Source organism: Pinus tabuliformis, chromosome Q (genome assembly GCF_031772625.1).
Source record: "Pinus tabuliformis cultivar Carrire ecotype Pingquan chromosome Q, CPIR1, whole genome shotgun sequence".
Lineage (NCBI taxonomy): Eukaryota > Viridiplantae > Streptophyta > Pinopsida > Pinales > Pinaceae > Pinus > Pinus tabuliformis.
The window spans coordinates 316,134,994-316,279,172 of NC_142296.1; positions in this window are offsets into that span (position 1 = coordinate 316,134,994).

The window sequence follows — 144,179 nt, forward strand, 5'->3', positions numbered from 1 at the left end:
GAAATGGAAAACCCCTTGGTGGACTATTTTCATATCCTTCTTTTTGAGCCATGTCTGAACAGATCGGTAGCTATTTAGAGTATAAAAAGACGTACTCCTCAACTGGTCAAGAGGGACTAGAACCTAGCATTAATGTGGGGTATCACCATGGAGAAATTCAAGGAAGTGGTCAAAGGGATGTCTAGGAATAAAGTTCCAGGACAAGATGCTTTTACGGGAGAATTACTTCAGGCAACCTAGCACTTCATGGGTCAAGACATCCTGGAGGTAGTTGAGGAATCACACAGATCTCAAAAGGTACATCCTACTCTTAACTCCACTTTTATCACTTTAGTTCCTAAATATTCTCATTCTAAGGATCCTCAGGGTTTCTACCCTATTTATTTATGTAATTGTATTTACAAAATCCTATCAACCATCATGGTTAAGAGACTTAAGCCACTTTTTCATTCTTTTATTTCTCCTAAACAAACCTGTTTTTTTCAAGGTTGCTAAATTCTTGATGGTGTCATAACATCCCAAGAATTCATTCATTCCCTCAAACATCTCAAATCCAAGAGAATGTTAGTCAAAATAGACCATTCCAAAGCCTATGACCTCCTTAGTTGGTCCTTTTTACTGAATATTTTGAAGGCCTTCGGTTTTGACCCCCGGTAGATTGATTGGGTTTCATCCCTTATCTCCTCCCTGGTGTTCTCGATCTTAATCAATAGCTCCCCATCAAGAAATTTTAATCCCTCAAGAGGTCTACATCAAGGTGACCCTCTCTCCCCTTTCCTTTTCATTTTGGTTGCAGAAGGTTTGGGTCATTACATAAAATTTGTAGTTCATTCGAGCTCTATCAGAGGCATCTGCCTTCGAGGTAATGATCTTCCTTTAACCCATAAACATTTTGTAGACTATGTTACACTCTTATGCCAATTCTCCCTTCGAGAAGCCAGAGGGATAAAAAATATCCCCCATGATTTTATGCAGGCCTTAGGTATTTTGATTAATAATGAAAAATCCAATATCTTCTTTTTCAATACCTCGGTTCCTACCGAGTCCTTCTTGTCTTGGATGTTGGGGTTAAGTATTGGATCCTTTCCCTCCAAATACTAACTCATTCCCCTCGTGATGAACTCCATCGGGACTTCTTGCTGGAAAGAACTTATGCATCATATTTAATCTAGACCTCTGTTGATGCCTCTAAAATCGTTGCACCAACATTGGGGATAACCACCCAATCCGGACCTTAGTGCAGCTCCTTCTCTGTTTGTTATGGTGGCTCCGGCTAGATATTATGGGACAAGTTTCCCAATAAAGTATGATTTGATGAATGGGTGTATTAAATGTATAGAATAATGATAGGTAGTTTAATCTATAAGCTCTAAAATATACAAATATATCTATATAACCCAGGTGATCTCATAATAATGTGATTCTTGATGATTCCTAGCAGACAATAATAATATAGACTATTTACTTATCCACAAAATGATGCATTTAAATAATGATTACTTTGTTTAAGAAATTAAACAAAGTAATGTGAAAACATATCGCATAACATACTAATATTTATGGCTGACATATGTATACAATATAACAATTCTAAATCATTCAGAAGTGAAATAATACAGAATTGTTTGAAACATGTGAATACATCAACAATAACAAATCAATGGAATGCTAATTACATAAAAGCAAGACAAAATAATAGTGATAGAAGTACCAAATTCATTTGAGTCTCGTTATGCAAATAACACTCTGGTTCAATCTTGTTATTTTGGAAACTCCAAGGAGATACAAAAATGCAAGTCTTTATGAAGCTGTTTCACAAAAAGTTTGAAACCTTGATCCATGGCTTATAAAAAATAAGTTAAGAAGTGCAGAAGTGCAAACTTCTCAAGTATAGTTTTATACAAATTGAGGACCCTTTCTAAAATAACATGAAAGGGTTTTTATAATAAAATTAAAAACAAATTGTCCACAAAAATTGTTGAGAGTTGTTGGAACTGCCTTCATTAAAATATGGGATTTGAATTTCAAAAATAGTATTACGATAGCCTTTGAAAAGATTCATCACATCTATTTCTTCTCTTGTATCCTCAACTGACAAATTGAGAGCATGTTTTGGATTTTTGGAGGATGACTCATCCTGGAGTGTAATTGTCCTGTGTATGTGGCATCTGAAAGCTCGGGCATCATGCGATCAACGACATCAACAAGGAACTTGATAGTCATATGTTGTCTATGTGGCTTGACTAAAAAGGACCAATACGCATCCCAGTTAAGGCTTTGTACTCTGTTAAGTTGTTCCTCTTTGGTGTCCAAATCTTGCTTCCATTGGTTCTCTAAAACTTTTGCCTTTGGAAGATTTCCTGGGGAACAATCAGAAATTAAATTGGTACCATATAAATTATCATTGACCAGCTCAATAACATTATTCATTATAGCCCTGGCCTTGGAGGTAGCTCTATCTGCCTTTATCAACTGTGTTTCCCATTCTGAAAACAATATCTCTTTATGCAACTCTTGAATTTTAGGTAATTTAGCAGCTCTTCCTTCTTCTATGTTTTGCCAGGAGAGGTAATTTGTGATTTTATCATCCGCATATTCAAATTCTAACCTAGTATTAACTGGTTGGTCAATCAGTGATGTCGTTGTGATGGATAATGGATCAATAAGAGATATGTTCCGGCATAATAGACTTAGCTGTTGAGATAAAGCCTTATTTTCTTCTAAGGCTTCCTTGTTAAACTCCTCAACCTTGGGATAATCTTTGAACTATTCTATAGAGAGTTGTAACTGCATGATTTGCTCCTCTTTAGCTTTAATCTCTTGTTGATGCACCAATCTAAGCTGTTCGAGCTCTTGAGATAGTTATTGTTGTTTTTGAATGGCCTGCTGGTCAATTTTCTGTTTTTCCAGGTTTAATTGTACTTCAAGCTGCTCATTCTTCTGTTTCTCTACTGCCAACTATTCCTCAAGCCGATTAATCCTCTATTGCTCTACTATTGACTGCTTTTCAAGATGATTAATCTTTTGATCCTTTTCTTTGATCAATTAGTTAACTTCAGTTGCCTTATCAATTGTAGTAGTTGTGTATGCCCCTGCAAATTGAGATAACTTAGTCAATTTTTCAGAAGGATTGACCTCTGAATCCTTCCATATAACATTCATAAATTCATATTAAGGAGTTGCAGATGATATCTGGTCTATTTTCCTCTTTTTCCTCTGCCTCTTGACTACAGGCCTATGTTTTGGGCTTTGAAATACATCCAAGGGTGGAATTTCCTCAATATTCAATGTAATCTCTCCTCAAGGATTTCTAGGGATTATTTCTATCTCTTATTGGGTGTCCCTTCAATCACAATATCAGGAATAATGGGCCGTTATGTTCTGGAAGATGCTGATGTGATAATGTTTTGAGGATCATTCTAGATTTTGATCTGTTGATCAAATTGTCCCCATTCTTTAATCAATATGGGATCAATGTGAACATCAGTGCTTAGCCGCTCATTGGCCTTTTCACTTGTTTCACCTTCTCCATAAATCTTTTCAATAACCTGCTCTTCGTTGTGCTCTGCTTGTTGAATGATTGGTGTAGTATTTAATAAATCCAGAGGTATTGTCAGTAACCTCCTTTTCTTGTATTCCATGACTTTTTCATTTTCTTAGCTCCCAATTTAAATATTGCCAGATGACTTACTGTTGAGAATAACTTTGATGAAGCAAATAAGTCATTAAACTCATCTTCCTCATGTATGAATCTACTAACTTTCACCTGAGTGGTGAAATTGAAAGAAACCTTATTTGGATCATATTGTCTTTTAGGGATAACCGCTAGACTGATATCATTTGTTTTCTCTGCTTCTTTCTTGGTATGTTTAAAATAATGAAATGAGTAGGTATGACAATGAAGAGGAAAGGGAGGCCATAACTGTTTCTTGGATTCTTTAAGGTTTCTTGACATCCCCTTTTCCACTATCTGATAGGCTACTTCCCTGGCTAATAGCTTATCTGGAATGTAAAGCGGAAGGACATGAGGATGTGTAATACTGCCAAAAACCCTAATATAAGTGAACCTGTCTTTCCCGAACCAACTGCTGATTGAGGTTAAAGCAATGCTAGCCTCGTCAAATAGCTAAGGAGCAGGTTTATTAGAGATAGCTTGATGGACGAGTAAAATGAAACCATCGAAAATCCTGTATAAAAGATTCTTGTATTCAGACTTCCATAAGTATTTATGATAAATCTGAATGGGGTTTGGATCCTAAATAGTCCATTTCCAACCTAGGATGGGAAAGTCGGAATTAAAACAAATTGTGTCCATTATGTAAGCACTCATATAGAATGGTGGCACAACTCGGGTAGTGACAAATCTGTTCTTTGTATAATCCAGTATTTCACTAGCCATTTTATCTGATAGAATAGTTGCCCAATCCATAACAAAGGATTTTATCACTGCTTCTATCAATGGAACCATTTCAATAGAAAATCTAGCGGAATCGAGGTTTCCAAAGAGTCTACATATCATAGCAGTAGCATAACAATATGGAGATGCTAAGGAGTCCATAGAGTACATACCAGAAGATTCATGTTTATGCTTGTTAGGAAAGTGTCTCCATTGCTTGATAGGGTCTAACTCTATCTGATTCTCCTTGGCAAAAGCTTCCAGGAATGATTTGTTGTAGTGTCATTGAGGATTTGGCAAGTGATAAATTCTCCTGACATCTTCAGGTTTGAATGATCCAAACATCCTTCCATCAGCTGCGAAGAAAGTTCTGTTTGTTATATTAATGCTCTCAACTACCCATCTCACTAGATCATTATATAGTAAAAATTTTGAACTGGTTGCTATTCTGTGGAGGAAAGAGCTGGCCAAATCACTTAGCATGTTTTCTGTTTCATCAATTCCATCAATTGTTGCTTCTTCTTCTATCTCCTTCAAATTTTCACCTTAAAGCAAAGCATATATGCCTTCCCACGAGATCTTACCAAGGCCTTGACAGGTAGTATCTGAGATTAACACCAATTTTCCTTATCCTTATTCCATTGTAATGGGAGCTTTTGTCTTTCGAGATTTATTAGACATCTTGACTAACTACGTGATTCTAGACTTACACTACAAAATGAGAGAGAGAAGCGTGATAGGCAAAAAACTTTGAGAGCAAATAATACAACTAATTATAGACTAAAAGTAGTTATGTGCATTAGAAGGAAAATATCTCACATTTTACATGGTCACCACGGATGAAATCCTTAAAGGACTATAACCATAACTGCCTCTTAATACTTTACCGTAACTTCGTAACGTGAAACTTTAATGCCAAAGTTATATATATGTCACATCGCAAGTTTTCCAACGGTCCTTTTAGAATAGGTGTCGCAACTTTGTGATTTGCAATTAGCTATTGTATTATTTTAATATTTCTGGAACCATCGCATATCGCAAATAGGGAGTTACAAGCGCTATGCTAAAAAGAATTTTTTGTATTATTGCGATTGTGATGAGTGATGAGCTGGCACGTAGGGATGGCAGGTTCCTTTTCAAACTTGGAAAATTGTGTTATTTCTTTATAATTGATTTATCCCTATATCATGTGTCTTCATAGTATATATTACTTGCTTTTATGGGGAGCGCGATATGCGATAGTTGTATTGCATCGCAAAGTTTCAACATAGTGGTTTCAATGTTTTCGTATGGATCGGTGATATGTGATTGCGATAGCCTTATCGCATGGAGAGGTTTCAACGAAATGCCATAAGTTATTCCTTGGGATTAACTATATGTGAGATGTGATAGTTATATCACATCGTATTTCTATAAATGGATCATTTCGATTAAAACTCTATGATGAGGGTTTTGCGATGACTTTGATCACATCGCAACTTTTCAAATGGATGTTCATTGGTCTTAAACAATTGCGATTTGTGATTAGCGGTTCCAAATATTCATAAAGCAACTTTTATATGAAAAATATGGAAAATCTATTTCATTAAAAAAGTTTTATTGCTCCTTTATATCCTAAAGCGGACCCATTTCTTATTTAGCATCTTTAGACTAAGATAAAGTGAGAGCCTTTGTGAAGATGTCTACAACTTGATCATCTGTTGAACAATATTGCACTTCAAGAACATGGTCGTGAATGAGCTTTCTGATGAAGTGCATGTGCAGTTCAATGTGTTTGCTGCGCTGACGTTGGACTGGATCTTTGCATAGCTGAATGGCACTTTGATTATCACACCAAAGTGTAGTCAGATGCTGCTACTCAAAGCCAAACTCTGACAGGATCTGACGAAGCTACAAGGCTTCCTTACTAGCTTCTACGGCACCACGATACTCTGCTTCTGCTGATGAAAGAGAAATGGCACCCTGTTTCTTGCAAGCCCATGTAATAGGTCCTCAACCAAGAGTGAACACATAACCGGCAGTAGACTTCCGATCATCAGGGTCACCAGCCCAATCGAAATCAGTGAAACCAACCAATAGAGGAGATGCTTTGGCACTATAATGAATTCCAAACTGAACTGTACCTCGAACATAACGAAGTATTCTTTTAGCTGCTTTCCAATGACTTTCATGGGGGTTTTGCATGAACCGAGCAACAAGGCCAACAACAAAGGAAAGGTTAGGACGAGTATGGGTTAGATACAAAAGTTTTCCTACAAGTGACGGTATAAGGTAGCATCAACTTCAGGAGAAGTACAAGTGACTGAGAGTTTGACTCCAGACTGAAAGGGAGAAGGGGCTGGCTTACAGTCTTCCATGTGAAAATGACGTAGAATATCACAAGCATACTTGGACTGGGAAAGGGAAATACCCTCCTTGGATTGCAAGACTTGAAGACCGAGAAAATAGTGTAAGTGTCCTAAGTCTGTCATTTCAAATTTCCTTTTGAGGCTAGACTTCGCATGGTTTATAAGGTTGGGATCACTACCAGTAAGGATAAGATCATCAACATAAAGAACAAGGATGATAAGAGAGTTGCCCACTTTCTTGGTGTAGACAGTATTGTCAGAATGACACCTAGAAAAGCCAGATTCTAAAAGAAAGCTATACATTTTGGCATACCAAGCCCGAGGAGCTTGCTTGATACCATAAAGGGATTTCTTAAGTCGACAAACAAGGCTGGAGTCTATTTGTATGAAGCCAATGGGTTGTTCCATATAGATTTCTTCATGCAAGTCCCCATGCAAGAAGGCAGATTTAACATCCATCTGATGGACTTCCCATTTGAAAGAGGCAGCAAGGGAAAGAACAAGGCGGATAGAGTTCATTTTGGCAACAGGGGAGAAGGTTTCAATGTAGTCAATGCCTTCAACCTGTGAAAAGCCCTTAGCAACAAGATGAGCTTTATGTTTATCAACTTTCCCATCTGGTCCATACTTGGTTCTGTAAACCCATTTGCATCTTACAAGTTTTCGTCCCTTTGGTAAAGGAACAAGATCCCATGTATCATTTGCCAATAATGAATGATATTCTTCATTCATAGCTGCTTCCCAATCTGGATGGCCTGAAGCTTCTGCAAAGGTGTCAGGATCATAATTTATTGGAGCTTGAGCCAGTAAAGAAGAGGCTCTCTCGAACTGAGAACATGTGCGTCGCTGATCTGTAGGATCACCGGCAAGATCACCTACTGCATCTCGAGTAGCACGAACCCATTTTGGAAGCTCAGGATCTAAAGGAGGATCTTGAGATGGTGGGGGAGGATTGTCATCCTCACTTTCATCATCTGAAGAAGAAATGTTTTCAAAGGTAGAAGAGATAGGGAGAGGTGGCACATCCGTCAGACTAGGCTCGCAGGCCGATATATTTTCATCAAATTTTACATCTCTTCTAATGATAACATTTTTGGACTTAAATGGAATAAGTCTATAGCCTTTTACATCTTCAGAATATCCAACAAAAGTACATTTTTCACTCTTAGGTTCTAAAGCTTTATGCTTTTCATCTGGAATATGGGCCCATGCTTCACTTCCAAAAACACGAAAGTGACTTACATCTGGTTTGATTGAGCTCCATGCTTCTTCTGGAGTGATATTCTTTAAAGCCTTAGTAGGAGTGCGATTGATTATGTAATTTGCACAGTTAATTGCTTCTGCCCAAAAACTAAGACCAAGTCCTTTAGATTGTAGCATACAATTAGCCATTTCCTTTAAGGTGCGATTCTTCCTTTCAGCTACACCATTTTGTTGTGGAGTATATGGAACAGTATGTTGCATTTGAATTCCATTCTCAGTGCAATAGTTGATGAATGTGTTTTTAACATATTCTCCGCCATTATCAGATCTTAACTTAAGAATTTGATGTCCAGATTGTTTTTCAAGAAAGGCCTTGAAGGCCAAAAAAGTGTTAAATACTTCACTCTTGAGTTTTAAGAAGTATACCCAAGTGCGTCTGGAGAAATCATCAATGAAAGTTAAGAAATACTTGTAACCAGAGAATGACACAACTGGAAGTGGACCACATAAATCACTATGCACAAGCTGTAAAGGGGCTGAGGCGTGCCGAGAGGCACGTTTTTCAAAACTGTCCCAATGATGTTTTCCGAGTACACATCCGGAACACACACCATCTCTGCAAGATACCATAGGAAGACCTGTCACCATATTTTCTTTACATAGATGCTGAAGGGAGCGATAGCTTAAGTGACCAAATCGCTCATGCCAAAGTTTGCTCACTTCATCATCATGAGCAACAAATACTGATGGAATATTTGATGACCCAAAGTTGTGAAACTTATACAACCTTGTAGAATCATCAGCAATGCCAGTAGCCAAAATCTGTTTAGGATCTTTTAAGTCCTTGATTACAACATCATGAGGTGAAAATTCAACGATTTTACCTTCACCTGAATGAGTTATCTGATATACAGATAGAAGGTTGCAGGATAAGGTTGGAACACATAATACATCATTAAACTGACCATTGTCTAGATGAACAGTTCCAGTCCCTACAACATTAAGAGATCTATCATCACCAACATATATATTTTTGGTGTTACAATCATTTAAAGAAGAAAACATGGCTTTGTTTTTGGCCATGTGATAAGAAGCTCCATAATCAATGAGCCACTCATGAGAATGAGAAGAAGAAGATACATTTAATGCATAACCAGACTGAGATGATTGACAATGACATGCAGAAAGTGCCATTCCTGAAGATGAAGTTGAAGTTGAAGATTGCCCCAAATGAATGTTATGCTTCTTCATTGCTACTTCCAAGGCTTCCATCTTTTTAAAGCATTTTGATTCTAAGTGGCCATCTCGATTACAAAAATTGCAATGTCTATCAGTCTTCTTCCATTTGTTTTTATTGGTCTTATCATTTTGCTGAAATGATTTTTCATTTTGGGGCTGAAATTGCTTAGGACCCTTGTTTGGTTTAGGACCATTCTTTTTAGGATATGACTTCTTAGGATTCTTTGAATTTGGTTGTTGCTGGGTGGCTAACGCTTTCTTGGAAGAGTTTCCAAGATTAAGAAGACCAAGGTGTAAGAGTTTTTCTTGTTCTCTTATTAAAGAATCACAAAAAGAGTCAAAGGAAGGGGGCTTGTAGTCTTTTCCTTGAGAAATGAAGGCTTCTCTTGTAGAATGGAAGGTGGAAACAAATACAGAGTAGGCTGGTCCCAACTTAGTAAGGATGGAATAAATAAGGTTACTATCTTCTTTCTTAACCTTAACACCTTCCAAAAGATATCTAAGTGTCTTGAACTTAGACAAGAAATCTTCAATGCAAGAAAAATTATTAGGGTCCAATGTAAGCAACTCATTTTCAAGTTGATGGGCTCTAATTTCATTTTTAATCCCAAAAACTTTATTGATTTGTTCCATTACTCCATGAGGAGTATCAAGTTCTGCAATATGGAATCTAAGATCAGGAGAAATAGACATCCCTATCAAACCACGTGCTTGATCTTGTCTATTTTCCCATTTAGCAGCCTTGTCTTCATCTTTCGGTTTCTTTTCTTGGCCTGTGGCTATTCGGTAGAGACCTTTACTTCTAAGTAAATCCTCCATGTAGGACAACCATTGGAAGTAGTTGGTGCTGTCAAGGGTAACTTGGTATTGAATTTCCATTTCAACAGAAACTGAAGCTGAAGATGCTGAAAGTAAGTGTTCCAATGGATAGATCTCAAAAAATTAGGCTGGTTTAAAAAAAACGGCTCTAAAAAAGGCTTCCGGATGAAGAGGTTATGGCTTTTTTAAAAAAAAGTTGTTGAAGTTGCCGACGAAGTGCGGGAATGTGCGGAAATGAAAAAGTCCGCCCCCACAAAATGGAGAATTGAACCCAAGACCTCTACTCTCTTAAAATAGCTTTGAACCAATTGATCTATACAAAAAATTTGAGAGAGAGAGAGAGAGAGCGGGGGGGGGGGGCTTTGGGTTGCGTGCTTGCTTTGAGAAAGCTCTTTTTCCCTACAAAACAAAAAACAAAAAACCCAACACGGACATGCAAAGAAAACGAACCTTGCAGCTCGAAGTTAGCTTTACCCAAAAAACTAAATATTTTCAAAAATTGAACCCTGCGGCTCAAAGTTAGCTTTAGCCGAAAAACTAAATATTTTTCTCAATGTTTCTGATTTTCCGAGATCACACTAAGGTGCAGGGAAAAGAGCATACGCATGAGAAAAATCCTTCCTTTCTATTTCTGATTTGCCCAGATCGCACAGAGTCACAGGGCAAAGAGCATACACAGAAATGAAAGGTATAGATCTGGTTAAAAAAAAGCTAAATAAACCGAAACCGAAATAAGCAGAGAGAAAATAACAGTAAACTGCAAATAAACACTGTATACCTCCAGATCTAAAAAATGACGCAACTAGGGCTACCGGAAACCTTTTCGCGTGAAACGAAAGGGGTTCCTCACTGGAACAGATGCTCCAAACACAACAGAGCAGTCCTCTCGGCCCGAAAGCAGTCAGAAACAACAGATCTAGGAAACGGCAGTCGGATGCAGTTCTACCGGCTTCAGATTTGGATCACCAACGGATGCGGCCCTCAAATAGCTCTGATACCATGTAGGAATTTACAGGGTAAGTTCCTAAGAAAGAACACCAAAAGGACACCGCTCACAACCAGATCACAAATCAATACACCAGTATTTTTGACGTGGTTAAAACCCTCAAAGAGGGAAACAGTCCACGGCCTGAGCCAACGCGGCCACTTCAGGCAATTTATTAATCAAAGAATGAAAATTTACATAAGCTTCTCTCATGCACGGATTACCCTACAAATGAACCTCCATGCGCTTTAAATAGAATTCATGGACCAATCGCGTGTCAAGCCACGGATCAAGTGTCGGTAATACCGAGGAGAAAATGAACCGTCGAATCACTACATATCGTGACCGTCAGATTGTAAGTTACAAAATGTACAATGGTAAAGAAACACACTATGTACAACGGTAAAGAAACACACTTTACCTAACTCTATACCTAACTCTACACTAGACCAAGTTGTACTTAAGTATTTCCTATGTGTCGAAATATCCTAACACAGAGCTCTTAATATAGTAATCCTAGTGGTTCTTTTTAAGTTTGTGCTTCAATCTATGTCAGTTTACTAGATATCGGGTCTAGATACTCCCCAATCCTCATGTGCTAACATGGTCAAAATCTTCAAAAAGTTTCTATGAAGGGGGACTCAGGAGGCCAAAAAATGGGCACTAGTTTCTTGGACCCATATTCTAAGCCAAAAGTAGTTGGGGGTCTTGGTCTTCGGATCCTTATATTCTTAACAAAGTTACGGGTGTGAAACTCTGGTGGAGATGGATATAGGTTGGAACAGATCTGTGGAAGCTTATATGGAATCACAAATACCAAATGCTTAATTCTATTGAATATATATTAAGAATTCAGAATTCCCCGAAAGGATCCTCGATCTGAAATTTAGACTTGGCTAACAAATCTCATTCGCTATCATACCTTCTGGGAAATCCATGATGGGTGATGAGCACTCTTTTGGTAGGACTCCTAGGAGCAACAGGCTAAGATCTTTAGCAAATAGGATCTAGCAGAGTTTTTTCTTTTCATAAATAGACAAGATTGTACATATGTAGAACATTTCTAGTGACCATATTTGAACATCGCTTGGAGGCAATGGAAAGGGAACTTTTGGAACAAGAGCTCCAATCTAGAAATCTTGCAAAAATTGAAAGGCCACATATTTTACGATTGTGCTACACAACCAGAGGAATGTTTACTATAAACGAAGCATACAAGTTGGCTACTGATTAGCCTCAATATTACTTTGATATTGTATAGAGGAATATATGGACAGGACAATTCTAGCCGAAGGTGACGTACCTCCTTTGGTTGGTGTTTTGTTGAATAATTCTCACATGGGATCAACTCCAAAAAAGAGGATTTTAAGGACCCTCACTATGCAGCATGTCTGAATCTCATAATGAAGATATGGAACACCTTCTGAACCTCGTTCCCTTCGCAGACCAACTATGGAGAAACATTTGTCAACTTTTTAGGCACCTAGACAGGGATAATACTAGCATCGGAACCTCTATCGAAATGTGGAGGAATGACATCTTCTCAAGAATTTTCCTGAATAGGGCTTGAAGCATTTCTTTAGACTTCCTCCTCTCAGCAATATGGAAAGACCATAATAGAAGGATCTTTAAAGAGCATAGACTCTCTTAGGTAGAAATATGGGAAAGAGTCCTCCAAAACATAAGAGAAACTATATTAGCCGAGAAGTGGCATCTAGATGATTGGCAGGTAGTGCCTCATGAAGAAAGGATCCTCTCTACCTTCAATCTCTTGCCAAAAATTCTTGACCCATCCTCTTGGAAGGTCCTGGTTTCGCTTAGATCCTATCCTTCCAGTTTTTCATCCCCTCTTGATGGTTTTCTTAAGCTTAATTTTGATGGGGCCTCTAAAGGTAACCCTAGATATGTTGCTTTCCGAGGCCTATTCAGGGATTCCCAGTGTCGGTTTCATCCCCTTTATGCAGCTGACTGTGGTTTTGAAAGCAACAGTGAGGCATAATTCAATGCAGTTAAACATGGGCTTCCCACTGCGCAACGAGAAAGGTACAAAGAGTTGGTGCTTGAAGGTAACTCCAACCTTGTTATTAAAATGATAAAAAATCTGAATCACGACACCAAATGGGAGAAACTTAGGCAGAGCTGGAGGAAGAATTTCTTAATTTAGGAAATTAGTAGGCCCATTCCTTCTGTTTACTATATTATTCCCTCACATGTTCGAAGGACTAGAGTGATTGAATTTTTAGTTAATTGGGGATGTCTTCACATGGGTATGATTCTTGATTCTCCCTAGACAAAAAATCATCATGCAGAGGAGATGGATCCTCTAAAACAGATTTTGGCTCAGTATGCTTCCCACAACCGAGACCTAGAGAAGGAAGGTACTTAGGGTCCCCGATCAGGGTGTGAGACAGTGCATTGTCCATCCTAGGACTCTTGTTATGTGTGAAATGATAGTTGAAAGGGATGGAGGGCGACTCGACACTCACCCTCGCATGCATGATTAGGTAAGTGGAGTGGCTACACACATGGGTTGTGTTTATAGTGATGAGACGAGCCGTAGGGTTCTTAATCTCTAGGTGGGTAAGGCTCAATGTCCCATGCATGTATTTGTTTTTTCTTGGGGTTCGACTCGTGGAGGTAAGAATAGGTTCTTGGAAATCACTCTCTTGTTTACAAGGAAACTCGGGTATGTTCTCCTTTGGTTCATGGGTTTTGCAGTCAGGTGTGTTCTCCTCCTTTTCTCCCCTCTTCAACCACAACCTGCTCAATGTTCCAATGTCTCTCTAAATCTTAATGATAATTTCTGCAATTTGACTCTCGTGAGAAATGGAACTCATTGTTTGGAAAATGGAAAATTTTATGTGGTTTTGTCTTATGTAATGTCTATTGTTTCTATGTCGGTATCCATTTTATTTGGCATTCTACTGTCTCGAATGGGAATGTATGGTATATTTTTGGTTTGGAGTCTTCTGTTGGAGGAATGTATGTTTGCCAATGTTTGTTATATCTTTAAATTATTGGCCCTGATCATGGGAATGAGCTTAAATTCTTTCCATCCAATCTATTATGGCTTTGGTGTGGACATCACACTTATTGGGCTCGACGAGGAGGTCTGTGGAGCCTTATTCCCGAGGCACTACATTAACCTTGGATTTTCTATGTCTATAGACTCAATTAAGCATGGTGTGCTGGGACATAGTATTGAGCATCGAAGGTGCTCATCTTATTAGACCCTTAGTTTCTACGAAAGGATCAAGCCTAACAAAGTTTTCCTCTTGCTCTTATTTCATGTTATTATGTCACGTTCTCAAAAATTATGTAATCATCCTACCCATGAGTAGACGTTCTGGTTTTGGACTATGGCTCATCTTACTCAGTTAACAGTTTGTGGCTATATTTTTTGGCTGATAATTCAAATGGCTCGTCCATACCTTGGTGCTACCTCATTCGTAAATGGGGTCCAGAGTCGCAGTTGATAGTCGGGGAAACGAGGTGGTAGGGGTTCATCCTCAGCCTGACAACTGAGAAGAAGCAGCTGCAAGACTGATGCTCGCATCAATAGTGAGGTGGCCTAGGCTTATAATAAAGGCATCCTAGCCTAGGTTAAACAAATGATCTCGACATGGGAAGCATAATTAAATCAGCGGGTAGAGGCTGAAGTTGAGATAGAAGACTAGCACTTCCTAGTTCCCAACCTGGGACATACTTGAGGCTGAACTACTCAATAAAAAAAAAATTGTCCATCTCTTCTAGATGATGAAAAGCATTGTGGCCAGAGCTATCATGAATTCTCTTGTAGGCTTTGTCAAATATGATCTAGGTTTTCGGGAAATTCAGAATAATTTTAACTTATCTAATTCCAAATCCAGCAGCAGAATGTTCGTCATGGCCTCATTGAGCAATCCATTCCATGTCTTCCTCAGTGTGAATTACTAGGCTCCATTGCTAAGGATGCAACTCCTGTGGAGTCCTCTAATGAGTAGTAGTTAGTTTGGATATGGAAGCACCTAATTTTATTTAATTTTCTTTATGTGTATGTCGCCTAATAGTATATACTAGCTATTTAGGTTATAGATGGTTTCTAGACATTCAATCATATAAGGCCTTATTTGACACACTTAAATTATTGACATTTTGTATGGAATATAATGCAGTTCAGTGGCCAACATGACTAGTTTCCCAATGGGCACGTTGAGGCCACTGAACATATTTTTATGGATGTAACCTTAGTTTTGGAAAATGAATGAATGAAGAGGTCTTGTGAAGCTTACAATTATTTTTTTTACAAATGATCGAAAAAAATGGAAAAAATCAAATTATATTTCTTAAGAACAAAATCAAAACAATTACATTTAAAAAATTTAACATCATTAATTACAAAAAATTTAGACCAACATTGGTTCAGATGGGATGACTTATGAGAAGGAAGGTGGGTCACTAGTTTCCTTCCCACATGGTCAATGGAATGGGGACATAGCAACACGCCCGCAATAATGTCCTCATGCTCATGAAATACGACAGGAGAAGGAAAATTAAGCTTTGTCATTCTAAGTGGAAATGGGTAGTGGTGTATGGTTATTCTTTCTTTGTTATGGGTAATTATTGGGAGCCTCACACATGTAGTGGTGACAGGTGTCAATATTTTAAATAGGGAAAGAAACATGCACCTTTTAGCAGAACTAGCCTTAGTAGAAAGAGGTTGTAAGAAAGCACAAGGGCTAAGGAAAAATCTGAGGGAGAGGTATATCCTACTAGACTAGGTCGTAGTGTCCATAGCTAGAATTCAGATAACAAGGAAATAATTCCATCATAATGATGTTGTTGTTTCAACTACTAGATGACATCATCATCTTGGAGTTGGTAATGAATTTTTACTTCCTAATTATTTTATATGATATGTTTCAAGCATTTGTGCAGGTCATTTGTTATAAGCCCAGCTCATCATTGTCGTCATTTAACATCCCTACATTATCCTTCCTTCCTTGGGGATTCCCCTCTTATCCCTTTTTCCTCATCCTTAATTGTGTATGGTTAGATGTCCTAGCCTCCCACCATAATAGACTATTTGGGTCCTCTCTTCGTGATTGGTGTATCTCTTATCTCCATCACTATCCGACTTTTTCCTTTTCCAAGTCCTAGTTTTACTGTTAGATATCTACAAATTTCCCTATTTCTGGTTTTGGGTGGCTTCCTTATTTGAGTGGTTTCATATCTTATCCCCCTTCCTCTATGTGGTACCTTTTTCTCTTACTATTCGAGGTTGATAGTATCAATGGTTCTAATGAGCTTACCCACTGCTCGATGTGGTTTCTTCCTTGTCCTCTTTTCTTTCTTTTTCCTCCATGGGTTTTTCCTATATTGTTTTGCTCTTTTGTATTATCCATCATGCCTCATCAAAGATTGCGAGTTCAGAGGGGTCACTTGTACTACCCATAAGGGAAACACCCATATGCACCATCGATTGAAGGACTTCACTTTGCGATGTCATGAACTTATGTCAACTCATATCTAGGATGAACTCACATATGTAAAACAAGAATCTTCTATCTGGATATAATCACTCTCTGACAGAGAGGTCGTTATTGAATGGGTTTCTTAGATTCTGGACTTAGACCACACGAGAGGTCACTTCAACCAATACATGTAAGCAATGGATCATTATTGGAAGATAAAATTTCTTCTATGCCACACCGTCCTTCAAACGTATGAGGACCAAACTTGTATGCACCACTTCATGAAGCATCTTCATTGGCATTTGGAGGACTTGGATCATGAAATAGAGAGCATTAAACAACATCTTAATATCGAGACTCTATGCAATATTATTATTAGACAAAACTTATGTATATATGCTATCATTCCATTCTTAATTCCATAAAAGATGAAATGACACTATTTCTCTATGGATTTAGACTATTTTTAAAAATTTTATTTTAACATAATTAACTAACTTGAATTAATACTAGATACATATATGATTTAGAATTGATTATAAATATATTTAAATAAAAATTATAAATTAAAATATCGATAATAAATCACTCTAACAAAATAAATTAAAATAAATCCATTATTACTCCATTTATAAAGTCTCAAAACTAACCCAATGTTTTAAAACATAAATTTAAAACAATTACACTTCACAAAATTTAATGTATGTTAAATTATATACAATAATATTAATTACATAATAATTAGAACAATATTTAATTGCAGTGGTGAACGTGTCACTAGTAATTTAATTAAGTTAACTAACCTAAGTACGTTTACTTAAATTTGGAAATTATCGAAAGAAAACACATCAAATTAGATATCTTGAAAACAAAATCAAAATAATTACACTTTAAAATTTTAATTTGTAATAACATATAAACAACATCATTAATTACACATCATTTATATAAATGTTAATTCGGATGGGGTGTCTTACAAGGAGGAAGGAGACAGATTGTCGTCCTCCCACATTGTCAATTAATTGCAGACATAGCAAAATACCCCCCAGAATGTCTTAATGCTCATGAGTTATGGCAAGAGCAGGGAAATTAAGGTGTCATTTCAAGCGGAGTTGGGTAGTGGTGTCGGATCGCTATATTGTTTTTGTGGGTAATTTCCAGAGCCTCACGTGTGCAGAGGTGATCAGCCTCAATATTTTAAACATGGAAATGGGCGTGTGGCTTTATCAGAATCGGTCCTAGCAGAAAGAGTTGCAATTAATTGTAGAGGCTAAGGCGGAATCTCAAGAGGAGGTGGAGGGGTGATATTTTACCAGAGCAGGTCGCAACATCGATAGCCAGAATTTACATAACAAGGAAATCATTCCATCAAATTGATTATGGTATTTCAATTACAAGGTGACAGCATTGTCTTAGAGTTCGTAATGAATTGTTAATTTCTAATTTTTTTTATGTGCTCTATTTCAAGCATCTTTATAGATATTTTGTTAGAGGGCCATCTCACTGTTGTTTTCTTTTCCTTACATTCTTTTTTTTTTGGAATTCCCTTTTTATCTTTTTTTCCTTAGCTTTAAGTGTTTAAAATTTCCTGTTAGATGGACTCCCATGATGGCAGATTATTTGGGTTATCTATTCATGATTGGTGTATCTCTTCTCTCGGTGGCTATATGAATTTTTCCTTTTCAAGTCCTAGTTTTATTCTTGGTCACCTACAAATTTCCTTTTTTCTACTTTTGGGTGGCTGTCATATTTGAGTGGTTGTATTCCTATTCCCCTTCCCTTCCGTGGCACCTTTTCCTTTTCCTAACTGAGAATGACAACAAGGATGGTTCTACGAAGCTTACCCCCTTCCTCACTTTGCTTCTCCCTTTTCCTCTTTTAGTTCTATGTCCTCCACGGATTTTTCCTATATTCTTCCGCTCGTCTATTCTATCCATCATGCCTTGTCAAAGGTCGTGAGCTTAGATGGGATATCCTACCAGAATCTAGTGTCCATAGCTAGAATTTCGATAACAAGGAAATCATTCAATCATATGGATGATGTTGTTTCAACTACCAAGGAACAACATTGTCTTGGAGCTGGTAATGAATTGCTACTCTCTATTTTTTTTTTTTTTTTTCTGTGATTCAAGTGTCTATGTAGGTCATTTCTTACAAGGCCAACACATTGTTGTCTTCTTCTGACCTCCATGCATTCTCTTCCCTTCCTTGGGTGTTCACCTCTTGCCCCTTTCTCCTAGGCCTTAACCATTTATGGTTGGATGTCGTGGTGTCTTGCCATGGATGATTGTTTGGGTCCTCTCTTTGTGATTGGTGTATCTCTTCTCTCTGTCCCTATCTAGCTTTTTCCCTTTTTAGTCCTAGTTTTATTGTTAGTAGGCTACAACTTTCCCTATTTTTTTCTTTTGTGTGGTTGTCTTATTTGAGTAGTTGCACTTGTATGCCCCTTCCCCTACATGACACCTTTTCTTTTCCGATTGTGGGTGATAGCAGTGATGGCTCGACAATGGATCTTTTCTAGTAGATAAAATTCCTTCTAAACCACATCTTCTTGGACAGACATGAGCACCGAACTGACATGCACTACTCCTTGGAGCACCTTCACTCGCATTTGATGGACTTGGATCACAAAATGGAAACAATAAAAAAAACATCTTTGCACTCCATGTGCCACCACACCTCCTTTCCCCTCCAAAATAATTTTAATGGCTCTAAACAAAACCATCCGATTTGTAAGTTCTCATTTAGATCATTGTACCTAAACTATTGATCATGTCTATGTGTTCTATTCACTTTGTCATACATACATGTTTTTGGGTCTACTCAGATCGTAAAAATTGACCTCAATATTTTGAGTATCTTTTATATACTCATGTTCTAGAAGGTAATAAAGTTTTAACAAAAAAATATATTCAGAAAAATGTTTACTAGCGATGGTGAATGTCCCAGTCACAATTTAAAGATCCTTGATTTTACTAATTTTACGATGCGTTGAACAGCATATATGCGGCTTTGAAATGAAGACGGACAGGAAGACGCACTGTGTGCAACGTGCCCTGCGTTAGAGTTGCACGTGATATCCATCTTAGAGTTGCACGTGATATCCATCTTACAATCAAATTATTGATCGGAGAAAGGGACGGCATTGAACATGACAGACATCAAACTGTAAATAAAATGACGAGAAAAAATCAAAATCAAACAGTTTATGTTTGACCAACAATAGCCACGTATTATCGTGTATTTCTCAAACAATACCATATTAATACATTGTTATTATTAGCTATATATGGTTTACTATTGATGTTTTCTCTATTTAAATTGATTTGCTTTATTGAAATCAACCAACAATAAATACCCAATATCACAATAACATTGTAGTGAAGAAGTTCCAATTGAAGCAGCTTTCAAGATCTACGGAGATTGGACTGTGAGATTTGTAAAAGCAAACCTCTACCCATAGCTGTTTGACTATAACCTTTGAACCACAGCCTCCTGAGTACAATAACGGTTTGAAATATACTAAATTGCTGACGTTGAAATATACTATATTGCTGATGTCGAAATATACTATATTGTATATCTCAACTTATACTATATTTAATACAATGTTGGCAGGTACATTTTTACCGTTTGCGTTGTCTCACCTTGTATTAACCTGCATCGTATACACTTCACTTCTCTGACACGAACATTTGGGGTGCAGTGAACGTTCACGCTACATTCCATACATATGATCTTGAAGAAGAGTGTAGGAATTTTTTATTTTTTCTTTTTAAGAAAGAGATGGATATTTATCGAGCACTAAATATCATCTTGTTTATTAAATATTATTTTATAGGAAATAAACCAATCGTTAAGTTAACGCATGATATTTAATATTTATTTGGTAAGTTGAAATCTGCACCATCTGCACACACTTCCAACGCTGATGGCATCACACTGATGCTCATTCCATGGTTGGGTGGCGAAGCGTACTACCAATCATCATTGACGAATTGGCATATCAGATGAACCTCGCCGATACGTTTCTGAGGTTGTCAGTAACAAAGACAACAGACCTATGTATTTTACTTTCGCAATTTGTCAGGATATTAAGATTCGGGCTTTTGAACTGCTATAATTGTTCATTCTCTTCCTATCACGGTTGTCTGGTTTGTTTGGGTTTGATGAGTAACCAAAAAAGAGTTGTTTTTTATATTTTTTTTAAGGGTTTTTTTATTTTAATTTTTATAAAATTTCGCATGAATTTATTTAAAGCATAAGTCTGATGGTTAATCCCTGCACAATTGTGTTAGAAAACTTTCACGGGGCAGAGGAAAGGAGTATATGTCTTATCTTATGTTGAGGCATGGAAATCGCAACTACAAAGAGGCTTAATAAAACACAAGAAATATGTCACGGCAAAGCAGAGTAAAAGAAAAAAGGGTTGCCATAAATTTACTCATGAATGTTTAAGGCCACATTGCAACATAACATACTCTTGATTATAATATAAAACATAGGAAAATACATTCGCGTGATAAATGGAGGCTGCAACTCCAAGTGAAAATACAAAAGATTTACCCATCACTCGGTTGTGGAGTACTCTAAAACTCAGTAAAACTGATTTTCAGACGCCCACCAATATTTCCTCCACAATTTTCTCCTCACTACCTCAGAATCTCTCTCTCTAACTTGCCCAACAATGCAAATGACTTTTACATTCATATTTTTCTCAACATACAAATTTGACATTAATACATGACAGAGAAAATAACATTCATATTTATCTCAACATACAAATTTGACATGTATAATACATGACAAAGAAAATAATTAATACTCGACATGGATGATTTTACATAGTAAATGGTTTTGGAGTGTGGGCAACAGTCGCCGAGTGAATGTCTACCCATATCTATTTACCAAAATCTATTAAATGGCTTAACTTCTGTGATATGTTGTGGAGTGGTCCGCCATATACTTCTGTTTAGACTTTAGTCCTTTTACATTTGCTCATATCTATTTATCAAAATTTATTAAATCCCTTAACTTTTGTGATGTGTTGCCGAATGGTCCACCCTGTTCTGACTTCAGTCCTTTCACCTGCAAACAAAATCGCAACCATGCAAGGTAGGCAAGGTGTTTGTCAGTGTGTTTAAGGAGATGGTTGGGATTATTATTTGCGAAATGGTCCGCGTTGTACTTATGTTCTCACTTCAGTCCTTTCGCCTGCAAACAAAATTGTAGTTCTCACTTCAGTTCTTTTGCCTGCAAACAAAATCGCAACCGTGCAATAGTTGAGTGGGAAGGCATGGTGTTTGTTAGTGTGTTTAAGGCGATGGTTGGGATTATTATTTGCGGAATGGTCCCCGTTGTACTTCTGTTCTGACTTCAGTCGTTTATAGTTCACTGGGCAGGCATGGTGTTTATCATGGTGTTTGTCAATGTGTTTAAGGCGGTGGTTGGGATTATTATTTCTAGCAAATTGAAGTGCCCTATGGGTTTTTCAAGGTGCTAAATCCATATATACACTCAAAAAACCAGTTTAAATAACACAAATCAAGATTTCACCTGAATTTTTCTGCCGGATTTTGGTATCGGAAAGTCTAAAAAGTCACACTAAAGATAACTCCATTAAAATTTTGATGAGGGGGTAAATAAGTATTTTTGTGTGGTTTGGGATTTGTTAGGTTATATAATTAAATTTTGTTGGGAAATGTTGAAAGTGGGAGTAGTTGTGGGAGATAAACACTATATTTTGGTAGCATTATTTTTAAAGTCTCATTATAGGTTTTAGTCTTTATCATGTCATGTAATTAAATTTTGGTATGGTATGGAAGAGTTGACAGTGGAAGTAAACTAAGCTAAACAAAAAATATATTTTCTGTATTCAAGCTTTTGTGATCCATAATGAATTAAAGAAAGTATTTTGGTAGAAATCACATGAGAGTATTAGGGCCTTTACTCGTTTTTATAATTTTTGACTCCCCTCCATCAAAGTTTGACTTTCATTATTTATTTATTTATTTATTTTAGAAACAAGTTGTTTAATATAGCAGTTACTTATTAATATTCTTTTTAATAAATTAATAAACTAATATCATTATTTAAATATTATTTTTCAAAAACTAGCTGTTTAATATAGTTGTTACCTATTAATATTTTTAATAAATTAATGAAATAATATCATCATTTAAATATTTTTTCAAAACCTACCCGTTTAATATAGCCGTTACATATTAATATTTTAATAAACTAATATCATTATTTAAACATTATTTTTCAAAAACTAGTAATATTTGGTTTTAATAAATTAATTTAAATATTATTTTTCAAAAACTAGACGTTTAATATAGTCATTACCTATTAATATTTTTAATAAATTAATGAAATAATATCATTATTTAAATATTTTTCAAAAACTGGCCGTTTAATATTGCCATTACTTAATAATATTTGTTTTTAATATATTAATAAATTAATATTATAATTTATACAAAATTGTTCAAATATAGTCGTTACTTGAAATTATGTCTCTACATTGCTCTCTATCGGCCAAAAAGTTCTCTCATGTGATTTCTATCGAAAGACTTTGTTTAAAAAGTATATTTTAATCATCAATTGAAATAATTTTAAAACTGGGGATAACAACAATCCCTTTATTTACTAAAACTACTATAATTACCCCCTTCTTACCCAAGATTTATGTAAACATTTTTGAAAAAAAATATTCTTAGTATTTATATTTTTTAAAGTAGGGATAAAAGTAATCCCTCTAATTATAAAATAATTATAATTACCCCCATCTCACCGAATCGTTACTGAAATGTTTTCAAAAATAATAGATTAGTATATTGCTTGAAAACTGTTGATAGTTGTTAAACTAGGATGGATTTAGCGGATATCATTCTATAACAATGTTGTTCCCATCTTATTACAATGTGGATAATTGGGGAGTTCCATAATAATAAAACCAATCTCTTTGGATGCATTGTTGATAGAAAAGCTTTGGATATATTGCCTAGGACTAATTTTTGGAGTAAGTTAGAGAAGCTAAAAGTTATTTATGATCTATGAGATGTTGCAACGCTATATGAAAGTGCCATTTCCATGTTTACAAACAATAAGGGGTGGTCAAAATAATTATATGTAACTTACGAGTCAAATGAGGTTGTCTCTTATCCCTTAGCCTCTTTGGTACGTACATTGAGAAAATAGAATCTTAGTTGGAAGGTGAATTTCCTTTATGTTCATGATATTGTTCATATATCATGGAATCCTTATGACCTCAATTATCATTTAAGAATCCTCCAAGATTTCTTGCCTAATATGGGTATAATTGTGAACATGGACGAAACAAAGGGTATGATAATCAAATCCAATAAGATCAATTATGACACTTCAAAAAATGATAAATAGATGGTGGATAACTTATTACGGGCTAGACAACAAGTGAAAATTAGTGCAACTTCCATTGTGGGATAAGGAAAATCTATTATTTGATACTCTCTTCATCCCTCTTATCTTATACAAATAGATGTAGTATATCCAGAAAATATTGGAGAAGGAAAAGAAAAATATATATATATATTTTTATAACTTATCATCATAATATTAAAAGCACTACAACTTATCCTAACCACCTAATAGAAGTGAACTTATCACCCCTTTAGCTCACTTACATTATTAGATAATTAATGTCAAGGAACAAGATAAATAACAACTATGACAAGAGGATCCCCAAACTTTTCTCCAACTATAGACATAACAACGAGAAGCTCAAGAAATGATGGTATCAAGATGCCAAGTTCTAGCTAACTCATTAGGAAATAAAGGAAGATGTCATTCTATGGGATGTCAATAAAGATTTAGATGAGATTATTATATTATTTTTCATCTCTCTTGATGCTTTAGGAGTAGAAAAAATTAGATGAATCAACATGTAAGGCCACTTAAGAGGTAGATCCCAATTTGGAAAATTAGGATTTGAAACTTTTTAGAGCCATTTGGATTTATCAAATCACATTTTTAGGGCTTAAAATACTCCCCATAATCTTTAAGACCCCTTGAAGTTGATTTAATCTAAGATACCTCTCTAACAAGATAGGAATCATGTCAATCAAAGCTTGCACCCAAAATTTAGGTCTCCCACAATTATACCTATCATGTTGACCACTATGATATGAGAGGATGTAACATTAACCCTTATTACTCATGCATATGATGTTATCCATGCATGTAGATTCAAAAGGATTCTAGAAGGTCTAGAATCATAACTCCAATTAAGTGTTAAAGAAAAAAACCTATCTTTTGAATGCTACGGGGAAATTTTAAATATCATACAAGTAGGAGGAGAAGGGGTTTCATTATATGTCATTGTATTTCTTCCATAGTTTAGCAGAACATCTAGGAGTGGGATGTGGGAGAGGAAAATAAAGCACCCTCATCTTTTACCTATGTTTTCTCCCATATGGATTTCCTAGGGTAAATATTGAATTTATTTGTGGATGGCGTGTGTGTGTGTGTGTAATTTTTGTACTCTAATTTTTGCATTTAAGTTGTTTCATACATTTAATCATAAAACTAGTACTTAAAGAATTTGATATCTAATGGAAATTAGCCTTTATATCTATTGTGATGAACTATTCCAATGTAATATCCAAAACATTTTACAAATTATATGATATGAAAAATATTATTACATCTAAATTTAAAGAGAAATTGTGGTGCACTAAAGAGCTAGAAAATAAAAAGAAGCTAAGATATTACGAGGTGCCAACCATAATTTAAAAGACCCAAAGTATCTCTTAATTCTAATAAGCACAAAGAAAAAAATAGATATTTTTAAAATATAAACCAACTCCCATGACCTACATAGAGAAGTTAGGTATTCGACAATCCCAAAAATCCTCATGGTGGAAGAATTTATCAACATTATTTTGCTAAAATAGTTAAATATAAAAATCACTTTCTCTTAAAATTCCCTAAAATTAAAACTTAATTACAAAATATATGTTAACCTCCTAACCTTTAAAGTCACCATAATAATATGGTGATTTTTGGATGCTTCTTTAATTACTCTTTAATCACAAAAACAATATTTTAAAGAGTCTAAGTAATCTATTAACTTTTATAATGCTTCCTAGATGGAGTGAAAAGGCATTAGATACAAGGAGGTGGGATGAAACCGTCATCAATTGATTAGTCCATGCAATAAGTGGATGATATGTGACACTCTACTCTTCTATTAGGTACAATCCATAAGGAAATCATGCAGTCTCATAAATGACAATGAATTTGCTTAAATTTCACATATCTACATTAATTCGTTTGTGTTGCAACCAAATTTGTGACAATCATTAGATAATGCAAACCATTACTACTCTACTCTTATCCATTATGAATATTATCCTCATATTCATGGTATTTTTCAACCACCTCTGTCACATCGGCTAGTCTTCCCACATTTGTCAATGGTTTCTTTCATCTTACACTTGAATTATATTTCCATCCTGATTGTAGCTTCTTGAGGGATGGAATGGGAGAAAGCCCACTCTCTATCACTCCCTCTCATCCTCTGATCTCATTCATTGTCAGTTCTTTTTTGGATTCATATTTTGTCTATTATTAGTAGTACCCTTACACTCAATTATGGCATGTGAATGAGTTGGTGTCCATAGAGAAAGAAGAGGATGATGATAAATGTGAAGATGATGGGAAAAATATAGAGTTTAATCTTCAACTCAATGATTTCTCAAACAGAATCCTTCAGAAATCCAACAAGAGTTGCAAAAAGTTGAACGTGAAAGAATTTAAGGATGTAGCTTAAAATCTAATTATGAGGTTATGACAAGCATTGGAACCTAGGCACCTAACACTAGCCACACAAAAGGATGTAATAATTAGTGTATCCTCACCATCTACCTATATTTACAAATCAATCTTATGTTCATTGATATTTTTCTTGAGAGAAATGACAAAATATGAAACTCTTTTGCTGTTGGACTAAATGAAATTGTGAATATAGAACTTCACAACTATACCGAGTTAATTGAATCCAAAATTGAACCAAGAGTAGGTTCTAGTGCAACATGTCAATCTTCTAGCATTCTTATTGAGGTGGAACTGCTACTACATTCGAGCGAAATTCCAACGGTGGAATACAATGGAACATATATAATTAGAAAAATTTGCGGAACTTAAATGTATTTTTAGTTTTTTTTTTTTTGTTTTTTAAATTATGACTATCGTTGAATATTCAATGAGATTTTTTTAATTGTCAAATATCCCATGGAATTTCTCGACTATCAATGTTTTGCATTAGTATTTTTATTTATTTTTATAATCTTTACGGTCATTGAATATCTGATAGGTGTTCTTTTACTGTCAAATATCCGAGGTTTATCCAATATCAAAATGTGTTGTCCAATATCCAAAAAATTGCATTTAACCATTGCATAATGTTCAATGCCACCATTAATGGCTTTCTTGCATTGACAACGTCTAGTATAGGATCGCTTTATGTCGAGTTTAAGTAATTATATTAAATATAACATTAATATTATAATTATAAATAATATTATTAATATATATTAATATTAATATCAATAATATATTAATATTAATATTAATCTAATATTATATGATTGTAATTATATATATATATATATATATATATATACACACCTGAACATCATATAACTTTGACATAGTTGCTATATTAGTTGCAACTTTTTGAAAGGCTATCACCTTATTTTCAGGTTAGTTTTTGAACAAAATCATCATTGAAAATTTGGTGACAACAAATGTCACATAACATTCCTCAAGCAGATCAAGGATACGTGGGATCAACATCGGGTGCTTCTAAGGATTAAGGATGTTATTTCCCTTGAGGAAATTGCAAGGGCTTGATGCCAAGGAGAATTCTAAGAAAATCAACTAAAAAATATTGTAGATACTGTGGGCATGCTTGAGGAGGACATGAATGTCATCCATTAGTAAGTTATTCATTATATGTCTTTGTATTGTAGATTATTTTTGTAAATGTTTATATGTATATTGTATTTTAGATTTTATGTCTTTTTATTGTCAATTGTATTGTATTTGTATTGTAAATGTATTTCATATCCTTTTGTGAGGTGATTGACCTATGTTGTCATCTTGATGTGGAGAAATATTATTTGATTATTTTTGGTAGGATGAATTAAGGGGTTAGGTTGAGTCAGTGGTTAATTACTTTATGGGATTAGGGATAAGGGGTTATTGTTTAAGGGTTTAGGGGTTAGGGTTTCAAAGGCTTAGGGGAATGGGGTTATGGTGTTAGGGTCTTAAGGTATGCTTAGAGGGTTAATTAGCACCTAGAGGATTTAGTGGTTAATCATTGTTTTTTATGGAGCATTATTAATAAGTTTTTAAACTATATTATGCACATAATTTAGGATATGGACATAATGAATACATTTTTATAGGAAAGAAGAAAATAATTAGATAATATATTGTAATATAAAATTATAAGTCAAATAATAAAATATAAATATCAGTAAAAAATCACTTAAATACAAATTTGTTTAAAACTAAAATTATTATAAAGAAAGATGATTGGATAAACTAAAAGGGGTACATTTTATTAATTTAAGTAAGATTATAATTAATAAAATGAACTATTTTTGTATGAAAAACATTATATAAAAAATAAATTACTTTATTTATTAAAACATTTAAATTTATAAACTATAATTTATTAAAATGCAATTTTTCTAACCACAATCTTTTTCGCTCATAAAAGAGACTTTTTCTCATTGTTTAAGGAAAAACGTACGGGACACAAGCCTTGCACTTGGTCTTCTAAAACGTTTTAGGTGATAATGAACTTCTTAAGCTCAAGTGATATAGAGTGAAAAATTTTGTATATACAATCCATTTTTGTGATAAGTAAAGGGTCTCATTTGTTGTAAATTGTGAGAAAAGTAATTGAGGTAATATCAAAGCTATAATGTCAAGTCCCACTAGTACAACTGGTTGAGGATGGGCCTCGCTAGTAAGGTGACTCAGGATCAAACCTCATGGGGGTGGTTGTGCCTTGTGCTAGGCAGAGGAGACATGCTAAAAATTCCAATCAACTAAGGGATGACATGACTTAGGATGGTTGTGATCCCCGGATGAATTCAATGGCTTAGACTCCCTTGGGTCACAACTCCTCAAGCCACAAGTCAAGCCTGGATGATCATAGATAACTTGACAAAAAAAAAAAGAATAGTCAAGTCCCACTAGCACAACTAGTTGAGGATGGGCCTTGTTAGCAAGGCGAATGTGGATCAAACCTCATGGGGGGTGGTTGTGCTTTGTGCTAGGGGGAGGACACATTCTAAAAAAATCTAGTCAGCTTAGGGATGGTGTGGGCAAGGATAGGTATGATCCCTCGGTGACTTTGAAAAATTAGATGTCCCTTGCTCGTGGCTTCTGAAGCCATAAGTCAAGCCTAGAGGATGAGAGAGAACTTGACCAATTTTTTTTTATCAAAGCTATATTATTTCTAGGAAAAAGGTATATTAATGAAATGTTTGATACATCATCAATGATTACTTTTTAAAAATTTATCTTACTTATTATCAATCATGCAAGGTAGAACATTCCATTTTAAATGTCCTTTACAATAGGCATAATGTTTTTATTGTATAAGATTCACTTAGCACTATGCACAAAGGAGTGAGATTTTGACATTTTGATCAAATCAAATAGGTATTCAAAAAGAAAGAGTACCCCGTTTTTTGTATAAGAAGAGATATTTGATGTTGTGCCTTAGTAAAAAAGGTTTCCTATAAAAAGAAATTGTCTTCAGTGGGTTCCCTATGATTTGCATAAATAAAAAGTGTACTTCATTAATGCAAGTTTTAACGAGCATATAAGCACCATCCACCAATACAATGCTTATGTGATGTTCAACTCATGTCGAAAATTAGTGCACAATTTTGTTCATAACCTCCCTCTCTTTGGTTGCGTTTGTACTTCTATTTTGGTGTGTTTTCTCAATTGTCGTCTTTTGCACACCTTTTCTTTCACAAGTGTCACTTTCACATTCCCAACTATCGTTTTCGCTTGCTTTCACCTTAATATGTGACATTTTCATGTTATCTTCACTTTGACTTGTGTTTATTTCAAGGTTGTTTGCATGCGCAAGTGTCATTTTCATGTCTTCTTATAGTCATAAGTTTCTCTTTTAAGTATGTTCACCCTTAGATGTGTGACATGTTTTCACATCAATAGAGTTAATTCTAGTGCACTTCTCCACATTAAACACTCTTACATATTACTAGAATATGTGTCAAACACATTCCTACAACTCACACATGTTGATCGCTCTTCATTTTTTTCAACATAATCGTAAAAAGATTGCTAGATTGCACAAACTTCATGATTACATTGATTTGTTGTATTTGTTTCTTGCTCTCACCAAAGCTCATGGTCACTCACCCATTCTCATAAAAATTCTAGTCTCTAAGTAAAATTATGAAAGAATATGATATTACAATGATGAATTCAAAATAAGATCAATATGTTTTTATTATGGTTGTGACTATATACCTCACAAAGTGTCTCACTTCCTAATGTCAAGAAACTTAACATCTTTCTTATATCTTTTCCACATATTATTAAATATATGAATAAATTGAACAACCATCATTATTGATTTGTTGTTGTTGTTTTCCTTATATATTATATTCGTAAATGGTTGTCTCGACGTTTAAATATTTTCTATGTATACTAATTTTACTTTATTGATTGTAATTGTAGAGTATGGGCCTCATAGGGCATTGCTCGAAGAAGAAGAGGTGGTTGTAGTACAAGTGAATGTTCAAGAACATGGAGCGATTAGTATTTAGGATCAAGCTAATAATCCCGTGGAAGAAGATAATGATGTCAATAACATAGTTGAAGAAGATGGGACCAATAGCTCTATCCAGGAGACATTTAATAATGTTGGAATGGATGATGATGACACCTAATATGATGACCATGCTTTTGATATACCTATACTTGAGAGGAAAATTCAACCTATTTATGAAGGATCAGAAACATCTCCTCTCTATTGCATTGTCACTGGTCAACCTAAAGGTGGTGAATGGTTTTTCAAACACGTGTGAAACAACTCCTAAGGTATGTAATATATTTTGTGACATCCAATACAGTATACATGATAAATAAATTATTTTTTCCTTTCTTTTTAATGTTGGTACGTTGAACATTATTTAATTAACTTTTATCGTTCTGATGCAATATGCACAATTAAGATTATTTAGTTGTTAGGAAGAGAAATCCCTCTTGCCAACAAGAACAATCTCCCTAGATCCTAAAAGGAAACTAGTAACAAGAAAACAATCAAGCCAATTCCTTCCCTGAATCTATCATTTGTAGAATCATAAGCTAAAAAAGTGGGAAAAGGAAATTCATACCTTATTATGACATTCTTGATGAAGATCCACCTTTGCGCTTCAGTGCAACTCCTCCATGCTTGAATCTAAACCTACACACATGGAGACTATTAGAGTTAGTATTTGCATACTGCCATCAGTTATCAAAGTCCCTCTTTCATATCATATTAGTGTCCCATGTTTAAATTTTTACCATGTCTCCTAGGTCCTCATGCAAAAAATTTACTCACTGATGATAGCTCAAGTCAAAATCCCACTCTCCCTCAAAAAATCAATATTTGTTGGCCCATCCTCCTGTGTATTACTGAGCACACATTCATTATAAAATCTCATTTCTTCATGTCTTGGGTCAATCAAGTCTACATGAAGTATGGTTATTTAAGATCCCATTAGGTCATTAGGTTTCATTCCTCCAAGGTCCAATAAAACACCATTCACTACATAAAGCTAGAAAAAGCGTGAGAGTGAAAGAAATAATATCCCTTTTCCATTCAAAGAGGATTTGAAAACATTTAACTATGGTTGCCCGAGCTCTAATTTTCATTCCAAAGTATGAGTTTTGTTTCAAGATTTTAATTTTATTTCAAAAAGAGAGATGTAATATTTTTTTATTTTTTTATGTAATTTTATGTCCATTATATGTAATAAGTTACTATTCCTAAGTTTTTCACTCAAACTCTATGTGCCAACTTCATCGAAGCAAAATTCAAGAGTAAAGATTGCCAAAACTCCAGCGTCATTCACCTGCAAAGGAAAAAGTCAGAAAGGAAATTAGCAAAGATGTCAAAAAGGTGAAATAAAAAATTAGAAAGTGGGTTTTAAAGTTCAAAGATCAAATTCACTCAACTATAAAGGACTTCTTAGCTTCAAACTCAGCTTCATTTGCCTCCTACTACTGATTGAGCAAACCCTAAGAGACCCTTTTCACAATTCTAGGCGAAAATCGGTAGAACAGAGCAAGTGTAGTGCGTTCTCTTATGGCGTTGCACATTCTCTTCATGCGCTGTGTGGTTACCTAGCACTGCGCATTTCCTTAAGGCATTGTGCATTCCCTTAAGGCACTACGTGCTTGCCGGAGGCACTACGCACTCCCCATTGGCATTGCACATTTATCTAGAAAAGGCTACAGTCACCTCCTCAACTCCCCCAAAGGGAATTTGACCTCCAAACAAGTAAGTAACAACTAAGGATAGTGTGTTTCTTCCTCCTTAAGTCACTCTCAAAGTGTTTTAAATGTTTAATTTAAGATTTGGTGTTCATCCTATATCTAAACCCTAGAGTTCCCCCAAAACTACCCTTACACTATCAATTCCTTTTATACACTCCCCTACACCTTTATTCCCTTTCCCTAAACCTTTTATCCCAAATACCTTTTAAACCTTTGTCCCAAAACCCTAAGTCCTAGTTGCACAACTACCTAGGCTCCTAAAACCGCTACATTGCAAACAATTTCCCCCATCTCAATAGCTATCATACTAGTAGCCTATATCCTCCTCCATTACATATATCCCTCCACCCATCTCCTTCATATTTACCTTCCTCATTTCCTATTCCCAAAAAACTACATTCCCACTACCCTATACCTCCCTAGGATTTGATATTAAACACCATGGAAGATTGATGAGAGCCAGTATTGCAACAAGGATGCTGCAACTCCTGGGCTACCATCTTTACTTATCATCCTGGGGTTTGTACAAGTAAAATTAATGGTTCTGCCTATTGTCACTATCCAGCTGGCAAGAGACCCTTGGGGTTCAAAGCCAAACTTCTATAGAGTCATAAGAAGCTTGATTCTTTGATGGAAGAAAGGAAAATATACTCTAAGAGTGTTACTCTTTTGCAATAATGGAAAAATCCACTATGTAATGCTAAACCATACCATACCCTAATTAACTATTAAAGAAGCTATGCTAAGCAGGAATGCTAAATCAACAATAAACAAATGCTACTATCTGAGTTGCTAAAGTAAGAAGCATAAAAAATACTAATGTGCAAGTAAAGACAATAACTAAATATGTTTTCACTTTTTTGGTCCTTTTAGGAAAAATCAAGTATGCAAACTAACTGTTTTTGTGGATGTGACAGGTGGATTGAAGGTGTTTGAGGATGGCTAGAGGGTGTATGAAGTGGTTGGATGGTGAGGAGGGGTCCTAAGAGGCTTTTGGTGACTTCCTAGAGGTTTTCCCTCAATTCAGCCCAAAAAAACAGGCCATTTCAGGAAAACCTACACGATGTACTCAAAACCTACAGGATGATCCTATAGGAATTATAGGAAACCTACAGGATAATACCGAGAGCTAATTGTGAGGTGTTGGAGGTGTTGGGAGGTTTAGGAAAGGTGTTTTATGGGTGAAATGGAGTGTTAGATGGTCTAGGAAGACTAAGGAGTCAATATCCAAGATAAGAGATGACTAGATTTGCTTAATGTATTTAGGAGAATTTCAATGAAAAATTATGAAAAGCTAGTGAGGGTCATTGTGAAACAAGGGATGGATAAGGTGGATGAAGTGGAAGGTGGATGCTGGTTATGAAGTCTTGGTCTCCTCCTAAAGAATTTGCTCTACATAAAACATGTGTGTCTTCCAAAAATTCATGCAACAAGATACATTTTCATAAACTAGAAAAGCAGAACTAATGAATCAACTGCCTATATTATGCATGATGAAAGTTCCTGAAGGGAATGAAAGAATGAGTGAGACCTCTTGGAGAAATGGAGATGGAAAATATGACAATGAAATCTACCTTGCAAAATTAACCAAATACTAAATTAAAGACAACAAACTCTAGAGCTCATAAGGGAACTAGAAATCTATGTTTTTGGGCTGCTTAAGGGTCCCTTCCTCAAGTCATGGTCCTAGAGGGAGGAAGTGAGGCCGAGACACCTGCTTAAAAACCTTGTGATGATCCTTTTTTTCCTTGCTAGCCTACTACTTTCCATAAGGAACAAATGGAAGCAAACTATCTCACAACCAATCTAATCTACACTACCTATAAGGGAAATGCATCTAATAAGAAAATTAACAATTAAGCTATGAATCTACACTTAACATACACGTACAATCAAGAGGAGCCTTGGATGCTAGGGTTGGGCCTTAACCCAAGAGCTTCATCTCTCTGAGTTAGCTCAGTGCTGGCTCAAAACAAAACTCATTCTTATTACCAAAACAAAAAATTACATAAAAAAGAACTGTCACAAGTCTTGCATCTCAAAAAGAGAGTAGAGTTTTACAATGAAAATCTGAATAATACTGAGGTCCTAGGCCTCTCTACTTATACATCTAAAGTCCCCAACGAATTCCTTAAAATTAGGGAGGCTAGGCTCCCAAACTCGAGATAAACTGGCGCTTTGTCTCTCACTTGCTCGACTGCCTTCTAGTCCTCATGATTTGGTTGTTTGCACTCCGAGTTGATGGAGGAATAGTCGAATGGATGGGTAGTAAATGATGAGGATTTACATCCTATAATCCCTCTCCCTTGTCCCATTCGAGTTTTGACCTTGGTCTTTGCCAAAATTCCTTAATTTTCTCCTTTAATCCTGGATTAAATGCACATTAGACCACAAAGCATAATATCCAATTCTAACTCACCTCATAAACAAAATATAATCAAAAACATGCAATACGTTATGAGAATAGTTTGTTTGAATAAGCTAGGAGGTGAATTAAGGCCCATATAATTACCCAATGATGAGGCTCATCATCACCCCCTACTGAAAGTGTTGCTCATCCTTTGAGCAACTTAGTCAATATCCATATCCTTCATGGTTCTAGTAGCCTCTATGACATCCTATGCCTCTGCTATGGTCTCCTCTTCTTGTTCATAGAAGCATGATTTCATTTCTACCTCTTCCCACTGCCTATTTTCTTCTTCACTTTTTCTCCCTTCTAGCATTCCTAAGAGTATTGGTGGACTAAGTTTTAGGCCTATCTAATTGACCTTCAACCTTTACATAGATTTCTTATACATAGGTGTCCTATTGAGTGCCTCTCTCAACCTTTGAGGGGAGTGATATTCCTCAACCTTTGAGGGGAGTGGTATTCCCTTATCTTTAAGTTGTATGGAAGTATCCTCATGCAAGAATGAATACTATCATCTCCTAGTAACCTGAACATGTCCTCAAAATGTGAAATTGCTTGCTCTTGGGTAGCAAGATATCTAGGTTCTAGATGAGGATCATTTTCAATCAAATTATGGGTACTGATGAGGACCATGTGATTTGATTGTTCAGGTCTTATCAAAAGAGGTTTAGTTTGCTCTCTTGTTAATATCCTTTTCATCTCTGCAGCTCTTGACTCCTCATGGTTCATCCATGATGCCAAAGCCATTAATTGTAGATCTCTTAGTTTGGCATTAGGGTCCCATACATTCATGCTTGTGAGGGCCATGTTGTTCAAATAAAACTCAGCCATTTTGGCCATATCGTCTAGTGTACTTTGATCACAAAGATCAATAAGCTGCATGTAGTCTTGGAATGGCATGGTTCCTCTCTGTGCTAGTGTCTTAATCTAAAACTGCAACAATTGTTCTTTCAGGTAGAGAGCATAGGATTTAGCTAGCATCCTACACTAGATTTCTTCTAAGGAGAGGCTGGCCATACATGCCAATTGGTTCTCTCTTTCCTGTAGTTGTCCACTCAGCCATGCATTTTTTTCTCTAGTTGATTTCTCATTATAACTTCTCTGTCTCTCAAGCCACTTAGCTCTTTGCCCATTTCGTTGAGTTTCTCTTCCATGTTCCCAATGTCTTCCACCTCATTTGAATTCGCGATCTACATCCATCAGTGAGTTCTGGCCCTCTCCTTCTCAAGCTTGAAGAATAGTGGAATGGAAAATTTCTGAGGTATGACCCTGCCTCCTTCAGTAAATCGGTAATAGGAGTCTAGGTTAAGTCGGGGGCTGGATTATTTTATCCTTCGTTCCTCCTCTTTAGTTTTTTGTTGCTCCCCTACCTTCCTTTCCAATTTATGTGCCTCCTGTAGATTCAACAAAGTATCTTCTAGGACCGTTTTTGCTTCTTGTAGATATTTTTGTGGCTCCTGTAGGAATGTTTTTCCCTTTGAGGAAGTTGATCGAGTAGTATGCCTCCTCAAATAGGTGATAGGGGACATAGGGGAAGGCATTTTTTCTTTTTATGTAGGGGAATATTCCATCACAATAGGAATTTTGGTTGATGCTTGTGGCTTCCCCTGTCTTATTCTTGTGCTCTTTCTAGTGTTGAAATATAGTGGGGTCTTCCTCTACCTTTTTCCTTTTTGCTTGATTGGGGTGCTGAGAGTAGTGAGGGAAGCTACTACCTCTTTCTCAGTGGCTTCTAGAGACACCCTAGGTGACTCCTCCTTGTTTTCTATCCCCTCTATTCCATTGCCTTCTTCCTCTATGTCCTTCATGTCTTCTTCTTCTTGTAGATCTTCATCATCTCTTTCAGTTTCCTCGTTAATTTTCCCCTCTGTTTATTCATCATCCTCCTTCTCTTCTCCCTCTTCTTCTTCATCTTCATCATGTTCCTCTTTGTTAGCTCCTTCTTCATCTATCTCATCCTCATCTCCTTTTGTATCTTACTCTTCTTGTTTTACTTCCTCTTCATTGCCTGTAGGGCTAACATCGTGAGTGAGAGCTTTGATGTCATCCTCTGATGGCATGTCTCTAAAAGTTAACCATGTTATAGGAGTTCTACAGTTTTGGAGGGAATCTTATATGAGGATCCTAATCAACCCATGGTGAGCTAATTGTTTGGAATTTCCCTCCTTCACTTTGATGCTTGAATATATGAGTGATTGAAGCAATAAGTATGGTATGTCGAGCCTTTGGTGAGGGGGTGTTTCTGCTCCAAATATTAATTGTTCAAGGATCTTGAAATGATAGACATAGACAAAACTATACCTGCCCTCACATGAGATGTATTTGAATAGTTGGTAGCCTACCTCATTGCATGGATATGGCAGGCTTTCCCTCCTTACTCCATTTTTGTCCTCAGTGGGTTCCTCACCTTCTAAAAAGAATTTTTTTTTGGCAACCTAACTATCTCCTTTGTCTTGTTTCCTCCATGGTATTCCTAGGGGATGTGTGGTCGCTCTGTTGATGAGATTAGGGGTGAGATCTATACTAAGGCCATTATTACAACAGTGGCATGGATTCTGGTGTATGGAGTGAGGGAGAGAGAAAATTCTTGAGCCACCTCATCATCATACTCTCTAAATTTTTCGAAAAACCCCATCCAATTATGTCTTGTGAAGATTTCAAGCACTTGGGGGTGTTGTTGGATTCTCATAGTATTTGTGGGCTCTCTCCTATTAAATCCTCCAGTCATCTTTCTAGTGAAGCTTGAGGAGAAAATGAGAGGGTTTAAACAATTTTTCAAATGCAAGAGAAAAACAAAGATGACTGTGTATTTAATTCCCTTCACACAGTTGCTAAATTTACTCAAATTTAGATGATTCTAGGTTCATTCACTTGCAATGGGGGATGAAATATCAGAACCTACCTTTTTAGATTGTTTGCAGTTGCCAACTCCCATCATATCCCTTCTAAACTCTTCTCTGCCAATCCTCTAGACAGTCTCTGTGTATCTTGTAGATAGTCTTTGTGTATCCTGTAGGAATTCTTGTGCATGCTCCTATAGGAATTCCCATGCACTGAATGATGGATCTTTGCTTCTGGTGGGTTGCCTGGGTTATGAGAGCAACTTGAGTGAGGGAGTTTCGAGGAGGTGAAATGCATGAATGCATGGGAACAATGTTTTATTTCCTCTTATGGTCATTTGGGGTGAGCTGGTGTGCTGGCAACAAAGGTATGTTGCCATTTTTGGACCATTGGTCCCCACTACCACCTTATCATTTCCCACTCCTCGTAATCAGCTCCCACCTTGTAGATCTATAGTTTAACATCTTTTTGTCCTACTACTTCTCTATCTTTTAGTTCACTACAGCCACGTGTGAGAGGACACCCGATTGTGCATGTGTGACTAAACGAAGGTGGCCAAGTTAACTGGCCACCTTTCCACTTATAAACCAACTATCTCATAACCCTTAAATTTTTTTGACTACATGATGCATATGAGAGAGCGAGCAGGATACTTACCTATGGTTCCAATGCTATGCTGTAGTTGTCGAAGACTAGAGGTGCTTCTATGTATATTTGTTGCATGCCATTATTATTCCTCCTCTTGCTGTCTACTAATGGTCTCTTTGTTTTTGTAGGTACCTATGGTTGAAGATCTGATGTTGCTGCTCTAGAGCTCCTGGATCATCATGGTGAAGACTTGTTGCTGGTGTGATTGGTTTTTTGTGGGATAGGTTGCTATAGGATTTCCTACAGGATGTCCTATAGCTACTTCTCCCTTAGAACTTTTTAATCATTTTTCTTGCTGGAGTAGTGAGTATGGTGACATGGATGGAAAGATGGAGTGGGAGTGTGGAGAGTAAAGAATACTTAGGTGATGCTCTTTATTACTCTCTCTTTCTTTTCTTTTTTTCAAGGACTGGAGAAAAACTTTTGAAACTGATTTTTTTTTTTTTTGAATGGTGAGTGCAGGGATGATGATGGTGGACAAGGTGTGGTGCTAGATCATGAAGAGGGAGAATTTTAGGGACCTAACAAGTCCATAATTTTCCTTCGAATTGCTTGCTGTATGATTTCTTGGTCACTGTAATTACTATAGGATCATCCTGTAGGTTTTTAGGGGATCCTGTAGGAATACATGGGATCCTGTAGAAAACACAGTCTTTGTATAAACTAAAGCAATGGATTGGAAAAATGAAAAAAATGATGGAGGCATGCATGGTAATGAGTGGAAAAAATAAATATGTGAGTGGCAAGGTTCTCCTTGGGATCCCCTTTTGCTCCTTAACTGTCCTTCTTGCCCACCCACAAATGGAAATTTCATGATTAAATTTTTTTTTTTTTTGAAAAAACAACTAGGCTACCTCAGAGAGGTTTTCACCCTAGTTGTTTGCCCTAGGCACCTCAAGAAAGGTTTTCACCCAGGGATCTTCTTATTCTCTTTTTCTTTTTGTTTTTTTTTTTTTTGTTTTTTTGTTTTTTTGCTTTTTGTTTTTTTGTTTTGTCATCACTGAGTCGCCTCAAGAGGTTTTCAACCCAATGATGGGACTCAGGTGCCTCATGGAGGTTTTCACTTGATTCCTTATTCTTTTTTCTTTTTTCTCAGTGATTTGATGGGTAAGGAGATGGAACTTTCTCCACTATCATCATTGTTTTATTGATATCATCAACGAACTCTTATTTTGATAAAGGTCTCTTGCAGATTTTCAATCAGTGTCCATTAAAAGGCAAAGGAATGGCTTCTTCATTTATGGTTCTAATTTGGACTGAATCATTATCATGGCATCTTTCCACAACATAAGGTCCAAGCCATCTTGTCCTTAACTTTCCCTTCAAGTCTTTATACCTAGAATCATATAAAAATGTCCAATCGCCTTCCAGAAATTGCTTCTCCTTGATATTTTTACCATCCCATATCTTCCTCTGAAGTTGAACTACCAACATATGTAGGAGGGCCTGCATTCTGAATTCATCCAAACCATTCAAATGGAACAATCTCTCTTTATGTGCATTGCTAAGATCTAGATCTAGCTGGGCTGCCATCCTTAATGTATTATATTCAAATGCAATGGACAACAAGGCCTTTTTACCATAGACGAGCTCATAGGGTGTGAATCCAATGGTGATCTTCCAAGTGGTATTATAGGCCCAGGTGGCCTCAACTAGTGTTTCTTCCCAATCCTTCTTGTTGCTGCTCACAACCTTCATCAAAATGCCCTCCAATGCTCTGTTGATCACCTGCACTTTCCCATTAGCTTGTGGATGATAGGGAGTGGAGGTTCTATGCTTGATCTTGTGATGGTTGAGCAAGTCTTCAATCATGTTGGAGGTAGACTATCTCCCCTGGTCTATGACCAGCTCTCTAGGGTACACAAATTTGTAGAATACATTCTCCCTTAGGAACTCAGCTGCCTTCTCTTCTATTGTCACCTTAATTTCCTTGGTTTCAGCCCACTTAGTCAAATAATCAGTGCACACAATACTGTACTATTTTCACTTTGAAGGAGGGTCAATAGGCCCAATGAAGTGCATGCCCCACTTGTCAAATGGATCGAAAGTCACTTGAGTTTGCAGAGGCATTTCATCTCTTGCAGTAGCCCTCCCCATCCTCTAGCACCGATCACACTACCTAGTGTATTTTTTCACATTCAGATGAAGAGTGGGCCAATAATAGCCTGCTTGTAACACTTTGAATGTTGTCCTCTTTGCTACAAAGTGACCTCCACAAAGCCCATCATGACAAGTCAGAAGGATGTCAAAGACTTCCTCCTCCCTGACACACCTTCTCAAGATTTGATCTGGGCCAAGTTTGAAAGGATTGCCCGCAATCCAAGTGAAGGGGGTGCTTTTCTTGACTATCTTGCTCTTTTCTTGGAGGACAAGTTTGGTGGGAACTGTGCTGATACCAAATTGTTTACTATATCAGTAAACCACGGAGAGAGAACTAAAAGAGAAAATAATTGCTTGTATGGTAACTGGTCATCCACCATTCCTTCTTCACCTGCAGGCAAATTCACCCCAGAAAAAATGTCTACAGCAACATTTTCCTTACGAGGCTTACCAATAATGCTTAGATCAAGCTACTGTAATAAAAGTAGCCATATTATAATTTGAGCATTCACATTTGGTTTGTTCATTAAATATTTGATTAGAGCATGGTTAGTATGCACAAATGTTTGAGAGCCTATAATATAATGCCTAAATTTTTTTAATGAATGCACAACAGCCAGGAGTTCCTTTTCGGTCACTTTATAATTTAGTTTAGCCTTTGATAAGTTCTTACTGATCAAATAGATAACATAAGGCAGTTTTTCATCTATCTGACCTAGGGCTGCTCCTATGGCTTTGTGTGAGGAATCAACATGACTATGAAAGGGGAGGGCCCAATTTGGGCCTCAGAGCATTGGTGCAGTGGTTAACTTATCCTTTAGGATGTCTAAGGCCTCTTGACAGCTTTTTGACCATCTAACTCAGAATCTTTGGCCAAAAAACCAAATAAAGGAGAGGCCAACTTGCTAAAGTCCTTTACGAATCTTCGGTAGTATCCATCTAACCCTAGGAAACTTCTGACATCTCTCTGCTTTTGAGGAGGTGGGACCCTTTGGATGATAGCTACTTTGTTTGGGTCCACCCGTAGTCCTTGCTTAGATACTGAATGACCTAGAAGAGTCCCTGTAGTCATTAAGAATTCACTTTTTTCAGGACTGAGAGATGGGTTCATTTCAATGCATTTGTGCATTAATTTGCTTAGGTTACACAAGTCTTCTTGAAAATCACTGCCATAAGTTGTAAAATCATCCATATAAATCTCCACTACACCATGGACTAATTCGGCGAAAATACTCAAGATTTCTCTATGGAAAGTGGCAGGAGCATTGCATAGGCCAAAAGGAAGGACCTTATAGGCAAAAGTATCCCAAGGAAAAGTGAATTTGGTCTTAGTCTTCTTGGTAGATCTATATTTGGTTGTATCCAGTGAATCCATCTAGGAAATAGAAAAACATTTTCCCTGCCAGGCCATCTAGCACTTGGTCAATTAAGGGTAGAGGAAAATGATCCTTCTTTTTCGCTTTGTTCAACTCCCTATGATCAACATAAATTCTCCACTTACCATTTTTCTTGGGAACTAACACCAAAGGAGAGACCCACTCACTATTGGAGATAGGGTAAATGAATCCTCCATCTAGCAGCTTTTGCAGTTCTTCTTTGACTATATCTTTAAGAGTTCGATTCATCCTCCTTTGTGGTTGTCGGACCGGCTTTCAACCTTCTTTGATGTATCTCCGGTGAGTACACACTGAGGGGTGTACTCCCTTCATTTCCTTGTAACTCGAAGTGAAGGATTTTAGATTTTCCTTTAACATGTTGCATAGATTCTCCTCTTTGAGAGAAGAAAGAGATGGATTGATTTTCAAGGTTCTCTCTGGGCCAAATTATATGGTTTTGACATGGAGTGGGTTGGAATCGACCAAGCATATGTCAAATGGATGACTGTTCAGGGTTTCCTTTACTGCTTCTTCTAAGGGTAATGAACCGGGAGTTGGACTTTGGAGTAGGTGTTCAATCAAGTCATCCTCATCTTGTTGTCCTCTTCCCATGGTTGTTTCGAAAGCATAAAGTTGGATAGAATAAACTTCACCTTCTTCCTCCTCTTCCAACCATAAAGGTAAGTCATGTTATAGAGAAGGTTGAGGAGGAGGGTATAGGACTAACTTCTTGGACATATGCCCATTCTTGATGGTCATATTCCCAGTTGTGTAGCTAATGTAAGCATCAGCAATGGCCAACCATGGTCTCCCAAGGATGAGAGGGTAATCAGTAAGCTTAGCCTTAGGTTGGAGAACTAGAAAATCTACAGGGTACTCTGAGGAGTCAATGGAGACCATGACATCCTCCACAATTCCCTTAGGGGTTACTATGGAATGATCTACAAGTTGCAGAACTGTTGTGGTCTTCCTCAATGAACCTTGTTGGTTGAGCTTGATCATGGTGTCCTTGGTCATCACATTAATGGTAGCCCCAAGATCGATCAGAGTGCGTGGGAAAATTGTGCCATTGATGTGCACATCTACTACAAGGCTCCCAGGGTCCAAATATTTTTGATAGATTACCTACCACAACATCAGGCGAGATAGCTATCCAATGACATTAATGGTAGGGGCATCCCTTTTTCGCCTCCCTGGATGCTTGAAGAACTTCTCCTTAATCAACTTATTGTAAATGGGAAGATCTTTTATTGCCTGGAGAAGTGGGATATTTACACACAGATTTTTCAATTCTCCCAGAAGTTCTGTCTCTTCTATGGTAGGATGGAGTGGTCCAGCTAATCTCTTAGCAAAGGGTGGATTTACTTTAAGGTTTCTTTCCTCTCTTTCTCTCTCATCCTCCCTAGGTGGAGGTGGAGGTTAGTTATCCAGGAGGACTCTCCCAGATCTTAGGTTAATCTCCTGGATTTCCATAGCATAAGCTGGATATGGTGTCTCTCCACTATGTACTTGTTGAGCCTGCCTATTGTTCAGGCTCGGATTTGGCTAGGAAAGCATCTAGGGTTTCTTGGGTGGAGTAGAGTGTAGGAGTTGTGGTTGGTCATGTGTTATAGACATTTTTGGGCACTACAACCCCAAGAATGAAATGTCCATAAACCAAAGGCTCCTAAGTCCCTAAAAGTGTTGTTCTAACCCCTAAAGGAACAAGGTCAACTGATTACAGCTTCTCCCAGAAGTTCTCCATAAAAGACTACTCAGAATTGGTCAAAACAGGATCATTTCAGCTGCTCCATAGGCAAAGTGCGTTGCATCTCACCTAAATACACTGTGTAGGTGCGTTGCATTTCAAAAATCCCTTCTATGGGGTGCGATGGGCGAGAAGTGACAAATGGCAGTGTCATTCCGCGAGGTGGAGAGGCATGGAAACTTCCAAAAACTTCTCTTGTGACACTTGCCTCTCTGAATTCGACCAAGGATGAGTAAGAGATCATCAATATCCAAGTGGAAGCAAGAACTATCAGAGGGAAGACACTAATCAATTCACAAGCTAACTCATCTCCCTTACAGATATCTATATATGGATCCCTCATCCCAGAGATCCGAAGGCTGGAATTTTGCATATTGTAAGGAATTGATGTTGGTTTCTTGAGACAACATCAGATAGTTGGGTGATCTAAGCTTTGTATGAGGTGAAGAGGGGCTTACTTGCTGAGAGGATGATGCTGGGTCAGAACAAATGGTTGTAACTCCCCTTGGCTCTTTCTTGTTTATCAGTAAAAGCTATTCAAGTTTTCCTCCATACTCTTCTGTCATTTATATTTTATGCATTTGTATGGTCAATTTACATCTGATCCTAGATTGTTTATGATTATAGATCCATGTTCTTGTATAGTGCTATGCTACTGTGATCTTACAGGTACTCTGTGAAGCCGGGTGTGCAAGGGAACAAGTAGCGAAAGACTATCAAGAGAGAGAGGAATCGAACTAGGAGATTAGCGCAAGATAGAGGTTGGTATTCTTTGTTCTTCTCTCATCTATACTTCGTAAAGGAAAAACGAAAGTAGCTTTACTTTGTTTGTTTCTAAGGTAGCTATCACACCTTAGTTGGATAAGCAGTTCTGAGTAGACACGTTTTCCTATAACAAAATGGCAACTCCGCTGGGGACGAATTAGTTTGTTTGTTTATCTTCCTTGTTTTTTATTTTATAAACTTACAGACGGAGCCTGAAGTCGAGCCAGGTAGCTTTCGAACTGCATTTGCTATGTAAATGCAAAGTAGATAAATGTCGCTTCAGTCAATCTCCGGGTTTTGTTTATGAATTAAACAAATGATTTACAAACTCTCTGATTGCCCCTTGTGGTAGCTCTAGTAACCTCCTTAGATCTACCCCTGATTGTTGATTTACTGATTACCATTTGGTCGGCCAAAACCCATGAACTAAACTACAAACTGTGACTCGGAACCCAAGCAAAGTCTCGTTTCTGGCCCAACGTAGGTTCTGTTCTGTGAATATGAAATTCAACGCACTTCCCGAGTGTAGTAGGTGCACTGCATTTCAAGTTCACGGTGTTACAGGTGCGCTGATCAGACTAGGCATTGTTCAATTTTGGTTTCTGTGATTCATTCTTTTCAGTTCTATTCATGAATTTTGCTGCCTGTAATTAGTATATCTCTGTTTGAAACCCCTTTTCCTTGCTGTTATTCCGCCTCCAATGTGCAAAGAACTATAAATGTTTTTATGTATTTGTTGAGTCATTTTCAGTTCTCCTTTGCAAAAAAGTAACGTAGTTGTACTGTCGATTCTCGATTTGAAAGTGTCATTTTCAGTCATAGAAGAGAGTCTGATTACTCTTGATAGTCGATTACCCTGTTACTATTGTATTTGGTTTGAATTTGTAGTTTTTCTAGTGTCGAAAGCAAGTATTCATTTCCGAATCATAAAGTGTTGTGATTGTCTTCATTTTTTATTTTGAAAGAAACATTGTTAGTAATTGTCGCTTGAAAAGTAATTCAGATTTGCACATTAGCTTTCTTTCTATCATTCACATACTAAGAAAGTTGAAAACAAATACATGCATGTGCATTTGTATTTAGACTGTTTGATTGGTTTGATTTAGGACAGTGCATTTAGTGTGTGCTCTTTGCTCTTTGTGAAAGAATACTGTCTCTCTTTCCTTAGTAGCTAGGATTTTCATTGCACAAAGAAGATAAAAGATTGTTTATCATCTTAGATTTCATTTTAGGAATTGTACATCTACATCACGCGATGAACCTGAAAGGAAAATTTCTTAAGCAAGATAAACTATAAAATAAATTTAATGAATCTAACAATGCTTTGGAACTTAACGCACAACATCTAGAAGTCTAGGCTAGAGACGTATTCCGGTGTCGTAAAGCCTGGTAACTGTTGTTCTCACTGATGGTTGGGTGATTCCTCCACTTTGAGACAATAAGTGCCAATACGAACTTGTGCTCCCACGTACCGTCGAGTATATTTTGGGACACCACAATAGGCTCAATCCTTTATCCATAGGAAGCCGTGTCTGCCGCCCTATCGATCGCAATGCACTGAACACAGCATTCGGGAAGATTGACTGTTGTACCGTAAAAAGTATTCTGTAGTTTTGCGATTGGTTTGGTAATCCCTCTACCTAGATTTCCAGAGCAGTCCCTTTCGTTCCTTTTCAGACTCCTTAACGAAAGAGGTCCATCTGAGCACTTGTCACTTCAGGCTCATTAAAAATCGAAGGCGACTAGAGTCATCTTTTGTTTTTTCTCGACTCTTAAAAATTGAAAAAACAAGTTCTGTCAAAGCATCTAAAATTTATCTTAATCGGAATAACGTCATTGTTCCCTCGTTGGTCTTAAAAGTTAGTCTCCCTTCATTGCAAAGTTCTTGTAGAATTGCTAGAAAATCTTTTGGATAGACTAGATATGTCTGAACAACTGTCGACATCCAGGACTATGTCATCTGACGCAGCAGTGGCAGAGCCTCCTGCTGCTACTCCAACGATGTTCGATGGTATACCATTTGTCCTGGAAAGTTATCAACAACAAGCCGGAGTCCAATCAGGGACTGTTTCGATGACATGGTCAGTTCCTATTTCTTCATCCGGATTATCATCTGGTATTTCTTATGTTGAAACTCAACAAATTGATCCAATGTGTCTTCAAAGGCCAATCTACCCTTTAAGTACTGGATTTCCACCATATGGAGGGCAGTATGCCTTTTCATTGTTCCCTCCCAAAGAAGAACCATATGGGAGTTTACAACAAAGTTCAGGTCAAACTGGAATTACATCCAGCGGTTGGGTACCAATACTGCCTCAACAACCAATGCTTGTATATTCAATGCAACCAGTCCACCCTCTGTCGAATATTCCCACTATACCTACTGTGGTGACTGCGTCGCAAGTACAAGCGCTACCTGTTGTATGTCAACCCCAAGTTTCTCAAGTTGCAATACAACAGCCTCTTGTCTCAACGACTCAATCACAACCTCAGGTTAATGCCTCCTTATCTGGAACGACTCAGGCTCAAACAAGTACTATGACTCCTCATCTTGGTCAATCATCCAGTATTGGGCAACAGCAAATGGTCCAACAACCATGGCTGGTTCAATCTCAACAACCGCCATTCCAGCAATCATATCAAGGACCTGAGCAACAAGTCTTTGTAAATAATGGGCAACCGCATTTCCAAAGCAGTTATCAACAACCATATTATAATGGTTATGCCCATCAACCTTATCAAAGTTACCAGCATCAAATACATTATGTTGGTATGCAAAGACCCACTGCTCAGGCGATTCCATCTTATCCTGGATATGCTTCGCCTAACCTGAATCAACAATTGCCCTTTGTAGCAACTCTAGAATTACCAGATCTAAACCGGCTGATGAATGATCCAATTACTTATGCCCCTTGGTGGCCAATGATTCCGCATAAACTTCCGTCAGATATTCCTAAATTTAATGGAAATCCAGGTGAAGACCCGTCAAATCATGTGATGACCTTTCATTTGTGGTGTTCATGAAACACCCTAAACGATGATTCGATTAGGCTTCGCCTTTTTCAGAGAACATTAACTGGTCCGGCAACAAAATGGTATATCGAATTACCTAGAGCTTCATTTGATAACTTCAGTACCCTAGCCACAACCTTTTTAACCCAATTTCAGTTACACATAAGGTACGAAACGGGAAGAGAACTTCTTACCAGTTTCAAGCAAACAATGGCCACTCACATATCTGATCATATTCATGAGTGGCGACGTCGTCGCAGAATGCTAAAAACATATGTTCCTGATCAGTTGCTAGCTGAATGGTTTATTAAGTCATTATTACCTTCTATCACAGAAGATGTGGCAAAGGGAGGAGTCATCACTAAAGAGCAAGTTATTGCTCGTGCACAATATCTAGACTTGATCTATACTCAGTCTGGCACGCTCTATGATAAAATACCTGATGCTCCTAGACCGAAATTTTCCATTCCTCCCCCTCCTAAATCAAACAATGACTCTCATGCCGGCGATGGTGTGATTGGTACAACAGACACAAAATCGACAAAGGCTACATCTAAAAAGTCCCGTAATATTTCTAGTCAAAATGCAAATAAAGAACTTCTTGCCTCGGAGGTAAATTCCGTGTCGACCGACAAGGGCAAACAACTGAAGCAACTAGGGGGCAAGAAGAAAAATAAAGGGAGAAAAAAGAAGCAGGATGAGTCATCTCCTGGAAAACCTTCTGCAAACCCTTCTGGGCAAAGGAAACCCCCTGCAGGGTGTCATATATGCGATGAGGATCATCGGAGGAGAGATTGTCCACATAAAGCTGAAGTTAAGAAACTCTTTAAGAGTTCAAAAACCTCAGCAGTATTGACTGATCCGTTTCCAAACCTGGGAACCAAACTGGTTGCTAATCAAAATGCTTCCCGATCCCAAGTGCTTATGTTGTCTATCTCAGAGCAGCAAAATGATTCTTTGACAAGGAATAAAGATTACGGGAATCCACAGCTGTCGAATAACAAGGCTAATGAACAACCTAGTAGTTCGACAACAACTTTGACCAAAGTTGTGCCACCCATCATTCCTGAGCCAATAATAAATCCGCCAAAGGGAGTAGTACACAAATCGACATTTAATCCTCGTGCCAAAGTAGCACAGAATTATAATATAGTAGAGGACCCAGCCTAATCGCCGTCCGCTATGTCGACACTTGAGGTACCGCAAAATTGTCCCTCCCAAAAGCAGGCTCTATTATCAATAATAGGTGGGATTGACCCAATGGATTCAAATCTTGTATCCTTTAACCACAAAGGATATGACACTGAGTTACCAGCTCAACTAGCTTTCCTTATTCAAGTGAAAGCCCTCAACAAAACTGTTCATCGAACAATTATTGATGAGGGGGCATATACATGTATTATGTCGATGAGTTGTTGGAAAAATTTAGGTTCACCACCCTGGTCGCGATCGTCAACGATGTTAAAAGCATTTGATGGATGATCATACACTCCATACGGGATTTTAAGTAACTTGCAAGTTGAACTAGGGGGCAAAACAGTAGAAATTGATGTTGAAGTAAGCGACAGAAACCTCGATTACAACATCCTACTGGGAAGGCCCTGGATATATGCCATGGCTGCAGTTGTGTCGACCTACTTCAGGAAGATTGCATTTCCCTTTCAAGGAGGAATTACAATCGTCGACCAACAAACATTTCTCCCTAGCAGTTCAAAAGTTACGGGAAGCATTCCAATGATCCATGGAAGTAATATCAGAGTAGGTCTCCTAAAAGACCCTGCCTTAATGGGTACTTTTGCCCTACCGCCTCCAAGTAATTTGGCGGAAGTGGCCACAGCGGAAACTTGCAATATGAAATCTTCTATATCCAATGGATTCAGAAGCTTCCTAAACATTTTGTCAGCATGGATCATCGCCATTCTAGAAATATTGTAGCAATCAATTTTCTACAATGCTCATCAATGCTCATCAATGCTCATCAAGTGTTTGGATAGATAGGTCTAAGGAATATGGTACCTCTTCAGATCCTTGGTCGCATGTACATTCTACAGACAAAGGAATCATTCAGTCAATGATGTTAGGAGAGACACCATGGGAAGATTACCACCATCGTTCCCATCTCCCTGATTACAACAAAGATTATTCCAATGACCTTAATCATCCTTCAGTTTTTTATTTTCTATCAAATACTGTAAATACGGTGGATTCCGAGGACGATTCTTATCTCGTGTCAACCTCATTAAAAAATGAAACAAAGAGTCCTGAGGTGTTGGAAATAATACTGAGAGGGGGGGGTGAATCAGTATTATCAAATTCTTTTCAATCTATCTTCCTTATTTATGCTTTGAATAATTCTTCAAATATTGATCATTACTTTGTATGTCAGTATCATAAAATAATGAGCAAGAAGAAGAAAAACAAATAGTCACACAAAAGAACACCAGATATAAGGTGGAAATCCAATGTGGGTGAAAACCACCTGCTGCAATATGTCTCTATCTTCTTTCAATTAGAAACTCCTTTTACAATGATTTTGTACTGGTGCAGTCCTTTACCAGTACGCAGGCTACAACCTGCAGAGGGCTACAACCCTCTCTCGTTCTCCAGCTTCTCCTGGAAGGGAGCTACAACCCCCTTAGCTCTTGTACTAGCCAAGATACTAGTACGTAGGTGCTGGCCTACTGAAGGCTACAACCTTCTCTTTCTTCCAGGGACCACGTTTCATAAATTTTCAGACTGGATCCATGAACATCAATCAATCATCAAGTATATCTGCATCAAACAATCTCCTTTTCCCAATTAGCACTGAATCAAGTAAACACTTCTCTGACAGCTGTACCCAGAACACAGTAACAGTAACCACACACCAAATTCTAAACCCAGAATACTGCAGCAATAGACAGAGGCAACTAGATCATAATTTAAAGATATACACTACTTCAACAACCTGAAACCTGCGTGCAGATCTATAAAGGAGAATTCCTTCTTTCAAATATTCAGACACTAATTAACCCAGATTGTCAGATTTATAGATCAAGCATGCGCCTCATATAACAGATCAAAATCATGCAAAGATACTATTATTCAAGCATAAAGATTATGACCCATCAAAAGAACTTATCTTTCTTTATGCGCTAAGGTTCCTCCTTCATTCAGATCCAGATCTGCACCATAACCCAATCACAAATATTTCAGATCTAGCACTTATTAGATATTCAATTCATTCTATGATACTTTGCCAAATGATCTCCTTCCTCTTTTATAGTCTTAGGCCTTCCACAATACCACGGTCCAAAACCATAGGATCAAAAAAAACTGTTGGACTAATACCATGAACCAACCATGAAAGTGCGTGAGATCAACACTTTTGGATGCAATACCACGAGCCAAAACCATAGGATCAAAAACTATAGGACTAATACCATGAACCAACCATGAAAGTGCGTGAGATCAACACTTTTGGATGCAATACCACGGACCAAAACCATAGGATCAAAAACTGTCGGACTAATACCATGAGCCAACCATGAAAGTGCATGAACTTTTTCTCTACATGAAATAAACTTTTCTCTGCATAAAAGTGCGTGAACTTTTCTCTCCATGAAATAAACTTTTCTCTGCATAAAAGTGCGTGAACTTTTCTCTACATGAAATAAACTTTTCTCTGCATAAAAGTGCGTGAACTTTTCTCTACATGAAATAAACGTTTCTCTGCATAAAAGTGCGTGAACTTTTCTCTACATGAAATAAACTTTTCTCTACATAAAAGTGCGTGAACGTTTCTCTACATGAAATAAACTTTTCTCTGCATAAAAGTGCGTGAACTTTTCTCTACATGAAAGAAACTTTTATCTTCATGAAAGTGCATGAACTTTGCTGCACTATAATTTATCATCTGAGATGAGTGGGTTGCCATCAAGTACAACATATGTATCATAATGCCAACAATCTCCCCCTTTGGACTTGATGGCAACAACAACCAATCACTCTCCCCCTTGACATCAAGGGCAAAGGGTTATGCTCCCTCTAAGAACATGCTCCCCCTGACTATAAACCAGATCTGCAAAGAAGAACCATAATCCATCAAACACCATAAATGACCATGAAAGAGATAGAGACGTATTGCAGCAATATTCAGACCAGCATCCATGATCTCCTTCTGTACTTCCTCTATAATGCCAACAATGCATGATATGCTCCCCCTGAACCTGTGCCATTCGATCTTTGACCAATCCGCAACCCAGCACATGTACGCATATACTTCAGATGAACCTTGCGTACAACCAACAATCAGAAGAGATTCAACAACAAGATGATGCATCAACAACCCCCAGCTTTTGCCTGAGGTATTCAAAGGTCTCCCTAGGCAATGGTCTGGTGAGTATATCAGCAACCTGTTCCTTAGAAGGAACATACTCCAACTTGACCTTTTGTTTAAGCACTTGTTCCCGGAGAAAGTGATACTTGATTGGTATGTGCTTGGTTTTTGAGTGCATGACTAGGTTCTTTGAAATGCTGATTGCACTTGTATTATCACATAAGATGGAGATGGGTGGTGTACAAGTGATTTGAAAATCCTGCAAGGTCTGCATCATCCAAAGGAGTTGAGTGCAGCAAGATGCAGCAGCAACATATTCTGCTTCAGCTGTAGACAAGGCAATCGAACTCTGTTTCTTGCTGAACCAAGATACTAATTTGGAACCCATAAAGAATGCACCACCACTTGTGCTCTTCCTGTCATCCACGCTTCTGGCCCAATCTGCATCAGTATAAGCATGAAGTGTGAGATCTGTATCTCTAGGATACCATAAGCCATAATTTTGAGTCCCTTGAAGATATTTGAAGATTCTCTTTACTGCCTGAAGATGAGTTTCCTTTGGATTTGCCTGAAATCTTCCAACTATTCCCACTGCATGGATGATGTCTGGTCGGGTACCTGTCAAATAAAGTAGACTTCCAATCATAGATCTGTAGGTTGGTTGATGTACTGCTACTGATTCATCATTTGCACTGAGGCTACATCCTGTGACCATGGGTGTACATACTGGTTTTGCATCTTCCATGCCATATTTCTTCAAAATCTGCTTGAGATACTTGGTTTCAGACAAGAAGATCCCTCCTTCCTTTTGTTGGATTTGCAGGCCAAGAAAATATGTCAATTCTCCAAGCAAGGACATTTCGAATTCTTTCTGCATCACCAAGGCAAAGCTTTGACTCATGGATTCTTCATTGCTGCCAAAGATAATGTCATCTACATACACAACAAGTATCAACAATTTGTCATTTTCAATTTTTATATAAAGATTGCTATCTGCTGATCCTTTTGAAAAACCTTGTTGATGAAGATATTTGTCCAAACGATAGTACCAAGCCCTTGGAGCTTGTTTAAGACCATAGAGAGCCTTTTTCAATCTGCATACAAGATTTGGATCATTTCCAAGAATGAAACCATATGGCTGCTCAATGTATACTTCTTCTTCTAAGTCTCCATTCAGAAAGGCTGATTTCATGTCCATTTGAAATACTTTGAACTTTTGAAAGCTTGAGAGAGCAAGGAACATTCGGATGGCCTCAAGTCTTGCAACAGGAGCAAAAGTTTCTTCAAAATCTATTCCTTCTTGCTGTGCATACCCTTTACAAACAAGTTTGGCCTTGTTTCTAATTACTTCCCCATTTTCATTCAACTTATTTTTGAAGACCCATTTTGTCCCTATAACATTCTTATCCTTTGGTCTAGGAACCAACTCCCAAGTGTTGTTCTTTTCGATCTGCTCAAGTTCTTCATCCATTTCTTTGATCCAACATTCATCTTTGCATGCCTCTTTTACATTTTGTGGTTCAGTGGATGAGAGTAATGCCAAATAGCTTGAAGCTTCTGCAATTGTTCTTCTTGTTTGTACCCCTGCTTCTTTTTGCCCCAAAATCTGAGATTCTGGATGATTCTTCTAAACGTACCTGGATGGAGTCTTCTCTTCTACCCTTATCTGTTCCTCTGGTGCTTCTTGAGGTTCTTCTTCTTCATCATTATGTCTTTGAGGGTAGTTTTCATCTTCTTCGATATTTTCATGATTTACTTTCCTAGGAATGTATCCTTTTTCATCAACCACTACATCAATGCTGTCAACAATTCTTCCAAGTCTTTTATTGTAGCACTTATATGCTTTGCTGTGTGGAGAATAACCAAGAAGAATGCCTTCATCTGCTCTAGGTTCAAGTTTGCCAAGTTGCTCATTAGTATTCTTGATATAGCATTTGCTCCCAAAGATTTTGAAGTGTTTTACCGAAGGAGTCTCACCATACCAGAGTTCATGAGGAGTTTGAGTGTTGTTCACTCGGACATTTGTTTTATTGAGAATAACAACCGCAACATATGCAGCTTCACCCCAGAAAGTTGCGGGAGTTCCAGACTCATAAAGCATAGCACAGGCCATTTGTTGGACTGTTTTGTTCATCCTTTCCACCACTCCATTTTGCTGAGGAGTTCTAGCTGTAGAGAATTCCCTTCTTATCCCATGTTCTTCACAGAAATCGAAAAATTCATTTGAGGTAAACTCCCCACCTCTGTCGGACCTGAGGCACTTAATTTTGTAACCTGATTCATTTTCAACCAAGGCTTTGAAGGATTTGAATTTTTCGAATGCTTCGTCTTTCTGCTTCAAAAGTCCTAACCAAACAAACCTAGAGAAATCGTCAATGAATAATATCAAGTATTCTTCTCCTTGAGGTGACCTCGTCCTGAAAGGACCACATACATCTGTATGGACTAGTTCAAGAGGCTTGCTGGCTGATCCTTCCTTCTCCGGGAAGTTGGTTCTGGTTTGCTTACCAAACTGACATGATTTGCATATAGTGTTGTCTGGAATTTTGATATCTGGAAGACCACGAACTGCCTGATATTTGCATGCCTTCCTTATTTGTGAAAAGCTTAGATGCCCCAACCTTCGGTGCCATAACCAATGTTCATCATCCTTGCTCAAATAGCATTGTTGTTGTCCTTCTTCAAATATGTATAGATTATTTGGAGTTCTTCTACCTTTGATCACTGTTTTCCCTGTATCAAGATCACGAACGCTACATCCATTTGATCGAAATATTACCTCGGTTCCTTGATCACACATCTGACTGACACTCAGAAGGTTATGCTTCAAGCCATCAACATACAAAACATTTCCAGCTTTGACCTTTTCTTTTAACTGAGCTGTGCCTTTTCCTTTTATAGCTGCTGGAGTATCATTTCCAAAAGAAACTTTCTTTCCCTTTTCTAAAGCAGAATATGATTCAAGTTTTTCTTTATCACCTGTCATATGCTTCGAACATCCACTATCGATGTACCATAGATTTTCCTGTCCCTCTGCATAAAAGGCTATCCCACATCTTTATGTTTGTGGTTCCTTTATTCTCCATGTTCTGGTGCTTGAGGCTTGTTCCTTTGTCCGCTGAAACCTGCTCCTGCATTCAGAATCTTCATTTCCAAAGTTATTGCAAATAGAACATTCAACTTCATTTTCAAGAGCCGAAAATTTTTTATAGGTCCTTTTTGTAATCCTGATCATACTTCTTTGTTTTTGAGCTTCTCTAGTCATGATTGTTTTATATGCAACACATTGAGCTGCTTTGTGACCAAAGTTATGGCAAGAGAAACATTGCCCATTGAAGAAACTTCTGCGATTATCAAATCTACTAGCCAAATGATTGTAATTTCTATTGTCATCCATTCTTGAAGCAAATTGAGAAGATTTTACCTGTGGCTGGTTGTAGCTTTTGTTCATCCTTAAGACAGATTGCCCCTGGTTTACCTGATAGTCTTTGTTCGTTCTTGATGTAATTCGTCCCTGCTTTACCTGGTGATCTCCATTGTGCTTTTGCTCATTCCTTCTTGCTGCATCAAGATAACTCTTTGAGGTGGATGCTTGAGATGTTTCTCCATTATACCCCAGACCTGTCTTGTTTAGCGGAGAACGCTATACATTGATGATCTCATCCAGAGTTTCAGATCCTTTGACAAACTTAAGATTAATAGCCTTTTTTTTCTCAATTTCTTTTCTAAGGCCAACAATTTCACCTTCTAACTTTTCAAGATATTTGTCTTTTTCATCAATTTGAAATTGTAGAGTATCAATGATCATATTCTTTTCTTCTATACATGTCTTAAGTCTAGAAATCTCTTCATAAAAACTATCCACATCTATAGCATCCATGTAATCATCATCTTCAAATGCCATTAAAAGTTTATAGTCATTACCTCGTTCATCTTCATCACTATTTGATAGACCATCACTGTCTTCATGAGTGTAGTAGCTTTTTTTATTTGCATTCTATTTCTTGTTCCATCTGGCAGGTTCCTTTCCTTTGTCAATCTTATCCTTATGAGGACATTTGGCAGCATAATGACCTACTCTTCCACAAGCAAAACATTTAAAAGGTAGCTTACCTCTAAACCTTCCAGTACCCTGTTGAAGATTTCTGACAAAATTTGATTCTTCTTCTTCTTCTTGCACGTGACTTGATTCATAGTAGTCTCCTTTGCCTGAAGCCTTAAAAGCAACTTCTCTCCTGTCTAATGGACCTCCTTTTCTCATTTCATAAGCAGTTAGAATTCCGTGTAGCTGAGACATAGTAAGAGTTCGTATATTTTCCTTTTCTTCTATTGCAGACACTTTAGATTCAAAATTGGGGGACAATGATCTTAGGACTTTTTCAACCACAACAGCCTCTTTTATTTCTTCACCCAATTTTTTCATACAATTAACAATCTCGTCTACCCAAAGGAAATAGTTAGCCACACTTTCATCATTATACATTCTGAGATTCTCATACTGAATCCTGAGGGTTTGAAGTTTTGCACGTTTTACCTATTCATCTCCTTCGTAGCTCAAAACAATCTTGTCCCATATTTCTTTTGCGGATTTATATTGCATAACCTTCACAAATTCAGATTGAGATAGACATCCTAGAAGAGTATTAACCGCCTTTGCATTTGTTTCATATTTCTTCTTCTCAGCTGAATCTGTAGGAGTAGCTGATGGAAAAGTATAACCTGTTTCTATAATGTCCCATACTTCTGTACCCAAAGACTGAAGATAGGCAGTAACTCTTACCTTCCAATATACGAAGTTTGTTCCATCAAAAATTGGTGGCCTGATTGATGCTTCCCTCTCGTAGTTGCTCATGATGTTAGATCTTCCTTCAAGCGATCAAGCTTCTTCAGAAGGACCTGCTCTGATACCAATTGTTGGAAATAATACTGAGAGGGGGGGGGGTGAATCAGTATTATCAAATTCTTTTCAATCTATCTTCCTTATTTATACTTTGAATAATTCTTCAAATATTGATCATTACTTTGTATGTCAGTATCATAAAATAATGAGCAGGAACAAGAAAAACAAATAGTCACACAAAAGAACACCAGATATAAGGTGGAAACCCAATGTGGGTGAAAACCACCTGCTGCAATATGTCTCTATCTTCTTTCAATTAGAAACTCCTTTTACAATGATTTTGTACTGGTGCAGTCCTTTACCAGTACATAGGCTACAACCTGCAGAGGGCTACAACCCTCTCTCGTTCTCCAGCTTCTCCTGGAAGGGAGCTACAACCCCCTTAGCTCCTGTACTAGCCAAGATACTAGTATGTAGGTGCTGGCCTACTGAAGGCTACAACCTTCTCTTTCTTCCAGGGACCACGTTTCATAAATTTTCAGACTGGATCCATGAACATCAATCAATCATCAAGTATATCTGCATCAAACAATCTCCTTTTCCCAATTAGCACTGAATCAAGTAAACACTTCTCTGACAGCTGTACCCAGAACATAGTAACAGTAACCACACACCAAATTCTGAACCCAGAATACTGCAGCAATAGACAGAGGCAGCTAGATCATAATTTAAAGAGATACACTACTTCAACAACCTGAAACCTGCGTGCAGATCTATAAAGGATAATTCCTTCTTTCAAATATTCAGACACTAATTAACCCAGATTGTCAGATTTATAGATCAAGCATGCGCCTCATATAACAGATCAAAATCATGCAAAGATACTATTATTCAAGCATAAAGATTATGACCCATCAAAAGAACTTATCCTTCTTTATGCGCTAAGGTTCCTCCTTCATTCAGATCTAGATCTGCACCATAACCCAATCACAAATATTTCAGATCTAGCACTTATTAGATATTCAATTCATTCGATGATACTTTGCCAAATGATCTCCTTCCTCTTTTATAGTCTTAGGCCTTCCACAATACCACGGTCCAAAACCATAGGATCAAAAAAACTGTTGGACTAATACCATGAACCAACCATGAAAGTGCGTGAGATCAACACTTTTGGATGCAATACCACGAGCCAAAACCATAGGATCAAAAACTATAGGGCTAATACCATGAACCAACCATGAAAGTGTGTGAGATCAACACTTTTGGATGTAATACCACGGACCAAAACCATAGGATCAAAAACTGCCGGACTAATACCATGAGCGAACCATGAAAGTGCGTGAACTTTTTCTCTACATGAAATAAACTTTTCTCTGCATAAAAGTGCGTGAAATTTTCTCTCCATGAAATAAACTTTTCTCTGCATAAAAGTGCGTGAACTTTTCTCTACATGAAATAAACTTTTCTCCGCATAAAAGTGCGTGAACTTTTCTCTACATGAAATAAACTTTTCTCTGCATAAAAGTGTGTGAACTTTTCTCTACATGAAATAAAATTTTCTCTGCATAAAAGTGCGTGAACTTTTCTCTACATGAAATAAACTTTTCTCTGCATAAAAGTGCGTGAACTTTTCTCTACATGAAAGAAACTTTTATCTTCATGAAAGTGCGTGAACTTTGCTGCACTATAATTTATCATCTAAGATGAGTGGGTTGCCATCAAGTACAACATATGTATCATAATGCCAACAATCTCCCCCTTTGGACTTGATGGCAACAACAACCAATCACTCTCCCCCTTTGACATCAAGGGCAAAGGGTTATGCTCCCCCTAAGAACATGCTCCCCCTGACTATAAACCAGATCTGCAAAGAAGAACCATAATCCATCAAACACCATAAATGACCATGAAAGAGATAGAGACGTATCGCAGCAATATTCAGACCAACATCCATGATCTCCTTCTGTACTTCCTCTATAATGCCAACAATGCATGATATGCTCCCCCTGAACCTGTGCCATTCGATCTTTGACCAATCCGCAACCCAGCACATGTACGCATATACTTCAGATGAACCTTGCGTACAACCAACAATCAGAAGAGATTCAACAACAAGATGATGCATCAACAACCCCCAGCTTTTGCCTGAGGTATTCAAAGGTCTCCCTAGGCAATGGTCTGGTGAGTATATCAGCAACCTGTTCCTTAGAAGGAACATACTCCAACTTGACCTTTTGTTCAAGCACTTGTTCCCGGAGAAAGTGATACTTGATTGGTGTGTGCTTGGTTTTTGAGTGCATGACTGCGTTCTTTGAAATGCTAATTGCACTTGTATTATCACATAAGATGGAGATGGGTGGTGTACAAGTGATTTGAAAATCTTGCAAGGTCTGCATCATCCAAAGGAGTTGAGTGCAGTAAGATGCAGTAGCAACATATTTTGCTTCAGCTGTAGACAAGGCAATCGAACTCTGTTTCTTGCTGAACCAAGATACTAATCTGGAACCCATAAAGAATGCACCATCACTTGTGCTCTTCCTGTCATCCACGCTTCCGGCCCAATCTGCATCAGTATAAGCATGAAGTGTGAGATCTGTATCTCTAGGATACCATAAGCCATAATTTTGAGTCCCTTGAAGATATTTGAAGATTCTCTTTACTGCCTGAAGATGAGTTTCCTTTGGATTTGCTTGAAATCTTCCAACTATTCCCACTGCATGGATGATGTCTGGTCGGGTACCTGTCAAATAAAGTAGACTTCCAATCATAGATCTGTAGGTTGGTTGATGTACTGCTGCTGATTCATCATTTGCACTGAGGCTACATCCTGTGACCATGGGTGTACATACTGGTTTTGCATCTTCCATGCCATATTTCTTCAAAATCTGCTTGAGATACTTGGTTTCAGACAAGAAGATCCCTCCTTCCTTTTGTTGGATTTGCAGGCATGGCTTGTTAAAACATAGCGATGGGTTTGCCCGAAGGGCAAATTATAGAACAAGCATATGTTATCCTCCTCAAGCTTGACAAAAATAAAGAGGTACTGGTCAGCAATGACTGGGGAAAATTGGGAAGAAAACTTGAAGAAACTTTGTTGGTAGTAAGTCGCTCTTGAACATGACACTTTCACCCCGCATCCAAGTCGGGTTGGGTTGTTTCATTCACCGGTCACATCACCATGGTCCCATCACACCATCCACATTTGGGGTAATGCTACCAATCCATCATGTCAGTGTCGCCGATATGTTCAAGAGAAGTCATTCAGAGAATTCACCTGTGTCTCACCTACTCCAATACATTTACACTCTATTCTTTCATGACCGCCACCCTGAACCGTATGTCATCAGATTGTTTTCACCTCCATTAAAATCATTTGCTCCGTTCCGTGTCATTGATGTGGGATTCATTAAGGCCCTCCTGTGACGGACTGCTTCTTGTCGACATCAGCTCATTATCCAAGAATTAGATCTAGGAACACCTCGTTCAGTACTTTGAAGCTTGCATGCCTCAATGGCAAGTTTCTCACTTCTGGCGACAGGTTTACATCAATGGCATTCGACCGAAAGATTTTGCGTGGTGTTCGATGCCAAGTCCTTTATTCACACCACATGAATTGTACTGCAGTACCTTGAGGGTCATTATCATTATCGGTGATTCCTCTCGCGCCTGTTAACAGCTTACATCATTGGCTGGTAATCAGGTGATGTCTTTCCATGTTCGACTCCAGAACATCTCTCACATGGATAGACTTGTACTTCGAGTGAAGATCAAATGAGATTGAAGACCCCGGATCTAGTTTCATCCATCCGGGCTGCAATATATATTCAGGGAAATAAAGACATCAAATGTACATCATTGCTACACAGATAATCATCCAATCAAAGGGATGATGGCTCTACCAGAATCATCAGTCTACACTCAGACGATTATCTATCCTATGTACATGAAAATGAATTTATAAAGCTAAGCATGGGAATGCCCGCCTCAGCTAGATCATGAAAATATTACGAAGATAATATATTGTATTGTATCTTATTATAGGTCTCCTCCCAGCTTGAAAGAGCTTCAGATCCTCATAATAAAGCATTTCACCCGACATCAAAAGATTAATGACCTCATGCTTTAGGGGGGCAATTGTTATAGACATTTTTGGGCACTACAACCCCAAGCATGAAATGTCCATAAGCCAAGGGCTCCTAAGTCCCTAAAAGTGTTTTTCTAACCCCTAAAGGAACAAGGTCAACTGATTACAGCTTCTCCCAGAAGTTCTCCATAAAAAACTGCTCAGAATTGGTCAAAACAGGATCATTTCAGCTACTCCATAGGCAAAATGCATTGCATCTCACCTAAATACACTGTGTAGGTGCATTGCATTTCAAAAATCCCTTCTATGGGGTGCGATGGGCGAGAAGTGACAAATGGCAGTGTCATTCCGTGAGGTGGAGAGGCATGGAAACTTCCAAAAACTTATCTTGTGACCCTTGCCTCTCTGAATTCGACCAAGGATGAGTAAGAGATCATCAATCTCCAAGTGGAAGTAAGAACTATCAGAGGGAAGACATTAATCAAATCACAAGCTGACTCATCTCCCTTACAGATATCTATATATGGATCCCTCATCCTAGAGATCCGGAGGCTGGAATTTTGCATATCATAAGGAAATGGTGTTGGTTTCTTGAGACAACATCAGATTGTTGGGTGATCTAAGCTTTGTATGAGATGAAGAGGGGCTTACTTGCTGAGAGGATGATGTTGGGTCAGAACAACTGGTTGTAACTCCCCTTGGCTCTTTCTTGTTTATCAATAAAAGCTATTCAAGTTTTCCTCCATACTCTTCTGTCATTTATATTTTATGCATTTGTATGATCAATTTACATCTGATCCTAGATTGTTTATGATTATAGATCCATGTTCTTGTATAGTGCTATGCTACTGTGATCTTACAGGTACTCTGTGAAGCCAGGTGTGCAAGGGAACAAGTAGCGAAAGACTATCAAGAGAGAGAGGAATCGAACTAGGAGATTAGCGCAAGACAGAGGTTGGTCTTCTTTGTTCTTCTCTCATCTATACTTCTTAAAGGAAAAATGAAAGTAGCTTTACTTTGTTTGTTTCTAAGGTAGCTATCACACCTTAGTGGGATAATCAGTTCTGAGTAGACACTTTTCCCTATAACAGCAGGTGGTGGAGGAAATAGAGTCGGAGCATTGTTGTACTAGGGCCTCCACCCCGGGAGTGGTGTATTCCACTAAGGTTGTGGTAGAGCATAAGGTTGAAATGACTAGCTGGATGGTTGGGATTGATACTGATATGCATAGGACCAAGGAGGGGGTGCAGACCAGGAAGGATGAGTAGGGGTCCCCAAGAAGTTATGATTGTGGTTTGGTTGGGGTTGTAATATGCATGGGATGACCCTTGCATGCCCTGCTGATATGGTCTAGGCCCATGAGGTCTCCTTTGGTTAATGTAGCAAAGTTGCTCAGTGACCCCTTCAGCTCCTTGATATACAACTTTGAGTCCAGGTAAATAAGGGCACTTGTCTATGGAGTGGTTTTCTTCACAGACTGAGAAAATTTCAATAGAGTTCAATGGGCATTCATTCCTAGGATCCCTCCTGGTGTATCTAGGATAAAAAATGGCCAAGGCTCTCTCTGCTTCTTCCTACTTCATCTTAATGTTCATCGTGTCTAGTTGCAAGAGAAGGGTTTGTAGCATCTCACTTTTGAAATCTTCCAACATGTTTCCAATTTCACCCTTGATAGATGACTTGGAAGATGATGTACTAGCCATAGGTTGACTACCCCTACCCTTTTTCCTGGCTACCCTAGAATGGTTTTCAAAGACAGTATTGATATCCTCATAGGGTAATTGGTAGATATCTCCTCCTTCTAACAAATTTAAGGTATCCAGAAGATCTTCTCTTACTCCCCTAAGCAGGACCAGCTTTAATGACTCAAGGTCGAGTGTGCACCTGGCCCTTTTGTAACTAAGCTGGAATCTTTCTTTGTAGTCTTCTAAGGATTCATCATTACCTATGGTCATCCTAAAAATTTCTTCTTTAGTATCCTTTGACCGAAAATAGTCCCGATATTTGTTGTTAAAGGCGTAATGCATCTGAGCGCAAGTTTTGATGCTATCTCCAGGTAAACCCTTGAACCAACGCAATGCTGCATCCTTGGGGGTAGATGGAAATAGTTTCAACTTTTGCTCATCATCTACATATTCATAGGTTCGACATATAACAATAAACTCAAACAGGAAAGTATCGGGGTCCTCTGTGGTTAGGCCATGCAAATGAGGTAGGGTAGAGGGGCTTATATTTTTCATCCTAGTGTCCCCATTGGTTTCCCTCATGGGGAAGGAAGCCTCAACTCTCTCTCCATTTCCTATGTCATTTTGGTTTTCAGCCATTGGTTCAGTAGGAATGGGTTCCTCTTCTTTTCTTCCCCTATAGGTTCTTCAAATATGTGAGGTTTCCCAACTAAGGGTTCCTCCAGTTCATAGCCACCGAAGAAGAGATAAGGTTGGTTGTTGGATGCAGTGGGGGTATTTGGCAAAAATTTCCCTAAGTTGTCCCTATTTCTTTGAGGTATGAAAGGAAATATTTTTGGGTTGGTTTTGTACATATATATATATATATATATATATATATATATATATATATATATATATATATATATATATATATATATATATAAAACTTGGAAAGCACTTGCTGAATTGAAATCCTACTTGCAAAATGGAAAGGAAAGAAGATGATGCAAAATGAAAGAAAGGAAACAACTAGATTACTTTTGCAGAAATAAACTAATGGCAGAATATTAAAGACAATAAATAGAAGAAAAGAAAGCAGTAATCACATTCTACTCAGACACCTTCCCTGACAACAGTGCCAAAAAGTGATGAGCGCCAATATTGCAGCAAGGATGCCACAACTCCTAGGCTACCAGCTTTACCTATCAACCTAGGGTTCATAGAAACTTGGAGGTGATAATGCTATATGCACAAGTAAAAGTGAGGGTTCTGTCTATTGTCACTATTCAACTGGTGAGAGACCACTGGGGTTCCAAACCAGACTTCTATAGTGTCAGAAGAAGCTTGATTCTTTGATGTAAGAAAGGAAAATCTACTCGAAGAGCATTACTCTACTACAATAATGGAAAAATCCACCATGTAATGATAAACCACACCATACCCTAATTAACTATCTAATTTTCTAAAGTAAGAAGCATCAAACAATACTAATGTGCAAGTAAAGAAACTAAATCGAATCTGTTTTCACTTTTTTTGTATTTTTAGGTAAAATCAAGTATGAAAACTAACTGTTCTTGTGGATGTGACAGGTGGATTGAAGGTGTTTGAGGATGACTAGAGGGTGTATGAAGTGGTTGGATGGTGAGGAGGGGTCCTAGGAGGATTTTGGTGACTTCTTAGAGGTTTTCCCTTAATTCGGCCTCAAAACAAGCCATTTCAGGAAAACCTACAGGATGTACTAGAGAGCTATATGGTCTAGGAAGACTAAGGAGTCAATATCCAAGATAAGAGATGGCTAGATTTGCTTAATATATTTAGGAGAATTTCAATAAAAAATGATGAAAAACTAGTGAGGGTGATTGTGAAACAAGGGATGGCTAAGGTGGATGAAGTGGAAGGTGGCTGCTGGTTATGAAGTCTTGGTCTCCTCCTAAAGAAGTTGCTCTGCATAAAACATGTGTGTCTTCCAAAAAGTCATGCAACAAGATACATTTTCATAAACTAGAAAAGTAGAACTAATGAATCAACTGCCTATATTATGCATGATGAAAGTTCCTGAAGGGAATGAAAGTAGGAGCGAGACGTCTTGGAGAAATGGAGATGGAAAATATGACAATGAAATCTACCTTGCAAAATTAACCAAATACTAAATTAAAGATAACAAACTCTAGAGATCATAAGGGAACTAGAAATCTCTGTTTTTGGGCTGCTTAAGGGTCCCTTCCTCAAGTCATGGTCCTAAAGGGAGGAAGTGAGGCCGAGACACCTACTTAACAACCTTGTGATGATCCTTTTTCTCTTTGCTAACCTGCTACTTTCCATAAGGCACAAATCAAAGCAAACTATCTCACAACCAATCTAATCTACACTACTTGTAAGGGAAATGCATCTATTAAGCAAATTAACAATTAAGCTATGAATCTACACTAAACATACATGTACAATCAAGAGGAGCCTTGACTACTAGGGTTGGGCACTAACCCAAGAGCTTCAGCCCTCTAAGTTAAATCAGTGCTGGCTCAAAACAAAACTCATTCTTATTACCAAAACAACAAATTACATCAAAAAGAACTGTCACAAGTCTTTCAGCTCGAAAATAGAGTACAATTTTACAATGGAAATTTGAATAATACTAAGGTCCTAGGCCACCTAGTTATACATATGAAGTCCCTAATGAATTCCTTAAAATTATGGAGGCTCGGCTCCCAAACTCGAGATAAACTGGTGCTTTGTCTCTCACTTGTTCTACTTCCTTCTAGTCCTCATGCTTTGGTTGTTTGCACATCGAGCTGATGGAGGAATATTCGAATGGAGGGTTAGTAAATAAGGAGGATTTACCTCCTATAATCCCTCTCCCTTGTCCCATTTGAGTTTTGACCTTGGTCTTTGCCAAAATTCCTTGATTTTCTCCTTTAATCCTGCATTAAATGCACAATAGACCACAAAGCATAATATCCAACTCTAACTCACCTCATAAACAAAATATAACCAAAAGCATGCAATAAGTTATGAGACTAGTTGGTTTGACTAAGCTAGGAGGTGAATTAAGGCCCATATAATTACCTAATGATGAGGCTCATCAGAGATGAGGAATAAAAACTACACAATGAGGAAGAGGAAATAGATAGAGAAGATACAGAGGTCAAGAAAACACACAAAGGAGGAAAGATACACAGATTTGAGCCCACAAATCTCAGGGAACTCTTGGCATCTCTTATGACTCTAACATCCTTCAAATGGCTAGGTTGTTATGATTTCTGTGAGCAAGTTCAGGTAGTCCAACATTATCCTTAGTTGACTAGGCTCTTCATATCTAAACTCCAAGACAACCAAGTCACTCTAGCAGGTATCACTTTTACTCTATCTACTGCCATTATATCAGCTGCCATTCGAATCCCAAATGTTGGGGAGAAATGGTTTAGACAAGGTGATTTGGAGAGACATTATTATGAGCCTTACATGAAACTAAGGTAGCGAAATGAAATAAGGGGCTATTTTCATTTTTCACACCTCCTTGACAGATATGCCCCAATGATGAAGATTATCATGAAATATTTTTCATGTGAAGGTAGATTTTCTAGGCTCTATTTCTATCACATCCTAATTTTAATTCATTTCACTAGGGTAAAAATGCTCAATATACCCTACTATCTTTTCCGGAGTGTTGATAAAATGGCCTACAATTCCCAGAAAAGGGTGTATAAAGATCAAATGAAGTCTCCTTCATCATTCCCTCATTAAAATAATAGTCCTTTATCATCTCAAGGAACTCAACATTGCATGGAATACCTTCATAGCAAATCCCATATTCACTCATTCATCTACTCAGAATGTTCAAAGTATCCCTTCATCATCTGAACGTTCCACCTCCATTCCTCCATCTCAGCTCATATATCATTCATCCTCATCTGATCAGTTAGCCTCTCCATCACCTCCATCATCACCATTTCATGAGCATATTCATTCACCTAACAGAGATGAAATCAGCGAGCAAGAGTACATTGAAGAAGTTGAGGTCATCAAGCCTAAAGGGGATGATTTGGGAATTTTGACACACACTTATCAGAGAGGCCATAGGTAAGTGTTTTCCCCACAGATTGTGGGAGGGACCTTGCCTTCTTCACCAGCAAAGCAAGTATAGAAGGGCAAGGAAAAGATGACAACGGTAGAGATCAGACATGAGGAGGAGGACCTCCATGAGATACAACAGGATTTTGCCTTAGTTGACCTAGGTTAGCATGATGACAATGAGAGAACAAGCATTGTCATAAATGAAAAGGATGTAGTCATTAGGAAGCTCCAAATCAACTTGCAAAGGGAAAAATATATCATCTCATCTTATGAGCAGGAAACCAAGCAGTTTGAGGCCAAACATGAGGTCATGGAGACTCGGCTTATCAAGGCAAAGAGGTAGGTTGAAAATGCCAAGGCTTTACTTGATGAAGCATATGGAGAATATGGTGACCAGCTAGAGGAATAGGTGCCAATAAGAAGGCCAAGGAGCAGAGGCCTAAAAAGAGCATTGGAGCTAGAAAAATAGAAAGAGGTTGAACTAGCTAATGAACACACCTTAAATGAACAATTTGCCAAAATGATCAATGAGAACTAGGAGAATTGGCTTGAGAGGGTGAAAAATCATCTTGAAAAGCTCATAGATAAGGCCAAAAGAGAAAATAGCATCCAAAGAAGGATGGCGAAGTATTATTTCCAAAGAAACCAAATAGCAAGGGAAAAGATCAAGGCTGCTAAGGCCAAAATTGAAGCCCTAACTGACCTAGAAGAGAAGAAGAAGCTTGATATAATTGTACAAACTTCACTCAATGCCTAGTCACACCAAATATTATCTCCTTGACCAATTTTAAAGGCTCTTGGCTCATTTTTTTGTAATACTTCATTTTCTATGTTTTTTTGAGGCAATCTCATATCAGCTGCATGGTCAAATGCGCAATGCTTTCAGACATTTTTTGGGGGAATGGAAGACACCAATTGATTCAGAAGGACCATGACATCTAGGAAAACCATGTTTGCAACCCCGAAATGCAAAAATCGCAGGTGAAAAGAGCAAAAAACTACAAAAATTGATGTTTCTGCCTCATTTTTTGACTAGGCATTGCTCGTTAGACTAGTCTTGGGAGAATGAAGTTTTTTTTTTGGGGGGGGGGGGGGGGGGGTGGGGGGGTGGGTGTGGGGTAAAATCAAACCCATTTCAAAACCCAAAGGCATTTTTGGAAACTAGACTAAACAAGCTTTCCAATGAGCTATATTATGATCAATTTGGACATCGGGAAGGCAGGCAAAAGTGGGTCTCAACATGGCATTGCGCGATTGACCAGTTGCCTAATTTTTCACTGTTCTTCTCCAAATTTGATTTTTACCTATGGAAAATCAATATTTTACTATTCATATGACTGAAGTACTTATCATGTTTTTACTGTTAGCTAAGGTAAGTACATTAGGTAAATGGCCTCCATGAGATGTAATGAATCAATTTAGTTATGTTAGGGATGGGTCACTTTGACCACCCTACACTCTAGCTCTCAGTTGAGTTTTTGTTGTAACTACTCCTCCTATCATGGACTCGACCCCTAAGGATAGGATGAGTTGTTCTGATGCCTATATCACGTAATTTCTTAGTCATTCTATAGGTTGGACTCTATTGGATGTTGTACTAGTGTTTCAGACTTTGGCATGAAATATATTGGATGACTTGCAACTATTTTGGTGGGATTCCCGTGGCATGATATTTTGATATTGTTTCCTCTTCAGTTACATATGTGTGAATGTTTTTTACCTTTCATGATCCATTTCACTTTAAATATGTTTGATTTTCAAGGCATCATAAGGAGAATTCATCTTCTATGCTCTGCTTTGGGAAAATCATTATAAATTATTTCATTTCTTCAGTTTAAAAAGAGTTCATGGTTTTCATGCTACCTTTAGCACCTCACCAGTCTAAACAATTTCATCACTATACTACAAAGTGTTAAAGTAACTTGCCTACCTTGCCCCATCTGATGTCTACAATTCTGATTCTTTTTTTCCCTGAGCTAGTTCACTCTCTGACCTAATTGACTCATCAAGTGACTACCCCAATCAAAATAAAATTAGACAACCCTCTTCACTTTATATCTACCCTAGAACCCTAATGTATCTAGCCCTCTTAGCTATGATCCTTTGGAGAGAACGCTCTCTGGCTTGTTAGGGCTAGCTACCAAGTCAAAAGATTGGTCTGTGGCTACCTTAGATGGACACTTTCTCAACCTTGGAGATCTGGAGGAATGATAAAATATTGGTTCCATTGCAGGGGATTGAAAGGTTTATTTTCCCTAGGTGTATGACTAGTTTTCATTGGAATTTGGTCCTCTAGATGATAGGACTTAGTTTCATAAAGGCTGATTCCATAACTGCAGTGCCGAGATTATAGAGCTAGCCTCAAGAAGACAAACAAGAAAAAAATTTGTATCTTGATCCAGCTGATTCAGTTGAAGACAATCATAGTTTGTTCAAAAAGTGAAGAAGGTTACAAATCACAAGTTCGATCAGACTTCATTCCATTGGTAAGCTCTTGATCATTACCAGTTTAACATTTCTCTATTGAAGACTTTCCTTTGAAAAGATATTTGTTCAGCTGAAAGTCTTAAGTCTTTTTCCTCATATAGTCTGTGACCCTGTTAAGATACCGACTTCAAAAAGATATACCAGGTCAAACCCTGACCCAAGTCCTCCTTCTCCAGTTGATGATCCTGAAAGATTGGTAAGAAATCCTAAAGTCCCTTCCCCGAGATTGAAAGCACAAAATTGGAAAGGACCACTTCCTTTCCATATCAAATACTTAGTATTGAGGATATTCTGTTTGACATTAAATTTGAGCTATCGCTATTTCATTTAAAACCCGAGTCTTGTCTTACATAAGAAGTTTTTGATCCCATAAACTTTGACTCATACTTCTTGCCTCAAAGACTTTGTTTAATTGACCTTCTGCTGCTTCTCAGTCTTCAAAACATGAGCACAAGGTTTCATCTAATTTTGAGAAACTTCAAATCCTAGTTGATCAATTACAAATCATTGTGGAAAATTCCTATATTCAGTATTAGCTTGAAATCTTATGTTTTTCCATATCCCCTACCACACCTCTAAAAACATCCATATCGCCACCTTCATCTTCATCCCAACCAACAAAACCCATTGTAGTTCCCATTCAGCATTCCCCAGTAGTCATGGCGATATTTTTCACCCTTAGTATTACCTAGTCAATTGGCACCTTTACCTGACCTATGGCCAGAAAATTCCTCTTTTTTATGGCAGCCCACGAGTCACATCACATCAGCCTATTGATAAAACGGCTAATTTCATTGACTTAGAGCAAGTTGATGAAGATGATTCTAAAACGAGACTAATGCCTCAAAGTTTTTCTGGAGATGTAAAAAAATGGTTCTGTGGTTTGGCAGCTGGCTCCACTGATACTCCTCAGAGGTTAAATGAGTTGTTCTTAGCCAAGTGGTAGGAAAAGAATAATCCATTGCAGATCTTGGTAGAATACAACACATTGAAAAGGAATCCTAATGAGAAGGTTCAGGAGTTCACTATAAGGTTTAATTAGATCTACAATTCCATTCTGGATAACATGAAACCTCCACCTGATTTGGCACTTCAACATTACCTAGATGCTTTTGATCCGGAGATGGCTTATTAGCTAAGGTAAAGAGATTCTGCAACTCTAGAAGAAATGCAGGATAATGCAATAAGTGTGGAAGTGAACTTGATGATTTAAAAGTCTCAGTTAAAACATGAGAAACCAGAAAAGAAAGTAACCATCAAAGAAGAACCTTCTTCTTCCACCAATATTAAACTAGATGTGTTGTTCAAAACCATGGAGAGAATGGTCGAAAGGATGATAAATTCAGATAGACTTCAGGAGCCACAAGTTAGAAATCCAAACTTTAGAAACCATCAACAACCTAAGTACAGGATAAAACAAAGAGAGCAGAAAGCTTCTGAAGCATCAACATCTTAGCAGTAAATTCGAATGCCCTTGCAACAAAATTATGCTCAAGGAGAATTTGATGATGAAATAGACCTGATTGTCGAGGAAAATCACATCTTTAGAGAAGATTACCATACCATTTTCTTGACTGAAAATGAGAAGTATGTCAAGGAGATGGAGGATCCTAAGGATGAAGACTACATATTGGCGAATGAAAATGCATTGGAAACTCAATCCGATGATTATCAAAGAGGATAGTTAAATGCACTGAGCTGTTAGTAGAAGTAATATTCCTTGAGAAATAGAGATGTCCCAATCACATCACAACAGAAAGATACCCACCAAAAAACCAATCCTCAAGGAAATCAAAGAAAAGGTAAAGATATGGCAATAGCTAACCAAAGAAAAGTAAATCAGCCATTAACAAGGAACACAAACAAGGATCATGACAGTCAGAAGGAGGATCAGACAGCAAAAGATCTGCCCGAGAAAAGAGACATCATCTAAAAAGAGGTAGACAAATCTAGCTCATTCAATTTAGAAATTGAAATTTCAAACTTGAAAGTGTCAATCACTCTAACTAAACTTGTCAAAAATAGACATTGCAAGTCTGATATAGCTGAAATGCTGAAAGTTCACCCTATGTCTTATATGGTTAATGTTGAATATGACCAACCTAAATTCATCTTTGGTCCAGCCATAGATGGTCAGTTAGAAGATAGTGAGGTTCATCCATTTTACTTGAGTTTAAGAATCCATCAGTACATTCGTCATAACTCCATGCTTGACTCCGAAGCCTCCCATAATTTAATTCCCAAGGCCATCATGGAAAAGTTGGGTCTAGACATTACTCGTGAATACCATGACTTGTATTCTCTTGATTTCGGCAAGGTCTGTTGTCTTCACCTAATCAAAGATTTGGTAGTATGCCTGGACCAAATCCCGACAAAGAATGTTTTAATGGATGTGGTGGTAGCTGACATACCACCACAATTTGGGATGTTATTGTCAAGATCCTGGGGAGCGAAACTAAGATGCACACTACAGTTAGAATTCTCCTATTTTGCCATCCCATTTTTTGGGAAATTGAGGAAGTTGTTGCGAGAAACAAAAATGATTCATGATAACTAGCAAGGAGAAACCTAATAATCATCCTATAAATGTTGTACATATAGATTTAGAGTCATTCATTTTATATAATGATAGTGGACTGAAGATGTAGATAGTGAGCTTGTGGAAATTAAAGATGTACCAAAAATTTTCAATTGTATAAGGACAATTTCAGATCTGGAAAAAGAAAAGTTGCCAAGTTCATCAGAGCAGCCATCAGAGAAGGTAATGGAAAACTCAGAACAGTCTGAAGAGAAAGTTCAGAAAATTGACCCAAAACAAAAACAAGATTTACAGCCCTTGGAAGAGGAACATTGCCTTTGGACCATGGAATTTGATGGTGCTCTTGGGAAATATGGAGCAGGTATTGGCATTTGGATTTGAATTCCACATCATCAGCAAGGTAAGCTCCCTCAGAATGTTAGATTATGCTCATACAAGTTAGATTTTGATTGCACTAACAATGAGGCGGAGTATGAAGCATTGATCACAGGTTTGAAGATCATGAAAACGTTAGGTGCATGAAAAATTTCAGTGTATGGTGATTCAGAACTTGTGATCAAGCAAGTTAAAGGTGAATATCAAGCTCACCATCCACGAATGAAACAATATAGAAATGCGGTTTTAGATATTGTTAGGATGTTTCCTGAATATACACTTTCAGTTGTACCAAGAAGTCAAAATCCTATGGCAGATTCATTAGCTACAACTGCAATCAATTTCAAAATCCCTATTTTTTAAAACAAGACATTTGAGATTCGTGTGAAGCATTAGCCCTCTCTTTTGGATAACTTACGACATTGGCAAGTATTTTGGGAGGACAAACAGGTGAATACATTTCTTCAGAGTGAAGGAGAGTTTGAGAATTGTTCCATGGATGAAGTTTACGACAAGGATGATCAAGTCATCGAGGCAACCCAAGTTGATATATTACAGTTGAAGGGAAAAAATATTTTGAAAGGTCTTGTACCTTTGGAAGACTTATTTGATCAAGATGATGTAGCAAGGAAGCCTACATTAGTACCTACTGAGAAAGGTGTGGAAGACGTGAACATTGGAACAACAGACAAACCAAAAATGATCAAGCTATCCAAAACATTATCTCCCAAGGTAAAAGAAAAATATATTCATTTATTTTCTGAATTTTCTGATGTTTTTGCGTGGGATTATGAAGACTTAATGGAGTATGACAAGAAAATAATTCAGCATACCATCCCGATTAAGCCCAATCAAAAGCCCTTTAGGAAAAAGTTAAGAAGGATTAACCAAAGGTTGTTTCCATCCATAGAGAAAGAAATTATCAGAATTTTCAAGGCAGGCATCATCGTTCCCATTAGATTTTTTGATTGGATATTAAATCTAGCCCCGACGAGAAAGAAGACCAGAGAAATTAGGCTCTGCATAGATTTCATAAATATAAACAAAGTATCTCTGAAAAATAATTATCTGCTTCCAAAAATGGACCATACCGTTTAGAGAGTTGTTGGCGCTTCCCAGCTATCACATTTGGATGGCTACTCTGGGTACAATGAAGTTTTAGTGCAGGAAGATGATCAGGACAAGAAAACATTCACCACACCTTGGGGCACATCCAAATATGCGAAAATTCCATTTGTTCTAAAAAATGCAGGTGCCACTTTCCAGTGTGCCATGGACATAGCCTTTTCAGATGAAAAATATGTTTTCTTATTTGTATACTTAGATGATGTAACCATATTTTCACATTCAAATGATGAACATTTGCATCATTTAAGAGTCATTTTTCAGAAATGTAGAAAGTTTGGGATCTCTCTCAATCCGAAGAAAAGTTTGTTGGCTATGGAGGAAGGAAAACTTCTCGGCCACATCATTTTGAAATACGGCATCCAGATTGACCCTTCATGAGTAGAAGCCATTCAACAAATTTATTTCCCTCGCAACAAGAAAGAAATCCAAGCATTCAATGGTAAGATGAATTTCTTACGCAGATTTATTCCTAATTTGGTTGAACATCTTAGATAAATGACCAATATGTTGAAAAAGGATAACGAGGTGAAGTGGTTTGAAGAAGCTCGTAAGTCTTTTCATGTGGTAAAGCTTGCCTTAACCACTATCCCTATTTTAATCAGTCTTGATTTCTCTGATGATTTTATTATATTTTCCTTTTCTTCTGAGCATACCATGGTAGCAGTATTAATGCAAAAAGGGGATAAAAGCAAGCTTCTAATAGCATTTTTCAGTCGCAACATCAGGGATGTAGCCCATAGGTACAACATCATTGAGAAATAGGCCTTGTCTTTGGTAAAGGTGGTCAAAGATTTCAAAGTTTACATTTTACATTCGTATACTCTTGCTTATGTGCTTAAAGAAGTGGTAAAAGAAGTTCTTGTGCAAAATGACCCAAAAGGTAAAAGAGATATATGGATAGTGAAATTATTAGAATATGATGTTGAGATCAAGCCTACCAAGTTGATCAAAGGTCAAGGCTTAACCAAACTCATGGCCAAGTCAAACCTTCATGCTTTAGATATCAACCTAGTAGCAGCATTGTCTGAAAATCAAGAAGAAGTGGATCTCATTCAGGTATCTAAAATATTTCTATCATCCCCTCAATCTTATGATATTATGTATGTTTTTCAACATCTAAATCCCACTCCATGCATGTCTAAGGCTAAGAGAAGGTCATTGAAGTTTAAGGCTTCAAAATATTACATTATGGGCAGCGCACTTTATTGGAAAGATCCTGGAGATGTGTTGCTGAACTGTTTGACTGAAGATGAGTCTAAAGAGGTAATAAATGACATCCACAAAGGAGATTGTGGGGGCCAATTGTACTGGAAGACCACAGCCAACAAATTACTGAGAGCAAGTTACTATTGACCTACAGTTTTTGTAGATGTCTACAAGGCAGTGATCAGTTGTCACAAGTGTCAAGTTTTCCAAGGTAAAAGAAAACTTCTTCCTTTGCCTCTACAACCTATATCAGTTAATGCACCTTTTCAGTAGTGGGGCCTAGATTTCATAGGTGAGATCAATCCATCATCATCCACACAACACAAGTGGATATTGACAGCTATAGACTACTTTACTAAGTGGATCAAAGCGATCCAAACTAGGAAAGCAACAAATTTAGTTATCATTCAGTTTTTAGAAACTAATATTTTGTCCCATTTTGGTTGTCCTAATAAGATTATCACAAATAATGCGGCTGCATTTAAGTCCAAAAATATGATTGATATTTTTGACAAATACAACATCAAGTTGGGACATTCTACAACATATTATCCACAAGGAAATGGTCTAGCAGAGTCCTCCAATAAGTCATTAATCAACATCATTAAGAAAATGTTGGAGGCCAACAAAATGTATTGGCACAAAAAGCTAATCAATGCATTATGGGCAGATTGAGTGAGTAGTAAGAAATCTCTTGGTTTATCTCCCTTTCAGATTGTGTATGGAGTATATACTATTTTTGCTTCATCATTAGCAGTCTCGGTCATCAAATTATTATAAGAAGAGGGATGTGAAGAGAATGATATTTAGCACCGGATCAATCAAATGATTCACCTACAACAGACATGGGATGATGTATTTCAAAACAAATCTAAGCTTCATGAGAGGATAAAAAGAATCTATGACCAGAAAACAAAGGAAGATGATTTCAAAATTGGAGATGTGGTGCTTCATTGGGATGCCAGAAACAAAGACAAGGGTAAGCACTTAGGTAAATTTGAAAGCCTATGGAAAGGCCCTTATCAGATTTTAACTTTCCAAGGGAAAAATTCTTTCTTGTTGAATGAGATTAATTGAGAACCATGCTTAGGAGGACCAACCAAAGGTAGGCTCCTTAAGGACTATATTTTTTGAGTCGTCTTGGTTTCATTGTACATACAGTTAATTTTCTATAAGTGTGAAGTAGAGAATCACTAGAGTTCGAAGCCTAAAGTGAAGGCCATGGAGCTTCACTGAGTTTTTTCTATTTTCAATATTCAGTCATCATTTAAGAAAGTCAGTTTGAGTTATTTGATTTGTTAGCATTTAGTAATGCATTTCAGTTTAAGTTTTTGACCGTATTGGCCCACATGGTGAGGCACATGGTCTATGGTGTTCTTCACACCGTTAAGGACATTCCATCCCCAAATAAGGCCAATGTTAGAGTTAGTATTTTCATACTGCCATAAGTGATCAAAATCCCTCTTTCATATCATATTAGTGTCCCATGTTGAAATTTTTATCATTCCACCTAGGTCCTCATGCAAAAGATTTACACACTTATGCTAGCTCAAGTCAAAATCCCATTCTCCCTCAAAAAATCAATTTTTGCTGGCCCACCCTCCTGTCCCTTACTGAGCATACATTCATTATAAAAGCTCATTTCATCATGTCTTGGGTCAATCAAGTCTACATGAAGTCTGGTTATTTAAGATCCCATTAGGTCACTAAGTTTCATTCCTCCAAGGTCCAATAAAACACCATTCACTACATAAAGCCAACAAAAGCATGAGAGTGAAAGAAATAATATCCCTTTTCCATTCAAAGAGGATTTGAAAACATGCAACTATGGTTGCCCGAGCTCTAATTTTCATTCCAAAGTATGAGTTTTGTTTCAAGATTGTAATTTTATTTCAAAAAGAGAGATATAATATTTTTTATTTATTTATGTAATTTTATGTCCATTATATGTAATAAGTTACTATTCTTGAGCTGTTCACTCAAACTCTATTTTCCAACTTCATCCAAGTAAAATTCAAGAGTAAAGATTTCAAAAACTCCAGCATCATCCACCTGCAAAGGAAGAAGTCAGAAAGGAAATTAGCAAAGATGTCAAAAAGGTGAAATAAAACATTAGAAAGTGGGTTTCAAAGTTAAAAGATCAAATTCACCCAGCTATAAAGGACTTCTTCTCTTCAAGCTCAGCTTCATTTGCCTCCTAATATTGATTGAGCAAACCCCAATAGACCCTTTTCACAATTCTAGGTGAAAATCAACATAACAGAGCAAGCGCTACACATTCTCTTTTGGCGCTATGCATTTTCTTCATTCGCTACACGTTTACCTGGTGCTACATGTTTCCTTAAGGCGCTATGCGTTCCCTTAAGGCATTGCGCGCTTGCTTGAGGCACTGCGCACTCCACATTAGTAGTGAGTGTTTGTCTAGAAAAGGCTACAGTCACCTCCTCAGCTCGCCCAAAGGGCATTTGACCTCCAAACAAGTAAGTAATAACTAAGGATAGTGTGTTTCTTCCTCCTTAAGTCACTCTCAAAGTGTTTTAAATGTTTAATTGAAGATTTGGTGTTCATCCTATATCTAAACCCTAGATCTCCCCCAAACCTACCCTTGCACTATCAATTCCTTTTATACACTACCCTACACCTTTATTCCCTTTCCCTAAACCTTTTATCCCAAATACCTTTTAAACCTTCATCCTAAAACCCTAAGTCCTAGGTGCACAACTAACTAGGCTCCTAAAACCCCTACATTTCAAACAATTTACCCCATCTCAAAAGCTATCATACTAGTACCCGATATCGTCATCCATTACATATATCCCTTCACCCATCTCCTTCTAATTTACCCTTCCCCATTTCCTATTCCCAAAAAGCTACATTCCCACTACCCTGTACCTCCCTAGGATTTGATATTAAACACCATGGGAGATGAGGAATACAAGCCACATAGTGAGGAAGAGGAAATAGATATAGAAGAGATAGAGGTCAAGAAAACACACAATGGAGGCAATATAAATAGATTTGAGTCCATAGATCTTAGTCAACTCTTGGCATCTCCTATGACTGTGACATCCTTCAAATGGCTAGGTTGTTATGATTTTTGTTAGAATGTTCAAGAAGTCCAACACTATCCTGAGTTGACTAGGCTTTTCATATCTAAACTCCAAGACAACCAAGTCACTCTAGCAGGTATCACTTTTACCCTATATACTGCCATTATATCAGTTGCCACCGGAATCCCACATGTTGGGGAGAAATGGTTTAAACAAGGTGATTTGGAGAGACATTATTATGATACTTACATGAAACCAAGGTATCGAAATGAAAGAAGGGGTTATTTTCTATTTTCACACCTCCTTGATATGCCCCAATGATGAAGATTATCATGAAATATTTTTCATGTGAAGGTAGAATTTCTAGGCTCTATTCCTATCACATCCGGCTTTTAATGCATTTCACTAGGGTAAAAATGCTTAATATATCCTACTATCTTTTCTAGAGTGTTGAGAAAATGGCCTACATTGCCCAGAAAAGGGAGTATAAAGATCAAATGAAGAGTCTATTTCTCATTAAAATCATAGTCCTTTATCATCTCAAGGAACTCAACATTGCATGGAGTACCTTCATAGCAAATCCCATATTCACTCATTCATCTACTCGGAATGTTCAAAGTATCCCTTCATCATCTCATCCTTCCACCTCCATTCCTCCATCTCAACCCATAGATCATTCATCCTCATCTAATTAGTTAGCCTCACCATCACCTCCATAATCACCATTTCAAGAGCTTATTCATTCACCTAACAGAGATGAAATCAGGGAGCAAGAGTAGATTGAACAACTTGAGGTCATCAAGCTTAAAGGGGTTGATTTCGGAATTTTGACGCACACCTATCAGGGAGGCCATAGGCAGGTGTCTACCCCACAAATTGTGGGAGGGACCTTGCCTTCTTCATTGACAAAGTAGGTACAAAAGGGAAAGGAAAAGATGACAAAGGCAGAGATTAGACATGAAGAGGAGGACCCCCATGAGACACAGTAGGATTTTGCCTTAGTTGACCTAAGTGAGCATGATGATAGTGAGAGCACAAGAATTATCATCAAAGAAAAGGGTGCACCCATCAGGGAGCTCTAGATCAACTTGCAAAGGGAAAAATACATCATCTCATATTATGAGTAGGATAACAAGCAATTTGAGGCCAAACATGAAGTCATGGAGATTCAACTCATCAAGGAAAAGAGGGAGGCTGAAAAGGCCAAGTATTTACTTGATGAAGAGTATGGAGAATATGGTGACCATCTGGAGGAATAGGTGCCAAGAAGAAGGCCAAGGACTAGAGGCCTAAAAAGAGCATTGGAGCTAGAAAAATAGAAAGAGGCTGAACTAGCTAATGAACTCACCCTAAATGAACAATTTGCTAAAATGATCAATGAGAACCAGGAGCACTGGCTTGAGAGGGTGAATAATCATCTTGAAAATCTCCTAGAAAAGGCCAAAAGAGACAATAACATTCAGAGAAGGATGACAAAGTATTATTGCCAAAGAAACCAAATAGCAAGGGCAAAGCTCAAGGCTGCTAAGGCCAAAATTGAAGCCCTAACTCACTAAGAAGAGAAGAAGAAGCTTGATATACTTGCAAAAGCTTCACTCCATGCCTTGCCACACCAAAAATCAACTCCTTGACCAATTTTGAAGACTCTTGTCTCATTTCTTGGTAATACATTCTTTTCTGTGTTTTTTGAGGCAATCTCATATCAGTTGCATGGTGAAACACGTAGCACGAACTTTTTTGGGACACCTTTTGGAGGAATGGATGACACCGATGGATTCAGAAGGAACAAGACATCCATGTTTCCAGCCCTAGAATGAAAAACTGGCAGGTGAAAAGGGAGAAAAACTACTAAAATATCATGTTTCTGCATCATTTTTGGACCAGGCGCTGCGCGTTTGACTAGTCTTGGGAGAATAGAGTTTTGGGGTGTCAAATCAAACCTATTTTGAAAACCAAAGACATTTTTCAAAACTAGACAGGATAAGATTTCCAATAAACTATCCTAGGCTTAATTTGGACATTAGTAAGGCAGCCAAAAGTGGGTCTGAACATGGTGTTGCGCTTTGACCAGTTGCCTAATTTTTCACTATTCTTCCCCAAATTTGATTTTTACCTATGGGAAATCAATATTTTACTGTTGTAATTCATATGATTGATGTAATTATCATGTTTTTACTATTACCTAGGGTAAGTACATTAAGGAAATGACCTCCATGAGATGTAATGAATCAATTTACTTAAGTTAGGGATGAGTCACTTTGACCACCCTACACTCTAGCTATCAATTCAGTTTTTGTTGTAACTACTCTTCCTCTCATGGATTTGAACCTTGAGGCTAGGATGAGTTGGTTTAAGGCCTATATCATGTAATTTCTTAGTCATTCTACATGCTGGACTCTATTGGATGTTGTATTAATGTTTCAGACTTAGGCATGAAATATATTGGGTGAGTTGAAGCTATGTTGGTGGGATTCCTGTGGCATGCTATTTTGATATTGTTTCCTCTTCAGTTACATATTTGTGAATGTTTTTCACCTTTCATGATCCATTTCACTTTAAATATGTTTTATTTCCAACGTGTGATAAGCAGAATTCATCTTCTATGCCCTGCTTTGGGAAAATCATCACAAATTGTTTCATTTCTCCAGTTTAAAAAGAATCCATGGTTTTCATGCTCTTTTTAGCACCTCACCTATCTAAGCCATTTGATCACTATACTACAAAGTTTTAAAGTAACTTTCGTACCTTGCGCCATCTAATGTATCCAATTTTGAATTTTTTTTCCCTGACCTAGTTCACTCTCTAACCTAATTGACTCATCCAGTGACTACCCCAATCAAAATCAAATCAAACAACCCTCTACACTTTATATCTAGCTTAGAACCCTAATCTATCCAACCCTCTTGTTACAGATCCATTTGGGCACATCAACCCCAACCTACATATCAGTACTATTAGGGCCCATCAAACCCTAATTCAGTTGTTACATGCACTAAAGAAGTCAACCATCAGAATGCCTAGCTTCCCAAGAAGTTTCATGACCAAAATCATGCCGAAATTTCCTCTAAGAATATAAGCGCAGGTAGGCCTTCATTACGGTGCGCTACAGTGCAAACCAAACACTGATAGGGTGCTATGCAGCGCACTTGGTCCCTATTTGGCTTGCGCTGGGTGAATTTGAGCAAATTTCCATGAGGGTTTGAAGGATTCCTTATCCATTAGATGCCTCTAGAAGTTTCTCAAGCCTATTAACTCCTTTGAGCTTGTATTTGGATGAGGAAGGGAGTTAAGGAACATCAATCCCTTATCCCTTCCTCCATGGAGCTAAATTCCAAGTTTGGGAGGGTATTCATTATCACCATTTATGGCATAAATTCCTTCATTCACCTATAAAAGTACCACTCATGTAAGTGATTAGGGGCTAGAAATTATTGAATTATAGGGAGATGTTGTTAGTATGAGACTTGAGTTGATTTCAAGTATTGTAATGATGTCAAAATCTCTTGCTTGTTATGAGGAGAGGATGGGATTGAACTGCAGGAATGATGCTGAATCAAGCAATGGGTTGTAACTCTTCCTTTTACTAATAAATTGTTCAAAGCTTTTTCCATATGCTTGTGTTATTCATTTATGCTTTCATATGTGTATCATGTACTTGTTTCCATGCTATGTTTAATCAATAGATCATTATCATATGCTTTGGTTGGTTGTTGTCTTCTGTCTATGTGCAGGTACTCTTTAAGTGGATTAAGTACAGAGAGGAGTGACAGAATTTATCAAGGGATATAAGGAGTAAGCGAAAGGTACAAGTAGGCTTCTTTACCTCTTATTTAATATGTTGATCATAAAAAAAGTAGAGAATGCTTTGCATTGTTGTTTTAGACTTAGCTACTAGTCTACGGGATTAAGCATTTATCCGTAGACACTAAAACATCCCAAAACACCTCTTAGCTATGATCCTTTGGAGAGAGCCCTCACCGGCCTAGTAGGGTTAGGTACCAAGTCAAAAGATTGTTCCGTGTTTACCTTAGCTGGACTCTTCCTCAACCTTGGAGATCTGGAGGAGTGATAACAGAAACAACAAAGGATCAAAGGCATATGCAACATAAATGATTCAATAATTCAAAGTAGTGATCAATGAGACTAGTAAAAAATATCATTCCCATGGAAAAATATAAATAAAATCATTCCAATGGACAAATATTAATAACATAAACCATCCATGAAATTCGTCAATTAATCCACTAAACAATGAAGTGTGAAGAAATGCTTGTTTGTATTAATTTCATAAACATAAAGGAGCTACAAAACCTATTTATTGATGTTGTGAAGCTCCTCCCATTGATATCATTCCTCTCCAAGAATGATAAGCTCTCAAACCCGATTCCCTTAACATAAACTTACCCTCAGCAACCTCCCTCAATTCCCCCATATATGGCTTGATTAATAGGTGAAAAGGAATTATTTGAGATTCTTAGTGCAAGGATGAGATCCACTAAAAGAGGGATGAGGGCTCCTTGAAGAATGCAAATTTGTTCCATCAAAAATGAGGTTAGGATTGGATAAATATGAGTTCGAGTCTTTCTATTGGGAATGATTTGCCCCACAATGCTTCTAGATCTCACTTTTTATTTTTTATTTTTATTGATTTACCTCGGTAGTTTATAGTGGAAGATAGTGTGCCGATATGCACAATTTATAGTGTAAGAAACTACACATGTGTGGTTTCAATTGAGAAAAAATACACAGATGCTCAAAAACAGGGTTTTGTACCATGGGATCTAGAAATTCCACTTTATTTAAGGTATATAAGTTATTAACTTGCAAGGTAGTGCTTCGTGAAACTTGGATGGATGGCGAGATATCCAGTTTTGTTGATCATTTTCCTAATGCGATAAAATGATGTGTAATAGATTTCCCCCTAAAGTGCAAAGTCAAAAAAGTTTGAGGATTGAAAATCATATATCGTGGTTGGAAACCCCCAACAATCAATCAATGCTTACAATGAAATATAATAATCATCACTGAGGTAGCCATTCCCATACTCATAACATAAAAGTATTAAAGAAAAGTATCAAAATACATCATTTCAAAGTAGATATAAGATGGATGCAACAATAAAACATAAAACTCTTTGTATAGTCATCAATACAAAGCTCCTCACAACCTGGATGGATGAAACTAGATCTAGGGTCTTGATCTTTATCTCTCAATCCATAGCATGAATCTAATAATGAGAGTAAATGTCTTGAAGTCGAACATGGTAGAAACAAGTTGATTACCAGTCAATTATGTGAATCATTAACAAGTGTGGGAGAAACCACCAATAATGACAATGGATCTCAAGGTACTTCAAGTACAATCTATAGTGTGTGAAAATATGATTTGATGTCGAACACTCATAGAATCATTCAATCGACGGAAACTTATGAGAACCTGTCGTTGAAGGTCAGAAACCTACCATTAGGGCATGCAAGCTTGAAGGTACTTAAGGATTCTAGATCAACTTCCTAGATAATGAGTTGAAGTTGATAGGAAGAGATCTGTCGTAAGAGGGCCTATGACATGAAACTCATGTCAATTTTTGAAGAAAAATTTGCAAGGATTGTCTTAGGGATGGCTAGCGTGATTGAAGGCTACAAATTGCAACGTAATTTGAACTAAGGTTTATACTTCTCTTGAACATATTAGCGACAAGACAAAATGACTTGGTGGCATTTAACTTAATGATAATACCCAAATATTACCAATTGAATAGTTTCAATAAGGTTGGATTATTTGTGAGACAAATGGATTCCCCAACCCAAAAATATATGTGACAGAGTGTCATGTTCAAGAGTGACATACTGCATGAAATACAAGAAACAAAATTTTCTTCTCAATTTTCCTCCACCATCACTGGCTAGTACCTCTTTATATTTTACAAGCTTGAGGAGGATAACATATGCTCATCCTATAAGCTCATCCTTTGAATGAGTCCATCCTAGTATTTTTAACAAACCCTAATAAGGAGTGGTTCAGTCTCATCATGATTAATGAGTCTTGTACTATTTTATTTTTACAAGTCTAGTAAAGGGGTAGCTCGATTTTGTTTTCCTTTAATAGTTTGAAAAAGACACAAAAAGGAAGCTCATTCAGTTCTTTTACCGTAACATTTTAACGAGCCCGGAAAAAGTAAATCTTAGTGTTTTTCATTTTTACGGAGTGAGAATAAAAACATAAGTAAACTTTGTCATGTTATTTTTTGTAAATCTAATCTCTCAAGTCTGAAAAAGGATAAAATAATATAAGAGATAACTCTATTGACCTTGTTTGATCAACGTATACCTTTTTCGTAAACAATCCTAGCTGATTCCATAAAAGGGGTAAACTTATACTGAGTGAACGGTTTTTCATTTACTTTTACGAGTTCAAACAATCAAGTACTCAATTATATTTTCATATTTCAAGACTCTAAAAAGGGCTTAAAAGAGGACTCTAGTGTTTCACCTTTTCGTAAGCTTTAACGAGTTCGAAAAACTGATAAAAGTATACTCATCTTAATAACTTTCAATTTAATTAACGAGAAGGAAAAGATGGAAAGAACTGAACACTTTCTTGTGTGTTTTATGAGCATGAAAAGATAGTAAAAGAAGCTCGAAATTTTCATGAGTTTAACGAGTCTTCAAAATAATAACCGAAATAGACTCAAGATATGTTTCATTTTTACACAAGCTTGAAACAAAGAAAAATTGTGCTTGAGGGTGGTTTCATTTTTACACAAGCTTGAAATAGAGAAAACTGTGCTTGAGATAAGTTTTCATGACCCCAACATAATGACTCCAAGGGCACATTCCCCCCAAACTTCATTTCAATCACTTGAGTACACTACAATTTACTAATAGGTTGATGAAATTAAGGCTTGTTTATGAGATCAAATGAAAGACTCGACTTAACATCTATGAGATCTAGTTAAAGACTCAACTCGACTAGGAGAGGATTTGTTTCATTTTTTAACAAGGTTGACATAGGAAAATAACTATGCTCACGAGACCTATTTCATTTTTTAATGAGGTTGACATAGGAAAAGAACCATCCTCATGGAAATATGTTTCATTTTTTAACAAGGTTGATACAGTAAAAGAACCATCCTCATAATGACCTATTTCATTTTTAATGAGGTTGACACAGTAAAAGAATTATCCTCATAGATACTTATTTCATTTTTTAACAAGGTTGACACAGTAAAAGAACCATCCTCATAGAGACTTGTCTCATTTTTAAATGAGGTTGACATAGTAAAATAACCATCCTCATAGAGGTAAGTTTCATTTTTTAACAAGGTTGACACAGTAAAAGAACTATCCTCAAAAGAACCTATTCCATGGCTTCCAAATGGAAGAAACACATGTCAAGGGACACCCCTTGATCATGACTTCCAAAAGGTCTTCATTAGATGGAAGAACAATTCCCTATAAGGAACGCATGTCAAGGGGATCAATAGAGAGAAGAAAATTGTATTCAAATTCCCCCATTGAAGTTTTGACCATGTCAGTTACTGGATGTAAGTCAAACGAAGTTGAGCAGACAATGAGAGGTTCAATTACATCAGTAACTGAAAACATGGGACAGGTTGCCACATAATTAACCTATGGCATGGTAGGTACCACTTCGGTGTCATATGACTGGTAGTGGAAGCAAGATCAATGTATGAAAGATCATCCACCATCACAATGTTTCTATTATGAGGGAAGGATATCACATGAAAGAGTGGTGATATGACAACTTTCATGGCATAGACATACTCTCACCCAAGGAGAAAATTGAAATCTAAGGGACCTTGGACTACCATAATATCGATACAAATAGTTCTACCTTCCAAAGTAATAGGTAACTTAGGAAGGATCCCTAAAGGTTAACTAATGGTTTTTTTTTAAATATAATATAATCTGAGTAAAAAACACAAGATGAGGGGAGCCCAAAGCTTGCCAAGAGGTTGAGGTTAAAACACTGATAGAAGCTCCATCTACATTTGTGCGTCAAAAATTATTACCATAAGCCTTTACAATGATTTGAAAAGTAGTGGAAGAAGGAAGATGAAGTTCTTTCAGTATACTCCAATCAAAATAAATAGCATCATTACTTGAATGGGTTTCAAAACCAATGGATGAAATGCCCTTATGCATAGAAGAATGTGATGTAACATGAGGAACCTAAGCAGTATGAACTTCACTCTCTAAAGGGAGAGTGGGATTGACCAAAGATGTAATCGATTCGACCACTTGATCAAAAAGTGGTCCATAAATATGAGTGATATGTTTTCCACCCTCCAATGGAAGAGTGTGATTCACTGTACTTGGATTTAGATCAATCACTTCGTCAACTGATAGTAGATGGGGAGAAAGTTTACAGTAATTATTTGGAAGTTGTTGTTGTGAAACAATATGTTTTTCCAACAATTCATAGGCTTCATCCGTGTGAGGGCAAGGCGACTATGAAGAATTCCTTTGCATAACCTACAAGTAAACCTAACCTTAATCTTTTTCCATGGAATGTGAGAATCACGGGTCGATATATCAATAATAAGTTGATGCAAATTATTTGACGATACTTCTAAAACATTAGGAATACCAAGAAAATTGATAAGGAAGTGATCACCCTTAGAAATCTTGCAAGGGTTTTTTGGCTTATGATGCATTGTAGAATTTCCCTCAACATTACCAATACAACCATGGCTGGTTGGTTGACTACTCTTTTATCTTGATCCTTCTTCTTCTTCCCTTTCTTCTTCTTCTTAGTCACTTGGTTACTAGCATCAAGACTTTTACCAAGCGAAGAAGAAGAAAGGGAGGAGGAGATGTTGGATGAATAAGGTAAAGGGTAAACAATATGTTGGTGATGTTGAGATGGAGAACTTGGTTGAGGTGTGGTGAGAGATCCAATTTTGATGATCATTTTCCTAATGTGACAAAATGATGTGTAACATTAGTACGTTAACAAATACTAACTTTTTGTGTGTTGTAGATTATTAGGTAAATTTTTATTACCACCATTAAATGTTTTACCTCGTACGTACTGATATTTACATTCCATTATGAAATATATTGGAATGGAGTATCAAGCTAGTCATGCATGCCCTTGTGATGATATTCTCTATTACAAAGAACACTGGTTGAAAAAAAATGCCCAAAATGTGATAAGAGTAGATCTCAAACCGATAAAGTAACAAAATAGGTGCTTCGGAAGGTTATTAATCATATTCCCATAATTCCATGTCTGTGAAAAATTTTCATGTGAAAAATAATAGCACAACTGATGGATTAACATCCAACGAATATAAGTGAAGATGGTATTCTTCGATTTCCTGTAGATGGATCCACATTTAGGAATATAGAGGAAGAGTGGCCAATGTTTAAAAGAGTTTACATATTGTATTTTCAATCAATTAGGTAAGTGCAAGGTCAAATATATGAATGTATATATTGAGCCTCTTATAAATGAGTTAGTGGAGTTATGGAACGGTGTCACTATGTGTGATATCTTTAGACCAATAGTTGCACAAAGGGAATTTGAATTTCATGCAATGCTTGTTGATGAGCCTCATAAATGGGTAATTATATGGGCTCATTCTACCTCCTAACCTAGTCAAATCAACCATTCTCTTAGCTTATTGTATGATTTTCTGATTATATTTATGCTTATAGAGTGAGTTGAGTTAGTTATGATGCCATGTGGTCTAGTATGTGTTTAATGCAGATTATTGATGAATTTTGTGGTCAAAGTCAAGGATCCAGTGGACAAATGGCAGCAATAACTCGAAGTGGACAAGGAGAGGACTTATAGGAGGGAGTCCCCCTCATTTATTACTCCTCACTTTGAATTCTCCTTCATTCAGCTCAGAGTACAAGCAACCAAGTCATGCATTAGCAGGCAGTCGAGAAAGTGGAGGATAACTGATGATTATCTCGAGTTTTTGGAGCTAAGCCTCCCTGATTTTGAGGAAGTTGTTGGTATCTTCATTTGAATAAGTAGAGAGGCCTAGGGCCTCACTAGGGTTATATTTTTGTTGGATTTTTGTTGTAGTATTGCTTATGTAAACTCTGCTCAACTTCAAGCTTATTATCTTGATAATTCATGTAATCTTCTTATTGTTTTAGAAATAAAGATGGAATCATTTTTGAGTTAGCATTGAGTTACCTCAGAGGGTTGAAGCTCTTGGGTTAGGGCCCAATCCAAGTAGCCAAGATCCTCTTTACTTATATTTGTATGTTTTATTTCAGTTTGTAGATTAGTCTGTTGTTAGATGAATTTCTTTTCTGATTAAGAATAGCTTGTTGTTAGATGATTCAATAGTTTGCTTCCATTTATGCTTTCTATAGCAAATTAAGTGGTGATAAAGAAAAGATCCAAAAGGCTAGCAAAAGTGCCTTGGTCTCTCTTCCTCCCTTTGGAACCATGATCTGAGGCAAATATCCTCTTGGTGCCCCAAAAACACAGATTTTCCTCATTCATAGGATCTTTAGTGTTTGCATCTTCTTAGATGGTTCATAGTCTAGTTTTGATTTGCTTCAGAACTTCTTCATCATGCTCATTTCCTTATTTCCAACAATCTTCTTTCATGCTTTATTTTCCTACAATGGTTATCAACATTTCCTTTCATAGATCATATTTTACTTGATGAAAAAACTTTGTTTTTTAGATACACTTATTTCCTTGCTTGCTTAATCTCATTGGTTGCCTATCAGTTATTTATGCAATAGATATCTTCTAGTAGTAGGCCAGCCTATCAACCATTACATTCTCCATCTGATCCATGCCCTACAGGTCGCCCAAGTCTCCCCTCAATTTTGCCTTAGTTTCCTACATTTTCCATAGAATTTCTTCTTCTCTCCTTGAGCAGATCCTATCATCTTTCTCTCTTCTAATGATTCTTGGTAGACCCTAGGTGCCCTAACACCTCATTCCAACCTTCATTCACCTTTTCCACCTAGTCTTACACCCTCAAAATAGCAAAAACTACTCTTGGCCTCCTTTTGTAGGCCTCCTGTAGGACGTTGTTTTTCCTCCTGTAGATTTCCTGTGTCCTCCTATAGATTTTCTTGTAAGCTTTCTTTTGAAGGCCGAGTGTGGGAAATGCCTCGAGATGGCCACCTGAGACCTCATAGGACTCATCCACACCATCCTACATCCTCTCAAGTCCCAAAACCACCGTCCATCACCATCTATTCGCTGCCACATTCACAAAAAAATGAATGACATGCATGAGACAGTCACATACAAATACATAAAAATCCAAAAAGATACTTTTTACTCATTTACTTCCAGAAATAGCTTACGTAGACATTTTTTATTTCCTTGAGTAGGTAATGGCATTCTTTTCATGATTTTCATAGTGCTTTCTGCAAAAGTAGGATTAGTTGTTAACTAGGATTTCCTTAGTTTGATTTACATTTTAGTCTTTCTTTCTGCAAGTACAATAGCATCAATAGAGTAATCTCTCTTTTTCCTTTCATCACATATAGAGATTCTTCTAGAATCCATAGAGGTTGGCTTGAGCTCCTAGTGACCTTGCACCAGTTGATCAAATGATAACCTACAGTAAGAACTAGTACTTGTGCATATAGCATCATCGCTTCCATGTTTGTTACGAACTACCAGGTTCATAAGAGTAAAGTAGGTAGCCCAGGAGTTGCAGAATTATTGCTGCAATACTGGTGCTCACAACTTTTTGGTGCCATTAACAGGGAAGCGTCAGGGTATTCTATGATTACTGCTTTCTTCTATTTTCTTCTTGCAACATTCTGCTAATAGTCTATTTCAGCAAAAGTAGAATAGTCATTTCCTTTCTTTCAGTTCTGCATTTCTTTTTCTTTCCTTTTCAATTCTGTAATTTCCATTTCAACAAAAGTAGATTAGTCACGTACTTTCTTTCAGTTCTGCATTTCCTTGCTTTCCTCTTCAATTCTGAAAATTTCATTTCAGCAAGTTCATTTCAGTTGGTTGCGAATTGTTTTGTTCAATCAATTTCAGTTTTGCAAGTACTATCAGTGTGGGGAAAAAAGAAACAAAAACCACCCAGAAATATTTCCTTTCATGCCTCGTAGGAATAGAGATAATTCAGGAAAAAAATTTCCCAATACCCCCACTGCTTCACAAAACTAACCTTCTCTCTTCTTCAGTGGCTGCGATCAAGAAGAACCCTTAGGTGAATAGCCTGACATATTTGAAGAACCTATAGGGGAAGAAGAAGAAGAAAACATTCCTTTGGAGCCAATGGCTGAACACAGAAATGCTAGGGGGAATGGAGAAATAATCGAGGGTACATTTCCCATCTGGGAGACCAATGGGGGCACCAAAATGAAGAATATAAGCCCTTTTGCCCTACCTCATTTCCATGGTCTGACTATAGAATCTCCTGACACATTCCTGTTTGAGTTTGTTGTTATCTATCGAACCTATGACTATGGAGAAGCTTAGCAAAAGTTGAAACTATTCCCTTCTACTTTGAAGGATGTAGCATTGCACTGGTTCATGGGATTACTTGGTAATAGTATCACAACTTGGTCTCAGATGCAACAAGAATTTAACAACAAGTATCGAGACTATTGTAGGTCAAAAGATACTAAAGAAGAAATTTTTTGAATGACTATAGGAAGTGATGATTCCCTAGAAGACTAGGAGGAAAGGTTCCAGCTCAGTTACAAAAGGGCTAGGTGTACACTTGACCCTGAGTCTTTGAAGATGGTCCTGCTTAGGGGAATTCGGGAAGATATTTTAGACACACTCCATCTACTAGCTGGGGGAGACATCTACCAACTGTCATATGAAGACATAAAGACTATTTTTAGAAACCATTCTAGAGCAGCTAGAAAGAAAGGTATGGGGAGTCCACCCATAGCTAGTACCTCTTCCTCTAACTTATCCATCAAAAGAGAAATTGGAAACATGCTGGAAGACTTAAAGAGTGAGATGCTATAGACACTTGCCATGGAAATGGATACCTTGCATATGAAAAGGAAACAAGAGGAAGTAGAGAGGGCTTTGGCCATTTTTTGTCCTAGATGCACCAGGAGGCATCCTAGGAATGAATGCCCATTGAACTCTATAGAGGTTTGTTCAGTATGTGAAGAAAATCATTCTACAGACAAGTGCCTATCCTTACCCAGACTTAAAGCTGTATATCAAGGGGTTGAGGGAGTCACTAAACAATTCTATTACATAAACCAAAGGAGGCCGCATGGACCTAGACCATATCAACAAGGGATGCAAGGGACATCTCAGGCATACTACAACCCCAACCAAGTCACTTCCATACCTTCTTGGGGTCCCCCTGCTCATCCTTCCCAGCTCACACCTCCTCCTTGGTCCTTCACATCTCCATATCATACCCAACTAGCCGCCCATTCATTCCAATCCTATGCTCAGCTACAACCTCAGTGGAATGCATCTCATTAGGGGTGGAGGCCCCAATACAACTCTTCTCCCACTGTTTTGCCTCCACCTCCTGCCCAACCACAACTGTTACCTCCTGCTCCACCAAAGCAACCCCAAATGCTTGCCCAGCCAAATCTGAACCCGAACAACAGACAGGCTCAGCAAGTGTATAGTGGGGAACCATCATACCCAACCTATGTTGTGGAGATTCAGGAAATTAACTTACGATCTGGGAAAGTTCTCCCAAACAACTAGCCTCCACCTAGAGAGGTTGAGGAAGATAAAGAGGAAAGTGAACCTAAAGCAAATCCACCCTTTCCTGAGAGACTATCCGCAACAGTCCAACCTACCCTAGAAGAAACTGAACTCCTGGAAGAATTGAAACATTTATGTGTGAAGATACCACTTCTCCAGGCCATAAAATATGTGCCTATATAAAGTAGGTTGATCAAAGAGAATTGATTTAGGCATCCAGGAAGGCGCAAGAGGGATGCTCATAGGGAAACTGTCTGACCTACTGTTGGGGTAGGTAATCTGCCCAAAATATCTAGACCCTGGAAACCCAGTATTTGATGTCCACATCAATGGCACCATGATCCTACACACCTTGATTGATCTAGGAGTTGCCATTAATGTGATGACAAAGGACACAATGCTCAAACTCAACCTTTAGGGCTCCTTGAGGAAGACCACAACCGTGCTATAGTTAGCAGATCGCTCCACCGTGACCCCTGAGAGGATTGTGGAAGATGTGATGGTATCCATTGATTCTTGGGAGTACCTTGTTGATCTCTTAGTTCTCTAGCCAAAGGCAAAGCTCACTGGGTATCCTCTCATTCTGGGAAGACCCTGGTTAGCTATTGTTGATGCCTACATCAGTTGTCGAGCTGGGAACATGACCATAAAGAACAAGAATATGTCCAAGCAGTTAATCTTATATCCTCCTGCCCAACCCTTGCTATAACATGATCTACCTCTCTGGTTGGAGGAGGAAGATGAGGAGGAAGTCTATTCTGCACCGCTTTGTGCATTTGAAATCACCATGGGGGGAAAACCACAAGATGAGGATGATATGATTGAGAATCTAATTTAGAATCCACCACCCAGTGTATCACCATTAGATGACATAGTAAGAGAAACCCAAAACAACCCCTCAATTGATCTATGTGCGGCTGACTCTACTCCTCTCCATGTTAAGAATATAGAGTTCAGCTTAGAAAGAACCTTGAAAATCAATCCATCCCTATCCACTTCCCAGGAGAAGGAACTGTGTAGCTTGCTGAGAAAACACCTAGATGCGTTCACCTAGAGTTATAAGGAGATGAAGGGAGTGCACCCTTCAATATGTACTCATCATATATAAATCAAGGAGGATTGCAAGCCAGTCAGGTAGCCTCAAAGGAGGATGAATCTAACACTTAAAGATATTGTTAAGGAAGAACTACAGAAATTGCTTGACGGAGGATTCATCTATCCCATCTCTGAAAGTGAATGGGTCTCTCCTTTGGTGCTAGTGCAAAAGAAAAATGGTAAGTGGATAATCTGTGTCGACTATCGGGAATTGAACAAAGCCACTAAAAAGGACCATTTCCCTTTACCTTTCATAGATCAAGTGTTAGACGGTTTGGCAGGGAAATTTTTTTTCTCTTTCCTAGATGGGTTTAGTGGGAACAATCATATTCAAATCAGCCCAGAAGACCAAGATAAGATCACTTTCACCTGTCTTTGCGGTACCTTTGCATACCGGGTCATTCCTTTTGGTTTTTGTAATGCTCCAGCCACTTTCCAAAGAGCGGTATTGAGTATATTCTCTGAATTAGTTCATGATGCAGAAGAGATATACATGGATGACTTTACTCCTTATGGCTCTGACTTTCAGGAAGCTTTATCTAACCTAGGAAAAGTTCTAGACAAGTGTATTCAGATGAACTTGTCCCTCAATTTGGAAAAATGTGAATTTTTGATAACTGGACTGCAAGTGGACCTCAGCAAAATTGCCATCAACCGAAGGGTCCCACCTCCTCAAAAGGTGAGAGATGTCAAGATTTTCCTAGGTTTAGCTGGGTATTACTGGAGATTCATTAAAGATTTCAACAAGCTAGCCTCTCCTTCATTTGTCCGTTTAGGTAAAGATGTCGAGTTTATATGGTCGGAAAACTGTCAAGAAGCCCTAGGTACCTTGAAGAGCAAGCTCGTGACTGCCCGAATTTTGAGAGGCCCAAACTGGGCCCTACCTTTCCACATTCACACAGATGCCTCGAACAAAGCAATAGGAGTAGCCTTGGGACAAATTGATGAAAAGTTACCTTATGCCATATAATTTATAAGCAAAAACTTGTCAAAGGCAGAGCTAAACTATACGGTGACCAAGAAGGAACTCCTAGTTGTCATGCATTTCTTAAACAAATTCAGACATTGCATCACAGGCTATCAAACCTTTGTGCACATTGATCATGCTATAATTAGATATTTAATGAACCGTAGGTAAATGCTCACATTATTAGATGGTTGCTTTTACTGCAACATTTTGATTTGACCATCATTGATAAGCCTGGTAAAGAAAATGTTCTTGTTGACTTTCTGTCTAGAGTAAATTTGCCTACAGGTGAAGAAGGAATGGTGGATGACCAAATTCCGGATGAACACCTATTGCTATCCCAATACTCTCTCCATGGTTTGCTGATATTATAAACTACTTGGTTTCAGCACAGTTTCCACCACATCTGTCCTCAAAAGAGAAGAGAAAGATAATAAGGAAAAATGCCCCTTTCACTTGGATTGGGGAAATCTCTTCAAACTTGGCCCAAATCAGATCTTGAGAAGTTGTGTCAAGGAGTAGGAAGTCATTGACATCCTCCTGACTTGTCATGATGGGCCTTATGGAGGTCATTTCGCAGAAAAAAGAACTTCCTTCAAGATATTGCAAGCAGGCTACTATTGGCCCACTCTTCATCAGGATGTGAGGAGATATACCAACTAGTGTGATCGATGTCAGAGGATGTGGAAACCTACTCCAAAGGATGAGATTCCCATGCAACCTCAAGTGATCTTTGAGCCATTTGAGAAGTGGGGCATGGAATTTGTGGGTCCTATCAGCCCTCCTTCAAAGCAGAAGTAATACATCATTATGTGCACCGATTACCTGACAACGTGGGTAGAGGCAAAAGCAATCAAAGCAACGACAGAGGAAAAAGTAGATGAATTTTTGAGAGAAAACATATTCTACAAGTTCTGGTATCCAAGAGAATTGGTCACAGATCAAGGAAGCCAGTTCACTTCTAATTTGATTAAATACCTGCTCACACATCATAGAATCAAGCACAGGACTTCAACCCCTTACCATCCATAAGCCAATGGGCAGGTGGAGGTCATTAACAGAGCATTGGAATGGATCCTAACAAAGTTAGTGAGTAGCAGTAGAAAAGACTGGGTGGGCAGATTAGTTGAGGCCACTTGGGCCTACAACACAACATGGAAGACCATTATAGGGTTCACACCCTATAAGTTGGTCTATGGGAAGAAGACTTTGTTGTCAATAGAATTTGAATTCAATACCCTAAGGATGGTAGCCTAGTTGGACCTAGACCTCAGCCATGCACAGAAAGGAACATTACTCCAGCTCAATGGATTGGATGAACACAACATGCAGGCCCTCCTCCATACGGAGGTAGTTTAGCTTCAGAGAAAGGTATGGCATGACAAAAACCTCAAGGAGAAGCAATTCCAAGAGGGAGATTGAGCGCTACTCTATGATTCAAGATACAAGGATTTCAAGGGCAAGCTAAGGACAAGATGGCTGGGACCCTACAATGTGGAGAAATGCAATGAAAGTGGTTCAGTTCTGATAAAAAACATTGACGATGAAGCCATCCCCATGCTTGTCAATGGACATCATTTGAAAGTATACAAGAAACTCCTCTCCAAGTGAGAGTTCATTGAAGATTTGAATAAGATAGTGATGGTAGTGGAGCATGTCTTAGCCTCCACTTCATCCACACACTGAAGAAAAATAAAAAATAAAAAAATAAGGACTCAAGTGAAAACCTCCATGAGGCACTTGAGTCCCATCGTTGGGTTGAAAACCTCCCCTGAGGTGGCCCAGTGATGTCAAAAAAAAGAGAAGAAAGAAAATAAGATCCCTGGGTGAAAATATCTCTTGGAGGAACCTAGGGCAAGAAACTAGGGTGAAAACCTCCCTGAGGCGCCCTGGTTATTTTCAAAAAAAAAAGAAAAACAATGAATTTCCAGTTGCATTGCAGGTTTGCAGGAGGACTACAGGAAGTAGCAGAAGGTGCCAAGGGAGCTATGAAATCAATACCAGCACCTATCCTACCTTCCCACACCTTTCTCCATCATTCTTGGCATTCTTTTCACCTCACTGTGCTTCTTTTCCAGAAACTGTGTTTTCTACAAGAGGCTCTGTGTTTTCTACAGGAGGCTCCTGTAGGAATTACAGAGAGCCAGAAATGAATATAAAAGGCAGTTTGAGGGGCATGGAAGCTTCATAAAAGATCTATAAATCCTCCTACAATCTTCAAACTTTCTTTCCATCACTTCCAGACCTGCATCACATCCCAAGCATCATTCTTCTTCTTGCCCAAGAAAAAAACACAGAAAAACAATTTTTTAGAAAAAAAAAAAAAAACAAAAAAATAAGAAAGGAAACAACACCATCCACCTCACCTGAAGCCTACCTATTACCTCTCCATCTCTATCTGCATTTTTGGCATCATCCTCATAGCTCCAAGCACAGAAAATAGCTGAGATTTCAAAGGGAGAAGCAGCTACAGGAGCTCCTGTAGGAATTCATGTAGCAGCTGATCCCATTAAAATCTAGCATCAGCAGCAAGAGGGTGCAAATATGAAGGTTGAAGCAGACACCTGAAGATCAGATCCAGCCAGAGAGGAACCTGCACAAAGCATAGCCACACATCAGCAAGCAGACAAGCATGCATCAAAAAGAAATAAAGGCATGCAATAGAGGGAGAGAGCCATAGCACCTCACAACAAATGCATTCGGATCTGAGGTAAGTAACTAACCCGCTCCTCTGTTTGAATTTGTATAATTGGAATGGATGGAACAAAAATGAGATGGTTGAGGTTGAATGAGGGAAATATGGCCAGGTAACTTGGCCACCTTCATCTAGTTGACTTCACTCATCCGAAGATGTCACCCATGCATGCGCACAATCAACTCAAGAGAGATGTCAAGGATAGGTAGTGGAGGTGGTGTTGTTAAAGACATATTTGGACACTGCAACCCCAATCACATATGTCCATAAACCAAAGGCTTATAAGACCCTAAAAGTGTTGTTTCATACCCTAAAGCAACGAGGTCAACTGATTACATCATTTCCCTAAAGATCTCCTTGAAAAACTGCTAAGAACTGGTCAAAACTAGACCATACAGACTGCTCCATGCTGAGGGTGCGATGCATCTCATCTGTCACATGTAAAGGGTATAATGCATACTAAAATCCCCTTGTGTAGGGTGTGATGAGCGAGAGCAAACAAATGGCAGAGGCATTTTGCTAGGTGGAAACCTAGAGAATCTTCTAGAAGCTGCTCATTTGACACTTGCCTCTCTAAATTCGCCCAGGGATGAGTAAGAGATCATGAAATATCCAACTGGAACCAAGAACTATCAGAGAGATGAAACTAATCAAAATCCCATAAGATGACTCACCCACCTGCAAATATCTATATATGGATCCCTAATCCCAGAGATCCAGACGCTGGAATTTTGTATTTTGTAAGGAAGTGCTGTTGGCTTCTCTGTGAAACATTGTAGTGTTGGGTGATTTACCTTTTCATGAGGTGAAGAGGGCTTTCATGCTAGGAGGATGGCACTGGATCAGACAGCTTGGTTGTAATCCTCTCTTATACTACTTCTATCAATAAAGCTATTTGAGTTTTCCTCCATATGCTTGTATATCTCTGAATCTTGTGTTTGTGTATGCATTTGTATGGTTAATATACAACTGATCCTATATTGTTTACAGTTATAGATCTCTATGCTTTGATGGTATTTTTCTACTTTCACTCTACAGGTGTTCTTTGAAGTAGGACAAGTGAGAAAGGAGTGGCGAAAGCTCTATCAAAGGAGAGAGGAAACAAGCAAGGAGCCAAGCGAAAGACTGAGGTTGGTACTCTCTGCTTCTCTCTCATCTATCTCTCATAAAGGAAAAAACAAGTGACTTTAAATTGTTTGTTTCTAAGATAGCTACCCATCTTAGTGGGAGTAGTAGCTCTAAATGGACACTAGTTTTCCCAATAAAAAAATGGCGACTCCAATGGGGAGCGATTATTTTGATTATTAGTTACTGTTGTTTGCTTTATAAACTATAGACAGAGCCTGAAGTTAAGCCAGCTAGCCTTCGAATTGCTTTTGCTATGCAACTGTAAAGTAGATCAAAGCTGCTTCAGTCAATCTCTAGGTTAGTTTATGAAATGAACATCTGACTTTCAAATATCCTAAGTGCCTTGGTGGTAGCTCAAATAACCTCGTTAGATCAGCCCCTATACTTTGTGTTTACTGCCTATCATTAGCTCAGCCTAAACCCCTAAACTTAGTTGCAAACTACGAGTGAAAACCAAGCTCAGTATCATCCTTGGACCATCGCACTATCTCTCACTGGAAACCTGGATGCATCGTACCTCCCATGTGTTGCAGGTGAGATGCATCCCTATTTCCCTATGTTACAGGGGCGATGATTGAGTGAGACTGTTTCTGCCTCCAGATTTTGGTTTTCTCTTCATTGTCTTCAGCTTTATTTAGTAGTTTTGCTATCTATGATTAGTATATCACTGTTGAAACCCTCTTCCTTTGCATTATTCAGCCTCCATTGATAAAGAATTGTGAATGTTTTTATGTATTTTTCATCATTTACAGTTCTCGTTTGCAATTGTTAATCTTGTTTGAAGTTCTTTTGCTCATTGCATATGACAACTTCTACAAGTGAGTCCTCAAATTCCTCCTTCATCACAAGATTCTTTGATGGAGACATGAAGCAAGACTTGTTCATCATGATGGACAAGGTGAGAGAAATGTATAAGGATGGAAGGAAGAGCAGCATACTTAGAGAGTAGTTGAATTGCGTGGAGGAAGAGAATTAGACGCTTTCGAACAAATTGTAGGAAATGGAGAGGCAACTTCATAATGCAAATATGAACCTTAAAAGGATGCATGAGTTGGAGTCACAACTCTTTTTTGCCAAAGAAGCCTTAGTCAAGTATCGGCTTGAAGAAGAGGTAAACCATTCTAGTTTGTCTTCAAATTCTTCTGAGAATGCTTATATTGGTTCTTTTGAAAAGCATACCAAAGGCATAGGTTCCAAGCTAATGTCCAAGATGGGCTATGAAGGAAAAGGCTTGGGTAAACATGCACAAGGTATTGTTGAGCCAATAATAGTTGAGGAAAGGCCTAAGTATTTGGGTCTAGGTTATGGAGAGTCTTATGGAGAAAGTCCCAAAGCTACCATGAAGGCCATTGAAACAGCTCCAAGAAGGAGTTGCATTGCAGGTCTTCTACCTCAAGAGTGTGAAGATTGTATTCAAGAGGAATGCAATGGCTTCAAACATCATTTGCAAGATGCAGGTATTCAGAAGCACACACTTGAACCAGAGAGTTGTGGAAACTTTAACAACCTTGAAGAGATTGATGGTGTTCCAAAGGGAGCCACTTCTTCATTTGCTTCACCTCCTCATGAAGGCAATAAAGGTGGAAGAGAAAGGTATAAATCTGGTTCTAATCATCTTCTTTTTTATTTTGCAAAGCATGATAAATTTCCCCATAGATATGGGAAAAGAATTGCATGTTCCTTTTATGGTTTGGATAACCATAATATTTCTAGATGTTGGAAGAGAATGGCCACATACAGGAAACTTTTGAAGGAAAGGAAGCAAGAAGCCAAAGGTTCATTGGACAAGGAAAATCATGTTGTCAAGAGGATGCACATGTGTTGCACTTACTACCATAAGCAAGGACATGTTACTGCAAAATGTTGGACTCTGAATCCAACAATGCTTCCACAAAAGTTGAAGAATGTGGAAAGAGAGAATGGCATGATTGGAAAGGAAGATTCCATGATTGATGTGTTTTAGGATGATTCACATGTTGATGCTAATGTGCAGACAAAGGTAGCACCTTTGAAATGGATTGGTGAGAAATGGTTAGAGTTCTTATCCAATTGAAGATTGCATGTCTTTTGATATAAGGCATCTGTTTGCATTTCTTTGTTGATGGAATGCAAGTTGCAGGGTCTTACCAAGAAGGTGAATGGAAAAAGTTGAGTAGGAGACTCACTTTATTACTGCAACATTATATTCATTTCAACTCTGAAAGTATAGTGTGCTTAAAAGAAAGCTAAAGGATGAAATGCATGCATACGCATGATGTGCATGGACACAGCGATGTTGATGATTTCCTTGTATTTGAACATGCATGTGTAATTAACTTGCATGGTTGGTTGCTTTGACATGCATGTGATGTAATACTGACTTGGGGAAAGTTGATTTGGTCTCCAAGATGGAGATAATGATGAAGTGTTTCATATTTTGAAAAAGATTCCTAATGGTCTTTTTCTAAATGCTTGACTTGAAGGGTCATTTGTTTTAAGGGCATGTTTTGTGGGCTTGTTATCTAGTCCATCATTTGTATGCAGATGTAAAGACATGGAGGTGTTCAAAAGATGTGAAATCTGTTTCTTTTGTTGAAGTAGGAGTTTAGGCCATCCAGTTGTTGTCTTTATTTCTATTGTTGTTAATAGTTGTTGTTGACAGCATGTCAAACAGGTACAAATGAAAGTTTTTGTGAAGTAGATGTAACTTCACATTGGTTTGGGCCACCTTGGATCAATGATCAAGGCAGAGAGGTTCAAACTGCCTTCTGTGACCATCAAGTAGGAGTTCTGCATGAGGTCAAGAAGGAAGACAGTTCTTCCCAGGAGAACCAGCACATCCAGGAAGGAAAGTGGTTAGAGACTTTGGTTCAGAGGCACTATGCAAAGGAATGTGTATGGAGACTGAAAGAAGAGGGTGTTGTTACTCTCATTTACTGTTTAGATCAATATATCAATCTTTTGGAGACCAAAAGTTCTTTGGTGGGAAGGCATGATACAAAATGGATTTTGGATAGACTTCTAAGTCTAAGTGCTCCTCACAGAGGAAAATGAAAGTCCAAGGATGCTTCTGGAAATAGTCCCATTGCATAGATCTTTTCATTTTGGATCTACTACAACTTGAATGGGCTAAAATTGACTTCGGATGCAGAAGTTATCGCAAAAAGAAGTTTGCCTTTGTCCTTTGAAAAGAAGGCAAAATCTTCTAAAAATGGCATAAAAGGCCTTATAAAGGAAATCACATCGCAAATGATTCAAAGGACCAACTTAAAGTGGAGGTGGAAGAGACCCCCGGTCACCGATCTCTGACATATCAGGTCAGATGCAGGCATGAATACGATGTCAGGACCCCGGGTGGCGCTGATTACAATATGTGATGAATCAACATCAGCGATTGGCACAATCCGTAATCAATGGAAAGAACCCCATTCCGTTGGGCAATGCAACTGCAAAATGCCAATGCGATCAGTGATTGGCAATTGACGATAGGGATCGAAACAAATACAAAGGCCCGAAGGCAATGCGATATGCAATTCCAATATATCACATCACAATATCAAATCGCGGTGATACAAAGGAGCAGGGCCGATATAATATGTGACTTGCGATAGCCAAACCCGACAAAGTTTATAAACGTGGCTCTATAAATTTTGAGCTCTGATAAAAAGGGATTTTTCGAGCTTTTCTATATATTAACACATTTCAGCTATAAAACTGAAATACAAAGGAAATGCATCTGAAGCGATAAAAACGGACCCGAAAGGTTTATAAACACAGATTTATATTATTTGAGTTCTGTAATGAGCGGGATTTCCGGTGGGCCTTAGGCGATAAGTGGTATTGGATGAGTTCCACCCAATCCCATACACTGGCCGACACGTGGCTTGGCACTGGAGATTGAAAACTGCATTTTCGGGTAGGTAATCCTCGTACACATAAGCCACCCGAAATGGATATTAACCTTTGGATTGGAGATCACATAGATCAACGATGGGCTTGTGATTGCGACTAAAGGCGAACCTGATAGGGATTCTAGGGTCAATTTAATATTATTTGAAGTTTGATATAAAGCCATTTGTTGGGTTTTTCTATGTATTTGGGGTTTTTCCATTATAAACCCAAATACAAAGGAAACCGCAACTTGCGACTTATGATAGCAATATAACAATGGACCTGATGGATTATAGGTTGGACTTGATATTTTTTAAGTTTTGCTTGGTGGAATTTTCACTGTTTTTAGTGTATTTCTCTATGTAAAAAAAGAATAGACTTTTTGGGGATTTCAACCGCGCTAGTGGTCATTTCCATTTAAAAATAGGTGGCCACCATATCTGAAGGTGTTTTACAATGACTGTTTAACACTCAGAGGGGATTTGAACGGACAGAGGCTGGGAGCCAGAGAGCTCGAAAGAGGAGACGAACAGACAAGCGCCGATAGGCTTGAAAGCCACTCAATGTTAGAGACAGAGAAAGTAGTTGCTGAGACAGAGAAAAAGTAGAAGGCAGAGCCACAAAATAGAGCTAGAGCTACAAAGCCTGAGAGCTTCAGAGCTAGGGATAAGATGGTGTTCTAAGCCCATTGTGTTCTGTGTAAACCAGTGGAGTTGAGTGTGGAGCTTGTAAAAGAACTTATGCCATAATCCCAGAGAGCCTAGTCGAGTTGACTAGAGCTCAAGGAGACGTAGCCCAAGAGTTTTTTGTGAACTCCTAATCAAATTATTGTCTTATGTGTTGGTTTTATTGTTGTTTTACTTACTGTCATATGTATTTTATATCAGCATGAGAAAGTGAACTCGAAGCACATAAAAAGTTTTAAAAGAAATATAAGCATACACCTATGTTCAAGCACATTATTAATTCCATATTGGTTAATCATTTGGATCTTGGGAACATTTAAGCTTTGGAAGTGGGAGAGATTCGTGTAAGCTCACAACAAGCCTTTAGTGCCCCATTTTCAGATCAGGTGGTATCAAGGCCTAAGATTGGTTAACCCCACCTTCAAGAAGGTGATATCAAAACCAGTTATACCAGAGAAAGTGGTATCATGAAGCATAATGCTTGATTTACATAGCGAAGATTGCTTGTCTAAAAGGTGTTTGGGCAGTCAAGGATTGATTGTCTGATTGATTCTATGTTTATTTACAAACTGACTATTGTTTGAGTTTGTAGAGGTGAGGGGAAAGCTATTGATAGCTCAGTCCAGGAAGGACAAGAAGGAAGAAGGGCTGATGGCATTCTTCTATCCAAAAGGACCTCAAGGCAATCCTTGAAGCACAAGAGGTTTGTTGCAAAGGGTTGCTTGGATAAGCTCTTTGTTAATCTTGTTTGAAGTTATTTTCTTCATTGCATAATGAGTCACAACTTCTACAAGTGAGTCCTCAAATTCGTCCTTCATCACAAGATTCTTTGATGGAGACATGAAGCAACACTTGTTCATCATGATGGACAAGGTGAGAGAAATGTATGAGGGTGGAAGGAGGGGCAGCATACTTAGAGAGCAGTTGAATTCCATGGAGGAAGAGAAGGAGATGCTTTCTGACAAATTGCATGAAATGGAGAGGCAAATTCGTATTGCAAATATGAACCTTAAAAGGATGCATGAGTTGGAGTCATAGCTCTTTGTTGCCAAAGAAGCCTTAGTCAAGTATCAGCTCAAAGAAGAGGTAAACCATTCCAATTTGTCTTCAAATTCTTCTAAGAATTCTTATATTGGTTCTTTTGAAAAGCATACCAAAGGCATAGGTTCCAAGCTAATGTCCAAGATGGTCTATGAAAGAAAAGGCTTGGGTAAACATGCACAAGGTATTGTTGAGAAAATAATAGTTGAGGAAAGGCCTAAGTATTTGGGTCTAGGTTATGGAGAGTCTTATGGAGAAAGTTCCAAAGCTGCCATGAAGGCCATTGAAACAGCTCCAAGAAGGAGTTGCATTGCAGGTCTTCTACCTCAAGAGTGTGAATATTGTATTTAGGAGGAATGCAATGTCTTGAAACATCATTTGCAGGATGCAGGTGTTCAAAAGCACACACTTGAACCAAAGAGTTGTGGAAACTCTAACAGCCTTGAAGAGATTGATGGTGTTCCAAAGGGAGCCACTTCTTAATTTGCTTCACCTCCTCATGAAGGCAATAAAGGTGGAAGAGAAAGGTATAAATCTGGGTCTAATCATCTTCCTTTTGATTTTACAAAGCATGATAAATTTCCACATAGATATGGGAAAAGAATTGCATGTTCCTTTTGTGGTTTGGATAACCATAATGTTTCTAGATGTTGGAAGAGAATGTCCACATACAGGAAACTTTTGAAGGAAAAGAACCAAGAAGCCAAAGTTCCATTGGACAGGGCAAATCATGTTGTCAAGAGGATGCATATGTGTTTCACTTACTGCTATAAGCAAGGATAGGTTGTTGCAAATGTTGTACTCTGAATCCAACAATGCTTCCACAAAAGTTGAAGAAGGTGGAAAGAGAGAATGGCAGGAATGGAAAGGAAGATTCCATGATTGATGTGTTTCAGGATGATTCACATCTTGATGCTAATGTGCAGACAAAGGTAGCACCTTTGAAATGGATTGGTAGGAAATGGTTAGAGTTCTTATCCAACTGAAGGTTGCATGTCTTTTGATATAAGGCATCTGTTTGCATGTCTTTGCTGATGGAATGCAAGTTGTGGGGTTTTAGCATGAAGGTGAATGGAAAAAGTTGAGTAGGAGACTCACTTTATTGCTGCAAAATTATATTCATTTCAGCTCTGAAAGTACAGTGTGCTTAAGTGAAAGTTGAAGGATGAAATGCATGCATAGGCATGATGTGCATGAACACAGGGATGTTGATGATTTCCTTGTATTTGAACATGTATGTGTAATTAACTTGCATGGTTGTTTTCTTTGACATGCATGTGATGCAATACTGACTTGGGAAAAGTTGATTTGGTCTCCAAGATGGAGATAATGATGAAGTGTTTCATCTTTTGGAAAAGAGTCCTAATGGTTTTTTTCTACATGCTTGACTTGAAGGGTCATTTGTTTTAAGGGCATGCTTTGTGGGCTTGTTATCTAGTCTATCATTTGTATGCAGATGTAAAGACATGGAGGTGTTCACAAGATGTGAAATATGTTTCTTTTGTTGAAGCAGGAGTTTAGGCCATCCAGTTTTTGTCTGTATTTATGTTGTTGTTAACAGTTGTTGTTGATAGCATGTCGAACAAGTACAAATGAAAGTTTTTTTGAAGCAGATGTAGCTTCACATTGGTTTGGGCCACCTTGGATCAATGATCAGGGCAGAAAGGTTCAAACTACCTTCTGTGACCATCTCAGCAAGAGATTTTCTTGAGGTCAAGAAGGAAGACAATTCTTCCCAAGAGAACCAACACATCTAGGAAGGAAAGTGGTCAGAGACTTTGGTTCAGAGGCACTATGCAAAGACAAGTGTATGGAGGCTGAAAGAAGAGGGTGTTGTTACTATCATTTACTGCTCAGATCAATATATCAGTCTTTTGGAGACCAAAAGTTCTTTAGTGGGAAGGTGTGATCCAAAATGGATTTTGGATAGAATTATAAGTCTAAGTGCTCCTCACAGAGGAAAATGAAAGTCCAAGGATGCTTCTGAAAACAGTCCCATTGCATAGATATTTTCATTCTGGATCTATTGCAACTTGAATGGGCTAAAATTGACTTCGAATGCAGAAGTTATTGCAAAAATAAGTTTTTCTTTGCCCTTTGAAAAGGAGGCAAAATCTTCTAAAAATGGCATAAAAGGCCTTATAAAGGAAATTGCATCGCAAATGGTTCAAAGGACAGACTTAAAGTGGAGGGGGAAGAAACCCTCGATCACCGATCTTCGACATATCGGGTCAGAGGCAAGCATGAATGCGATGTCGGGACCCCGGGCGGAGCTGGTTACGATATGCGATGAATCAGCATCGGCGATTGGCACAATCCATAATCAATGGAAAGAACCTCGTGCTGTTGGGCAATGAGACTGCGAAATGCCAATGTGATCAGCGATGAAGATCACAACAAATAAAAAGGCCCGAAGGCCATGTGATATGTGATTGTGATATATCACATCACAATATCGCATTGCAGTGATACAGAGGAGTGAAGCCGATATAATATGCGACTTGTGATAGCCAGACCCGACGGATTTTATAAACGTAGCTCTATAAATTTTGAGTTCCGATAAAAAGGGATTTGTTAGGCTTTTCTGTATATTAACACATTTCTGATATAAAACTAAAATAGAAAGGAAATGTGCCCGAAGCGATAAAACCGGACCCGAAAGGTTTATAAATGCAACCTTATATTATTTCATTTATGTAACGAGCAGGATTTCGGGCGGGCCTCAGGTGGTACATGGTATTGGATGGGTTCCACCCGATCCCATACATTGGCCGACACGTGGCTTGGTGCTGGGGAGAGAAAACCACCTTTTTAGGTGGGTAATCCCCATACACATAAGCCGCCTGAAATCGATATTAACCGTTGGATCGGAGATCACGCAGATCAATGGTGGGCTTGCGATTGCAACCAAAGGTGGACCCAATAGGGACTCTAGGGTGGATTTAATATTATTTGAAGTTCAATATAAAGCCATTTGTTAGGTTTTTCTATGTATTTGTGGTTTTTCCATTATAAACCCAAATACAAAGGAAACCGCGACTTGCAACTTATGGCAGTAATATAACAACAGAACCAATGGATTGTAGGTCAGACTTGATATTTTTTTAAGTCCGTCTTGGAAGATTTTTCACTATTTTTAGTGTATTTCTCTGTGTAAATAGAGAATCAACTTTTTTGGGATTTCAACTGCACCAGTGGTCCTTTCTGTTTAAAAATAGGTTGCCACCATACCTGAAGGCGTTTTACAATGATTGTTTAACACTCAAATCAATGGTGTTAAAAATAGACATAGTAATACTTTCCCGCAATGACCATTTTACCATTATCTATGTATAGTTAAAGCTCTTCTTGACTGGGCACAATGAATTACCTGCACTAAAGGTGCCCATGTCCATAAAAATCATTCGAGAAACATAGAACTCCAAGGTATAACAACATAAGAATTTTAAAGCCATTCTCAAAGAAATTTATAGTGAGTTCCGGAAAGAAAAAACAACCAATTAAATTATAGTGTAGAGTTAACTTTAATACCATAGGCATGGCCCTACTGCCAGCAAGGGTACATATCCTCAACAGGGGTACCTTTTAACCTTATGAAATGATTTTGTCCCACCTATTAGATATAGATTCAAAGTCGTTTAAGAACATTTTACTTTTTCTCTTTTTATAAGTTAATTGAAGGTCATTGTCCTAGCTTGGTAACCAGCGATCAAGAGTTCCATTCATGAGAACTAACAAGAATGAACAAGTCGGCTCGCAATGAGACCCCTCATCTTCTAGTTTTTCAACTGAAAGCCATTACTCTAACTTAGCAACCATTGCAGTAATGCCATTCTCCTTAGGACTCATGATCATAGTAGGTCGGCTCGCAATGAGACCTCCTATCCCTCAATTAAGTTGTTTATGTTTTTACAAAATAATTTGATTATGATTGACCTCAGATGGGTTACTTAATAGGTGGGGAAGGAAATCTACTCTTTAAGAGTGTAGGATGACATGAAAAGTTTTCAACTACTATTCTTTACTGGTTGGTCATGGTACCCTAAGAGCTTATTTAAAAAACATCTCAGATAATGACCAAAAATATTCCTTGAGTTGATCATGTCAGGGTTATTTATGAAATGTTATTAGAGTTTTGTAGGCATGGTCCACTATAGGAGGTTTTTCACCGATAATTTCTAAGAGGAACTTGCAAACATTTTCTAGATGATAGTTGTTAGAATAGGAGAGAAGTATTATATGTAACTTATAACAATATCCTTGACTGACATGCTAATCCATAATAAAAGTCACTTTAAAATATGAGGTATTAAGTCAAAATTTCTTCTAACAAGTCTTACCATGAGAGTGCATAACAATAGAAATTTCCAACGCTGTGCTTTTAGGGAATCACAAGTTCAAGAGTGTTGTTAAACATATATATTCACTATTCTCCTATTATCCTACTCTATTTTTAAAGAAAGAAATATCACCTTTAAGTGAAGACATACTTCCAATGAAGCAATGTGTGTAACAAATGATGATTATACTCACACTTAGTTTTAAAGAATAGACTTCAAGACATACCAAAGCATGAGAAACCAATTGCTTCAATTGACATGGTACCAAGAGTTTCTGAATGAGGAGGAAAGAAGGTGGTTGGATGACTGCTCGAAAGCAAGATTCAATGGAATCCACATATGTATGATTCTCCAACTGATGCAAGTCTTCCACTATTTGATAGTCATTTTCCTAGAGGTAGAAAGAATCTGGTGAAAGACAAAAGATAAATCACTCAAATTGAGGCTCAAATATTTTATTTTCAAATTGACAAGAATGGTTGAAAGAGATTCTAGGGATTCAAGTTTCAACAACATTTTTAGAACAAGTTCCAATGAAATATTTCTCCCCTGGTGGTCTTTGAGTGATAACATCCCGGGGTAAATGCTCTGTAGTAATGGGGGAAGTTTCCAAATTCATTGCCTTTCCAAACATGGAAGATGTAGTATTCTGTTCAACATTGGAATCAACCAAGAGAATAGGTGGTTCAAACTTTTGTGCAACTTGATGGTTTAGATTAGGGTTTATGATATGGTTTGGGCTAGGGTTTTGGTTAATGCTTGGACTAAGGCTTGGGTTTGGATTGGGATTAGGGTTTGAACTAGGGTTAGGTCTAAGGTATGGATAAGGGTATGGACTAGGGTTAGGGTATGGATGAGGGTATGGACTAGGGTTACAGTATGGATTAGGGTTTGAATGAGAGCTAGGGTATGGGTAAGGATTAGGATAATTGGTAGGGTATGGATTGATGCTAAGGTAAGGTTTCACATGCGGTTGAGACCATGGTGGAGGATAAATTGATGATGCATTGGAAGGCAATTGTGGTTGTTTTTGGTGCTCATATGATTGAATTTGCATGGGAGATTTCCCTAGAGATAAGGATCCAAATGATTCTTGAGGCCATGGAGATATCTGGCTCAAGGATGATGGCCAAGGAGAGGGCCACTACGGCCATGAAGTAGAATATTCAATTGGAGGAGGATTAAACGTTTTCCATGAAACTATAGGATTATAAAATGCTAAGGAACTTGCTTAGGATAATAAACATTATTCCAAGTATAAAATGGTGATGGGTCTTGGGTTATACCTAGTAGTCGATTTGATTCCTTACTTGATTTCCTGAGTACCTGCAGTAATCTTGGTAGTGATGGGAAATGTTCTGTTGGATGATCCTCTTCACAAATTTTGCAAATTTTCAGGCTAATAAGTGGACACTTTCCAAGGAGGTGTTTCTTTCTAGAGTTTGTGCAAAAGAGAAGTGGTGGGTTTTCATCATGCTCCCATTCTTCCTACAAATCATCAAATTTCGAAATCAAAGATTTAGTAATATCATTTTTATGTTTAATCAAAACATTAAAATTTTCAATTGTTAATTCTTCATCGGATGAATTGTATGTCTCTGTAGTAGCATAACAATTCCTCATTAGCTGATTCCTCAAAATACCATTTCCCTGTTTTTAACAAGCCAACTGGTACATTGCTTAGCACATGAATGGTGTATCTATATATATATATATATATATATATATGTAGGGTGGGCAGTTCTTTCAACATCAAAGAAAATGAGAAACCTTAAAGCAACAGTGCAGGAAAGAAATAAATTCAAAGAACATAAATTTGCAAGAGAAACTAGGTGAAGCAAAAAAAACAAACGCAGCAAATCACTAAGGCCAATCCCCTAAGCACCTCCCCGACAACAGCGCCAAAATTTTGGGTGCAGTATACGGCTTATAAATGTACCAAAATTTAATTTTTGAATCCAGAAAGTTCATGAACTTCGAGACATAGCACTGGAAATGCTAGAGAAAGGCCCTAGCAACCTATAAAACAAATGCTAGTCTATCTTGCGTATTAATAATAAATGACATCATGCACTAAAATATAATTCAATAAAACTCCAATCCAAACAATAAAATTCACGCGGGAAATAAAAGCAGTCAATGGAAAAGGAAATTCTAATTACGATCAGACAGAAGGGAAATATAAACTAGAAATCAAGCAGTGCTGCCATAAAAAAGACTGTAAATGCTGGAATAGATTCAAAAGCAATTCAAAACCATTCTAGTTGCAATAATTTTACCTGCACTAATTCTGCATAAGGTTAACTTGAAAGCATCAACAACATAACAAGGAAATTTACTACGTAAATAAACTTATGAAAGGAATTAAATTAATATGAATCTCTCACCTTCCTTATCCTGAAAATAAATCTTGCAAACTGTCCAGAAGTTAAAGGTAAATTATAATGGTAATTAAAAATTTATCGATATCAAACATAATGTAGTTTCCTTATTAATATCGACTTTCAAAACCATAAATACTCAATTCAATCTCAGGTTCTAGAATATTAATTAAATGGGTCTGGATCAATTCGGGTTGAACGTTAGAGCACATAAAGGCAGAGCCAATCTTGTGGATTCAGAAAATCTGGAGGGACACGATGTTTATAAAATATTTCAAGTGCAAATATGATTAACGATGCAGCAAATGAAATAATTTGTAAAGGAACAATTTGGAGCAATTTAAATAGCATTAACTTGAATAAGGAAACAATTAAATCTTTCACACAGAAAATAATAAAAGATGTAGAGCGGTGTCAAGCTGGTCTGGCGGCCAACCCAGCTAGCTCACACCCTCGCTTAACCTATTTCACATAGTAATCAGAATATTTAGATGCAATAAATAATTGAACAAAACATGGCTATCAAAGCTTACATTAATTCTTGAAAACACAGTCTTTACATCAAGCAGACAATGCTCAGCTCTAGCAAGGCAAGAGGAGCGATCCACTAGTTATGAACTACATGAGGCTACATTGGGATAGCTCCTCTTCCCTTCCATGCCTTCCTCTCGTGGCTGGATCAATTCCCTTCCCTGTTGTCTAATTAATTAACTAATTGACTAACTCCCGCTCCAGGTAGTTTCTCAAACTTATATAAGCATCGATTTACAAATTGGGGCTTTTAAATAGCCAATGAAGATACAAGAGGTAATATTATTAGTTTTAACAATTTAATGAATTAAGAATTGGTTTTGTAACTAAATATTGAAAGAGGAAACGATTCTAGTGAATCGTTCCTCTTTTCCTAGAGTGATTGTTACAATTTGGCTAATCAATCCCTTCTATGTGATTCAAACTCTCAGCTGAGTGATGTAGCCTCCTTTGCTATGGTATTAACTTGTTTGGCAAGATAGGATTCCTAGATCTCCACCACCAATCTTGGATCCATCCAATAGTCGACGACTAACATCAGTGTAGTCATTGAGCATGGCCTATGTTGCCCACCATTCTTGCATATAGATATAGCGGGTTCTTTCGATTTACCTTCATAAGTCAAATCCACATCTTCTAGTTGGATACCTTAACATGGCATGACATTGCTGCATGTGAAATTAATGGCTTCAAGAAACAAAATTGAGATTACAAGGAAACAAAATAAAAGACCTGTCAATGCAGAAAAGCGACATATCAGAGTTGGTATTTAGAGGCTGACTTCACCCCTAGGAAATTTAGAGTGGGGTTCACAGAACTAGCAGTAATGTTTTTGGATCTTGAGGAATGTGATTCTTGTATCAAATGCCCAACAGTCGATATGCTAATCCGATAGTGTTGTAGTGTACATGCCAAGGTCTTCCACCATGTCCATCATGTTTGGAAACTTCTTCCTCTTCTAGCCAAGCCTGCGTAAGTGGCATTTCAAAACCTTCACGAATGTTGTGCAACCTTCCATTCATTGGTAGAAAATACTTGCATAATGTAAAGACATGTACAAGAACTGCAAAGTATTTTTTTCAGTTACTACCTGCAACCCTGTATTGCTAAGACATAGTGCATCAAGACCACTACGGATGCAGCAAAGTGCTTTTGAGGAAGGGAGAAGTAAATATTCTGATATAGTATCCAAGAGGGCAGTAGTAAGGCCTGCTACATGCAACGTTGAAAAACTAGTCAGATTTTTCTGGATTAGTTCATTGATAAGTGTCACCGTTGAAGAGAAGATGTCACCACTGAATTTATGGGAGTGACTAAATAATCTACTCCTTGAATGATTCCCACCTTTCACCCTCATAAAGTTCCCGAGTTGGTAGCATCTCCATAATGTTCGATTGGGACATTACCTTTATAGTATTAAATGCAATAGCCTTGCAATCAGGAAGTATGCATTCATTGAATGTGTGGCACTCATCACAATCATCTTTCTGAGTGAACCACTCACACAAAATAGTAGCACTATTTAACATTTAAGTATACAATGGTGCTGGAAGCTAGACAAATAACCGATGGCCCAATCCTTCTTCCATAATGTGCCGAGATAGCAGAAATATTATAATAGAATTACCAATAACATTTGCCACACTTCAAGCCCTATGAACTCGAGGGTTTGAGTACAAGTACAACTTCACATACAATGATATCAGTGTATGCTGCTAACAAAATACCACTGCCTTCATGAGCAGATTATAAGACTAGGTTTGAGGTTAGCATAGCACAGGAAGCCCACTGTAAGTAGTGCAGGAATCCCAATTGGTGCAGGGATGTAAATGAAATGGTGTAGGCATGTCCCAAAGCATAATCAAACCTTTTTTAATCCTGGAACATACAAACCTTAATTAAACTCTTATTAATGCTACTTTAATCCTATTAAAACAGAGAGGTAACAAATACTCTTCGAAAATAATCATTTAGCCAGTCGACAACATGAGAGAAATAGATAAAAATAAGACAAACAGAGACCTAACATCCCCCAATGTTGACCATCTTGGATGTCCTCATGCAAGGAAATCTAGTACTGTCTCTTCCTCACAAAAAAACAAAATTATAAACATTTATAGTCATTCAAAATGATGTTCCTGCAATTTTTCGTGATCACATTTCATGCGCTAAATAAATCTTGCTCTAAAACAGAGTGTCTGATGGACTTTTTATTTTCTTAAACTAATTTCAAGAAAGCCTAAAACAAAAGCTACCATAAAAACTAAATTGCACAGGTGGTGTTATTACTTGAATAAAATACATAACTTCCAAAATTTCGAAAAGAATATCTCGTAGGCATCCTTGATCAGAAGTTACACTTTAAAATCCTCATTGTAAATGTGAGTGACATGATTTAAAATCATGGTGTTAAAAATAGACATAGTAATACTTTCCCACAATGACCATTTTACCATTATCCATGTATAGTTAAAGCTCTTCTTACCTAGCCACAATTAATTACCTGTACTAAGGGTGCCCACATCCATAAAAATCATTCCAAAAACATAGAATTCCAAGGTATAACAACATAAAGATTTTAAAGCCATTCTCAAAGAGAATTATAGTGAGTTCACGGAAAGAAAAAACAACCAATTAAATTATAGTGTAGAGTTAAATTTAATACCACAGGGATGGCCCTACTGCCAGCAAGCGTGCATAGCCTCAACAGGGGCATATTTTAACCTTATGAAAGGCTTTTGTGCCACCTATTAGATACAGATTCAGAGTCATTTAAGAACATTTTACTTTTTCTCTTTTTATAAGTTAATTGAAGGTTACTGTCTTGGGTTGGTAACCGGCTATCGAGAGTGCCATTCACGAGAACTAACAAGAATGAAGAAGTCGGCTCACAATGAGACCTCTCGTCCTCTAGTTTTTCAATTGAAAGATATTACCTTAGCTTGGTGACCATTGTGGTAATGTCATTCTCCTTACGACCCATGATCATAGTAGGCCAGCTGGCAATGAGACCTCCTATCCCTTAATTAAGTCATTTATGTTTTTACAAAAAAATATGATTATGATTAACCTCAGATGGGTTACTTAATAGGTGGGGAAGCAAATCTACTCTTTAAGAGTGTAGGACGATGTGAAAAACTTTTAATTACTATTCTTTACTGGTTGGTCATGCTACCCTAAGAACTTATTTAAAAGACATCTCAGATAATGACCAAAAATATTCGTTGAGTTGTTCATGTCAGGGTTCTTTATGAAATCTTATTATAGTTTTGTAGGCATGGTCCACTATAGGAGGTTTTTCATCGGTACCTTTGAAGAGGAACTTGAAAATATTTTCTGGATGATAGTTGTTAGAATAGGAGAAAAGTATTATATGTGACTTATAACAATATCCTTGTCTGACATGTTAATCCATAATCAAAGTCACTTTAAAATATGAGGTATTAAGTGTAAATTTCTTCTGACAAGTCTTTCCATGAGAGTGCATAATAATAGAAATTTCCAAAGCTGTATTTTTAGGGAATCAAAAGTTCAAGAGTGTTGTTAAACATATTTGTTCATTATTCTCCTATTATCCTACCCTATTTTTAAATAAATAAATATCACCTTTAAGTGAAGGCATACTTCCAATGACGCCATGTGCGTAACAAAATGTTGATTAAACTCAGACTTAGTTTTAAAGAATAGACTTCAAGACATACCAAAGCATGAGAAACCAATTGCTTCAATTGACATGGTACCAAGATTTTCCAAATGAGGAGGAAATAAGGTGGCTAGATGACTGCTCAAAACCAAGATGTTGGCATTATGATTCAGGTGTTGTCCTTGATGGCAAACCCATTCAGGTGATAAATCAAGAAGGACGCAGGAAATATGTTCAGCAAGTGTGTCCCCGCAGGTATACCATACTGAACCCGCGTCCAGGGACGCAGGCCAGCCGTTCAGGAGGTGCGTCCGCCCAGTGCACACATTTCAAGGCAGAGAAAAGCACGTGGGGGTTTCTTGTGTGGTATCTAGCCGACGGTTTTGTGTTTCTATGGTGTCGGCTCGTGGTTTTGTTCCATGTTTTGGGGAGAAGCTTGCCTATATAAAGCAAAGGAGTTCATTTGGATTAGGCATCATCTTGGTTGAATATCTTTTGGTGAGATCTAGTCCAGATCTATGAAGGCGAATCTTCTAATGGACTGTGATCTCTATGGCGCATGATCAGATCTGTGGATCTGAGTGTTTGGGTTGGTTCTGAAGTCCTCATATCTTTTATATCTGAAGGGACGCAGGTTCAGTGAAGGGAAAGTGCGTCGGGCCGCAGTACAGTAAAGGCTCAGGTGCGTCTCTGAGGCAAAGGACGCGGCGCGACTGTGTTATTGGGTGCGTCTCTGAAGCAAAAGACGCGGCGCGATAGTGTTTCTGGGTGCGCCGGTCGCAGCAAAGCATAGAGGAACAGTGCGTCGGCACGCAGAACAGTGGAAGGTAGACTGCGTCCAGTCGCAGGTCACAGAAAGAAAATATGCGTCCCTGTCTTAAGATGATCTGTTGACTGTATATTTCTGTTCATAAGGTGTTCTGGGTTATTTCTGTAATTACTGATCTGATATCTGTAGTGGACTGTATCTGTTGTATACTTGTTGATCATTTGATTCTTCATGAAAAGAAGTAGGGGGTTGTAGCTCCCTTCCAGGAGAGACTGGAAAACAAGAGAGAGTTGTAGCTCTCTGCAGGTTGTAGCCTGCGTGCTGGTAAAGGACTGCACCAGTACAAAATCATTGTAAAAAGAATTTCTTGAAAGAAGATAGAGACATATTGCAGCAGGTGGTTTTCTCCCGCATTGGGTTTCCACCTTACATCTTGTGTTCTTTGGTGTGATTGTCTATTTTCTTTATTCATGCTCATTATTTTATGGTACTGATATGCAAGAATAATTCAAAAGATCAAATAAGGAAGATTTGGTAAATTGCTTGATAATACTGATTCACCCCCCCTCTCAGTATTATTTCCAACAATTGGTATCAGAGCAGGTCCTTCAGAAAAGCTTGATCGCTTGAAGGTAGATCGTTCATCATGAGCAACTACGAGAGAGAAGCATCAATCAGGCCACCAGTTTTTGATGGGACAAACTTCAATTATTGGAAGGTAAGAGTTACTGCATATCTTCAATCTCTTGGTACTGAAGTTTGGGACATTGTAGAAATAGGCTATGCTTTTCCTTCAGCTACTCCTACAGATCCAGCTGAGAAAAAGAAGTATGAAACAAATGCAAAAGCAGTCAGTACTCTATTAGGAAGTATATCCCAAACAGAATTCATGAAGGTAATGCACTTCAAATCAGCAAAAGAAATATGGGACAAAATGATCACAAGCTATGAAGGAGATGAACAGGTAAAACAAGCCAAACTTCAAACTCTCAGAATTCAATATGAGACTCTCAAGATGTATAATGATGAAAGTGTGGCTAATTATTTTCTTCGGGTAGATGAGATTGTAAATTGTATGAAAAATTTGGGTGAAGAAGTAAAGGAGTCTCTAGTAGTTCAAAAGATTCTAAGATCATTATCCCCCAAGTTTGAATCCAAAGTATCTGCAATAGAAGAAAAAGAAAATCTCCGTGTTCTTACTATGTCTCAGCTACATGGAATTCTAACTGCTTATGAAATGAGAAAGGGAGGACCATCAGACAGAAGGGAGGCTGCTTTTAAAGCATCAGGCAAAGAAGATTACTATGAAGCAAGCCATGATCCAGAAGAAGAGGAAGAAGAATCAAATTTTGTCAGAAATCTTCAAAGAGGTTCTGGAAGGTTCAGAGGTAAGCTACCTTTCAAATGCTTTGCTTGTGGAAGAGTAGGTCATTATGCTGCAAAATGCTCTTATAAGGATAAAGGAAAGGAACCAGTTAGATGGAACAAGAAACAAAGCGCAAATAAGAAAAGCTACTACACCCATGAAGATAGTGATGGCTTATCAAACAGTGATGAAGATGAACAAGGTAATAAATATAGGTTGTTAATGGCATTTGAAGATGATGATTATGAGGATGCTGTAGATGTGGATAACCTTTATGATGAAATTACTAGACTCAAGAGATGCATAGAAGAAAAGAACATGATTATTGATACTCTACAATTCCAAATTGATGAAAAGGAAAAACATCTTGAAAAATTAGAAGGTGAAATTGTTGGTCTTAGAAAAGAAATTGAGAAAACAAAAACTATTAATCTCAAGTTTGTCAAAGGATCTGAAACTTTGGATGAGATTATCAGTGTGCAGCGGTCTCCACTAAATAAGACAGGTTTGGGCTATAATGGAGAAACTTCTCAAGCATCCACTTCAAAAAGTTATCTTGATGCAGCAAGAAGAAATGAGCAAGAGCACAAGGAAGATCATCAGGTAAAGCAGGGACAAATGTCAAGCAGAAACTATCAGGGGCAATCCAGCTTAAGGGTGAACAAAAGCCACAACCAGCCACAGGTAAAATCTTCTCAATTTGGTTCAAGAATAGATGAAAATAGAAATTACAATCAGTTGGCTGGTAGATCCAATAATCGCAGAAGCTTCTTCAATGGACAATGCTTTTCTTGCCATAACTTTGGTCACAAAGCAGCTCAATGTGTTGCGTATAAAACAATCATGACTAGGGAAGCTCAAAAACAAAGAAGTATGACAGGGATTACAAAAAGGACCTATAACAACTTTTCAGCTCTTGAAAATGAAGTTGAATGTTCTATTTGCAATAATTTTGGACATAAAGACTTTGAATGCAGAAGCAGGTTTCCGGAAAGAAAGGTACAAGAGCAGAAAAAGGAACAAGCCTCAGGCGCCAAAACATGGAGAATAAAGGAACCTCAAACAGAAAGATGTGGGATAGCATTTTATGCAGAAGGACAAGAAAATCTATGGTACATTGACAGTGGATGTTCGAAGCATATGACAGGTGATAAAGAAAAACTTGAGTCTTATTCTAATTTAGAAAAGGGAAAGAAAGTCTCTTTTGGAAATGATACTCCTGCAACTATAAAAGGAAAAGGTATTGCTCCTTTAAAAGAAGATGTTAAGGCTGGAAATGTTTTGTTTGTTGATGGATTGAAGCATAATCTACTAAGTGTCAGCCAGATGTGTGATCAAAGAACCGAGGTTATATTCAGATCAAATGGATGCCTTGTTCGTGATCTTGATACAGGTAAAACAGTTCTCAAAGGAAAGAGAACTCCAAATAATCTATACATATTTGATGAAGGACAACAACAATGCTATCTAAGCAAGAATGAAGAGCACTGGTTATGGCATCGAAGGTTGGGACATCTAAGCTTCTCACAAATAAGGAAAGCTTGCAAATATCAGGCAGCTCGCGATCTTCCAGATATCAAAATTCCTGACAACACCATATGCAGATCATGTCAGTTTGGAAAACAAACCAGAACTAACTTTCCAGAAAAAGAAGGATCAGCCAGCATGCCTGTTGAGCTAGTACATACAGATGTATGTGGACCATTCAGAAAAAGAACACCTAGAGGAGAGGAATACTTGATATTATTTATTGACGATTTCTCCAGGTTTGTTTGGTTAGGACTTATGAAGCACAAAGATGAAGCATTCGAAAAATTCAAAACCTTCAAAGCCTTGGCTGAAAATGAATCAGGTCACAAAATTAAGTGCCTCAGATCTGACAGAGGTGGGGAATTTACTTCAAATGAATTTTTCGATTTCTGTGATGAACATGGGATAAGGAGAGAATTCTCTACAGCTAGAACGCCTCAGCAAAATGGAGTTGTTGAAAGAATGAACAGAACAATCCAACAAATGGCTCGTGCTATGCTTGATGAATCAGGAACCCCCGCAACCTTCTGGGGTGAGGCTGCACATACTGCGGTTATTATTCTCAACAAGACAAATGTCCGGGTAAACAGCACTCAAACCCCTCATGAGCTCTGGAGTGGTAAAACTCCTTCGGTAAAGCACTTCAAAATCTTTGGGAGCAAATGCTATATCAAGAATACTGAGGAGCAGCTTGGCAAACTTGATCCTAGAGCAGATGAAGGCATTCTTCTTGGCTATTCTCCACATAGCAAAGCATACAAATGCTACAATAAAAGACTTGGCAGAATTGTTGACAGCATTGATGTAGTGGTTGATGAAAAGGGATATATTCCTAGGCAAATACATCGTGAAGACATCGAAGAAGATGAGAGCTACCCTCAAAGACAGAATGATGAAGAAGAAGAACCTCAAGAAGAATCTCAAGAAGAACCTCACGAAGAAGCAGAAGAACGGACAAGAATAGAAGAAAAGACTCCATCCAGATATGTTCAGAAGAACCATCCAGAATCTCAGATCATGGGACAAAAAGAAGCAGGTATACAAACTAGAAGAACAGTTGCAGAAGCTTCAAGCTATTTGGCATTACTTTCCTCCACCGAACCACAAAATGTGAAAGAGGCATGCAAAGATGAATGTTGGGTGAAAGCAATGGATGAAGAACTTGAGCAAATCGAAAAGAACAACACTTGGGAGCTGGTTCCTAGACCAAAAGATAAGAATGTTATTGGAACAAAATGGGTCTTCAAAAATAAATTGAATGAAAATGGAGAAGTAATTAGAAACAAAGCCAGACTCGTTTGTAAAGGGTATGCGCAGCAAGAAGGAATAGACTTTGAAGAAACTTTTGCTCCTGTTGCAAGACTTGAGGCCATCCGAATGTTCCTTGCTCTCTCAAGTTTTCAGAACTTCAAAGTATTTCAAATGGATGTGAAATCAGCCTTTTTGAATGGAGACTTGGAAGAAGAAGTGTACATTGAACAGCCAGATGGGTTCATTCTTGGAAATGATCCAAATCTTGTATGCCGATTGAAAAAGGCTCTCTATGGTCTCAAACAAGCTCCAAGGGCTTGGTACTACCGGTTGGACAAATATCTTCATCAACAAGGTTTCTTAAAAGGTTCAGCAGATAGCAATCTGTATATAAAAGTTGAAAATGACAAATTGCTAATACTTGTTGTGTATGTAGATGACATTATTTTTGGCAGCAATGAAGAAGCTATGAGTCAAAGCTTTGCCTCAGTCATGCAGAAAGAATTTGAAATGTCCTTGCTAGGAGAACTGACATATTTCCTTGGTTTGCAAATCCAACAGAAGGAAGGAGGAATCTTTTTATCTCAAACCAAGTATCTCAAGCAGATTTTGAAGAAATATGGCATGGAAGATGCAAAACCAGTATGTACACCCATGGTCACAGGATGTAGTCTCAGTGCAAATGATGAATCTGCAGCAGTACATCAACCAACCTACAGATCTATGATTGGAAGTTTACTATATTTGACAGGTACCCGACCAGACATCATGCATGCAGTTGGAATAGTTGGAAGATTTCAGGCAAATCCAAAGGAGACTCATCTTCAAGCAGTGAAGAGAATTTTCAAATATCTTCAAGGGACTCAAAATTATGGCTTATGGTATCCTAGAGATACAGATCTCACTCTTCATGCTTACACAGATGCAGATTGGGCCGGAAGCGTGGATGACAGGAAAAGCACAAGTGGCGGTGCATTCTTTATGGGCTCCAGACTGGTATCTTGGTTCAGCAAGAAACAGAGTTCAATTGCCTTGTCTACAGCTGAAGCGGAATATGTTGCTGCTGCATCTTGTTGCACCCAACTTCTTTGGATGATGCAGACTTTGCAGGATTATCACATCACTTGTACACCTCCTATTCCTATCTTATGTGACAACACAAGTGCAATCAGCATCTCAAAGAATCCGGTTATGCATTCAAAAACCAAGCACATACCAATCAAGTACCATTTTCTCCGGGAACAAGTACTTGAACAGAAGGTCAAGTTGGAGTATGTTCCTTCTAAGGAACAAGTTGCTGATATTTTCACCAAACCGTTGCCCAGGGACACTTTTGAATACCTCAGGCAAAAGCTGGGGGTTGTTGATGCATCATCTTACTGTTGATCATCTTCCTATTGGTGGTATAGGCTCAGGGGGAGCACATAATGCATTGTTGGCATTATGGAGAAGGAGATCTTGGAAATAGCTGCAATATGTCTCTATCTCCTTCATGATGGATTTCTGGTTACAGATCTGGAGATGCATGAGCTTAGGGGGAGCATACCCTTTGCCCTTGATGTCAAAGGGGGAGAATGAAGCTGAAGATTATGTGGTTGCCATCAAGTCCAAAGGGGGAGATTGTTGGCATTATGATTCAGGTGTTGTCCTTGATGGCAAACCCATTCAGGTGATAAATCAAGAAGGACGCAGGAAATATGTTCAGCAAGTGCGTCCCCGCAGGTATACCATACTGAACCCGCGTCCAGGGACGCAGGCCAGCCGTTCAGGAGGTGCGTCCGCCCAGTGCACACATTTCAAGGCAGAGAAAAGCACGTGGGGGTTTCTTGTGTGGTATCTAGCCGACGGTTTTGTGTTTCTATGGTGTCGGCTCGTGGTTTTGTTCCATGTTTTGGGGAGAAGCTTGCCTATATAAAGCAAAGGAGTTCATTTGGATTAGGCATCATCTTGGTTGAATATCTTTTGGTGAGATCTAGTCCAGATCTATGAAGGCGAATCTTCTAATGGACTGTGATCTCTATGGCGCATGATCAGATCTGTGGATCTGAGTGTTTGGGTTGGTTCTGAAGTCCTCATATCTTTTATATCTGAAGGGACGCAGGTTCAGTGAAGGGAAAGTGCGTCGGGCCGCAGTACAGTAAAGGCTCAGGTGCGTCTCTGAGGCAAAGGACGCGGCACGACTGTGTTATTGGGTGCGTCTCTGAAGCAAAAGACGCGGCGCGATAGTGTTTCTGGGTGCGCCGGTCGCAGCAAAGCATAGAGGAACAGTGTGTCGGCACGCAGAACAATGGAAGGTAGACTGCGTCCAGTCGCAGGTCACAGAAAGAAAATATGCGTCCCTGTCTTAAGATGATCTGTTGACTGTATATTTCTGTTCATAAGGTGTTCTGGGTTATTTCTGTAATTACTGATCTGATATCTGTAGTGGACTGTATCTGTTGTATACTTGTTGATCATTTGATTCTTCATGAAAAGAAGTAGGGGGTTGTAGCTCCCTTCCAGGAGAGACTGGAAAACGAGAGAGAGTTGTAGCTCTCTGCAGGTTGCAGCCTGCGTGCTGGTAAAGGACTGCACCAGTACAAAATCATTGTAAAAAGAATTTCTTGAAAGAAGATAGAGACATATTGCAGCAGGTGGTTTTCTCCCGCATTGGGTTTCCACCTTACATCTTGTGTTCTTTGGTGTGACTGTCTATTTTCTTTATTCATGCTCATTATTTTATGGTACTGATATGCAAGAATAATTCAAAAGATCAAATAAGGAAGATTTGGTAAATTGCTTGATAATACTGATTCACCCCCCCTCTCAGTATTATTTCCAACACAAGATTCAATGGAATCCGCATATGTATGATTCTCTAACTGATGCAAGTCTTCCATAGTTTGATAGTCATTCTCCTGGAGGCACAAAGAATTCGTTGAAAGACAAAATATAAATCCCTCAAATTCAGGCTCAAATATTTGTTTTTCAAATTGACAAGAATGGTTGAAAGAGATTCTAGAGTTTCTAGTTTCAACAACATTTTTAGAACAGGTTCCAATCAAAGATTTCTCCTCTGGTGGTCTTTGAATGATAAATTCCCAGGGTGAATGCTCTGTAGTAATGGGGAAAGTTTCCAAATTCATTCCCTTTCCAAACATGGAAGATGTAGCATTCTATTCAACATGGGAATCAACCAGGAGAATATGTGGTTCAAACTATTGTGCAACATGATGGTTTAGATTAGCGTTTATGATATGGTTTTGGCCAGGGTTTTGGTTAATGTTAGGACTAAGGCTTGAGTTTGGATTGGGATTAGGGTTTGGACTAGGTTTAGGTCTAGGGTATGGATGAGGGTATGGACTAGGGTTAGGGTATGGATGAGGGTATAGACTAGGGTTAGGGTACAGATTAGGGTTTGAATGAGATCTAGGGTTTACGTAAGCGTAAGGAGTAGGGTAAGGATTAGGATAAGGAGTAGCATATGGATTGATGCTAGGGTAAGGTTACACATGTGGATGATACCATGGGGGAGAATAACTTAATGGTGCATTGGAAGGAAATTGTGGTTTTTGTTGGTGCTCATATTATTTAATTTTCATGGGAGGTTTCCCTAGAGGTAAGGATCCAAATGATTCTTGAGGCCATGGAGATATCTAGCTCGAGGATGAGGGCCAAGGGGAGGGACATTGCGGCCATGAAGTAGCATATTCGATTGGAGGAGGATTAAAAGTTTGTCATGAAATTGCAGTATTATAAAATGCTAAGGAACCTACTCAGGATAATAAACATTATTCCAAGTATCAGATGGTGATGGGTCTTTGATTATACCTGGTAGTCGATTTGATTCCTTACTTGATTTCCTGAGTACCTGTAGTAATCTTGGTAGTGATGGGAAACATTCTTTTGGATGATCCTCTTCACAAATTTTGCAAATTTTCAGGCTACTAAGTGGACACTTTCCAAGGAGGCTTTTCTTTCTAGAGTTGGTGCAAAAGATAAGTGGTGGGTTTTCATCCTTCTCCCATTCTTCCTGCAAATCATCCAATTTAGAAATAAAAGATTTAATAATATCATTTTTAGGTTTAATCAAAATATTAAAAATTTCAATTGTTAATTCTTCATCAGATGAATTGTATGTCTTTGTAGAAGCATAACAATTCCTCATTACATGATTCCTGAAAATACCATTTCCCTATTTTTAACAATCCAACTGGTACATTCATTAGCACATAAATGGTTTATATATGTATGTATATATATATATATATATATATATATATATATATATATATATATATATATATATAGGGTGGGTATTTCTTTCAACATCAAATAAAATGAGAAACCTTAGAGCAACAGTGCAGGAAAGAAATAAATTCAAAGAACATAAAATTGCAAGAGAAACTAGGTGAAGAAAAAAAAACAAATGTGCAGATCACCAAGGTCAATCCACTAGCACCTCCCCAAAAACAACACCAAAATGTTGGCTGCATTATAGGGATTATAAACATACCAACATTTATTTTTTCAATATGGAAAGTTCGTGAACTTCGAGACATAGCACTGGAAATGCCAGAGAAATCCCCTAACAACCTACAAAACAAATGCTAGTCTATCTTGCATATTAATCTAATCAATAAATGAAATACTGCACCAAAAAAAAATTGAAGAAAACATCAATCCAAACAATTAAATTCATGCGCAAAATAAAAGCAATCAATGTGAAAGGAAATTCTAATTAAGAGTGAACAGAAGGGAAATATAAACTAGAAATCAAGAAGTGTTGGCATAAAAAAGACTGTAAATGTTGGAATAGATTCAAAAGCAATTCAAAACCATTCTTCTTGAACTAATTCTACCTACACTAATTCTGTGTAAGGTTAACCTGAAATCATCAGCAACATAACAAGGAAATTCACTGTATAAATAAACTTATGAAAGGAATTAAATTAATATGAATCGCTCACCTTCCTTGTCCTGAAAATAAATCTTGGAAAATATCCAGAAGTTAGAGGAAACTTATAAGGATAATTAAAAATTTATCGACATCAAACATAGTGTAGTTTCCTTATTTAGAAATATCAGCTTTCAAAACCATAAATACTCAAGTCGATCTTAAGTTCTAGAATATTAATTAAATGGGTCTGGATCAATTTGAGTTGACTGTTAGAGCTTGTAAAGGTAGAGTTGAACTTGTGGATTCAGACAATATGGAGGGACATGATGTTTATAAAATATTTTAAGTGCAAATATGGTTAACGATGCAGCAAATGAAATAATTTGTAAAGGAACAATTTGCAACAATTTAAATAACATTAACTTGAAGAAGGAAACAATTAAATCTTTCACATAACAAATAATAATCTAGATGATATTTAATCTAAAAGATATAGAGTGGTGTCGAGCTAGTGTGGTGGCCAACCCGGCTAGCTGACACCCTCGCTTAACCTGGTTCATACAACAATTAGAATCATTAGATGTAATAAATAATTAAACAGAACATGGCTATCAAAGCTTAAATTAATTCTTGAAGACACAATCTTTACATCAAGCAAAAAATGCTCAACTCCAGCAAGAAAAGGGGAGTGATCCACTAGTTATGAACTGTGTGAGGCTACATTGGGACAACTCCTCTTCCCTTCTGTGCCTTCCTCTCATGTGCACTATCCCTAGCTGGATCGATTCCTACCTTGCTATCCAATTAATTAGCTAATTGACTGACTCCCACTCTTGGGAGTTTTTCAAACTTATATAGGCATCAATTTACAAATTGGGGCTTTTTAACACCCAATTAAGATATAGGAGGGAATATTATTAGTTTTAACAATCTGTCGAATTAAGAATTGGTTTTGTAACTAAATATTGAAAGACGAAACGATTCTAGTGAATCATTCATCTTTTATTAGAGTGGCTGGTGTGATTTGGCTAATCAATCCCTTCTAAGTGATTCAAACTATCAGCCAAGTGATGTAGCCCCCTTTGCGGTGGTATTAACTTGTTTGGCAAGATAGGATTTGTAGATCTCCACCACCAATCTTGGATTCATGCAACAGTTGAAGACTAACATCGGTGTTGTCATCGAACATGGCCTATGTTGCCCACCATTCTTGCATAGAGATATAGCGGGCTATTTCGATTTACCTTCATAAGTCAAATCCACATCTAGTTGGATACTTTGACATGGCATGACATTACTGCATGTGAAATTAATGGCTTCAAGAAACAAAATTAAGATTACAAGATCATGAAAGAAAATCCCTGCCAACATAGAAAAGGAATATATCAGAGTTGGTATTTAGAGGTTGACTTCACCCCTGTGAACTTTAGAGTGGGGTTCATAGAACTAGCAGTAATGTTTTTGGATATTGAGGAACATGATTCTTGTATCAAATTCCTAGCAGTCGATATGTTGATCTGGCAATGCTCTAGCATACTTGGCAAGTTTGTCCATCATGTCCATCATGTTTGGAAACTTTTGTCTCTTCCAACCAAGCCTGTGTAAGTTTCCTTTCAAAACCTTCACGAATGTTGTGCACCCTTCCATTCAATGGTAGCAAATAATTGCATATTGTAAAGACATGGACAAGAAATGCAAAGCATTTCCTTCAGTTACTGCCTGCAATCCTGTATTGTTAAGACATAGTGCATCCAGACCACTAGGGATGCAGAAAAGTGCTTTTGAGGAAGGGAGAAGTAAATCTTCTGATATAGCAACTAAGAAGGAAATAGTAAGGCCTACTATGTGCAGCATTGAAAAACAAGTCAGATCTTTATGGATTAGTTCACTCATAAGTGTCACCATCAAAGAGAAGATGTCACCACCAAATTTATGGGAATGACTGAATAATGTTCACCTGGAACGACTCCCACATTTCACCCTCATAAAGTTCCCCAGTTGGTAGAATCTCCAAATTGTTTGATTGGGACGTTATCTTTTCAGTATTGAATGCAACAACCTTGCAATAAGGAAGTATGCATTAATTGGATGTGTGGCACTCATCACAATCATCTTTTTGAGAGAACCACTCACACAAACCAGCAACACTATTTAACATTTGAAGTATACAATGGTGCTGGAAGCTAGACAAATATCCAAAGGCCCAATCCTTCTTCCATAATGTGCTGAGATAGTAGAAATATTGTCATAGAATTAACAATAACATTTGCCACACTTCGAGCCCTATGAACTGGAGGGTTTGAGTATATGTACAACTTCACATACAATGATATCAGTGTATGCTGCTAAAAAGATACCACTACCTTCATGAGGAGAGCATAAGACCAAGTTTGAGTTCAGCATAGTGTAAGAAGCCCACTGTAGCTAGTGCAGGAATCTCAATTGGCACATGAATGTAAATGCAATGGTGGAGGCACGTATCAAAGTATAATCAAACCAGTTTTAATCCTGCAGCATACAAACCTTACTTAAACTCATATTAATGCTATTTTAATCCTGTTAAAACAGAGAAGTAACAAATACTCTTCAAAAATAGTCATTTAGCCAATCAACAACATGAGAAAAATAGATAAAAATAATATAAAATGGAGACCCAACAATAACTTAAGTTTTTAAGTTTCTCAAGAAAAGAAAAGAAAATTTTGTTTAAGGTTTTTTCTGTTTTAGTTGGTTAGATTATGCATCTATATATTGGGTTAGTTGTTAGAAAGCATTGCATGTTTGCAAGTTGTTCTTGTGTTTACTGCATTGGATGCATGGTGTTGATTGATGTATAAATGATTCTCTCCTTGTAGAAATAATTCGTTCATCAAATTGAAATTGGAAAGCATTTTTTGCATGGTTTGTGTTAGTCTCACAAAACTCCACACATGAACACCCCTTCCGAAGACATTAAAAAAGTAACTCTAAAATATATCTTGTAAGAAAAGAAGTCAACAACCTTTTTTTGAGTATACACACATATTAGTCTAGGATAGGACCTTGGGCTAGGAAGTTGTGAGTTAACTGCCCAAGATCATAAAACTGAGACTAGTATCATTAAAGAGGGTAAAATCCTGTTGCACTCATACTATCCAGGACCGCTCCATTCAAAGCAGAGTTAAATGTGAGACAACATTGGAATGTGAGAGAAGGTAGCCCACCTTTGATTGCATCTCCATTGGGTATTCTGTGTATCATGGATACCGGAGCTCAGTCGGGGACTTAGGTATCCTTCCCACACAGCGTACTATCTACGACCATATCCCCCCCCCCACCAGTAGTATCTATGATTTGAGATAACCATAGTGACAAGACGTTTTTAGGGATGAACATAAGGTGACTGGAGTGGGATGCCTTGGTACCTAAAACAGATGAATCTACTTTCTCTTCAATTTTTGGAAGGGTGCTCATCTTCATGAGACTACTTGGCCCCTTAATCTAAGGTTCGGGAGAAGCTCAAGAGTAATCATAACTGCACATTTGACCAGATCTCTTTTTTAGCCATTGTGATACTAGGTTTCATCTCCAGCAAATGGTGGTTATCAAATAGATTCATATCCCCTAACTGCTTGTTGATTGACTTTTAGAGTATTTTTTATTTTTTATGTGTTGGTTTCTTATAACTGGGACTATAATCAACATCACTATAACTGTGTTTGATAAAATACATCGGTCACCGTGGCTACGTACGGCCCTCGTTGTCAATATCGGTGACATCAAGGTATTCCTTTGCTAAGTGAAGAGGATCAATCGAGCCTCAGTGATGCACATTGCCCCTCTTCGGGTAATCAGTCTCCAATATCTAACACTAAATGAAACAGTACATCCCAGGACACTATACTATCGGAGGAATTTTTGACTGAAGGATTTGTACCTCCTTATACTCCTCCCCTCACTGATCCTTTTGGACCAATATTGTTTCAGGTAGCACCTGTACCTACCATTTCTTCGACTATACCTACATCCATGATTCCCTCGGTGACTAATGGGTCATGGGATTTTGTGGACAACTTTGGTCCACCCTCACTTCCTCCACCGATAGTCATTAATACACAACTGATTGATTACCCCACTATCCAAACTATGCCAATTCCAAGGAACTTAATTACACCTACTATGAGTGGAACCTAGCACATGTCAGTTTCTACCCCTTTTGTGTCCTTTCCTATACCTTTGCCTATAACTCCAAATAGTGTTGTTAGCACATGTCCCTTCAGAAATCCATTTTGTTAGAATACAATTTTAAGTTCAAATCCCTAGGCTCAAATACCAGGGTTAAATGTTCCTAACATGCATATACTAGTAGGGGCATTACCATACCCCCTCCACCTATAGGACAAGTTGGACAATCATTAATTGACATAAGTCCTCCAACTAGACACTACCCTAGTGTCATTCATGTGCCTATGACCAACTACATTGTTGGCGTGATCCTTCAACCCAGTCTCGCTCAATCCATTTGGGCACCCCCTTCTCAACCTGAATTGCCTCAAGGGAGAAATTTTTATCCATAGGGAAATCAAGTGTATATCCCCCAGCCTAACATCCCATATGGACATCCACTCTATATGATTGTTCACCCACCACAAGGAAACTATTATCCAACAAACCCTATGTATCACGTTGGAAACAATATGATGGATGGACCCTAGGGTCCTTCAATTCATTTGTCATCACCCTGGTCAGGCTCCGAGGCGCCAAATACTTTTCTGTACAAGCTGACTAATGACACCATCGACCACAACTTACATTGGGCCCCAATCTCGCACAGAATACCCATTGAAATCCCGAAGTTTGAAGGAAAATAAGGGATGATTTTGGTACACATGTCACCACCAATCATCTATAGTTTGTATCAAACTCCATGGTGGATGACCGTATCCCACTTCGGCTCTTCCCCCACACCCTTACTGGAAATTCTACCAAGTGGTACATTGAGCTACCACACACATCAGTGAATACCTTTGGCACGTTGGCGATGGAATTTTTAAAACACTTTTAGTTTCCCATCCCCTACGAAACCGAGACAGAACTTCTTAATACCTTGTGCCAAGACACCTCCACCCACATTTCTAATCACATTCGTGAATGAAGATGTAGGTGGAGGCTAGTCAAAGCCCCCATTCCAGATTATCTATTAGAAGATTGGTTCTATAAATCTCTTCTTACAAAAATTACCAAGGATGTTGGCTTAGGTGGTGTGATCACTGAATACCATTCCATTCATCATGCCCAACACTTACATCTGATTTATTCGTAGTTTGGCACATTATAAGATGTAATCCCCAATTCCCCTAGAGCTTCCGATGGCTCTCCTACTACTCAACAACCCAACGCACATGCTAACGGTATCGTCAGCGTGACATCTAGGGCTGTTCTAAATCTAGGGCTATTGTAAAACAAGTTAAAGGGCACATTATCCAGTTGTCTATTGATTGTGTTACTTCTACGAAATCAACTTCTATTCCTACCACTGTGGTAAACTCTATGCAATCTATGCAAAAACCCAGTGACAAGAATAAGAATAATAAGGAAAATACCTCTCTTTCTGAAGAGAAGCCAGCCAAGAAATCCAACCCCAAGTAGAAAGCTACTACACCACCTGACAGTGGAAAGGAAAAAGCTATCCATTTCTCCTACAAAATCTATATGGAAGAAGCTATGACACATTGATGTCCACATATCCAAGGATGCACAAATATTCTTGCTCAAAAGGACACTGACCAGACCCCTGTGGTCCTACACAACCGTTTCCCTACTTAGCAGTAGAAGCATCTTATTGCAAACCCTCCTTGACCCTCGCAAGGGAGTAATGAAAGTTCAAATCATCCTTCCTTTGGTGAAGGATCGTTGACCATTTACACCTTTGAAATGGTTGATCTTCAAACGCGAGCCAAAACTTATGGATCTCCAATCACTAATGCTCAGGACATTGCCTCGATTTCAAACCCATCACTGCCTAACGATCTTCATATCAAAAGGCATATTTTTGATCTTGTAATTCACCCCCCAAAAGGGGCACTTCGTCACACAACACATAATACATATATACGTTCTCCCTAGAACTACAGTACTATAGAAGACTTGGCGCAACCACAATCAACTATGTCTGCACCCAAAGTATTGCAAACTTGTCCAACATAAGGGAAAGCTTTGATTTTGGCGATTGTTGTGGTTAACCCATGGGATTCCATGCTAGAAATATTCTTCATGGAGAAATGTAAACCTCACCTTTCCCACTAACTTGCATTTCAGGTGCATATTTTCTCGAAAGGCCGAGGTGTACATAGAATAGTCATTAACAAATGCACTTCAACCTACATCATGTCTACATCATGATGGCTCACCTTGGGTTTTCCAACCTTCTCTCCACCATTGAATTCCCTTAAAGCATTCGATGGCCATACATTCATCCCAAAATGTTACCTTTCTGACTACTCCATCACTCTAAGCAGGAAAAATGTAATGCTGGACATTAAAGTCATAGTTCGTAAACTTGACTATAATATACTTTTGGGTTGTAGTTAGACTTATGCCATGACTGCCATCATGTGTTCATTCTTCCACCACGACATCTTTCCACTGGATGGGAGAATAGTTAGAGTGGACCAATTTTCCTTCTGCACCCCAAATTACTCCTCGTTTCATAGTGGCACCATACCTTTAGTGGGTGGCATACTCTTATGTCAGTATTGGTATCAATCTTTTCAAGGGTTCCCCCCTGATGGGTTGCTTTCATCTCCCATCACTCAAGGTTCCACAAATTGTTTCTATGATATCCACCATTCCTCACGACCCAACTGATCCCTAGATCCTCTCGACCCCTTCATACATTCACTCATATGGAGAACAAATGTCACTATCACCAGTCAAATTGGCTTATCAAGCCATTCAATCTACATCAGATTCTACGGTCACTTTCATCACGACCAATGGTATCATCTCCTCTCCCACAATTTCTCCCTCTAATGATCTTATCAATCAAGTCCTACCTTCATATGAAGCTATTTGAGAGATCATGTGTTTAGAGGAGTGACATTAGGAAAACTCTCACCATCGTGTTTTGATATCTGATTTGGACACAACCCCTATACAAATCCTGTCCTTTGAACCACTTGAGGTTGTTCCCTCAAGTTATACAATTGTCCAAACTTTGGATACGTGAGGGACCATGGGAAATATTTCAAAGGAAATGCTCATTGATATCTTAGGGAAGACAAGTATAGTGGAGAATATACAGATTGGAATCGATTGCAATCCTGAGGAAATTGCAAGCTTCACCTGCCTTTTCAAGGAATTTCGCGATGTATTTTCGTGGTCCTATGAGGAAATGCCCAACATATATCCATCTATCGTCGAGCATGAGCTCGAGGCCTATGACAATGCTAGGCCTATCTACCAAAGAATCCGACTAGTCCATCCCCGCAAAAGTGAAACCATCAAGATTGAGGTGAAAAAATTGTTACGTGATGATTTCTCATACCTCGTTCCCTTAATGGAATGGGTTTCCAATATTGTTCCTGTAGATAAAAAATAGGGTACCATTTGGGTCTGTTTCGACTACCAGGATTTCAATGTTACGTGTCCAAAGATAATGATCCGACCCCATTCATTGATGAGATAATCAATGATTGTGTTGGTTCGGAATCCTTCTCCTTTATGGATGGTTTATTGGGATATAACCAAATTTCCATAAAAAACTTTGGATCAACACAAAATCGCCTTCCTTTCCCCTTGGGGAATATTTTCATATAAAAAAATCCCACTTGGTCTAAATAATGTTGGAGCAACATTTCAACAGGACATTGACTACACATTTCATGATATCAAACACAATGTTCAAGCTTATTTGGATGACCTTCCATCCCATTCCAAGAAGCGAACCCAGCACCAAGTTCATCTCAGAGCAATGTCTCTTAGGTGCATGTTCTATAACATATGTCTAAATCCACAGAAATGCGTATGCTTTGTCGAGTCTGGATGCCTAGTTGGTTTCATTATCTCCAAATATGGTATTAGGGTTGATCCGGATAAGGTAAAGGAAATTGCTCAATTTACCATGCCACAATCCATTTTACAGCTCCAACATTTGCAGGGGAAGGAAAACTTCTTATGAAGATTCATCGTGAACTATGTTGAGTTGACGAAAGGCTTTATGCATCTATTAAAGAAGGGAGTACCATGGTTGTGGGATCATCAAGCCCAATGATCATTTGATGCCTTGAAAGAGGCACTTATATCTGCACACTCCATAGTTCTCCCAAATATTCATGTGACTTTCTCCTATACCTGGAAGCCTCACCATCCTCCATTGGTATGGTGTTGGTCCAAACCCATGATGATCTTAGTGAAGATGTGATATATTATCTATCAAAAGGCTTCACTGGGCCCAAACTCTGATATTCACATGTGGAAAATATATCCTTGGTAGTTGTATTTTCTATCATCGCTTCTGGTATTATATACTTCTACGATAGACTATCGTCATCACTTTGGAGAATCCCATGAGACACATTTTTTCTCGTAAATTCATCATGGGAAAATATTCCAAATGGATTGTTATCCTCTAACAATTTCATTTGGTTTTCGCCACTGTCAAGGTGAAAAAATTCTTCATCTTCGTAGAATTATTGTTTGATCTCCCCATAGTCAATCTATATGAGGTAGCCCATGATCCTTTTCCAAATGAATCTGTCTATCTCATCAAGTCAACTAATCCTTGGTATGGAAGCATTGTTGTCTAGCTCCAAGCACAACGATTCCATGTTGCTCTCTCGTCAGGCGAATGTCATCGCATCTGCCACTAAGCTCGAAACTATTTAGTGTTGAATGATACTTTGTATCACTATGGCACTGATGTAGTTCTTCGACATTTCCTCACTCATGAAGAGCTGAAACACGTTTTAAATGATGTCCATTCTGGAGCATGTGGCAGTCATCTTTTCGGCATGGCTACCGCCCAGAAAATTCTACAGACAGGATACCACTAGCTCACCTTATTTAATGATTGTATTAAGGTATTCCAATAGTGTAATCATTGCCAAATATTTACCAAGAAAATGCACACACCTCCAGCCCCCCTACACCTAGTTATCTCTGTCGGCCCCATTTCCAAATGGGGCATTAAATTCGTCAAATGCAATCCCACTTCCTTTAATGGACACAATTACAATATTGTTGTTGTTGACTACTTTATGAAATGGGTAGAAGCCATTCTCACTTTTTGGGCTGATGGAGAAACCATGAAGTTATTATGGTTCAATTAGGTGATCTATCATTGTGGCATGCCCTGCAAGATCATTAGAGACCATGAGTCTCACTTTTAGAACCACATGATGTGTAACTTAACATCACTACTAGGTTTTAGGCAAGAACATTCTTCCTCATCTTACCCACAGGTTAATGGCCAAGTGGAATCTGTCAATGATTTCCTAAAAACCATGATCCGCCGGTATCCAAAAACCCACTGGCACCACATTTTATATCCTATGTTGTGGGCATATCGATCCTCAGTCAAAACTACTACATGTTTTACACCATTCCAACTTGCCTATGGCATGGAAGTAGTGCTACCTATCGAGTGCCCGATTCCTTCACTAAAGCTAGTTATTGAACTCTTGCTCGACACAACCACTGGAGAAGAGCACTTGTTATCCCTCAATCAACTCGACGAGACTCGTCAAGATACCACATTGGCTCTCAAATCCCACAAGAGTCGACTCAAGTCCCAATATGACAAAAATGTCAAGCCTCGTTCTTACCAAGAAGGTGATCTTGTTCTAATTTATGATAAAAAACACGACCTCTTAGGGGTAGGTACGCTTCAACCATTGTGGATTGGTACATATGTCATTCCTAAGGTTCTTTCAAAAGGTTCGTATGAACTTCAGGTCTTTGACAAAATCCTACTCGCGGAGCCCCATAATGGGCTCTATCTGAAAAAGTATTATGTGTAGTATTGCACTGGGCATTTGTTTTGTAATTTTATGTATTTATAAGTTTTGCTTCTTTTTTTGTGACTAGAATTTTTTTATTTTTATGACTATTTGTCTTATGCATGTCTCTTGTTGTGCGGTTTTCTTCATTACCCTTACTATACATACGATATGTGGATGGTTCCAATTATCACACACGACACATTGCATCAGTTGCTTGGGTCATTTGCACACCTGAGTCAGAACTACATAGCTTCAGGGGAGTTTTTCTTAGTACTGCCACCAACAATGTTGCTAAGTATATGTTTGTAATTACATTTCTTACTGAAGCATCATCTCGAGACATCTCCAATTTGTTGGTCAGGTTAGACTCTCAGCTAGTCGTTATGCAATTAACAAATCATTATCACATTTGGAATCCAATCTTGTTACGTCATTATTTAAGGGTAAGACTCTTGGAACATCAATTTGAGTTTATTACATATGAACACATTCCTCGAAAATTTAATACAATAGCTAACTCATTGGAAAATTATGTATTAGATTGGCATCTATCTCATTCATTATAGATACATGCATGAAAGTAAAATTTTACATAGTTAAAAATTTACAAACAAATTAAAAACAAACATTTACACCATGAATCACCAAAATATATGTATATATATATATATATATATATATATATATATATATATATATATATATATATATATATATATATATATATATATATCAAGTCCAATATTTTTACATCAAAAATTCCCAAAACTTGGGTGTTTGTAAGTACAAAATGGCTTTACTAAGCCTCACTATGACACCCACTAGCTATACCATACTACTGTTAATCCTGCTTCTCATGATAACTTAGAACAACTCTAGCCAACCTCCTAAGAAGAACGAGAAACTACTCTGGCACACCCACAATGTGTTGTCGCATATGAACCGGTATCTCCCTCATGGGAAGTCACGGCACACCCATGCTCAAACCCTTCAGGTTCCTAGAAACCTTATGGAGACTCTGTGTGTCATCTCCCACTTTGGCAGTTTCCACACCCGCTCTAGCCCTAGGTAGTTGATCACCTCACCTAGCATTGTAGGGCATGCCTTCAAGACATACTGGTGCCACCTATGTGTCAATAAAACTCTTCGTGTCAGTACTTGTTCACCCTTAATAGAAAAACATTACGTAAAATTCAAAAGTTAAAAAATACTTTTGGGTACTCTTATTAAACCTCTTACCTTGTGGCCCCAACTGAGTTCCAAGTGGCAAAATCAGTTCCGGATCTCCTATGTAATCCATGCATACATAGGAATAATCATCTATCATGATGATCTGGCCACTGAGCCACTCAAAGAGGTCATCCTCAAAAAGTTGTCTAATCGGCCCCCCTCTAGTACGAGGTGTTAGATACCTATACTAATAGGTTTCATATTTCATGATTGGCTATGGAAGGTCCAAATTTTTTCTGCTTTGATGACTCAAAGATCACATATTTCCAAGAGAACCCAATCTATGCTTATAGCTTGGTATGAGCTTCAAATTTTGATGGATGATTCAACAGCTTAATCTGAATCATTCCATGGTTTAAATTTACAGTTGTAGAATAGAGAAAGGAGTCTGTCCAAACTGTTTAATCTTGGCAGACAAGTAGTTCAGGTAGAGAAGAAAAGGCTCCCAACCGCTTAATCTGGGACCTTGGAGGAGATAAGGGTAGAAGTAGATAGAAATAACAAAGAAAAAGCCAAAGAAAAGAAAAGGCAAGTAAGGGTCTGCAAGTCCAAGTGCACCCTCCAAGAAGAAATAAAAAATGCTAGGCAAATAGTTGGGTAGGTAGTGGTGGTTGCAGAAAAAGGCTACCTTCACCATTGCAGGCATGGTGACTATGATTACCAAGGCAAAGTCTATCAAGTGACAAGGTGTGCATATTCATCAAGTTGCAGCAAGGACCATAACTAACCTCCCTCCTTCCCCCTTTCATTTTCATTTGCTAACATCCCTCTATGAGCTGAGATTCAGGGAGGAAGATCATGGTTTCATAATGATTCTTGTTTATCCAAAGCCACATTTCTTGTCTAAAGATCTTTTCATTTTGATCTACTCCCTAAACTAAGTAAGTTTCAAATGAACTTAGTGTTTGTTCCCCATTCACTTCCATCATCCATGCTAACACTAACTCTATTATATAGATCCCTTATATCACCTTTTCCCTAATATTACTAACACCATGGTGTATAAACCCCAAATTTTGTATAAATATCCCTCCCCCTTGGCATTATAGCCATATAGTCCCATGTCAGGGATCAGATGGCACCTGGTCATCTTGATAAACCTAAGCTAAATCTCCTTTGTCCTCTGCAAATTCATTCCCTCATTTTTGACCCCCATTTGCACATAAAAACCCCCCTAAAAGCCCAATTTCTACCCTTACCCGCTTCAAAATGGCTAAAAACATCAAAAAACCAACATTTTTCTCTTATCCTAAGTCTAAAGGGCGGGTCTATTTTCAAACAAAAATCATGAAAATCCACTGTTCCAAAGCTTCCGCCAGTGCACAGATCCCCATGACAATATTAAAATAGGCCTCTGCCTTTCCCCGTACATGGTTATCGCTTCACCTTCCCGATGACCGTCCGATCAAGCAAATCCAGATCCGACGGCCCTTATCACATCGGACCCCTTCCGACGCCCGATCATTAACTGTACTATCCTCCTGTCACGTCAAACTCCCGACAACCGTTAGATCTTGCTCCTCCAGATCCGACGGCCACTACAGCATCGGAGCCGATCCGCTGCCCGAACGATATCTCCCGACGGCCGTATTTTGGCTACGTCATGCGGCAGCCACACGTCCACTCCACAGCCCATCGGAGGTACCACTGACGCATACCGCCACCGTACCGTAGGCGGTGCGATACGAAACCGCCTCGGTTTCTGGTTTTATCATTCCCGCTTGTATTACCTCACCGCCACGTCACTGCTCCGTCAACCCACGTCACCCCCAGGTACGCCGTCGCATCATTTCTCCGCTCAACCACTGCTCCACTTGTCCTGCCATCTCACTGTCCCCGTGGACCAACCAGAGGCCGCCACCTGGCCGGATGACGTCCTGCTGACGTCATCCGACCCTGACCCCACCGGTGACGTCATGCTGACGTCAGCGCGAAAACGCGCCAAAATCACCAAAAGATATATTTATGCCAAAAATCGTGTTTTTTGCTATTTTTGGGCGCAAGCTTTGTTGTTTGTTCTGCATGTAAATTCACGTCCAAACCTGCACCAGCCGTGGAAAAGACTTCCGGACCGCTAGAACGTCCATCCCTCAAAGTGCTAGCAAGTTCTAACCGACCAGATTCTACAGGTACTTCTCATTTGCACTCTAAAGCTCCATTTTCACTGAATTTCGGGTATAACTAGTAACAGACCTCCAAACTCAAAATTCACCATTAAAGGACCACTGAACTAGCATTCAGACCAAACCAGAGCTGCCACTACACGTTTATAGGGCCACATTGGGCAAGTTGAACGTAAACTTGTTACTGGTTCGCGCAATCGTGAACCAGTCACCTGCAAGAAGCTAATTTGCCTAAAAACAAACTCTGCTCAGGTCTGCAACTCACCTATTAACTCAAAAGCAGCATTTCAATCGCTACAACCTTTCCCATTCACTCTTTGTCCTCAGAAATTCTCATTTTCCTCAGAAAAAGCGTTGTTTGTGTTACTTTGCATAGTAACACCAGTCCTCGAAAAACAGAATCCTAAGAAGAACCATGGATCCCCCTGTGGCTCCTATAGCCCTCAATGTAGCTCCTCTGAATTCCCCTCACAGAGCATTGGGCTGGAAAGCATTAGCTGACTTAGACTATAACATATCAGAAGAAATGCTAAGCAGGAGCAGGTTTCATCTCCAAATACTAAATGAAATCAAAATCCAACATCAGAATGGGACAGACATCTTGGGAATTTGGGATTCCTCTCTCCCAATCTTCAAGCTACCACAGGTCAACCAATTCCCAGAACTCATCCACTTATGTGCTGAGTATTATGATGCATCCCAGAGGGCAGTGCTTGATTCTTCAGGCGCAATTTTGTTTCTTATTACCCCTGAAGCCATCAGGGAGATGCTGCAGTTCAAAACAGATAAGAAGTTGGTCCCTCTATCACTAGCTGATTTGATAATGGAGGGAGCCAGAATGACAGAGGCCCAGATTACAAAGCTTAACCAGTTATTCATCAAAGCTGACACTGTACAAATCCCTCCCATCAACTATGTCTACCTCAACCAATTGGGCCTGGACCTTGTTGACATGATCAGTCCCATCCTGGGATATGATTCAGTGGAGTATGTGGATGAAACGGTTATGCACATAATGCTCATGTTTTCTCCAGGAAGAAAACCAGTCTGCTATGACTATGCCACATACATCTCAGACAAGATGCATGAGCAGTTGATGAACCTATCAAGAGATAGGGTATTTAAATACACTTCTTACATATATCATTTGCTTCTATACTTCCAGCATGAGAAGTTCTCCTTCCCAATGAAAAGAGAAGATGCACAGGGAAATTTGAGATCGGTGGTGTACTGGACATCTGCTTTCCACCTCAATTTCTATTCTCCATACACCTACTGTGAGTTCATTGATCACTTCATTCATCCAGCCATGACTCTACTTTTGGGCTCACCTCCTCCCAGATTGACAGATGAGATGCAAAGACTCCTGCATTTATCAAAAGCATACAGCATTGGGGATTGGTACTTCTACCAACACCACACCGTTATCAGAATATATGGGTGTGAGTTGCCCCCATTTAGACTACCCAGATTTGTGCCTATGAGACTACTTGCCTTAGAATACTTCAGGCAGTTTGGCTTTGTGGATATGTTCCACTTTTCAGGCAAAGGTAAGAAGGCACAGCTAAAGGTCAAAAGTCAACTTGGCCATTTCCTCTATAACGAAAGGGAGGAAGGGTGGAAGGAAGCAGATAGAATACTTGGGGGCCTTGGTCTCAAATACAGCTTCCTATGGAAACCTTATGACCCTAACAACTTCATTACCATGAGGAGGCTTAAATACAAGTTGTCTGCTTATGATCATTGCAGCCTTCCTCACATAGAAAAACATGCCAATCAAAGTAAATGGAGGAGAGGGACTTTAGAAGAAGCTGTTACTCAAGAAGAGCTTAATCAAAGAGCTCTAAGAAACATAAAGAAAATGGCTGACCTTGAGTTTTATTCACAGGTCAGCTCACTACCAAGCATACAAATTGGAGCAGCAGCATCCTCTTCAACCGCCCAACAGCAAGCTACAAGAGTTGCTGGAAATATATCAGAGAAGGGAAAAGAACAGGTGATGGAGATAGAGCCAGAGCAGCGAGAGAAAGAACAGGCAAAGCAGCAGCAACAACAACAACAAAAACAACAACAGCAGCAAGGAGAAGGGCAACCTGAAACACAGCAGCCCTTACACCAAGAAAGAGTGGTAGATACCCCAACTACCACTGAGCAGCAGGCCCAAAATGTAGAACACTCAAGGCCTGAAAACATTACTGATGCCTCGGTCCTTCAAACTCCACAGAAGGAGGACCTAAGTAGAAAAAGGGACAGAGAAACACCCATGACTTCATCCATCAACCAAGAGGAGAAGAGACAGAGGTTAAATGACTTCTCAGAGGATGATGCAGCAATTAGACAAGCAATGGGTATGGGCCCACCCAGCAGGGAAGCCTCGGTCAGTTCCTTCCACCAAGAACAAGACAGAACCATGGGAGGGGAGGTCACTTCCTCCAGCCAGCAGAGGGAAGGAGAGGTAGGCATCAAACAACAGTTTATAGACATCAAAAGAAGGAGTGAACCCATGAAAATCAAATTATATAACCATTTGTTGAAAATGGCCCCCTCCAACCAACAAAGATTAATGGCTGCCTTTGATGTGGACGAAGGCAAGTTGACTATGAGTCACTTCATACCCACCGCGCTCCAGCCACAATCTACTGCAGATTATCTCAGGACTAATCTAGAGGTCCTGGCCAAGGACATCCACCCAATGGATAAAATTGAGCTGCACAAGCAAACTGGTGAAATGGTGTATGCCTCCTTGGCAGACAAAACGTTGGAGAATTACAAATTAACAAGCAGCCTCAATGCTACAGCCTCCCAACTAGAATTGGAGAAGGCATCATCCCAGGCAAAGGACAACAGAATAAGGTCCCTGGAAGACATAATCATTGAAATTGGGCATGATCCCAAAGATCTGTCAGGGGTACAGGAACTCTTGAAGTTAAGGGATGCTGACTTGGCCGCCATGAGAAAGAAAATCAAACTCCCAGCCACCATGCACCCTCAGACAGATGAGGTAGCCAAACAAAGACAGGAGAAGGACACCACAGATTTATTGATTTCTATTTATAAACAACTTCTGCAGGCCCAAGAGAAATTAGGAGAGTCTGAGGCCGCACAAGCGGCACTGCAAGCAGCACTAAAGCAAAGGGAAGAGGGCCAGACCTCTCAGCCTCCCCCGGTCATCAATCTTGAGAACACTACTCCTACCACTGTGCCTCCACCTCAACAAACTGAACAAACAGCTACATCCACTTCAGCAGCACCTACAAGTACAGAACAGGCACATAGCCTAGACATGCAGAAATTAAAGAATGAAATACAAATCTTGGAAGCTCAAATGACAGAGCTGCATGAGACCAGGGAAAAGCTGGCCAAGATCGATGATAAATATGATAAATCAAAAAGAGAAGTGGCAGAAAAGGGCAGGGAGATCAAGGCCCTTAATGACAGGATCAAAGAGCTGGAAAAAGAGCTCAGATTGGATAAGATTGTATCTGAAGTCAGAGCAATGATATGGGCCAATATTGGCCAATCTATTACAAATCAATGGCAATACATTGAGACAATCCATGAGCAATTAGATCTCATCCCAAAAGCACAAAAGGAGGTCCATAGAGCAAGAGCTGCATTGAGCAATATGCCTGAAGTGGCCACCAGAATGATCAATGTACTCAATAATAGGACAAGCTCTCAGTTAGCTACCATTGGAATCACAAACAGAACTGAGACTATTCAAATGATCAAGAGGGTGCTTACTTTGAGAAATTTGGTGCAAACACTGGACAGAAGAACTCAGGATATGCACACTGAGGTAAACAGGTTCATGGAGAGATTTCAGGTATTGCAGAACAGAGGACTCCCTAGCTTACTGAACAGCGGAGGGAAGTTATTCACCCATGAACAGTATGCTAAAAGAGTAAATGTTTTTGCCTCAGCACAGATCAATGAGAGGGCCAGCACTTCAGAAGACACAGGACCGGTTACAGGGCAGGATTTCTATAGAAAGATAGAAAATCTATTTTTTATAATGAATGAAATTAATCACTTGTTTGATACAGCTCCCAATTTCTTCAAATACACAGAGGCAGAGGAAACAATGGAGGCCATTCTCAGGCATCAATTGCCTCCACAGGACTGGTGGGTCAAGGCAATTCAAATGATTTTATGAACAGCAGGCCATCCACTAAATTTCGGTTACAGAAAAACTGAATTGTCATGCACAGGACAGTTTATTTCGGTCAGCAGGCATTTAAGACGAAAGCTGAGCCAACTCAGCAAAGCCCATAGCCAGCACAGCAAAAGGAAAAGCTACAGGTGTCCAAGCCGAGAAAAGACAGCGGAACAGCTCCACAACGCCTTCTTCAGCATTGATGCGGATCACTCCAACCGACTCGTTGGATTCCCAAAGCTAAAATATCTTCTGACAAATGCAAGAGCATTTATGTTGTATTAAAGGAAGCATTAACTTTTACTCCGCTGTAATGACAAAGTTGGTGAAAGAGTTATTTCTCAGATGACTCAACGCCTTGATATTTTGTAAAGATGTTTTGTATTTATAGAGCCCTCGCACTAGAGATGAGGGTTGTTGTTGATTTCTCCTGAAGAAGTTCTTATGCTGTAATCCTTTCAGAAGTTAATAGAGAAAGCAATGGAATTTCTCGGATTTCTGAGGTGTTGGATGCGTTCTGGTGTCTGTTGATAACTGCTGGATCCCTGTGTATTTCACCATACAATAAGTCTCTGTATCTCTCTCTGTTAAATAGTTGTTTTGTTAAAATCCATATATGTTATCTGATTTCAATACTAAGCAACAAGGAAAAAGAATAGCTTTCAGGATTTATTCACTGAGTACCCTGAGTTCAATCTGTTGTTGTTTATGAATGTTTTCTTCAGCTGTAATCTAGATAAGTGTAATTCTTAATTGCTGCACTTTCAGAATACATCTTTCATAGTGACCTTTGTCACAGGGATTCAAGTTTTGCTCCTGTGCAGTGTGCTCACCTTCACCCCACCAACTTAATAGAAAATTCTTAATTGCTTTCTGTTGGTTGACATACATCACCATTTGATCTAATTTTGTCTGTCTAAAATACACAATAGGCCCTGCAGTTTGAACACCACCAATCCAGCGTATCAGATCATTTCACAACTCCAGACTCCATTGCCCAATGGTATTATACTATCTAAACACTATATCATAAGACCTAAAAGAAATCCTTCAACCAAAAACATAAACCAAAACCTGAGCACAATAGCTAGCCTAAAACACCATCATAACAGAGACAAATCATAAAGAGAGAGCCCTCTCTGATCACAGTTTGGCTAGAAGCTGTGATCCAAAGATTGGTTAGTGGTTACCCCGGCCGTATTCCCTTGGGAGTCATAGGGAACAACCTGGGTGTTAACATTATTGGCGACTCCGCTGGGGATTTAGGTTTTTTCAATTACTATCTGTCTCCCAAAGCTACCATCAAGCCCAAAACCAGCCAAGAGGCCTTAGAACTGTTTCTGTCTCACAGTGACAGCTTTAGGGAAGAGCTAGATAGGGAATCTTCATCTTAGCTTTGAAACATATAGAGCCATTTCAAAATCTTTATCCAGTCCTTGCATATATAAAAATTTCCTATAAAAGTCCTGAAAAACAGTTAGAAACTGGCTCCTAAGAAAAATCCTCGGCACACTAGGGCAAATCCTGACCCTAATCCACCCATCATTGTTGATAATCCAAATACCATCCCTAGAAATATTAGGAAGCAGCAAAGGCAGGACCAACCTGCTGATTTAACCCCTCGTACAGTTCATCCCAACCCCATTTCTACTCCAATAAAGGTTCTTTTCCGGTCCACTCCTAGTTCCCCTAGTTCATCATCCACTTCTCACAGTCTTTCTCTCACATCTTCACCCACTGCACATATCCCCTTGAACCACACTTTAGGTTCAGCTTCACCTGTTACCCCTGTGGTACCCATCGTTCCTATTATCCCAGCTGCACCTGTTAATCCGCTAAATCCTGTAAATATGGCTAACAGATATGCACCCTTGCAGATACCAGCTAATGCTGCAGCTTTACCTCAAGATTACCAAAGCAAAATCTCATATTTTGACTCCAATGGCTCTCTAACAGCTGTCCAGCATACCAAGAAGATGCAAGACCATTTTGAGACCTATGAAATAGATGATGACAGTGTCAGAATGAGGATGTTTGTTCAAAGCCTAACCGGGGATGTAAGAACTTGGTTTAGATCCCTGAATGCAAACTCCATTGCAACTCCCAATGATCTGTACCAAGCCTTTACTACCAGATGGGAGAAGAAGAAAGATCCTCTGCACATACTTGCTGAATATGAAACAATCAAGAGAGGTCCGCAAGAGACCGTTCTGGAGTATTGTGCTAGATTCAACAATGTGTACAATGCAATACCACAAAACCTAAGACCTCCTCCTGATTTGGCTTTGTACAAATTCCCTGATGGATTTGATCCTGACATGGCATATCAGTTGAAGGAAAGAGAACCTGAAACCCTTGAAGACGCTCAAAGGGCTGCTGTCACAGTGGAGGCAAACCTGATTGCCAAAAGAAACAGGGCAAGATTAGAAAAGAGAAGCATATACAAAGAAGAACCTACAGCCCTTGATCAAAAACTTGATGCAATACTTAATGGTATGAAAAGATTGGGTGATAGGGTAGAATCGGTTGAGAGAAAAGCATCATGGGAAGCACCACAAAACAATCCTCCTAGGAATCCAAATTTTAGGAGAAATCAAAACCCCGCCATTGGCAAGGCCAATGTTGACCAAGACATAAGACCCCCTTTCCAAGAAAATTATGCAGAAACTTCAACATCAACTGAGCCCAATGAAGATCCTGAGATTAATTTAATAGGTCTGGATGGTAAAAGCCAAGTTTTCTAACACAAGAAGATCAAGAGGATGAGGAAATCGAACTATTCCAAACTAAATCAGGAGAATCCTTTGACTTCAAACAAGGCTATGATACTGCTGTCTATGAAGTCCACAAACAGTACAAGCTAAGGAGCAGAACTGTGAATGTAAATCAGCCTCAAAAAATAAATGATAAACAGCAGCCTAAGAAAACCATAGTCACAGAACCTAATGACAAAACAAATCCTCCTGCAGAAGAAATAGTGGTTGATGAGGTCATTGAACCATTGCCACCACAACAGCAGCCTTTGGCAGCTTCATCCTCTTGCTCTAATCTAAACTCTGTTCCTCATGAGATGAGTGAAAAGGGCAAGCCTCAAAGTCAAGATGAAAACCAACAAGAAGACTTGATCAACAAAGAAAGGACTGTTATCCATAACCCCAAAACCCAATCTGATAAACCTTTTGACTTAGGTACAGAAATTGGCAAACTAAAGATAGCGATTCCCCTCTCAGAATTAGCTAAGCATGACATCTATAAACAACAGATCAAGAAATCTCTACAACTCACTAGCAGCAAAGATGATGTCAATGTGCTGGATGACACTCCTGAATTACTGTTTGGCCCAGAAGTGGATGGAAAAACAGCAGTTGCAGGAGTATTACCTTTTTATGTCAGCTTACACATCCATGATAAAGTACTACACAACGCAATGTTTGACTCAGGTGCATCTCACAATCTTATGCCAAAAGCTGTCATGGAAAGACTGAACCTAGACATAACAAGACCATATAAGGACCTGTTTTCCTTTGACTCCAGCCAAGTCAAATGTCTAGGTCTCATAAAAGATTTATGTGTGTCTCTAGTTCAATACCCAAATAAAACAATCCTAATGGATGTGGTAGTTGCTGACATCCCACCCAAGTATGGGATGCTGTTATCAAGATCATGGGGAGCTAAACTCCAAGGTTCCTTACAATTAGACATGTCATATGCCACCATCTCTGTTTTTGGGCAACCAAAAAGACTGTATAGAGAAACACTGATGAAATACATGGTCAGCAGTGAGGAAAAGCCTCAAAATTTTCCCATATATGCTATCCATTCAGACATAGACTCATACATTCTTTTCAATGACACCACAACTCCCTTACAAGGTGAAGTTGAAACCAAGACATTCATACAAAAAAAAGACTCAAATGAAAGTATCACCACCCACGAAACAGCAGCTAAACAAACACTAAATACTGCTGCTGTTTTAAATCCCAAGCATAGCCAATCAAGTGATGAAATTGCCCTAGAAGACAAGCTAGAGAAAAAACCCCAACTCCTGCTTGCATTGCCATCCCATCAACCGATTTTTAAATCCCCTGTCAAGCAAGATATCCTGTGGTTCCTAGAATTTGATGGCTCTGTCAACAAGTTAGGGGCAGGAGCTGGAGT